The 121883-nt window shown below is 42.6% G+C and overlaps 2 protein-coding genes and 1 long non-coding RNA gene across 6 annotated transcripts; 1 reads left to right on the forward strand and 2 right to left on the reverse strand.

Moving 5' to 3' along the window:
* Positions 1-2358: 2358 nt before the first annotated feature.
* Positions 2359-45481, reverse strand: MGARP (mitochondria localized glutamic acid rich protein). 4 transcript variants are annotated; one of them, XM_053255692.1, is made up of 7 exons: positions 45383-45481; positions 41338-41441; positions 37787-37892; positions 32486-32722; positions 11955-12104; positions 4186-4223; positions 2359-2893 (listed from the first exon to the last, which is right to left on the reverse strand). In XM_053255692.1, exons 2-6 carry the CDS (start codon positions 41425-41427, stop codon positions 4198-4200), a joined length of 609 nt encoding a protein of 202 aa, XP_053111667.1. In that variant the 5' UTR covers positions 41428-41441; positions 45383-45481; the 3' UTR covers positions 2359-2893; positions 4186-4197. The 4 variants fall into 4 exon arrangements, with proteins under 4 accessions (XP_053111667.1, XP_053111663.1, XP_053111664.1 ...); XM_053255688.1 differs by lacking the exon at positions 45383-45481 and adding an exon at positions 45034-45353; XM_053255689.1 differs by lacking the exon at positions 45383-45481 and adding an exon at positions 45034-45351 and having other exon boundaries at positions 12012-12104.
* A 7822-nt stretch (positions 45482-53303) lies between these two features.
* On the reverse strand, positions 53304-61183 carry LOC128326655 (uncharacterized). Its single transcript, XR_008308172.1, has 3 exons — positions 61047-61183; positions 54391-54494; positions 53304-53333 (listed from the first exon to the last, which is right to left on the reverse strand). It is a non-coding gene; the product is annotated as an uncharacterized LOC128326655 (long non-coding RNA).
* Positions 61184-65090: 3907 nt separating this feature from the next.
* Positions 65091-120832, forward strand: NAA15 (N-alpha-acetyltransferase 15, NatA auxiliary subunit). The gene is made up of 20 exons (XM_053253871.1): positions 65091-65564; positions 80278-80362; positions 81787-81891; positions 82433-82590; positions 83934-84068; positions 84571-84724; positions 85730-85849; positions 86541-86636; positions 91683-91789; positions 95627-95699; positions 96685-96854; positions 97241-97393; positions 97994-98122; positions 99651-99864; positions 100735-100928; positions 102375-102483; positions 113614-113712; positions 115798-115941; positions 118249-118346; positions 119428-120832. The coding sequence occupies exons 1-20, from the start codon at positions 65511-65513 to the stop codon at positions 119626-119628; spliced, it is 2598 nt and encodes an 865-aa protein (XP_053109846.1). The 5' UTR covers positions 65091-65510; the 3' UTR covers positions 119629-120832.
* The last annotated feature ends 1051 nt before the right edge of the window (positions 120833-121883 follow it).

Here is a 121883-nt window from a genome sequence, read left to right on the forward strand (position 1 = left end):
CTTCAGATAAAGTGACCAATTTCACATGCACCTGTATATAACAGGACATTTTGGCAGGTACCACTTGTCCCACAGGTTGAACAAAGTGGTACTTGCTGATATTCCCATTTCTACACAGCTAGTACAAGCATAAGTTCCATTCCCCTTTTACACTTGGTTGTCTTGACTACAAAGGAGGGCTCTACCTTTTTCACCATTTGATTGCTGTTTTTATCATTCTTTACTGTGACTTCAGTATGAACTTCACAGCTATTGTACAGATAACCCTAACATTTCTTTGGAATTATTTTTGTGACACGCTCTGTTTTCAGTGAGGCCTAAGAAAAAAATTGTTTCATGATTAGAGAAAAGTGTTTATGTGAACCCACTGGACAAAGAGCCTTTCATTGCGTTAGGAGTATGCTGTCTATGAAGTTGGTTTTCAGCCATATTCCTTTAAAGTGAAAGGATAAAAACAGTGAGCAAGCAGTAGGTACTTAGCTATTTTCATTAAATGTCTGTGTTTTAGGGACTTCCAGACTTATAGACAATACATATGATGATGTGGATTGTAAGGGAAAAGGAAGAGTACCACACATTTCAAAGTGAGCCAATTAAGAGGAAAACCTTTTAGCAGAAGGCACAAATCTGTTTTGACCTTAACAGTCCCTGTCACTCTATCAACAGGAGGATTCTGGGAACAATGAACTTCAGTCATCACAAAAGTTCTGCAAAGGCCTTGCCTTCGTTGCTTAGAGTAGCAATTAAACATTTCACTAGGCTTATAAAGTTTAATCCCTTTAAACAAATCCTGCTGCAGTCTATGATGTATGGGAAAGGGTGAAGCTGATGGTGATATGCGTCAAGTGGGGGGACCTCAGGGTGGTTTCCATCCAAATGTCAGTTTATTATCTCTATCATAAATGGATTTCTGGAGAAATACAATGCTCCGTTTTGGACAACAAAACAACTGTAAACAAATTCATCACCACTCAGACATGTTGCAAATCAGGCCAGTGCACAATGGAAAAAGAACAATTAGGTTGTGCATTTCTTTTAAGATGTATTTAATCACGTCAGTATTTCCCACCAAAAAAACCTACATTGCACATTCCTATCCACAGTGTCTTTTGTCAGGTCTGTTGCTAGTTTATTTTAGGAGCTTCCCATCAACCTTTACAATCTTTGATCTAGTGCCCTCTTCTGTTTGACACATATCACTGCAAAAAAAGCAAATGGTTTTTCTTTGGGCCAGTGTAAGTATTAAATGTAGTATACATATGGAGAGCAAGAATATTTGGGAGATATACAGGTGAAACTCGGAAAATTATAATATCGTGCAAAAGTCCATTAATTTCAGTAATGCAAATTAAAAGGTGAAACTGATATATGAGACAGACGCATTACATGCAAAGCGAGATAAGTCAAGCCTTAATTTGTTATAATTGTGATGATCATGGCGTACAGCTCATGAAAACCCCAAATCCACAATCTCAGAAAATTAGAATATTACATGGAACCAAGAAGACAAGGATTGAAGAACAGAACAATATCGGACCTCTGAAAAGTATAAGCATGCATATGTATTCAGTACTTGGTTTGGGCCCCTTTTGCAGCAATTACTGCCTCATTGCGGCGTGGCATGGATGCTATCAGCCTGTGGCACTGATGAGGTATTATGGAAGACCAGGATGCTTCATTAGCGGCCGCCAGCAATTCTGCATTGTTTGGTCTCATGTCTCTCATCCTTCTCTTGGCAATGCCCCATAGATTCTCTATGGGGTCAGGTCAGGCGAGTTTGCTGGCCAATCAAGCACAGTACACTGTATACTTTTCAGAGGTCCGATATTGTTCTATTCTTCAATCCTTGTCTTCTTGGTTCCATGTAATATTCTAATTTTCTGAGATTGTGGATTTGGGGTTTTCATGAGCTGTACGCCATGATCATCACAATTATAACAAATTAAGGCTTGACTTATCTCGCTTTGCATGTAATGCGTCTGTCTCATATATCAGTTTCACCTTTTAATTTGCATTACTGAAATTAATGGACTTTTGCACGATATTCTAATTTTCCGAGTTTCACCTGTATATATCTTGCCTTTAGTCAAGGCAAAGTGCAGGTCCATGGAGCTTCATTTCTAAAGCCATCATCCTATACCAGATAGTACAAAGTCTTTATAATCTTTATAACCTTTATAACCATATGGTGCAGAAGTTAAGATGGGCACCTTAACTTGCAATTTCTATTCTTTATAGGGCACAAGTGAAAATGTAAAGGATCTTAATTCCCATCCTAAACTGAAGGTTTTTGGACTACTGATCAGTTTTCACTATGGTATTCAGTCATATTACACAGCAATCACATACATATGTAGATATTGTCTCATGGAATTTTAATATTTCCAAAAATACAGCAGCATAAATCATAATTTTGTCCAGAATATTCAATAGTTTTTCTACAGAAAATGCTGTAATGCTTGATTTAAAAAAAATGCTTGTCCCTTAAAAAAAATCGCTGGGTGAAAAGTGGAATTTCAAAATGTTTCTGTAATAAGTACACAACTCATTATTGTTAGATCTTCTAATGTTTCTAGGGGGTGTGCAATCTAAATTGTGGCTGAAGTATTGCTTTTGCACTCTACATTACTTTGAATTTTGGCACAATGGATAATCTGTTCATGGATTTAACATCTTAAAATAGTTCAGAGTTATTCCTAATGAAAGAATTGCAACATTATAGTTTGAGTGTCCTGACATGCCTTTAAAAATCTGTTGCTTTTCATGAGCCATAGACATAATGCTTGTTTCCTGCAAAATACGTTGAGTTTCCCTTGAACAAAACACAGACTTCATTGTTTTCATTGGGATGATCATCTTAAACATTTCTTAGAATATGTCAGGAACTTCAGTGCTGTGGAGGGGGAAACAGTGGGTTAGGCAAATTATTGTATCTAGAAACCTACAGAGAAAGTTTTGAATCATTAACTGAAATTTAGCAGCCTGCCACATCAGCCCCCTGCAGTACACAACCTTTCCTGTCCCTAAGCCCTGTGTAAGGTTTCTTCCCTACAGAATAAACACAAAACTATTCAGCCAGTGGGTGGAAGGTGAATTTGGAGGTAGCTGAAAGCCAGTTTGTAAGCTATTGCATAATACATCAGCCTAACCCATGGTGGGGAGGGATTTCCTCCCTGTAGTTAATATTTCCTATTTTCCAGGTCCTTATTGTTCCCTATTCATTTTCTGGTCCTTGATCAAATCAATGCCTCTATTCTTGCCTTTTGAGGTTATTAAAAGTGTGTTGTTAGAAGGTGTCATAGCAGGTTTCATAGGAACATAGGAGGCTGCCATTTACTGAGTCAGACCATTGGTCTATCTAGCTCAGTATTGTCTTCACAGACTGGCAGCAGCTTCTACAAGGTTGCAGGCAGGAATCTCTCTCAGCCCTATCTTGGAGAAGCCAGGGAGGGAACTTGAAACCTGCTCTTCCCAGAGCAGCTCCATCCCCTGAGGGGAATATCTTCCAGTGCTCACACTTCTAGTCTCCCATTCATATGCAACCATGGTGGACCCTGCTTAGCTAAAGGGACAAATCATGCTTGCTACCACAAGACCAGCTCCCCTCTCAAAAACCTAGGATATATATAAGTTATTATATATAACCCAGAAACCCATATTGTGTCATATCTAAGTTATTATAAATCTTATTAAAAGTGTGTTGTAAATTGCAAAGAGTTGTTCTTCGGGTTTCAGCCTCAGGAGGGTGTCTCGTCTAGTGTAAAGGTTCCTGACCTGCAAAGTTTCTTGGGCAAAATTCCCATCCCCAAATGTTGTTGGACTACAACTCCCATCATCCCCAGCACTATGGCTTTAGTTCATTGACTCAAGACTGCAATCCTGAATACACTTACTAGGAGTCAAACTCTACTGAATACAGTGGGTCTGAATTCACATAGACTTGTGCTGTAAGCAGTGCTCCTTTACCTGTGCACTTCTGCTGTGGCTCGGGCCAATAAAGAAATCTCCTCCCTCCAGATCTCTTTAACACATATCAGATCCAACAGGCTTCTAAGACCAATATGACTGGACAACCTGAATATAAGCCTTTGAGCATATTAAATCCATGAGATAAGCAGTTATATTCTGCTGAGCAAAGTCACAAGACAGATATGTCAAAGGTAAAACTGAATGCATATATGTTACCTCCAAACATTCTCAGGCACTGTCTCTTGATTCAGAGGCTAGAAATTAAGACAAGAAGTAAATATATGTCTTCTTTTCATTGTTCAAAACACATATAAATATTGCTGTTGACATGTTTCAAGTGGAACCACTGAAAACATCAAACCCAGATTGTGAAAAGAAAATTTAAACAGAAGTTGTTGCTTACAGATTGACATCTGGAAGCTGAGGAGGAGCAAGATTTTAGTAAATTTAGTAAACTCATCTAGTAAAGAGACTAGTTTAAACACTGGACATCTCCACTCTAAATATTTGCATTGACATATATCCCTGCATCACATTTTGCATTGGTGTGACAGCTGGCCTAATCTTACTACATTTTTTACTTGCCCTTCTTCCAAGATGCTCAAGGGAGCATACATGATTTTTCATTTTATTGTCACAACAATCCTGTGATGTATGTTTGGCAGAAAGATTGTGACTGACTGACACATAGTCACCCAGTAAGCTTCATGGCAGAGAGAAGATTTAAATCTTGGTCTCCCTGGTCCTAGCCTGACTCTTAACCATTACACTATGTTGGGCTTGTTCACACAACCAAGGGAGCAGAATGGCAAGCAAGCTCCTACCCCATCAACAGCAGATGAGCAACACCTCTGTTTGGGTCTGCAAACCCAGGGAAAACATGATCAAGGCAGCCCTGGGTCCATTGTTGAACTCAGTGGTTGCAAGTCCTTCCCCCCTATGGAAAGTCCTCCAAGGACATGCATGCCTTCCCAGCATGCTTTGTGCTGCCAGCAGACTGGAACAGCCTCTTGGCATCAGCAGCAGCTTCCTTCCCATTGGCCAAGAAGGAGCAGGAGGTGGATGCAGACCTTGCCCCACCCTGACACCTCAGCACAATATGACCATCCAATTATGCATTACATTCACACAATTCCTGGATAGAATAGAAGCCATTCAGTGCATACTCGTCATCACTTGCACACTTGCACTGCATGACAGCAGCTGCTCTAAAAGAAGGGGCACAGGTGACATTCCACATGGCACCCAGCTGCAACGCCCACCTTCCTACACTACCCACCATGACCATTTAGCACATTAAATCAATGAGACTAGCAATGATGAAAAAAGAGATTCAAGTGTTATGTCATTTTTGGTTTATGAATCTTGAGGCTTTTTGAAATTGAAAGGCGGGGTAAAAAATTCCTAAATAAAGAAAATATAGATTATCCTTTTATCTACTTGCAGGAGCAAGACTTGAGTTTCAAACTTGCCTCATCCTACAGGTTTCAATGAAGTGATTTTATCGTTCTATGCAGAGTTACGTGCACCTAAGCCCCTTAATGTGACAAATATTCATCCAACTGGTTACATGGTCTGAGAGATTACAGAATGGAGGTCACAGTTCAGAGAACTATGGCCTGGTTCACACAAGCATTCTAGATTTAATGGGAGTTACTGTCATTAGCATGAAGGTGTGAACCCATGCCAAGGCGGGAATCTCAGATTCATCTTGGGCCATACACCTACATATGACTAGCTCCGTATGCCTAGTGGGACTCTGGAGTTATATTTCTTCAGCAACATGTCTGAGTGCTGTATCTAACTCATTATTGAAACTTAAGGGGAGTTTCTTGGGAGGACTATAGGAGTCTGCTGTTCAAGGAAAAATGCAAAGTCCCACTGGATGTGTGCAAGCCTCTGGGGCAGCCTAAGTATCTGTCTGGATTGAGTGCTTTTCTGTGTCACTGCTATAAACTGAAAACTGAACTTAAGTGACTGCAAAACCAAGCTGTCTGAATACAAGATCTATAAAAATACACATACCCATTGTTCCCTCTAAGGTGCGTGCGTGCGCACAAACCCTCAGGCCCCCGCGTAGCAGTTTCTGGAGGGTGCGCAGTCCTTGCTGCACTAGCCGCCGCCACCACCCAACTGCCCGGCACCCTCTCCCTGGCCGGAATGCAATGCCCCATTTCCTTCCGCCACATCCTCCCTCCCCGCTGGCCGGGCACAGCAGGCTTTGCCCCCTTTTTTAACCTCTGAAAGCCAGCCACTGTGCAGTGTGGCAGGGTTTATTTATTTATTTATTTGAAATATTTATACCCCGCCCCTCCAATTACTGCTTGAGGTGGCTCACAACATTTATAAAATAATCAGAATGATAAAATTAACCAAATTAAACAAGTGAAAAATCCAAGCCAAAACCACAATCAGAATTAGCTTTTAAAATTTCAAATTAAATTCTTTAAAAAGCTAAAAACTAAGAATTATAAAAACTAAAGACTAAAGAACCTACCAGATATAAGCAACAGGTGAAACATTAAAAAGCCTCTTTAAAATGAAGTGTTTTTAGTTGTTGTTTTTTAAAACACTGAGAGAGGGAGCATAGCAAAGCTCTTCAAGGAGGGTGTTCCAAAGCCGAGGGGCCAGAACCCAAAAGGCTCTGTCTCTAGCCACTACCAACTGGAGCTCTATTAGTGGCAGAGCCATAAGCAGGGCCTGAGATGATGAACGGAGGGCCCTGGAAGGTTCATATGGGCAAATGCGGTACAACAGGTACCCCGGCACCAAGCCAGCATATAGGGCTTTAAAGGTCAAGACTAGTACCTTGAATCTAACCCAGAAGCAAACTGGAGACCAATGAAACTGCTGTAGGATGGGTGTGATATTCATGAAGCAACTTGCACCCATGAGCATCCTTGCACCAGCATTCTGAACCAGCTGAAGCTTCCAAACCATCTTCAAGGGCAGCCCCATGTAGAGCACATTGCAGTAGTCCAATCTGGATATTACCAAAGCATGAGTGACTGAGGTCAGGTCCAACTTCTCCAAGTAGGGTCATAGCTGGCGCACCAGCAATAGTGAGTAAAAGGCACCTCTGCACACCGCTGCAATCTGTGCCTCCAAGGACAGCACTGGGTCCAGAAGCACTCCCAAGCAGCAGACTTTGTCTTTCAGAGGGAGTGTTACCCCATCCAAGACCAGATTATCTTACTACTTGGATAATCTGTTTTACCAACCCAGAGCACTTCCTTCTTCTCTGGACTATGTTGCAGTTTGTTTGCTCCCATCCAGTCCAGAACAGCCTCCAAGCTATGGTTCAGAGCATCCACTGCCTCCCTGGTGTCTGCTGACACAAAAGATAGGTAGATCTGGGTGTCATCAGCAGGGGCATATCTAGGGTGGGGCAGGCAGGGCACATGCCCCAGGCGCCACTTGAAGGGGGGTGCCATTCTTAAAAATTGAAAAAAAAAATTAAAATGGCCTTCGAAAACAAAATGGCCACTGTGCATGCTCAAATGGCCATGCCAGGCCCCGCAGAGGCCAATTGAGCATGAGAGGTAGCCATTTTGTTTTTGGCAGCAATTAAAAAATTTTTTTTTTAATAATGGCCACAGCACATGCTCAAATGGTCCCCGCGAGGCCCTCAGCCCAGGATGGGCTGCAGCGGTAAATTAAGGGGCTGGTGGGGGGGAGAGGGAACCTTTGCAGACCCTCCCCCCGGCCTTTAGGAAGCCCCCCAAAGGGGCTAAAGGTTAAAAAAATATTAATTTAATATAATATGTCACTGTACACATATTCAATTCGGCACTATGTACAGAGAATCAAGGCTTGTGAATACTGAGCTGAAGCTTAGGATTGTATTCATTTGCTCTTACTTTGCTTCTTGTGATAAGTGAGTTAAATGTGATGTCTTAATCATATGGCTATTAATGGTGAGTTTGTCTTTGAATCAGTGTGAAATCCTTAGTATTAAGGCCCACTGGGAGTTTCTTGCTCTCTTGCTCTCATTTTAACTGTCTTTCTGAAATACTAGAATATATTCCAAGCAGTGATACAGTTTACTCTGCATATCCTTTAATTATTTTCAGAGTATCTGGGAAAAGTCAAATTCTCCATTTATTTTTAAAACGTATATAATAAAGATGCCACAGTGCATAGTAGGGAATTAGACAGGCACTTCTGTTTAATTTTCCAAGTACACCTCCAGATAGTCTTTGGGTATTTCATGAGCCCCAGCATACTGAAATTTGTAGTTTTCCAGCATCTTTTGGTTTGGCTATGTCCACTGCTAAATAGTTTTTGAAATATTAAAAGATTAACGAGCTTGACTTGTATTTTTCAGCTGATATTATGGTAAAATTATCTGAAAGCTGGGTGTCAGATGTTTGGACCGGGGGCACAATTTCAGTGCTTGCCCTAGGCGCTGTTTTCCCTAGATACGCCTCTGGTCATCAGCATACTGATGGTACCACAGCCCACACCTACGGATGGCCTCTCCCAGAGGTTTCATGTAGATGGTAAACAGCATGGGGGACAGAATATATCCCTGTGGCACCCCAAAGGCCAAAGGCAAGGGGATGGAGCAGGCATCCCCCAGCACCACCTTCTGAGTATGACCCTCAAGGTAGGAGCGAAGCCACTGTATAACCGTGCCCCCAAGTCCCAACCCAGATAAATGTCCCAGGAGGATAGTATGGTCGATAGTATCGAAAACAGCTGAGAGATCTAGTAGAATCAACAGAGTCACATTCCCTCTGTCTATCTCCTGGTGTAGGTAATCCACCAGGGCAACTAAGGCAGTTTCCATCCCATATCCAGGTCGGAAGCCAGATTGGAAAGGATCTAAGTAATCAGATTCATCCACAGAAGCCTGGAGCTGAGATGCCACCATGCTCTCCAACACTTTGCCCAAGAAGGGGAGTTTAGAAACGGACCAAAAGTTATTCAGGTCATCTGGGTCCAATGAGAGATTTTTAAGGAGGGGCCTGATGACTGCCTCCTTCAGCTGAGGGGGCACCACCCCTGCCTTAGAGAGACATTCACCACCCCTGCCACCCATAGAAGCCTCCACAAACCATGAAGGGCAAGGGTCAAGCACACACGTGGTAGTCCCCAGCCTTCCAAGCAGCCTGCCGACTTCCTCAGGCAACACAATCTGAAAACCATCAAATATAAAAAGACAAGACGGTGCATTGGCAACATTCAGTTGCCAATGGATGTTGGATTTACCACAAAATGGATTTTACCACAAAAATCTTAGCATCCAAGTCAGAACGGATGCAAGCAATTTTATCCGCAAAATGTAAAACAAATTGGTCACAGTGGGCTGCCAAGGGTTCTGTTTGATGGTCTTTAGGGACCTAGGAGGCCCTGAACCACTCCAAAAAGCTCTGCTGGATGACATTGAGAAGACACGATAGTGGTGGGAAAGTAGGGTTTCTTTGCCGCCATCACCACCATAGAGTAGGCCCTAATATGGGCTCTAGCTTGTGTTCGGTCGCATTCATTCTGATTTTTCCACCAACAAGGCTCAAGCCATCTATCAGCCTGCTTCATTGTCCGCAACTCACCTATATACCAGGGAGTTGCTTGGGCTCGGCAGATTGGGAGAGGATACCTAGGTGCAACCGTGTCAATTGCCCGACCCATCTCCTCAGACGAGATGGAGACCAGGCCATCAACAGGATTGTCCACTTTCTCAGCAGGAAATTCCCCAGAGCCATCAGGAATCCATTAGAATCCATAAGCCTCCGAGGGTGGACCATCCTAACTGGTCCCCCACCCCTGCAGAGGTGTTTTGGGTCCACCCTCAGTCCAATCTTTACCAGATAGTGATCCGTCCATGGTAACAGTATTGAAGCCTCCTCCACTGTCCACGGAGCACCACTGTCCCCCATTGACCCAAAGACCAAGTCAAGTGTATGGCCTGCCACACGTGTGGGACCAGAAAATAGTTGAGACAAGCCCATGATCATAATGGAAGACATGAAGTCTTGAGCTGCACCAGAATAGGCAGCCTCAGCATGGGCATTAAAGTGCCCCAGGACTAACAGCCATGGGGTCCTCAATGCCACATGTGAGACTATCTCAAGCAGCTCAGGCAGGGAGACTGTTAGACAGCGGGGTAGGCAGTATACCAACAGAATCCCAACTTCGTCTTGTGATCCCAGCACTGCATGCAGGCACTCGAACTAGTCAGAATGGTGGACAGTGAATCTGGTGAGCAGGATGGTCTCCCAATGAACCAGGGCAAGTCCACCTCCCCGCCCACCCTGCCTTGGCTGATGCTGCACCCAGAAACCTGGTGGGCACAGCTGGGAGAGATTTACATCTCCCCCCTTATGAGCCCCTGGTGGCGCAGTGGTAAAACTGCCGCCCTGTAACCAGAAGGTTACAAGTTCGATCCTGACCAGGGGCTCAAGGTTGACTCAGCCATCCTTCCATCCTTCCGAGGTCGGTAAACTGAGTACCCAGAATGTTGGGGGCAATATGCTAAATCATTGTAAACCGCTTAGAGAGCTCCGGCTATAGAGCGGTATATAAATGTAAGTGCTATTGCTATTGCTATTGCTTATCCAACCAGGTCTCCGTAATGCACATCAGGTCTGTGTGCTCATCCAGGATTACCTCCTGAATGGCTGTGATCTTAGTATTGATGGACCCGGCATTTAATAGTACCAGCTTCAGGCAAGATTGGCTGCTGTGAGAGTTACTGGGGTCTCTTTGGATGGGAGAAGGACCAGAGAGCGTGATGACTCTAATATAGCCAACACGCCTTCCTCTCACTTGGCATGTCCTACCCCCACCATGACCATATCACCCTCTGGATGGGGGGAAGGGAGCTCCTTCCACCTCCCCTCCTCTCAAGTGACTGCAAAGGCTCTGCTTGGCAGCCTGTTTCTGGCTTTCCTCCACATGGAAGGAAATGCGGAAATGGGCTGCAGACAGCAGAGCACATGCAGTCACTTGAGAGGAGAGGAGGTGGAAGGAGTTTGCACCCCAAATCGCCACTGAAAGTGGCAGGCTTTCAGAGGTAAAAAAGAGGGCACTCTCTGCTCTTCGCCCCCTTCCCTGCAGCCAGCCACTGCCACCATGCCCCAACCTGCCACTGGCAGCGGCAATCTTTAGGGGGCAAAAGGGGGAATTTCCCCACCAACACCCCCCCCCCACACACACACACACTACTGCCGCCACCACAGCCTTTTAAAAAAAATAATTAAAACCTTTTGAGGCAGTGGGGGGAAATTTTTTTAAAATGTGCACATTAATTCTTTCTCTCTCTCTGTGTGTGTGTATGTGTGAGAGAGGGAGGTAGGGAGGGAGAGTTATGTGTGCACACTGCCTTGATACTGCCGCCCAGAACAAAAATCTTTCTGCTCACTGATTATAAAAACTAGAGGGAACACTGCACATACTCTGCTATTCATTTTAATTTCAGGTAGTGCTCATATAAATATCCCTAATAAACAAACTGTTGTTCCACAGCAAACATTGATTTACAGATACAGGTGACCCTCGTTATTAGCGGGGGGAGGGGTCCATTCCCACCAATTTCCGTGGATAATGAAACCGCGAATAAAGATAACGTAACCCCTATCAGGATTGGGAGGTCAGGTTCCTTGAGCTTTAAAAAACTGCTAAAAAAGCAAGGCGGGGGCAGAAATAAGGGTACAAAAGCATAGTACCTTGTTCTCCAGGTCTCCAGGAATGCTGCCACATCCCACAAATCCTCTTATTTTTCATTTTAATTTATTTTTAAACAAAAACCAAAAAAGAGCCACAAAATGGCTCTGCACTTGGCGTCTGGAAATGACATCAGAAGTTAATGCTGGACGCTCAGGAAATAGGTTTTTTTGGATAGGCAAAAATTGCCTATATTTCATGCCATGGATAAAGAAACTGGGTTTTTAAGACCGATCCATGGCTACATGAAACTGCAACCCATGAAACCATGGATAAGGAGGGTCTCCTGTATATCTTAGAATAGATAAACTCCACACCTTCTGAAGCCTGGAAACATTGATCTGCATCAGTTTCTTCATCCTGTGGTGGTGTACCTGGTCTTTCCTGTGCTGCTGGGACTGCTGATCCTTCTAGATTTTCCTCTTCAGGAGACAGAACTTTGGTATCCAGGGCATTTTCTGGAGTTCCTATGCATAGAGAGATATTCGTACATTAAGGTGCTCAGGACCCGATAAAAGATAACTTTGTTAAAGTTCTTGCAAGAGAATGCATGGCTATACAGGAAGTTGGAGGAGATTAGCAGCACAGTGATCAGCACCATTTGTAATAATTCCAAATTCCAGCATACCTGTGGTTGTGGTTACACATCATCTAAGGGCAAGTGGGGCGTGCATGTTGCAGACAAGCTTATGAGTGTAAAGCAACCTTGATCCTGATCCTTTGAGGTTTCAGTGTTCATGAGCCCACCATAAACTTATCTGATGGGCACATTGTCATGGCTCAGGTGTCATGGCTCAGACTTCTGACTCAAAAGAGTCAGAGCAGGAACAGGAGGATTCGCCTGCTAGTGAGGGCTCAGAGGCACGGCAACAGGATTTGACTGGGAGACCAGACTCTGGAGCTGAGGATTCGGAACAGCTGCCAGACATGATTTCTGATCAGGAGGAGGCTGGGATTTCACTTGTCTTGAGAAGACGTCTCAAGAGGAAAGCTCAGTGGGAGTCATGCAGGCGCAGGAGATCACAAGAGAGGAAGCAGAAGTGCTGACTCAGGGAAGCCTGATTGGCTGCTGGTTCTCTTGAGCCATATATACAGTATTTAACAGTCTGTCAATTGCTCAGATGCTGTTAGCAACTTTCACTGACCGCAGACCATGCGTTATTTTGAATTCCCAACTTTTCCGAGTTCCAGTTAGCCCTTGTTTGTGCTTTCCTGCTTTGTTCCGTTAATTCCCTGTTCTGTTGTCCTTTGTTCTTTTTTCATTCCTTGCTCTGTGTTTTCTTTTCAGTTATTACTCAGTTATTGTTAGAGGTGGGTACCTAGTTCAGTTCAGGGGACTTAATTCATTTACCATTTTCTTTGTGAGCCTTTTATTTTCCTTCGTGTAGCTTTGCTGCTACTTTCTGTTAACTCACAGGGGGCGTACTGAAGGGGGTTGTAAATCCTGTTGGGTTAGCCGAGCTAACAGATTTACGACACAAGGCCACTTCCCAGTAAGCTCCGTAGCGCTAGCTTCACCAGACTGTGGGTGAGGTATCAGAATGTCTGTAGGGTGGCAGCCACTGGCTACGATGTTTAAGAGGGGCATGCTGACTATGACCATGCCTTTTTAGAATGGACCACCCGTCCTCGGAAGGAAAAGGGCATTTAAATCCCTTTAAATGGCATTTAAGCCCTTTTCCTGACAGCAATTGCAACGCCACCCTCATAAGAACATAAGAACAGCCCTGCTGGATCGTGCTCAAGGCCCATCTAGTCCAGCATCCTGTTTCGCACTGTGGCCCACCAGATGCCGCTGGAAGCCACAGGTAGGAGTTAAGGGCATGCCCTCTCTCCTGCTGTTACTTCCCCCTCAACTGGTACCCAGAGGCACCCCACCCCTGAGGCTGGAGGTAGCCGAAAGCCCTCCGACTAAAATAGCCGTCAATAGACCTCTTCTCCATGAAGTTACCCAAACCCGTCTTAAAGCCATCCAGGTTGTTGGCTGTCACCACATCTTGTGGCAGAGAATTCCACAAGTTGATTATGCATTGTGTGAAAAAGTACTTCCACTTGTTGGTCCTAGATTTCCTGGCAATCAATTTCATGGGATGACCCCTGGTTCTTGTGTTATGGGAGAGGGAGAAGAATTTCTCTCTATCCACTTTCTCCACACTATGCATGATTTTATAGACCTCTATCATGTCTCCCCGCAGTCATCTTTTTTCTAAACTAAATAGCCCCAGCCTCATAAGAAAGGTGCTCTAGGCCCTTGATAATCTTGGTTGCCCTCTTCCGCACCTTTTCCAGTTCTACAATGTCCTTTTTTAGATGTGGTGACCAGAATTGTATGCAGTACTCCAGGTGTGGCCGCACCACAGTTTTGTATAAGGGCATTATAATATTAGCAGTTTTATTTTTGATGCCCTTCCTTGCGTCTTCTTGGTGCTGCTGTGGTGCAAATACTTGAATCTGAGGCATTGTCCTTAGGATTTATAAAAACATCCCAAACATCTGCTGTGCACTCCAATTACAGGTCAAATTTGGCCAGATAGATTGCATTGTACATACATCATATAGCATTATTGTACTGGAAAAACACAGATTCAAATAATACTTCCTTCCTGAAGTGTCCTCATGATTATAGTTGATAAAGTGAAGTTCGTTCTCTCTCTCTCTCTCTCTCTCTCTCTCTCTCTCTCTCTCTCTCTCTCTCTCTCTCTCTCTCTCATAATATAGAACCCACAATAATATGTTGAAGCTAAATGCGGGAGATTCAAGACAGACAAAAGAATGTACTCCTTTATTCCATTGAAATATGGAATTTGCTGCTGTTGGGTGTAGATTGGATGGCCACCAAACTAGATGGTTTTAAAAGGGGATTAGATAAATTCATGGAAGATAGGACTATCAACAGCTACTAGCCATAGTAGCTGTATACTGTAGCTGTATACTGGTCCCTTCAGGACCAGAGGTGGCATGCCTCTGAACACCAGGTGCTAGGGAACACCAACGGGTAGAGGGAGTTGTCCTCTTTTCCTCATGGATTTCCCAGATGTACCTGGTTGGCCACTGAGTGAGGCAGGATGTGGGACTGAATGGGTCTTGGCCTGATCTAGCAGAGCTTTTCTTAAGTTCTTATCAATCTTACAATGAGGAGGCAACATTTCACCATATATTCACAGCTGTCACCTGTAAAGATCACAGATACAGTGCTTCATTATGTTACTGAAGTACAAAGACATGGATCCAAGGCACAAATCCTCATGATTTTACATGTAGACATCCCAAATCTATCACCAAATTGTCCTTCATATTCATGTCCCTAGTCAGTACACCACAAAAACCAATCCATGTGGTGTAAAATATGGATCTGAGGTTCAGATCCTTTTAGATCAGTGTTTCTCAAACTTTTTGGAGTCAAGGACCGCTAAATTCTTCGTGCAGAGTTTCAAGGACCGCTACATTCTTCATGCGCAGTTTCCCGGACCAGCAGTTAGTAAAGGGGTTTCAAGTCTATCTATCTATCTATCTATCTATCTATCTATCTATCTATCTATCTATCTATCTATCTCTCAGACTTCTATACTGCCCAAAACTTGCATCTCTGGGCAGTTTAGAATGAAAATAATATAAGCATTAAAATAATTAAATTTGGAATCTTTTGCAAACATGGAATATTAGGGGTTCTTAACCTTGGGTCCCTCAGTTAAACTCCTATAACCCCCAACAACAATGGCATTTGGCCATTATGGCTGGGGATTATGGGAGTAGAAGTCCACCAACGTCTGGGTACCCAAGGTTGAGAACCCCTGAATCTAAAAGCCTGGGTGAACACATTTGTCTCCAGTATGTCTGGAGTGGAGGTGCTTGTGATTACTCAATGGAGAGGGGATGTTGGGCCATTAGAAAAATTCAAAAGCTACATGGGGCCAATGAAAACAACATACAAGCAAGCCCCACTGATGCAAGAGGGAAACAGCATCCCCTCTCAAGGCGCCTCGACCACAACAGGCAGCTGGGTTTCAATCAACCAACCTTTGGCTGCAAACAATGAGCGTGCAAGAACCAGCAGCCCTTCAAGTGGCGCCCACTGCCATACTTTTTCCTCCATGCCCCTGCACCGCATACAGTTTGAAGCTGTAAAGATAGGGAATAAGATAGCTGTAGGAAGATCTCAGCAGCACGTGGAAGCAAGGCACAAGAAGGGTCCCATGCCTCCGTGATACTCTTCCTCTTCCGTGCCATGTGCAAAATTGAGGAAGTGAGTGCCTTGATTTCAGTTGAGGGGGGGTTGACTCCCAGTCAGGGACCGGCACTCAACCCTTCGGGGACCGGCAGCGGTCCAGGGACCGGTGGTTGAGAAACACTGTTTTAGATGACTTCTGAAAGGAAGTTGCAGTGACAGATGGAAACACAAACCTCAGAGAACATTTAGTGTGTATGTGTGTATCCTACCTAACTAATAAAACTGAGAAATTGACATGTGTCAACGAGACTCTTTGAAACTCTGTGGACTTCCTCAATTATGAAAATACCCTTCTGTTTGGAGTTGAAATCAGGTTATGTTATCCACAGGATATTACATTTTAAGGCAAAAGGAAATAGTAGATTACCATGAATAAGTGCCCTAGGGGAGATGCTGGGATCCTACCAAGAGTTTTTAGCTAGTAGGCTGAGCATTGCACAGTTCAGCTCTGCTTTGAAAAGTGGCTGTGTTCAAAGGGGATAATAAAGCTCTTTATGAGTAAACAGATCAAAATCTCCACTTCTAAGCACACTTAGTTAAAGGTGAGTTCCATTAAAAGCCGCAGGACTTACTGCAGAGTTAATGTGTTCAGAATGAAAGTGTTCAAAATAATCTCATCTTTATCAAGAAAGATCTGTTTTCACTGCCTCGTACTTTCACAGAACCTGTTCAACTAATAATGAGAGCAAAATGTGTATTTATCAGAAAGATATCCCAGTGAACTACAGTCTGCAATCTTTCTGACAATATAAAGTTTCATTACTGCTTGAATGATCAAATCCAGGACTACAGAATACAGAGCCCCTCTATAATTACTTGCAGCCCCCTAGGTGAATTCTTAACACCTGTTTGTCGTCCTTTCCAGTGACATCGCCACCACTTGACAAGGGGGGACAAATGTCTCAGAGCCACCATGGTCTGGGGCCCCTTGCCCCTCCCACAAGGCCCTTCCAGCCGGCTCTTCATTCACCAACTGGGTTCTCTTTCTCTCCCTCGCTCGGAGTTCCTAGCAAGGGAGAGAAAGCACTCAGCCAGATTTGTATTGGGACCAGTGGTTCTTAACTTGTTCATAAAGGATCTGGAGCTAAGGATGTCCAATGTTTGCCGAGTACACCATATTATTCAGAGTGGTAAGAATAATAAAGGATCTGAAGAGCTCCAAAAGGATCTCTCCTACCTAAGTGAGTGGGCTTTAAAATGGCAAATACAGTTCAGTGTAAGTAAGTGTAAAGTGATGATAAGTGTAAATTGGGCTAAAAACCCCAATTTCATATATTCATTGATGGGATCTGAGCTGGCAGTGACTGATCAGGAAAAGAATCTAGGGGTTGTAGCTGACAGTTCACTGAAATAGTCATCCCAGAGTGCGGCAGCTGTAAAGAAGGCTCGTTCCATGCTAGGGATCATTAGGGGAGAGCTTGAAAATAAAACTGCAGATGTAGTAACACCCTTATATCAATCTATGATGCAATTGCACCTGGAATACTGTGTGCAGTTCTGGTTGGAAAACCTTTAAAAGGATATTGTCGTGCTGGAAAAGGAGCAGAGGAGTGGAGGGTAACCAAAGTGATCAGGGACATGAAGCAACTCCTCTATGAGGAAAGACAACATTTGGTCCTGTTTAGTTTAGAAAGAAGGTGGGTAAGGGAGGTCATGATAAAGATGTATAAAATTATGCATGGATAGATGGGCAGAGAGAAGTTTTTCTCTCCTTCTTATAATATTAGAACCCAGGGCCATCTGCTAAGCTAAACGCTGGGACATTCCAGACAGATAAAAGAAAATGCTTCTTTATGCAACGTGTACTGAAACTGGAATTTGCTTTTGCTGCCACTGAATATGGTGAAGGTCACCAATCTAGATGGGATTAGACAGGGCTATCCATGACTACTAATCTGAGAGATGTAGATTTCCATCAGGGTCAGAGGGACCATGCTCCTGAAAACCAGGTGCTCGGGAACACCAACAGGAGGAGGCATTGCCCTCTTTCCCCACTTGAGGGCTTCCCAAGTGCACTTGGTTGGCTACTGTGGAGCAGAATGCTGGACTAGATGGATCTTTGACCAGATCTAGCAGGGCTTTTTCTTATGTTCTAAAGTGCCAACTAGAGATGAGTGAGGGGTCACACTCACCCTCCCAGTGGTGGCCATGCCCGTGTCAGCATACATCTGACATCAGACGCACACGAAGGCAAGGTGTGTGGCCCTCATGCAGGGGCAGCCTGTCATTGGACCTCTGGCAAGCCCCCTATGCCCCTGGCCCTTTCCCATCTCTTTGTTCGAAGATCCGCAGCCTTTCCCATCTCTTTGTTCGAAGATTCGCAGCCTACACAAGCCAAGTGTAGGAGATGGGAGAATGCCCGTGTTATGTTCTGCATGGCCCCTCCTCTCACTGGATTAAGAGCAGTGTGGTAGTGGTAGAGCTGACTGACACCCATTTTTCCATCTGGTTGCAGCCAGCAAGCAATACTGCACAGCTGTCCATACCCAGGTGCAGCAGCTGGAGGAAAGAACTTGAAGAAAGAGGTGTTTGACCAGCAAAGGCTGCCTGCAAATGGGGGTTGCCTATTTGCATATGCCCGGAGCCTCATCCGGATGCCCAGAGCCTCATCCCTTCTGGAACTCAGATGGCCTTGATCCAAAGCAAGTGCCTGAGCTGGCTTACCTCTCCTCTTGAGTAGATCCCTTGGGGATGTCAAGCAGCCATGCAAGTACTTTGCCTCTGGTGTAGAGTTCAGCCCTGGCATGGTGTCATCCCTGTTGGGTTCCTGGGAACATTGTAGGGAGTTCCAAGAACTGAACAAGAGCTTCATTGGGTGAGGGCAGGGGGAATAGGGACCAGGTCCTCAGAGCTTCATGAATCCTCTGGGGGAATCAACTGCAGCAGGGCAACACGCCCTGGCTGCTCGAGGTCTGCTGCATGAGGCTGAGGTCTGTTGGATGTATGAGGTCAGGAGCAGGGGTCCTAGGCAGGGCATGTTCATTCTCCTTCTCTGAGAAAATTTTCTCTGCATCTTACTTGGGTGGATCTTGGCAATGGACATCACTATTGAGACCAAACTACACAAGATAAGGGAAACACAAGAGCAGTTCCCAACTGCATTTGTGTTTTTACTGTAATGCTGCCACAAGGAACTGTGAATTTGATTGGAGCAGGAGATAATGGTGCTCAACTCTTTCCCCACAGACTATTTTCAGTCAAATTATCCCCCCTCCCTGCAACTACTTTTCTCTTGAAGGAAAAAAGGATGAGTACATTATCTCCCCCCCCCCCCCACCCCACAGATTGGAAAGCAGTTGTAGGACCCTGGCTGGTCAGAAAAATGGTTAAGCATGCTGTCCTTGCTGTGCCAAACAATTTCACAGCCCTCATGGCTCCATTTCATTGTTTTAGAAAAGTCAGGAGATTGTTCGCACATCTTCCAAAACACATTTAGTTTGACTCTTTCACATACTGTATGTGAGAAACTACAGACTTAGTTATTTACACCCCTTGTGGATCTTCAGAGGAGGCCCCCTCCATGAGTTTCTGCTTTAGCGGTTCAGTGAGTAGATACATAAGAAAGAGTATTTTCTGTCATGATGTCTCAGTTGTAGAATTCCCTTTGCAGGCAAACTTGTCTGGGACTCTAATTATTACCTCTTAGTCCACCTGTGTGTGAGATTTTACTTGTGCTCCAAACTGTTCTATTGATTGTTTACAGAGACTTTTATGTTTTAAGACAGTATTTGTATCATGGATTACAATTTCTGTAAGCTGTCTTGGATGCTGTTTGAGGGGAAAGGCAAAACACCAATGTTCTAAATAAAATGACAGCTGCCATTGTGAGCATGTCACATCACTATCTCTCTTTACTGAAAAACCTAAGAACTGGAAAACTTCATAACATTAAAAGTGCACGATGCATTTCCAAAAATGAAATGAAAACTATACATTGACAGCACATCTCAAAACATTAATGTCTTATACAGAACAGAGTTGTGATGGTTCTAATGGGGTGCCCCACCTTTAACTAAATGACTTAACTCTTTGCACTCTGTAGCTAAAGCTGCAGTGACATCTGATGTGCCCACCATTCTATATCTGCATGCATATTATCAAAGTGGAAACTTTGCCCTGTAGGACCACAGTTATTGACAGGAGTGGTTCATGAGACAGCAAGGACACAAGCTGAATGTTCAGAATTCAGGAAACCGTGATATCTCTCTGCTGAGCCATTATATGTAAAGGTCTGTGAATTCCTTAGCAACCATTATGTTTCTATTTTCTGTACAGCTTCTTAGTGCAGAAAGAATTTGATATTAACAGAATAAACCCGGGAAAGTGCCTTCCTCTGCAAGATCCCCATCGCTCACTACGATCGTCAGGAGGGGCCCGTCTTCGGGTGCCACCAGTTCATTGGGTGGTGACCTGGGATCAGGCCTTTTCAGTTGCCACCCCTGGGTTCTGAAACACACTCTCCCTGGATATAAGAGGATTATCTTCCTTGGAGGCTTTCAGGAGAGCCTTAAAGACCCATCTTTTTAGTCTAGCTTTTAATTTAATCTGGTTTAAAATTTTAAATAATTATATTTGTAGACCGCCCCAAACTTCCATCTCCAAGCAGTTTACAACATCATAAAAACAAATTAAAACAGACATAAAAACCTTAAAATGATTTAAAACCACAATTTTAATTGTTTTGTTATGTGTTTATTTTAATGTAAACATTTCTGAGCCATGTTGGGAAGGGCAGTATATAAATTGAATGAGATAAACTACATCAATGAAAATAATGGAGAGTAAATTCCCAGAATCTTTTCTGCTCCAGCCCAAAAGATGCTGCTGCTGATTTGCCGGAGTCATTGATAACTGCAAATGGTTTGACTAATATCAGAATTTATCAGTCTACTGGTTGGAGAAGTTTGCTGCTGAAGTCCCAGACTAGCTAAAAAAAATATTTTTTTTTTCATTTCAGAATGCACACTGGCCCATTCCAACTGGGAAGGAAGCACCAGCTCTAGAAATTTTCCATGTACTTTATGGAAATAAGATGCATTTTACATTCTTCTGTCTAATAGTATGAGTTAATTTAGATCATTTGAAAGGCAATCCTGCTAATTTCTTGCAGTTACAGATACTAATGTTAAAAGCAGCCACACATCATTTAAATCAAAGAAAAGGGTAAAACAAACTCTATATTCACATCCCAATCGTCATCCCTTTGCTCAAGTAACAGGATTATCACCTTGAGCAGCAGCACACAAATATCAGCCTGGCTCTCCCAGATCTTTTCACAAGCTCCAACATAACATAGCCATCCCCTACAATTCTTATGGGTCAGAAAGAAGAAGAGAGGGAGGTGAGATCACCACCATATGTGATCCAAAGGATCACTAGGGAATACTTGCCTCCCCAGTTCTGAGGCACCAGCAATTGTTGGTAGTAATGGAACAGGAAGTTGGGGCAAATATATAATAGGTGGTGGTGGTGAGAACTGGATGATTTCTGACCTTTTTGTTTAGAATAGAATGTTGCTTTAGTAATGGTGGCATAGACTTCTCCTTGCAGTGAAGCAACTCAAGCCAAGTTTTAGATAGATCTACCAGACTGCAATAAAGTACAGTAGTGTAATAACTCTTCCTCTGTCGAAACCTACCATCATTGCCCTTTACGTCCTTGTTACTAGCTTGCCTGTAAATCATTCAGTCTGACTGACCAATTTAAGCACACTTCCAGAAACTGACTCAACAGAATGTTTAGTTTTGCATTCTTCCCATGGAGATTGTGGGCTGATTCAAACTTGCTTCTCATCAGGACAAAAATAAAGGGATAATTTTAGGAAGAGTCGACAGCAGGAAGATTCCATTTTGCAAATTTTGTGTCAAAGTTTTTTAAGCCTAGTCTTTTTAGTTAGAAGTTTTAATTGATAAATATTTACTTTTTGTGTTTAGGTTAGAAATAAATGTATGGTTTTACTTGAGGAGAAATGTTTTTCTCAGTAACATGTACAATGAACTATTTATACTGCTCAAGGATATAAAGCAGTGTTTAGAAAACAAAGTAATCTCTGTGAACGAGATTGCTTACTTCTCTGTGAACTGCATCTTTCTTGTAATGAGCTATTTTATTGGTTAACCAAGCCATCATGTCATTGTTCCCTCTAATGCAGACTGTCATATTCAAATACTTCTGAAGAGTTTTCTTCCTGCAAACTATGAGGCTAAAATAATAGCAGATGGCTAGCATAACACAACTGGAATCTGCCTGGAGCTATAGAACTATGAACAAAAACTCAGTCCCATGTAATTTTCTTCATAACCTAAATTGTGTGTAAAACTAGTGTTAGACATTTTTACACACGCACACACGAGTCCTGCTACCATTTTCAAGTGTTGTTTTTGATCACAACAGATCCAAAACTTAATTTAGTTTCAACTCTAAATAACTGCCTATTTTGAAGTATTTTAACAAGTTTCTATTGGGGGGGGAAACACCTCCCCTATACATTTAGTGGTTAAAATCAGGCACTGACCCCATTATTCTTCCACCTGCATTCAATTCCAGTACAGGTTCAAGCAGGGGCGTAGCAAGGTTGTAGTGGGCCCAGAGGCAAGATTTTAAAATGCCCTCCCTCACTGAAGCTCAGCTCATGAAGTAAAGAAATCTTAAATGAGGCCTGAATAGTGGTAACAAAAAGCATATATATACTATGTGCCACAATAGCACATCATTCTAAATAATTTTTTTAAAGGTTTTGTAAATTGTGGATGATGCAAGTCATTTAACAGTACTAGAGAAAGACATGCTGTTCTGGTAGCTCCAGGTCTTAACACTCACATCAGTTTCGGAGGATGAATACAGCTGAAGGAAGCCCGGGCAGGAGCACGGCTGGGGGAGTCAGTCATGTGACTTGCCTCTGGGGGGGCCCCCAAGGCAGTGGGCCTCCAGACAACTGTCTCCCCTTGCCCTATATAGTTACACCCCTGGGTTCAGGCATTCAAACATTCAGACAGGCTGGAGCTTGAGATGTTTGGAAACAGAATTCCAAGATATAGCATGTAAGATAATAAAGAGATGATAGGCCCAGCCTGAAAAATAGAGAGTAACACTTCCTTGTCCTGCTACTCCAGACACTCCAACAGACAATGAGACTGTAACAAGTTGATGAAGCCACTATATTGTGGGAAGAGAGCTGGTCTTGTGATAGCAAGCATGAATTGTACCCTTTGCTAAACAGGGTCCACCCTGGTTTGCATTTGAATGGGAGACTGGTGTGAGCACAGTAAGATACTCCCCTCAGGGGATAGGGCCACTCTGGGAAGAGCATCTGCATGAGGTTTCAAGTTCCCTCCCTGACATCTCCAAGATAGGGCTGAGAGAAACTCCTCCCTGCAATCTTGGAGACACTGCTGCCAGTCTGTGTAGACAATACTGAGCTAGATGGACCAATGATCTAACTCAGTATAAGGCAGCTTCCTATGTTCCTATGAAGTCAGGCCTTTTGTCTATCTAGCCAGTATTATCCATTCTGACTAGCATTGTCTCCAATGGCACATGCAGCCAGATCTTTCCCTGTCATATTACTCAAGAACCATTATTAATTAGAGATGGCAGGAACTGAACCCGGGACCTTCTGCCTATAAAGCATGTGCTCTACTACTCATATGTGGCTCCTGATGAATGGCATTTGGGTTGAGGCACTTGCACATGTCTAGAAAAGCCCAGGCACTCCCTTGACCCCTTCACCTGCACAGGCAGTCGCCTCCCATTGGGCAGATGGGCAATTCTCATTACCCACCCTGGCTGGCTGGTGTTAGCTGGCTCCAATATTTATTATTATTATTATTAATAATAATAATAATAATAATAATTCAATTTCTATACCGCCCTTCCAAAAATGGCTCAGGGCGGTTTACAAAGAGAGATAACAAACAAATAAGATGGCTCCCTGTCCCCAAAGGGCTCACATTCTAAAAAGAAACATAAGACACACACCAGCAACAGTCACTGGATCTATTGTGCTGGGGGTGGATAGGGCCAGTTATTCTCTCCCTGCTAAATAAAGAGAATCACCACGGTAAAAGGTGCCTCTTTGCCCAGTTAGCAGGGGCCAATAGTGCACACAAATGAGCACAATAGTGCACACAAATGAGCTAGGTCATCGACACCCCTCCCCAGTTGGCACCCTAAGCAGCCACCTTGTTCACCTACTGGGTGGATGGCCTCTGCTACTGTGTAACTTATTCTGTATGTCAGCTAATATGTCTAATGTCCCGATATATTTTGTTATTCTCTAAATATTTTTAAATCTGTTATTTTTCTCTCTCAACACAACCATCTTAACATACAGATTTCAGTTACTGTAGAAAAGAAAGAACATGTAGGGCAAAAGGGGGGCAAATCTGAGATAGTGTTCTCTCTGAGAGTGCCACCAATTCTGAGAGTGTTAGTACTGTAGCACATGCTACTAGACTAGAGTAAGGGTTTCCAACCCTGAGTCCCCAAACATTGTTGAACTACAACTCCTATCATCCCAAGCCAAAAGGCATTTTGGACAATGATGGGAGTTATAGTACACCAACCACCTTAGTGTCCCAGGCCCTGGTGTAGTGCATGGTGCCTGGGCCCATAGGAGGGCCTTCTCTGTGGCTGACCCCCTTCTTTGGAACACTCTTCCCCCTCAGATTCATCCAGCCCCTCCCTGGCTGCTTTTAAGGCCCTTCTTAAGACCCACCTGTTTCACCAGCTGTTTGCCCTTTAATTATTATTATAATTAACTGTTATTGGTATTGTCGTTATTCACCACCTATAGTCTTTGGAGGAGATGGCATATAAGAAAAATTTAATAAATAAATAAATAAAACAAGATTGGGAACCCTTGCTCTCATAGCATGTGCTACAGTACTAACACACTCTCAGAATTGCTGGTACTTTCAAAGACAACACTCTCTCAGACTTGTGGCTTGAGATGATGGGAATTGTAGTTCAACAATAGTTGGAGGGTCAAGTTTGCCCACCCTTGCTCTAGAGCAGACCTGCTCAACTTCCCCTCCCCAGCTGTTTTTGGATGACAACTCCCATAATCACCAGCCACAGTGGCCAATAGCCAATGATTATGAGAGTTGTAGGCCAACATCTGGCAGGAGGGCCGAAGTTGAGCAGCCCTGCTCTAGAGCAGGGATTCTTAACGTTGGGTCCCCGCATGTTATTGGACTTCAACTCCCATAATCCCCAGCTATAGTGGCCTTTGGTTGGGAATTATGCGAGTTGAAGTCCAATAACATCTGGGGACCCAACGTTGAGAATCCCTGCTCTAGAATATGCAAGCTGTGTGCTACTCCTCCAGCACCAGGGAACAGGCACTGGCACATGGCACTGAAAAAGCAGACAAGAGTTCCTGCCATAGCCATACTTAGGAGCCCATGTCCCGGAGTGCCACAGGTTACTGCTGCTTCTACCACAGGTTCTAGTGTTGCAGGAGGGGGTATTGGGTGTAACCACCAAAATGTGATTACAAGCCACCTGCCCCTCCCCCCACATTTGCTCATATACAGCTGAAAGCAAGGCTTGGGATGCCTAATTGGTGCACCCCAGCCCCCCAAAAGGCAGCAGCCTGGTCATTCCGAGCATGGAGAGTGAAAGGAAGCAATGGAAATCTTGGGTAGATAAGAGCGAGAAAAAACGTTCAGTGAGAAATCTGTATTGTTCGTCTGTGAGGACCATTTCAACGTTAGTACAAATAAATTATAACATGTTTCTACTCCGATATTGTATTTTTATTTGCTTTTTCTGTCCCTTAAAAAAAGGGAGCAACTGTGTGGAGAAGGGAGGAGGTGAAGAGTTTTATAGGAGTGGAGATGAAGGGAGTGAAGACCACAAGAAATTTTATAACTCTAGAAATTTCCCATTCTCTCCCCCCCCCCCATCACCCTCTTGTGTGGCATGCCAATAGGAGGATTTATTATTTTTCTCTCTGCCTTTAGCAAAGGGTGGGGGGAGCAACTGTGTGGAGAAGTGGTGAACAGCGCCTGTCTCCTGCTCTTTTTGCCTTTTGCCCTAGTAACAGCTGAGGAGAATTTCTGTCAGGACTGATGAAAGCTGCCCCTTCAACCTCCCCCCGCCGCCGCCAAGGAAGGAGAAATATCTTGAAAATAAAGGGCAGCCATCCTTACATTTTAATCATTTAATTAATGTCTTGGGATAATTTGGCCTGTTCTGTCACATAGTCCTCAAATGCTTAGCAGTGTGAGTGTGGCTGCTTCTATGTGACAGTGGCCTCTTCCTTCATTTAGCCATCCTCAGGTGGCAGGTAAAGATGCACCTGTTGGTTGCCTGCCTTGCCTAAAGGTCCTGGACCCTCTGGCCCTGACAAGGAACTTAACAGCCCCTTCTGCTTATGAAGGACAAGGCTGGAAGGTTGTAAAGGGCAAATAGGAGCACTGAGGCCTAGCAGTTATGCAGTGAAACAAAGGAAGAGGCCACTGTCACAGTTAAGGGGCCAAGGTATATATGACTTAACATGTTCCCCTATTTACATCAGAAACATGAATTAAATCATTCAAATGTAATAATAGTTGCCCTTTCTCATCCCCTGAGGACAGATTTCACACACCCCTGCTTTTCTTTTAAAAGGGGGACAAAAAATCAAAAATATTTTTCTCCCAAACTGGCAGGCTAAGTGAGAGGCAATAATTTGGGGAGCGGCTTAGGAACACACTTCCTGCTGAAATAAGAGCCTCCCCATTTCTTACAACTTTTAAAAAGGCAGTCAAGATGCATTTGTTCACCCAGGCTTTTAATTAGACATTGTTTTAATTGTGTTTTAATACTTTTATCATTTAAAATTTTAATGTGTTAATCTTTTATTGGTCTTTATTGCCTTGGAAACCACCCAGAGAACTCCCATCTGGAGTGGTATAAAAATGCGATCATTACATAAGTAAATAAATAATAAAAAGAAATTATACATTTGATTCTGTACTGACTGTTAAATCCACATATTATGCTGAATTTGTTCTTATGACCAAGGATACATCCCCCTAAACATACTCTCCAAGAGGAACAATTTGGTTTTTGCTGTTTCGAATTACAAGCAAGACCTTTGTACTGTCAACACAGTAGCAGTACTATTACATTATGGCAGCTGTCCCTTAAATCTACGAATAAACTATATCAAGCAAGTACAGATGCCCAAGTCTAAAATACATAGTAACCAATGCATGTTTGGTATTAACAAATAGGTTTCTTTCCACTACTTAAAGTGGAGGGATTTTTATCAGCTGAGAAAAGCTTTTAGATGTCTCTCTTTACCAATCAATCAATCAATCAATACATTTTAAATTAAATTTGAACCAATTAATTCGGTATGGATGGTGATAGCAATGCATGGATATTTATTTATGTTAGTGGAATCCAGTTATGAATACCTCTGAACTCAAACATTCATTAAGTGAAAGATTAAGAGTAAACAAGAAGAAAAGCAAAAGTGACTGCTTATTACAAAAAATCAAATAAATGTTCAAAATAATCTTCCTCAAGGCAAATGTAGCATGAAGGAAATAATGGTTTCTCTGAAAGGTCAGTGAGCAATAGGAAGCTTCTTACATGGAAGAATGCATGCTGAGAACATTTAATATGAGTTTAGCTTTAGAATTTTAAATTAGTTGAAGAACCAGCACCAGCAACCAGTCTAAGAGGATATACAGTGTAAGACTGTTTCCTTTTTTAAAAAACTAAAGTGTGAAAATAAGGCATGCATGAGGGAAAACACCAGACTGCACAACACAGGAAAGAGGACTGCAGAGTTATGCACAGATGCAAATGCAGAACGAAGGGGCATGCTAAGCAAAGCCAACATTCCCAGAGTCAATTGCCAAACAAGCAGTTACACCTCCACAGCTCACGCTGATCTGATTTCATTATGCACTCAAGTCAGCAAAAAAGTAATGTTTTTACAGATTGAAGAGTTAGTCATCAACAACAAATATAGCAGGAGCTGTGCATTGTCTGAATTTGAAATTAAAGCTGAGGGTGGAGCACACCTCTAAGTTGCCTATGCCTGCATCTCTTGAAAAACTGGAGAAGGCATTCAAACTGCATGGTCAGGCGTTTCTCACCTTCTTTAAAGGATGCAATTTTGGGGGATGAGGTTATTGGTGGGCCTTTTAGCAAAATTTGGACTTCAGCAGATGCCTACTGTTGCTAGCTTTCAGCACACACAGCAACTGTGTTAAAAGTTTCAGCCGCAGCTGCTTATATAGCTGAAAGACAAAATTTCAAGCTGAAAGAGACTTGGCTGTTACAATACAAGAATCACTGTAATGGCAACTTCCAACACACCTAGGAGGAATATAGCGTTCTAACTCATGTGCATAGCTTTGCAGGACTGCAGCATTTCCTTGTATGACATCCAGAGATGCACCTAGGTAATTTGGGAGCCTGGACCTAAAGGCCTGCTGCCGCCACACCCACCCACCAAGATAAGATGCAATTTTTAGAAGACATTCTGAATATCAGATACTTCCCACTGACCTGCACATACATTTTGTATGGACAGTTGTACTCCTCTCCCCTCTTTCTCCCTTACCTGTCTGGACTGTGCCAGCACCAGCACCAGACTCAGCAAAGGCAGGGGGCAGAGGAGAAACACAGTGAAGGAACACTTATTTGGCACTTGGCAGGCGTAGGGTGGGGGAGGAACACACCAGCAACAGTGGGAAGCAGCAAATCTCTTATCCCTGGCTCCAGGAGCTAGTGCAGCCTAGCTTCCAGCTGTGGCTGCTGCCATCACAGCCAGGTTTTTTCCTCATCCACCCATTTCTTCCCCATGCTGCCTCAAGTCATGGCTGGCCAGGATGAAAGCGCCTGTCTGCTTGGCAGCTTCTCTAGTCTGGCCCAGCCTCACCGGCCACCACCGCATAGTGAAGCCAGGCAGGGTGAGAGAAGCTGTTGAGCAGACAGCTGCTTCCGCCCCAGCAATTTTTCTGAGCATTTGGGGGCCCCCAGGCCTGCAGGGGACTGGACTTTGGACCACAAGTCCAGTCCAAAGGGCACCACTGATGACATCATACTAACTTATTGTATTACAGCCCATTCACTCACACACACACACACACGATACTTGGGAAAGCTTAATACAATAGGCTCCAGATTGTAGTACAGTTTTATGAGACCCTTTATTTAAGTAAGAGGTAGTATAAACACCAACTCAACTTTGTTTCCTTTGTATTTAAAGATTCATATTCCAAAAGGAAGAAAATACAAATGCAAGTCTTCTAGTCTTTAATACAAAATTTTAAATGCAACATTTCAGCAAAATGATGCTAACACACATTCTTGTTCCAGCTATATGCATACTATAATGCATACTTAAAATGTTTTCTTTCCTCATAAACAGAACTAAGAGGTACTGCAAAGATTAAGAGTCCCTTGATTTTACCACAAGTACTGAAGAGAGGGCAGTGTGTGTAAAAATAGGTTTGAATTAATCTGACAACCCCATTTGGGAAGAAAAATACAATAGTTTAGCTTAGTCAATCAGAAGTGTTACAAAACAATTAATGTAAACTTATTTGGACCAGATTGTGTATCTTTAACCATATCCATTTCAACAATAATGGTAGTTCTTACTAGTATTGCTTTAAAATAAAAGCCCAGGTAACATGGCAACCATGATTCAGCAGTTCCTTGTACACATGGATGCTCATGCACGCATACTTCTTTCTTCCACAGGGTTCCATACCCACTTTAGCATCAAGGAGAGTACTGTGTGTGTATGCACAGAGGCATACACTGTATATGAAGTGAATGGAAAACATTAGGGCTCTCGTGAAGCAGGCGTGGAGCACAAGCACTGTAGCAAAAAACATGATTTACATACATATGGTTCAGTCTTGACCATTTCAGATACCATGACTCAGATAAGCCTGCTGCTCCCAAGATCCTGGAGAATTATTGATCAACAGAACTGCACTAGGTGGATCACTGGTCTTACAAAGTATAACACTTTCTTACTGGCTGAATTGTGTTATGGACAATAGCCAGTATATCACAAGAAAGGAAAAGCTTTCAGATAGAGATGGAGAAATAAAATGTATTAATCTCAGAACAATAGTTTCCAAATGATCAGCTTTTGTAAAAGTATTTCAGTTTTTCAATACAGGTTCCATACATTTGGAGTTGTATCCAAATTTGTGCTCATGCAAAGCATCTTCCCACCCATCCCCACAGCCTCCTGACCTCCTCAGGAATTACATGCAATTCAGTACAGAAACTAGGCAGGGGCACCTTTTGCAAATCAAGCTTTATGTACGACTCCCTCAGCCCAATCATAGGGGATTCCTCTCCACCTGCAGCCCGTGTGGCATTCCACATCATTCCTGAGAGTCGGGGGGGGGGGGGCGGGGATGGGGAAGATCTCTTGCAAAAGCACTAATCTGGATATAACATTTTGCTTAGTTTTTCTTAAAAACTCTGAATCCTATGGGCAGCATTCAGATGAACACTCCACCAGCACAAAATTTCTCTGTTTCACTACCAATTTTCTTGGAACTCCCCCCTCCTTCCTGCGACACATATCATATTATAGCCAAGGGTCCCTTGACCCTCAGGAATTGGCTTTGTCAGCATCCATGCACTCTGCAGCAGTGAAAAGAAGGGTGGGAGAAATGGCTTTTGCTGATGCAGGAGCACAAACACAGCTCTTGATGCTCGCCTTTGTTTTTAATAAAACTTATTTGAAATATTGCATGAGTTAAAAATATTGCATGAGTTAGAAACCTTATTTCTTGCATCATACAGTACTACAAATCAATTCCTGGATCACACTTCTCTGGGAAGGAAAACAAGTGTGCATATCAATACAGCACATTAATTGTGTGAGAAAACATTTGATTCTAAACATTCTATTAACCCTTAATACAATTAGCAAATGATTAGAGATGTTCACGAACTGAGGCTGATGCACTGGTTTGATGCTGCAGGGAGTGGCAAGCAGGATCTTTAAAAAAATAAAGAGGAGCAGCTCCTTACCTGTTCTCCACCACTGCATGTAGCTTCCTGTTGCAGTCGCACTCATCCCAAGAACCTGCACACAGTGCTGGCACGCACATGGCGTCTGCACAGGCACCATTTGTGTGGTCGGTATGGTATTGCTGACCATGCAAATGGCACATGCATGCTGGCATTGCACAGTTTCTTGGGATGAGCACCACTGCAGCAGGAAGCTGCATGTGGCGGCGAGAGAAGGTAAGGAGCTGCTCTCTTCTTATTTAAAGACCCTGCTCGCCATTCCCCTCCCTGCAGTGCCGAACCAGTGCACAAATCTCAGTTTGTGCACATCTCTACAAATGATATTTTCTGCTAAAAAGTGCTTCACAATCAGATCTTTTAAACTGAAACATCACAGGCAGTATTGAAACTGAACTCATGTTACAATTTACTTAAGGCAATTTATATAAACTAGCTGGGCCAGGCGCAGTACATCTGCACCTCTAGTTTGACAACGATGACTCCCCCCCATCACTGTCTTCTTCCCCATCCGCCTCTGCCGTTCCCCCCGCACCACCACTGTTCCCCTCCCCTGCCTTCCCGCTGCCATTCACTGCTGTTTTGTTTCCCCATCGGCCCCATTTTCTTCCCTCCCACCTGTCCCCATTGCTATCCGGCAGCTGCTCGTGAACTCTCACGAGAGCTGCCATGCATGGGATTAGCGATGGGTATGCCTAAGAGAAATATATATAAAGAAGAAGATGGAGGTAACCTGTGATGGCTCTATGAACCACTGTGAAGAAGAAGCAAATAAAAGATCTAGATTCTATTCTTCTAGTTTATGCCAATGTAACTTCAAAGCATGATCTATAATCAAGTGAACGCTGTGAAAGACAAAACCCCATTAAATAGAGCCAACAGAGCCCTGGCTGAGTCCACATTATTAACTTCCTGACCACACATAGCCTCCAAAATTAATTTGGAATAACCTGATTTCATCATACATTTTTCGGGCTCTTTCCACATATTATTTACTCACCCATTTCTGATATTGTCTGGGTAAAAGGAAATCTAAAATACTGTGGAAGTGCACATTTTTTTAGAATGAAATCAGCTTTTCTTCCAATCTGCAATTCATTTCCCTCACAAAAAATCCAAATTCCATTGTTTGAAAATTCTTCAGGCTATGCATGTGCACAGGGTGGTGAGAGCAGTGGCAATAGAAGAAATCTTCCAAGATTTCCAAATAGCTTTATTTCTGATGAATACCTTATTGGGTATTTTACATGTTGTGTATTTCATTAAAAAATACCATGCATTTGCAGAGAATTCCACTTACAGCACAACATGCTTATTATGGTCAACGGTTTGTTCTGAATAAAACTAGAAGTTCTAATAGATGCCAGAGGCTCTTTCTGCTCAATGAAATTCACAACAATACATTCAAGTACAAGTTGCATGAACTGTAGTTCTTGAACACTACAACTGAAGTGAAATCCCAAGAGCACTAAAGTGAAAATTTAAATTAAAGCTTTAAAATGCAAGTTTACTCCATTTGGAATATTACATCTGATGTTCTTTTCACTATGACCAAAGCAGGGCCTCCTGTGGTAAAAAGCAAAAGTGTTAAATTTCATTTGCAACATTAACCTTGAGTTGGAGCTGCCTCTGAGCTGGCAGCAGCATCCTGCTCTTCTTCTTGCACACCTGAGGATGCCTCCTCAACAGGTGATTCTTCTCTCTTCTCTGCTTCTGCAGATTCCGTGGGCCCTTCACTCTGTACCTCAGATTCACCAGTAATTGTGGCTTCAGACTCTTCTGTAGCAGGTTTTGCCTCTTCACTGACTTCAGTAACTTCTTTCGTTTCCATTTCATCACTTTCTAAGGCTTCATTTAATACAACAGAGAAATCATGAAGCAGAAGCATGCAATGTGAAACAGGTTAACTTAAGCTCCCACTATCTTCATTCGCTAAAGCCACATTAAGATGGTTACTGTAAGTAACTATATCAGATTCTCCTACAAAACTAATTTATTATGTCACCATAATGGAAAATATATATGGCTTGAAGCAAAGAATGACTATGAAGTGCAAACAACAAAATAAGAAGGAACATGCCATATTATGGACTGCAATTTATGAAAGCACAGTTCAGAGGTTAAAGCCTTTAATGAATGGCAAGGACTCCACTGTAAACAGCTCGTATTTATATTAAGTCAACCTAGGCTACTGTTTAGATGCTCCTCTGTAGCACAGCATCATGCCATGAAGTTGCAAGTTAAAAACAAGCTTGATCCATTCATGCATTTGAGACTGCCATCAACTACACTGTCACTTGAATCTAGGAGCTGTTTGTGCACTTTCAAGCACTTTTGTGTCATACTAAATTTGCACACATGCACAGGATTCTCCATTCACTTATCTGGAGGAGACAGTTCTGCATATACACATACAAATTTATACGCACTATAGGGGAAGAAGCAATTTTCACTGATCTTCCCTTCTGTCTCATACTGGGCCTCCGAAAAAAATGTGTCCCTGATGGTCATGCAACTCTCGGGGGCATATTTTCAAGAGGCCTAGTAGGCTTCAGAGGGAAAAGGAGATCAGTGATACTGATCATCTGTCCTCCATAGTGCCAACACAGAATTAGTTCATATGTCAGTCACCATTTACATTTTAGGCTAGCCAATTGTAGGTGCTATTATAGAAATAATAATTGTAAACAATTACAATTATTTAGGAACCAGATAAGTATATTTGTGAGCCCAGTTGTCTCCCTATTCATGACATGCGATTGCATCGTGTCATTTTGTAAGCAACAGTGGACAGCATCCAGACTAAGATAGTTATGACTAAGGCCCACTGATATTAATTGAACTTAAGTTAGTCATGACAAACTTGTCTCATTGATTTAAGTGGTGCTTAGTCATTACTATCTAGTCTGGTTGCTGCCCAGTGCAGGTCACAGAAATGTATTAGAAGTGTATTCTTCAGCCTCAAAATATTAGGAAGCCCATTTTCAAACAGTAATTTTAAACAGTGAAGAAGATTCAAGAGAAAAGGCACAGCACCACACAAATGAAACAGTGCCTCACACACTTTGTTAATAGACAAATCACTCACCCAGGTAACAATCAAAGCTGGAAATATATGTGTGGAATAATCACATGCAAAAGTGAGGAATAGAACAAAGGAAAGAGACACTGTCAGGTGAAAAAAAATGATCCTGTCTTCAAAAATCGTTGCAGATTCTTTATGTTATCACCTGGGAGAGAGGGGGGGAATGCTTCCAGAATGCTGTCAGAAGCTTGTATTGGTGAAAGAAGGGCATTTCACTTGTTTAAAAATTGAAAAATATTATTTTGCTAAATTTGCTATATTGATACATTTGAGCCCACAAGACCTGACTGTGTCCCTCCAAGGGACAGAAAAACTAACCTGTTCACACAAAGAACAGATTGGTAATCAAGATTAACGTTCAGTACGCTTTATTGTACATTCAAATTACAAGTGCAATAATTCAGAACAGCCAGTGTCTTAAGAGTGCCAAGTGATCTTCTACAGGATGCATTTAAATAGTGCTATGTCTTGGTCTTGAAAAGATATAATTATTGGAAGAAAATCTCACAAATATGGAGTTCTACAATAGATGATTTTTCTCAAGTTTGCGAGGTATACATTGATGGACAGTCCCTTTAAAAATTAATTCCTCAGATCTGGAAATGTCCCTTGTATTTTATTCTGAAAGGGTAAAAGCAGAGGAACAATTAGAAAGATTAAATACAACCTTTCCAATACTAGAAAGATTAAGAACACAAAAGAGACCAGAAACCAGTTGAAAGGAAGGGAAACGGGGAAAGGAATTATAAGAACCCATTCAGTAGAGTGTAAAAACTTATTATTCTGAAAATTGGATAATTAACACATATTTTGCTATAGAGACTAACTTTATGCCATCTGGAATTCTAAAAAGTTGGTTTTTGACATGCGAACTTCCCCCCTCCTTCAATCTTTCATCAGAGGGCTTTCACATATTACAGGGCAGCCCACCTGGGCTTGCCATCTCTCACACACACACACACACACACACACACACACACACACACACACACACTCTCTCTCTCTCTCTCTCTCTCTCACACACACACACACTCTCTCTCTCGACAGGAAGCTGGAGCCAATCCTGGTTCCCTGACAAGCATACCAGTATAATACGTAGATTTGAATATACAAGTTGGTTGCATTCAGAGTTTACATTTTCATGTATCTTGGAGTGTATTTGGTTTATATAATTAAATAAAGAAATGTGTGAAATAGTCTAAAATCCATCCAGTGGGAGGTTAATAGCTTTGTCCAGTTTTGCTTAATAATTTTAGTACAGCAGATTATTTTTTTTAAAACTGGGAAAATATGCCAGATTGTAATAGTATTAGGCAAATCTGAAAGACTCAATAATATTTACAAAAATTAAGAAAAATCTAATATTTCTATTTTCTGAATGTTTAATATTTTAGCAAGCAATTTATGAAGAAATAAGGTCATTTTTGACAAGTAGCAAGAGACCCAAGGAAGGAGAATACCAAACACTCATCTCATGAAAAAGGGGCAGAAAGACAAAAGGAGTGGGGGAAAGCAATTAATATGGAATTAACACTTTCCAAAGTCCAAACATTTTTTCACAGAATTGAAAACAGGAAGGGGACAGAAATCAGGAAAGGAAAAATGCAAGTTTGTTTGCATTCATTGTATTAAGACAGGAAAATCCAATGTGCTTCCTAGGAATTATTGCATATGTTAGCAGCCTTAAGCATTTATCTATGCAGTGTAGTTCCATTGGGCTGCACCCAAAGACAGTAAGCCATAACAAAGCAATATTGAATTCAATGAGGCTAGTTAGTTGTGATTATCTCAAATCACTAATTTCAATGGGGCTCAGTCATGACTATCTCTCTTTGGATACAACCCGCTGATTTTAATGGGACCAAGGTGCAAGCAATTTCTGCAGGGTTGCAATAACTCTTCTGAGGCCAATAGTCTGCCTGAATCTAGTTTGATCACAAATAAGAGGAAATGACAAGCTGGGCTCTGTATGTATTTGTGATAGGGAGAATGGATACAGTATTTAAGGAGCTGGAAACAATTCCTTCACTGAGCCTCTCTTTTTAATGCAGCCATTCTACCCATAGAGCTATCCCTAAGACATTTTTCAGCCTCAAGAGCCTTCAAGCAATTATAGACTATGATCCCGAAGCGGACTGTAGCCAATAAAAGCTTATGCTACAATAACTTTGCTAGTAAAGACTAGCAAAGTTATTGAAGTTTCCACAAGACCAGGAGTGGCCCTTCCAAAGGGCGAGGTGAAGCAGCTGCTGTCTAGAGTGGCAGAGGAACGGCAAAACGCTCCTGCTGCCATCAGTCAACCGCCTGCCCCATTAGAGAGTTCTGATGAAGCACTTTCAGTATTGTAGCTATAACTGGAATAGCTAGAGAGAAATTAAGACGGGCAAGCTCAGATACTTCAGATGGCAATTTTAATATCAAATGAAGTCTTATATTTTAGGAGGGCATTAGTTGTTACCAGAATTGTTACCCCAAATATTAATTCAAGTAACTTACCATCTCCAGCTGTTTAAGGGAAGCATAAAATATTAATTTCCAGGCCTTATTTTAGTGTAATATGAAACTCATCCATTTGAACAAGAACATGGCATGTTTCTTTCCCACAAAGCTGATGATAACTAGACCATTTAAACTGGGGAAATGGCATTGAGGAAAAAGGTTTAAAAACCCTCTTCCCAGGAGCCACTTTCTTAATCTTCAAAACACCTAGGCTTGACTACCAATTAATAAACAAACACATCACAGTCCTCCCTCATCATATTAACTTTAACCATGAAAATGCCATGAAATATCTTTATCCCTCCAAACTCATGGTAAAAATACCATATGATTCACAAAGCAGAACACACTGGTTATTAATTTAGAGGACTACAGACAATATTTAAGGACATCTTAATAATTTTTACATATTATAGCAGTGGAAGCAGGTTCCTGAGCTAAGTCATAGCTCAAACAGAGCTCAGTCTATGCACCTTCTTAGTTATTATAAATTAAAATGTTTTCTTAGCCAAAATTACTAAATATATGAAAAGACCAATATTCACAGAGCGTCATAAGAGTTTTTAAAGACAACTGTTTAAGGAGTTCATTTGCAAGTGTACCAGTTCTAGGAGTAGCAGAGAATAATTCCCAGGATTTCAAATAGGGAATTTCCCACCCATCACCACCTCAGCAGAGGTGATTTAGTGTGTATTTTCTGACATGCTTCAACTCTAAAAGTGCTGACTGCATAGAACTATAATCTCATCTCACAAAGAGTACAAACCTGATTTTGCTTGCATTGTGTTCAGTCACATTTGATTAAACATTAAACTTTCAGCTAACAACTTTTTTTGCAATTTAGTCTTTTTTCATTGTGAAGCCTAATTAAACTTAACCTTTTTGAAAACAAAATACCTGCTACAGTACATCAACTGCATCACTTTTTCAGGACTGGGGGTGGGTGGGTTTCTATGTATTAGATGCAACAAAATTACCTAAACTAAGTGAGAAAGTTAGCAGAGGAAATTAAAGCTTGTGTAGCACATATACATCCCCATCTATTTATATTCTTATGACCCAGAAGAAGCAAAATAAGAACCACTCTTGTCTTCTCTAAATGACACCCAATGATGATTGTTTTAAATTTAGTTTCAAATCCATTTGAAAAGAAATGGATAGATCTGCTCAAAAAACAGAAAAATCCATTGGAAAAAACATTTTCTTTTACCCTAGTTCTCCTTGCTATTGTGTTTAAAATGTTGGTTTTCTACTTTTAAGATACCCTGAAATCTAACAATTTTAAACTAACAGATGCAAAACCAGAAGTTAACAGAGACTCAACTTACACTCTGGGGGCCAGGGTTTTGGTTTCCATTCCGCTGTATTTTTCTCTTTAATATCATCAATACGTTCGTTGTATCTGGCTTTATCAGAAGAAACCGTTTTGTAGGCCTAGAAATAAAGTTATATGACTGTACTTATCCTCATATACAATGGCCAGGTTCCAAAGAATCCCTTAGGGTTTCTGCTGCACATACATACAAGCATTGCTGCACATACACCGAAACATGATTTAATATTTATGATTTGACTCTCCACTAGGAAAAAAAATGCCTGTGACAATGTACTAAGAAGAGTATATAAAATAAATTTTAAAAATGTAAAGCCATACAAGCCCCAAAAATATAATATGAATGTTGAGAAAGCACTGCAACAATTAACATTGCACAAGCCTGATGGAATAAAAAGGAAGTTTCCCCTCTCTCGTCCCCCTCTTATTTTCTTGTAAAAGAAATGGGGTTTTTTCAGTGATGTCGCCAGATTGTTTCCATTGATACTAAGAAGTTCAATGAGGGATTTCAAAATTCATAGGATATTTTCCTCCATTGTGTCAAAAGAATATCAGCAAGAATTTATAGTCAGACCATAATCTGGAAAATAACAAAGAGCCCATACCCCACTATTTGTGACTTCTCATAATCCCATTACATATGAACAAGATATGCATGAAGAAGCTTTCCTCCAAACCTTCCCAAATTTCAAGAATTGCTTGTTAGACAGTATGGTTGTTGTGTGTGCACGCATGTGAACATTCATGTGCAGATATTCACATGTGCATGTTTCAGTCAGTAGTGAAGGTTTCAGAAGCTTTGGTGCAGGGATGGAAGTCCTCATGACCAAATCTTAAATTATATAGAGTTAGATGTATGGTGATCTCACACCAACTGAGATCCTATTTTAAATAAAATTGAGGATTCTGAAACATTTATTCCTGATTAATACTTTCAATATGAAGACCAGTCTAACTTATTTCTCATTATGACAAGGTTAAGGCAATGCGATATCATTTTTATGCATTTTGCCTGCCATTAAGTTAAGCAGGTATAAAGGCTTTATGATGCATCTTCTATCATTTATATTGCTCATTTGGATAAGATTTAAACTACTATTGTCACTTGCACAATAAAGCAACTAAACAGCAGCAATAAAGATGGTTAAACCAACATTGCTATACAAACATATGTGGTTGGAATGAAGTTCTACTGAACTCACAGAATTTTATTTCCAAGAAATTGCACTGAGCATCACAGCCTAAGCGTGTGATGTTTAGTCTCAAAACAGTGAAATGCTTCGGTTTCTTTTTCAGCTTCACATTGATCTAATTAAAAGACTTGGAAAAGTTTTGTAACCCACACATTTAAAATGAGTGGGGGGAGCCAAAATAAAGATCTGCAGGAACATTACATTTGCATAGCAGTGAACATCTGACATATTTAAGTGTTGCTTCTCTCTGGTATGAAGTTTAGAACAGTCCTTACAAAGTCCATTTCTTTAGGAGCACAGGATGCAGCTGTAAATACTGTAGCATATTCCTAGGAAATCTATTTACATGTACATGTTGAGAAGGATTGGCTGGGAAAGAGAAGTCAGCACAAATGCAAGTTCAGTTCCAGGGCTGAAACAGTGTATAGGCCAAAATGTGGCAAGTTGTTTGTAATTCCCCTATTATTTGTCGTTACATAAAAATAGCCACTGATGCTGCAATCTGAATTGCAAATCTGGTGCTGGTGGTGGGATGGGAAGGGGAGAAAAGCAACTTTGGATGTAAATCTCTCCTATCCAACCCACACACACCTTCAGACTGTAACCTTCCTGGATGCATTTTGCTGGTTAAAAATAAAATAAAACTTGAGGGGGGCAGAATCCACACACAACTATAAACTACACAAACAAGTACAGTTTGGCCCCAAGTCAGAATTAATCATAGTCCATGCATACCAGGCTGCTTCACACAGCCAAGCCTCTGCTTCCACCTTGTAGGGCTATCCATTCAACAATGACTATGCAAGAGCAGTACCAGAACACAGACTTCTTTTAATAACCCCACTATGTAGTGTTAAATCACTGGTAAAGCAGAGTCAATAAAAACACAGATTGGTTAATATTAAAAAACAAGCACAACTTATCTGAGGACTGTCTCTAATTTCTAATTCATTTGGGCCTTGGGCTAGTCAGGCCCCTGAGGAGATTGTACAGGTCTAACCACTCACACAGGCTTTTGCTGCAGAACTCTTCCTTCAGCTCCTTCACGTGGCCTTATTATTCTGAGGTCTTCTCAGCTTGGCTCTTAAAGATACAATATACACCACAAAACTAACTTTTGTCTAAATCCATCCCTGACCAGTCTCCATTATGTCCAATTAGCCCATGTGAACAACTAGCCAATCAAAACTGAAGTTGTATTAGCAACTGATAATTGAGCATTAATCTCATTAATCAGGCAACCCCACAGCAAATGGAGATTGTTTCAAGAACAAAGGGTGTCCTATTCTCTCCACCTATCAGTTTCTTCACCCCAGATCAAGGTGGCTGGAGCCTGGCCATTACATCTGTAAGGAGAAGACTGACTTTAGAGTTAACCTTGAGATATGTGGTCTTAATAATTTCACATATCACTATAGGCTTTTCATATTTGTGAAAAAGGAAAAAGTATATTTATTCCTGTTACAAGGCAGGGATCACTCTTTGTTGTTTGTAAAAATACAAAGAGCTCATTCCAAAGAAATTTTTAAAAAAATCCTTAGTTTTTAAAGGTTAAAAATAACAACCATTAAATCAAGAATTTACAATTCATTAGTATGGAGTAAATGAACTCTAGATTCATTATTTCCAAGGCCCAGCTCCAGTACAGGATTATGCCAAAATTGCCCCCGACAAATATGTGCACTCTACTCTCCTTGGAAACCTTTAAAGAATGCATTTTAAAAATCTTTAAAGACAACTTATGCCAGTGTCCAACTAGTCTCACAATTAAATACTAATTAAATTAAATATTCATCTTGAATCATGCTGGCAGCCTCAAAGTGTTTTCAGATACTGAAAATTATGTAACCTTGTATGTCTCCTTATTTGCTTTAGTGGCCAAAAAATTAAGAGCTAAAATGTATTGCTCAATTGTAAATGTTTGCTTCTGTTTTTTCTTTTGTATTTTGTTGTGGCATTTTGCTTATCTATAAAATTGATATTGACCTTCTCTTTTAGGCTAACATACCTGTTCCTTCATTCTATCATTAAACCTGAAAACCCTTTTATATTATTGCCGTACAGCGGTGAATGGAATCATGGTCATTTTCTTATTTTCTTCCCTTCCATTAAGACTCTAGACTCTGACGTTTATCTTCTAAAAATGTAGAAATGTGGCATTTAGACACAGTTGGAACTGCATATTCTCAAAGGCAGCCTCAAACATTAATGCCTAAAACATTAAGTCCCAAATTACCATAAAACATGTTCAGAGAAAATTCTGATATAAGTCTCTCTGTGTATCATTGGTTATACTGTTGATATTAAGCCCTTTGGACAAGGTAAACCTATCCAAAGAAGTTCAGGTACTTACATAAAAGCCACCTGCACCAGCAGCACCAATGACTAACAGATAGTAAATCAGGTTCTCCCCAGAAGATCCAGGAACACTTCCAGATGACATCTGGCGAAAAGGTACTAAAAAAAGAACAAAATTAACTAAGAACCTAACACTGTACCCAAATACACACACACACCACACACACACACACACACACACACACACACACGACAGTGTACAGATACTTCTAAAAAAAAAAGCTGTTAAAGGATCCAAATTCTCTTCTACAAGACAGATCAGCACACAAAGGCCATAAAGAATATGCAAAACAGAATAAAAACACCCTTCATACCCTGAGGATGTAATTGCACATTAGATCAGCAAATGTAGTACCAAGCAAATGTGGAACCTGCATTTGCTGAATAATAGGAATCTGAAGGCAGGAGTAGGGAAGGCTTTTCAAGGGAAGGCTTAACCCATCCCTCACTTGTTGTTTTATCTCCTATAACCCCTTCCAATCCATTTTACATTTAGCTAGGCTTATTTTATGTTTATTTTTATTGTTGAATTTATATACCACCTTTCATTAAAAAACAATCTCAAGGCGGTTTACAAAAGTTAAAAATCATACTATAAAATGACAATAAGAATATTAAGCTAAAAATATAAAAACAAACCAAATTAAAAACCTATAAAATACAAGAATAAAAACTATACACAGGTAAAAACACATAGAAGCAGCAATAAAAACAATCATGTAAAAGCCTGGATAAAAAGCCAAGATTTAACAAGCTTTCTAAAAACTGTGACGGAGTCTGAGGAGCGAATAGCCACTGGGAGAGCATTTCTGGCCTCAACTGGAGATAGGGGACGCATGCAACACCCTGTTTAACCACTGAGCATCCCCCAGTCAGCTCATTCAGCAAACAGATGTCTGGGGGAATCATTTGCTGATGGAACATGTTGCCTGAAGATTCTCAGGTGTGTGTGTTTTTAAAGTCACATCAACAGATTATTACACACATTAGTTAAGCTTTTAAAGAACTAATTAGCTGCTAAGATAGGCTTTCTATATGTGTTAGCTTATTCATATTGACTACCATGTCAACAATCTCTTGGAAAGATTAATCCCAAGAGAAGATTCTGATTCTAATGAATAAAGAAGAATTACCAGGCACTGAAATCTAATAAAAAGAAACAATTTAAAGACATCCTAAAATTTTCAGTTCACGGATTCATTCTAACCATGGTCTCATGCTTCAGAGATCATCATTCTTCTCATATTTTAGTATGATTTATGCAAGTTTCTTTTTGAACAGAGGTTTACTTTGTTACTTCAGAACACAGAGCTATTATTAATTTTAATACTTTGTTTATATCTGGCAGGCTGATATTTTATTCAAGCTCAGTCAGATACATTACTATGAAGATTTTAATCATGCTTCAAATGACTCCTGAAGTAATGAACAGATCTAATTCAAGGCAATCCAAATTGCCAAGAAAGAGGGACAATTTAAATCAAGTTTTATTCTACTCTGGAGCATAAGCCAAAATTTCTGCTCACATGGTTTTTACACTACATTATTTATATCTGCTTAGGGAAGCAACTAATTGTTTTTGTTTGTCTATTTGGCAAGGGAGTTAACATGGGACCTTCTGTGTGCAAGCAAATGCTCTATAACTGAGCTACTGCCCTGGGGATATCTTATAACACACTTCACTCACATGATGTAGTCATCCATCCAAATGCAAACCAAGGCAGACCTTGCTTAAAGGTGACAATTCATGCTTACTGTCAGAAGACCAGCTCTCTTCCCTAACTTCAGTCCCACTAATTTTAATGGGACTTACTCATAACTAATTTCATCTGGATCCTGCCATAGAATTTTACTAGACACAACAGTGTTTCTCTTGGATAGGGAAAGCAAGTGTCTATGTTATTTAGGTGACTGAGCTAAAATAAACACAATTCATGATGTTACAAAGTGATGCCAGTAGCCTACCAAGCTTCTGTGCCTGTACCTTTTTGTAGAAATGGTGACAAGGTTTTGTAAAACAAATCTTGCTAACAATATTGGTGGTGATGCATTTCTCCACTGTGCTATTGGAGCACTTAAGTATCCACCCAAGTTTGTTGGTTTGTTTTTAACGTTTGTACAGCAGGACAGCAGACATTTCTTTCTAGCTCTTTTGCACTGCTGTACTATTTCTCCTGTCCAGCCAATCATTTCTCCTGTCAAAGGCTTCAACTAGCTCCAGTAAAAATCCCCACCACAAAAAGAAACTCAAAGAAAGAAAAATGCAGCAAGACTAGCCTCCTTCCATTACATAAATAAAAGTTAGGTGGACTGAAACCAGACTGGGGCTGGCGTAAGTAGAGTGTTAAAGATAGAATCTGTATTTCCGTAGCTGGCAAACGCTCAGCAAAATCCCTCATTGCTGCTAGTGTTGAGTGAAAAAAGGAGAATATACCAACACTGAACAAAATCAACAATAGGGATGTGCATGAAACTGCATTTGTGTTTCATTCTGAGCTTGGAACAGAACACAAATACCACAGATAGTTCTGTCAGAACATTCTGAGTGCCATTTTTGACTCCAAAATGGCACTCTGATGGCCTCTGCACACAAGTGTCAGCCATTTGCACAGTGGTGCTGACCCCACAAATGGCTGCTGTGCTTGCAGAAGCCAGAAGAGTGATGCTCAGAAAATTTCGAGTGCTCTGACTCAGCATGGGGCCACTTCATTCCGAGCTCAGAACAGGCTCTTCATTTGAAGGATGTTCTGTTCCAAGCTTGGAACATTCGAAATGGTCAGGTTCGCGGTGGGAATGTTCCAGCTGCAAAGCATTCTGCACATCCCTAATCAGCAAGTTATCTTGAATGATGTGAAACAACATTTTAAAAAACACATTTTAATTTTTTAAAGTGGTATAGAAATGTGGTTTACAGAGCAAAGAAAGAAAATAGCAGCTTCCTGTCCCAAAAGCCCCCCCCCCCCAGCACACAGGTGACCAACAACCAGCTACTGGAATAGATATTGTGCTGGGATGAACAACATTACTCTCTCCCTGCTAAACATATGAAAACTGCCCCCCAAAAGTGCTACTGTCCCCATTTAGCAGGGCTTTGTAAGCCCACATAAGCAGGAAAGCTGTAGGCACTAGCACTTTGTTTTCATAACTTTCCACTAATTTGTAAGCTGTTTACCCCTAGCTGTGTGTGTCCATTGGTATAAGCCCATATTTTCCTCTCCACTGAACAGCGTCCCACCCCATTCACTGCTGTTCAAAACAACTCAGGAGAAAAAGCCAAAAATTAACAGGAGGCTCTGGGAGCTGTTCCTCCTTCCCCTCAAGGCACAGGGCTTAGAGGGAAGGACCTCGGCCCTACTCCGAGCGCTACACCGACAGGGAAGACTCGAGGTTGTTTTGCAAGCACTGAGGGGCCAGACTAATGCAAACACGCGGCACTGGCGCCTCCAATTAGGCGCCGCTCCATTGGCTACGCGCGGCTGACCTTCACGTCTCCTTTCACAGGCAGCGCCGCCAAGGCAAACGCCCGCGTCCTCACCTCTGCGCGCCCTCCTTGTCCAGACAGTGGACGTCCGCTAGCCCCACCATAACAGGTCGCCCCTGCGTCAGTCAAAGGGCTTTTACCTGGCGCAGCCGCATCCCAACGTGCGTAGCAGCTCCGCCGCTAGGCGTGCAAATTCTGTCCCCAACTCACCGTGTCCCCGAAGCAAGGGAGTAACCCGCGTGAGGCGAGAGGATAAGTTCTGCCACGCGATGCGGCAGAGATGCATGGTGGCGGCGGTCAGGGGCTGCTGTAAGAGCGCCGCAAGCGAGCGCTGCTGGAAAGCCGCGACCTAGACGCCACCAGCGAAGGAGAGTAATGACAGCCAGCCCAGTCCCACCCGCTTGGCGTGAGGGGAGGGACGAGGCGGGTACGGAGGAAGGTTTGCCCAATCCAGGCAGGCGGCTCTTCCCTGCCTGTAATCAACCTGCCCTATGGCTACCCGAAATCGTGCTCTACTGTAGCTGTGGTTCTTTCCCTTCTGCCCACCCCCTGGAAAAACCTGCGAGAGAACGTTTGCAGCTCCTGTCCGCGATGGGGTAGCTTCAAAAAAAGCCACTGAAAAGCGGCAGCGTGACGCTGCAGAAGATGCATACACTGGATGCCAGTGGACTTGCTGGAATGTATCTGATCACGTAGGCTCTTGCCCGAGGAAGCTCATACCTCAATACCCAGCAGCCTCGCGTCTGAGCACCGGTCGCTTTTGTTACACAACAGACGTTTGGAGTTTACAGACCTGGGATTCATTAACAAATGTATCCTCTTGGAGAATCTCACAGATCTCTCCTTAGGTCTCAGCCTATCGAAGAAGAAAAAAGTGCCTACAAGATATTTTGCTGCAGACTCAGAGCCAGAGAGGTGAGGCTAGGATCTCATTCAGGGTTGTTAACAGAGAGACAAATTAGCGATCTTCCGGCTGTAGTACTATGTACATAATATTCTTCCACCCTATGACCTGTTAGGGTGAACAGGCCAGTGTTCTTTAGGTGGATAGCACTACTGTTTAATTTGCTGGAGCGATCTGCTCTACAACCCGTTATTAAGCTTCAAGACTTATTATATAAATAAAGGGAGGACGTTTCCAAGCGCACATGCAACACCTTCTACACGTCACGGAACAACTGCAGACAGTTCCCATCGACCTACAACCAGTAGAGCAATGATCTTCAGTATCTGTTCGAGAGGGAGCCACTTTGTCAAAAGTCAAACAAACTACCCTTTTCAATGTCAGAGCCATTTCCCATTGCGTTTTTCTCAGTGCTGGCAGGGTCCATTAAGATCAACAGGGAAACCACCGGAAGAACTACATCTCCCAGCACTCCCTGTTCACCGTCCAAGATGGTGCAGGTAGGGGCTGAAAAGGGCTCCGTTTCCTTTAAGGAGTCCCAGTCAGGGCAAAGCACACCACTATTTGATGAGAACAGTCGTCTCTGCATGGTGCCACGGGGACAGTGCAGAGTATTGGCTTTGACCAAAGCTTCACACCGGCCCCAAAAACATTGAGTCAGCGAGCCATTCGTAGGGTTGATGGAATGGGGTTGCCAACATTCCATTACCCAAATAAGGGACACAAGGGTGGGGGGAGTATGCTACATGAATAGCCGTGCTTTCTGTGTGTGTGTGTGTGTGTGTTTTAAACCACTTTCAACTTTTAACTAGTTACATGTGCTGAACAAAGCTTTGAGGATTTTTAAATGTTTCTGACTCCATAATAAAGCATAGGGAACTAATATCAAGAGCAAAAGAGCACCACTTTATAACTAAAACAGCATGCTATTAAATATTGGTAATTGCTAATTTCATGTGCTGAGCCAAGTTAGCACCTGCAAGCTCACACACAGAGGAGCACCCTGCAGATTTCAGAGCCCATGTATCCATTACCTCTGTCCCTCCCAATCACTCCTGAGCTTCTCAAAATGCTCTTGCTAAAGACTCCCTCAGCAACACCGTGGACTACTGCACAGGCTGCTGTATGATGAAAGGACAGCCAAGCAGAATCACCTCCCTGCAGTCACCTGCACAATCCTCAAAAAGCTTGGATAACAATTCAGGATAATCTTAATTTTAAAAAAACAACAACAACCCACCAAACTTCAAGGAACACACAACATGGTTAAGAGACTTGCATTTGGGGCACTATACAAATGTGTTAACAAATACAATCTCAACACCAACATGCTATACCTACACCTGGTCTCTTGAAGATGAGTTACTGGCTCTCTCACACTGAGGCTATTCACATGATTGCAGAAAATCAGGCTAGCCTCCACTAGCCCGATTTTCTGCAATCGTGAGAACCACCGGGCTCAGCTGCCCCTAATGTTGTTCCACAAACCCTTTTTTAAAAATCATGAGTAGCCGCGGTGCGGCTCCATGCCTACTCACAAGGAGACCCCCAAGAGGAGACAAAAAGCCGCCTCCCAGCTCTGTGGGTCTCACCAGCATGCCCTGCGCACTCGCGCAGGGCATGCTGGAGCTTCTGGGGGCCAATCGGCCCCCACTCCCCCCAGCCCCATCACGGAGCCAGCAATCATGTGGGCGGCCCATCCGGCCGCCCAGGGCTCCTGCCCTGCTCCAACCCCTAGCCCGCTCTCCCCACTCACTCTCACAAACCGGGTCTCACTGATCATGAGACCCGGCTCACTGAGTTACCATCAAGCATGGGCATTCAGTTTCATCTCATGAAAATAGCTCCGAACTGCCTAGAAGCTCTTGCTTTTGGAAGTTTCTGTCCTTTCCGTGTCTGTTCCTAAGCAAATTAAGTCACATGTGTAAAGAGACAGGTTGGATAATAGGATTGTTATTGTTGGTAGTGGTGGGGTCGCAGAGGAGTAGTTAAAACAAAGACAATATAGGAAAGGAGGCAGAGTGGGGGTGGGGGAGACAGTGGAAAGCAGAAGGAAAGACATTGTCCAGTACACAGCTTCCTATATTCTCCCACACTTTGCCATAGAAAAACTCTCATAGCTTCTGGGGTGAAGAAAGACCCTGCCTGTTAATGTTTTGAAGAAATGCCTTCCCTGGGTAAGAAAAATGTTCTCTCCTTGTTCCACACCTTGCCACATGTAATGAGTAAAATAGCTATTACATACAAAAATAAGGTTATGTGCTATTTCCTCAGTTAGTAAAAATCAAGTTATCTATATTACATGAAATATATCCTTCGAGATGTTGTTACTCTACTGAATTGTCGATATATGATGGTGCAAATGTGATCACTTAACCATGTTAACTGATCACATTTGCACCATCGTTATAAGAAATATATAAAGTAGTATCATTGGGAAACTTGATTTAAATAAGGTTTTTCTCTTGATGATTTAGATAAATAGTTTAAATCAATATACCCTGACCCTCAGCAAGTGCTTTTCAGGCAGCTCAGGAGGCTGCCCAAGAGGTTTCCCATAAAAACTGATTGCCAAGAAAATTTTCACTCAATGCATAACATATGAAATTATCTGCTCCCAGTTTTTTATATATATATATATATATATATATATATATATATATATATATATATATATATATATATATAAGATAAATTAATGGAGGAGAGGCCTAACAATGGCTACAGGCACCAGTTTAAGAGGCAAGAGGCCTCTAAATACCAGTTGCAGGAGAGAGAGAGAGAGAGGTAGGGATATGCATGAAACGTTTCAGCACCTCATTAGAGAGGCAGTGCTTAGAGAAACATGTGCGGGCACCATGTGTGTGGTCAGCAACACCATGCTGACCACGCAAATGGTACCTGTGCATGCACCATGTGTGTGCAGATACCATGTGCAGGCTGCTTGAAACAGGGAAACAGCCACATGTGGCCTTTTGAGCAGCACAGTGCCACAACCAGAATGGAGGTGGATCTGCAGAGCAGGTAAGGACCTGCATACCTGCTCCTTAAAGCTACCACTCTCCTCTCCCCTCCTCCCAAAACAGATTTCCTGCACAACCCTGGAAAGGACATGCCCTCTGCTCTTGCCTGTGGGCTTCTCAGAAGCATCTGGTGGCTACAGGATGCTGGACTGTGCTAAAGAGGTTGCTGGACTAGACAGGCTTTGGGCCTGATCCAGCAGGGCTATTCTTAATGTAGGAAGTGATGGTTGAGTGCATTCTACATGCTGCTGGCACCACAATATATGTGAGTTGCAATCTCTAGTTCATGCTTTTAATTACTATGCTACACTATTCATTCTTTAGTTAAGCTGGCTAAAAAGAGCATCATTTGCTCATAAAATTACAGTGAGCTATATGGCTACAATGGAAGCAGCTTTGAAGTCATTAAGTCTTGTTTGTGAACAAGCCAATGACAAAAGTTGAGAAGTATCTATATGTACTCCCTTAAACAAATGAAGTTGGTGTTAGGGATGTGAACGTATGGTCTTCGGCACCGGCAGGGGTAGTACTTTAAGGGTGGGGGAGGGTGTACTCACCCCCCAGCTGTGTTTTCCCCGCCGGCGCTCTGTAAATGTCAAGCCCCTCGGGGTGGCAGCGTTCCTCCCTGCCGCCCCGTTCCCCCCGTCAGCCGGAAGTGGCTGGAAGTTGTGAGCGCGCGTGCGCCCGTCTGCCGTGCATGCACACGCACGACGGGCGCACACGCGCTGGCAACTTCCAGCCGATGGGGGGAACGGGGCGGCAGGGAGGAACGCTGCCGCCCCAAGGGGCTTGAAATTTACAAAGCGCCGGCGAGGGAAATGCGGCGGGGTGTGTGTGAGTACACCCTTTACAATGGCCTCCGATACGTTTTGGGCACATGCCTAGTTGGTGTATGCCAATTACTTTTCTATTCAAAGTTAGAAAAACATTATACAAAGGGTTTAATTAAACATATTTTATTTATAATCCTCAGAAGTAACCATATAAAGCATGAACATTTCAGCCCATACTTGTCATTGCTTTATTTTACAATTAATCAGAAGTGGATCCAGTATCCAGCTGATTATCTGTTGAATTAGTCATCTTCTTGTGGAGTATGCATTTGCTATAATAGTTTCTTAGGAGCACATCTTCAATCTACAAGAGATATTAGAAAAAAGTTATATGACCTGCAACACAATATCTTCCAAGTCATATCTATCTGCACCCCAGAAAGGAAGGGAACATGACAATTTTTAAAATGTGGGTGAAAATTTGGGGGAATGATTGGGTACACTCCTGCAAACTCTTTATGCACTTGGTCCATCTCCTCTGAAATGGAAGATTCACATAAGATTGACTACGTATTTTGCAATTATGATTTTAAATCTGGTACACAGCACTTAAAAAAATCTACAGTGTTTAGTTTCATACAACATCACAAGCTGGTAAGATAGATAATAACTCCCATTTAAAACCAGGAATAAATAATGGTGAAATGATGAGCCAGTTGTTCCCAGGATGGGTATGTTTTCTATAGGAATGCAGAAAGTTGAATTTGTCAGCAGGCCATGCCAAAGTGATAATATCAGCACATCATATGGAAGCTGAACAATTTTAAAAATAAGCAATTGTAGTGCACTGTGTCACCAGTCTGGTAAGCTAGAGCATGGAATCGCCATCGCAACTCAGATATTTGCATCTCCTAAATCTAGGGCGATAGCTATCCTGGCTTCTTGTTCTTGAAGATTTTCATTTAATGACAAGTTAGGTGATGGCAGAAGACCATTCATTTGCCTTTGCATCCCAACAGCACTCCTGCACAGCTGAATAATGGTGGCTGTAGTAGAGATCCACTCCCTAACCCTTCTGTCAGCTATAATAATGAGCAACATTCATAAATAGTCCCACATTCATAATGGGACAATTTAGTAATGAGTAGCATGTCCAATTTCAATGGGACCACTCATGAGAAATTTAGTTTGAATGTCAAACTTCCAAAACTGGTATTCCGTGGGTGGGAATCCTGTGATTTCCCCATTGTCATGGATGGACCACCACCTGGTTAGGGTTGAACTCACAATCACTTCCCACGGTTGAGGGACCTATTAGGATGGCCCACCCTATTGGATCCAATAGGCTTTTAAGAAGCCTTGGAGGGATTTAGTGTTGGCTCTGCCAGTGATTCTGTTGATGCCCTGGTGGAGAATTGGAACAGCAAACTCACTGGGGCAGTAGACATGATTGCTTTTAAGCGTCCTCTCTGACCTGCTTCAAAACTGGCCCCTTGGTATATGGAAGAACTACCCGTAGTTGAAGTGGCTGAAGTGGTAAGGTAGACGACTGGGGCATAAGTGGAGAAAGACTCGGCTTGAATCCAACAGATTGCAACACAAAGCTCATTTGAAGACCTATGCTCAGGCAATACTTGCAGCAAATAAGCGATTCTTTTCTGCCCATATTGCATCTGCAAGTTCACGTCCAGCGGAGTTGTTCAGGGTTGTGAGAGGCCTAGTATGTGCCCCTCCTCCCTTGAATCAGAATCTGGAACCATCGATTACTTGCTGTGATGTGTTTAATGAATTCTTTGTGGACAAAATCTCTCGTATTTGGGCTGACTTAGACTCTGTCTCCACAATTACTTCAGTGTCTGATGTGGAGGTGTCCAGCGACTCCTTTTGTGTGATTAGGATGGATCAGTTCCAGTTTGTGACTCCTGAGGATGTGGACAAGCCGACTGGAACAGTGCAGCCTACCACCTGTTCTCTTGACCCTTGCCCGACATGGCTTATATTATCTGGCAGGGTGGTTGTTGTAGAAGGCCTGGTAGAGATTATAAATGCATCTCTGAGGGAAGGTAGGATGCCTCCTTGTCTTAAGGAGGCAATTATTAGACCGCTTCTGAAGAAGCCTACCTTGGATCCCTTGGACTGGAACAACAGGCCTGTCTCCAACCTTCCATGGCTGGGCAAGCTAATTGAGAGGGTGGTGGCCTCCCAGCTCCAGACAGTCTTGGAGGAAATTGATTATCTTGACCCATTTCAAACTGGCTTTCAGGCTGCCTATGGGGTAGAGCAGGGGTGGGGAACCTTGGCCCTCCAGCTGTTTTTGAACTACAAATCCCACCATCCCCAGCCACAATAATTGTGGCTGGGGATGATGGGAGTTGTAGTTCCACAACAGCTGGAGGGCCAAGGTTCCTCACCCCTGGGGTAGACACTGCCTTAGTTGGCCTGATGGATGATATCCAATTGGGAATGGACAGAGGAAGTGTGACTCTGTTGGTCCTTTTGGACGTCTTGGTGGCTTTCAATACTATCAACCATAGTATCCTTCTGGAGCGTCTGAGGGGGTTGGGAGTTGGAGGCACTGCTTTGCGGTGGTTACGCTCCTACCTCTCGGGCAGGTTCCAGATGGTGTCCCTTGGAGACTGCTGTTCGTCAAAATCTGAACTCATGTATGGTGTGGTTCGGGCTCCATATTGTCTCCGATGTTGTTTAATATCTACATGAAACCACTGGGAGAGATCATCAGGACATTTGGTGCAGGGTGCTATCAGTATACTGATGACACCCAAATCTATTTCTCCATGTCAGCATCATCGGGAGAGGGCATAACCTCCCTAAATGCCTGCCTGGAGTCGGTGATGAGCTGGATGAGGGATAACAAACTGAGACTGAATCCAGATAAGACGGAGGTACTCATTGTGCGGAGTCGGAATGGAACTCGAGAGACGATTTTGATCTGCCTGTTCTGGATGGGGTCACATTTCCCCAGAAAGCTTTAAAAAAGTCTTTAAAGATGCATCTGTTCACCCAGGCTTTTAATTAATATTGTTTTAATGGTTTTAATGCTGTTTTAAAATATTGTTTTAAAAATTTAAAATTGTTGTAATGTTTTAAACTTTTTGTTTTTGTTTTAACATTTTTTTTACTTTGTTTTTATTGTGTTGTGACCGCCCAGAGACCTAAGTTTGGGGCGGTATAAAAATATTAAATAAATAAATACATACATACATACCAGTACCTTGGCATTAACAAGGAATATGTAAACAATATGCTATGGCAGTGAAGCAGGCTAGAATGAGGAGCAGAAAAGGGCAGCATGTCTGATAACTTGGGGGGAGGCTTCAATTAACTGGCACAATAGAAAGTATTTTCACTGACCACACATCACTTGATTTAGAAATGTGTTCATCTGCTTACTGCAATAATTCATAGTAGTTCTTACTCCAAAGCAGGAGTCCTTGCTCTGCAGCAAGCACTCCTGTTCCAAACTAAGACGTCAATGATCCTACTCATAACGATCCTACCATAAAATACTACCCATAGTATGTTATGCTACTTTTTAAAAGTAGCATAAAATTAATATTTTTAGACCAGTCCTTAGGATACAAAGCCAGAAGAGAAACATTTCTATGGTGCCTACTGTATTTAAAGGAAACAAATGTTATTAAATCTTATACTAATAGGAACAATTTGTACTAAAAATAAGCAAAGCATATAGTTTCATTTGTATACTAACCATTGAGACCACCACTACAATCCTCGCTCTGCTTTCCTCCTTTCATATTCTGCTATGTCATCATTATGCTCCTTGTAGATCTGAAAGACAACATACTTGCTTTAAAAAAAGGCCTACTGACTGAAATAACTTACAGTTATTTCAGAAACTCAAATCTCTCAGTAGCTTTGCCAACAAGATGTGACCAAGAGTTATTTGATTAATCATATATTCAAGAATAACTATTATTTTTGAGAAAAAAATATATAGATTAAGGTCTTTGAAAGCTTCTATTGTTCTCATACTTTTGAGGTTCCACTAGATCTAAAGTAGCAAAACAGACTGGCATTGAAAGGCCTAAAAATTCAATGAATGAATAAAATAAGCAGATCTATCCAATTCATGTGGCATCCAAATAATCAGCTGTCAATTATCCTTAGATGACTGAAACTTAATTCTCTTTAGATAGCAAACTCACTATCTGTCCAGCAGAATCAAGAATCAAGAGCTGGTCTTGTGGTAGCAAGCATGAATTGCCCCCTTTACTAAGCAGAGCCTGCCCTGGTTGCATTTTAATGGAGACTATATGTGAGCACTTTAAGATGCCCTTGGGGATGGGGCTGCTCTGGGAAGAGTACCTGCATGCTTGCATGCAGAATGTTCCAAGTTCCCTCCCTGGCATCTCCAAGATAGGGCTGAGAGAGACTCCTGCCTGCAACCCTGAAGAAGCTGCTGCCAGTCTGTATAGGCAATACTGAACTAGATGGACCAATGGTCTGACTCAGTATATGGCAGTTTCCTATGTTCCTAATACATTTGCATCAGCATTCCTTTCCCAATGTCACTCGAGTTGTGCCTAGACAAATATATTTAGAATTACAATATAGATTTTTAACTCTTGGTTTGAAAAGCTGTAGCAAGATTAGAGGGTTCACTTCTCTCAATGTGTTAAAGGGGTTGTATATAGCATGCTTCCAATTCTGCACAAATTTCTATTTCCATGGAACAGCTTGCATGTAAGTGGTTGCTTAGGACTCCTGTGAGAAAAGGAGCCAAGCACAAATATTCACATTTCCTTTATCAAGGAAAGTGACTAAAGAATACTTAAATTTACAGTGTTTCTAATAAACTGTTACATTTATCATAGATAATTCTTACCATTGCCCATATTGCTGCAGAGGCACCAAAAGCCAGTCCAACTCTCAACCAGTTAGGATTGTTTGGATCATGCTTTCTTGCAATGAATGCAGAACGAGATTGTGCTAGAACATACAAGTTTACAAACATGTGTTAGTTCAATGAAGGGTTGTTCCCCCTATTTGTTCTAAACGCATGCTTCCACCTGATGCAGATTAAAGGAAGGAATATCTATGCTGCAGTGAAAACCATTTTAACCAGTACAAGTATTTTTTAAGAAGAAGAATTCCACAACCACTACTTGAACACATGGAACTAATGAGAAGGGAAAACTGGGGAAAGTCAGATAATAGGTGATAAAAAAGTCTTAGTTGTGAAGCAGTACAGAAGAGAGTACTTTGTAAAGCATCACATAGCAGATTCCTCTCTATTACAGGCCAAGGAATACAGGTGAAACTCGAAAAATTAGAATATCGTGCAAAAGTCCATTAATTTCAGTAATGCAAACTAAAAGGTGAAACTGATATATGAGACAGACACATTACATGCAAAGCGAGATAAGTCAAGCCTTAATTTGTTATAATTGTGATGATCATGGCGTACAGCTCATGAGAATCCCAAATCCACAATCCCAGAAAATTAGAATATTACATGAAACCAATAAAACAAGGATTGTAAATAGAACAATATCGGACCTCTGAAAAGTATAAGCATGCATATGTATTCAGTACTTGGTTTGGGCCCCTTTTGCAGCAATTACTGCCTCAATGCGGCGTGGCATGGATGCTATCAGCCTGTGGCACTGCTGAGGTGTTATGGAAGACCAGGATGCTTCAATAACGGCCTTCAGCTCTTCTGCATTGTTTGGTCTCATGTCTCTCATCCTTCTCTTGGCAATGCCCCATAGATTCTCTATGGGGTTCAGGTCAGGCGAGTTTGCTGGCCAATCAAGCACAGTAATCCCATGGTCATTGAGCCAGGTTTTGGTACTTTTGGCAGTGTTGGCAGGTGCCAAGTCCTGCTGGAAAATGAAGTCAGCATCCCCATACAGCTCATCTGCGGAAGGAAGCATGAAGTGCTCCAAAATCTCCTGATAGACAGCTGCGTTGACCCTGGACTTAATGAAGCACAGTGGACCAACACCAGCAGATGACATGGCTCCCCAAATCAACACAGACTGTGGAAACTTCACACTGGACTTCAAGCATCTTGCATTGTGTGCCTCTCCATTCTTCCTCCAGACTCTGGGTCCTTGGTTTCCAAATCAGATGCAAAAGTTGCTCTCATCAGAAAAGAGGACTTTGGACCACTGAGCAACAGACTAGTTCTTTTTTTCTTGAGCCCAGGTAAGACGCTTCTGACTTTGTTTGTTGTTCAGGAGTGGCTTGACAAGAGGAATATGACATTTGAAGCCCATGTCCAGGATCCGTCTGTGTGTGGTGGCTCTTGATGCACTGACTCCAGCCTCAGTCCACTCCTTGTGAAAGTCCCCAACACTTTTGAATCGCCTTTTCCTGACAATCCTCTCCAGGCTGCGGTCATCCCTGCTGCTTGTGCACCTTTTTCTTTCACACTTTTCCCTTCCACATCACTTTCTATTAATGTGCTTTGATACAGCACTTTGGGAACATCCAACTTCTTTTGCAATTACCTTTTGAGGCTTTCCCTCCTTATGGAGGGTGTCAATGATGGTTTTCTGCACAACTGTCAAGTCAGCAGTCTTTCCCATGATTGTGATTCCTAATGAACCAGACTGAGAGACCATTTAAAGGCTCAGGAATCCTTTGCAGGTGTTATGGATTGATTAGCTGATTGGAGTGGGACACCTGGAGCCTAGACTGTTGAAACTTTTCACAATATTCAAATTTTCTGGGATTGTGGATTTGGGGTTCTCATGAGCTGTACGCCATGATCATCACTATTATAACAAATTAAGGCTTGACTTATCTCGCTTTGCATGTAATGCGTCTATCTCATATATCAGTTTCACCTTTTAATTTGCATTACTGAAATTAGTGAACTTTTGCACGATATTCTAATTTTTTGAGTTTCACCTGTAATAGTATGCAACAGGATTTTTGGAAGTGGATTTTACATTTTAAACATTTTATCTAAGAGGGTGATCAACAACAGGAAGAAGACAGAGAAGCTTTTAAGCACAAAGCTATAAATAGGCCAGTAATAAGCTTCTCAGCTATTTCAATGCCTTATTAAGATAAACACAGTTCCAGTTGTTCCCCAAGGTCTAGCCATATTCCAATCAATAAAAATTTGATCTAGTCACCCTTCTTCCTAATTCTATTTCCTGTTGAAGTTATTTCTCTGTTTGAGCCATAGTGATTGTGAAGGCTAGATTTTTTAAAGCCAATCTGTTAGGAAACAAGTCAAATCCTATTTCATAGGATATGAAACCTCTGGTCATTTTATAGACCAAGATATACTACCTCATTTTTTCTTAATTCAATCAAACCCAAACCTGATCCATTACAAATGTTTTAAAGGTCACTTTGTACATATAGTGTACATTTGTACAAATGTACATATATTATACATTTCTAAGTATCCATGCAAGTCACTATCAGAACATGGTATAAGGGCAAGAAATATAACTATCTTGCTCAAGCTAAGCAGGTCTACATCTGTCCAATGCCTGGATGGGTGACAACTTGTGAATGCCATACAGCTATTTTTGAGTTTCAGCACAGAAGAAAGATAGATTAAAATTAAAAGAAATAAGACAAGGAATGAAGGAAAGCAAGAAGCAAGGGAACATGTTATCCATCAGAGAAGAGGTCCTCAAAAGCAAAACAAGAGCTGCTATTCATGGCATCTGGTTGGAAGGCAAACAAAAGAGGACATCATGATGGATTACAGGATTGTCTATTTACCACAGGCAATAATGGATTCAAGATGCATCAAAACAGATTTAGCTGGGATATAAGCAATATAAACATATATGGTTACATTTTATTAAGTCAGACAATGGGTTCATCCCATTTCCATCTACTCCAAATGACAGAGGTGCTCCATGATCTCAGGCAGTCATCCTTCCCAGACAGTCCTATTAACCAAGATCCTTCCATTTTAAAACGCAGATACCAGGGATTCAGTCTACATGCAAAGAACACATCTTATTGCTAAACCACTTAAAGAACATGTTACTGAATTAATGGTGCAGCAGAGAAATGACTTGATTAGCAAGCCAGAGCTTGCCAGTTCGAATTCCCGCTGGTATGTTTCCCAGACTATGATTGGGCAGCAGGGTGGATTTGATTTAAATCAAACTGATTTAAATCACGATTTAAATCACTAGCAGGGTGGATAAAAATCAAAAAAATCCGATTTAAATAAAAAAAATCAAATTTAAATAAAAAAAATCAGATTTTTTAAATTTAAATCGGATTTTTTTGATTTAAATCGGATTTTTTTTTAATTTTTATCCACCCTGCTAGTGATTTAAATCGTGATTGAAATCAGCTTGATTTAAATCAAATCCACCCTGTTGGGCAGATACCTAGATTGGGCAGTAGTGATATAGGAAGATGCTGAAAGGCATCATCTTATACTGTGCGGGAGATGGCAATGGTAAACGCCCCCCCCCCCCCGTATTCTACCAAAGACAACCACAGGGCTCTGTGATCTCCAGGAGTCGACACCGACTTGATGGCACACTTTACCTTTACCCAGAGATGCTCTAAGGACCAGCCCATGGGGATCTGGCCCAGTCCTCCGCTGCCTGGGGGCCCTCCAAACACTCCCCTCTGGGCCAGTCACTTCTCTCTCAGCCTAACCTACTTCACAGGGTTGTTGTGAGGAGAAACCTAAGAATATATTACATTGCTCTGGGCTCCTTGGAGGAAGAGTGGGATATAAAAATGTAAACATAAATAAATAAATAAATAAAATGATGGCAGCAGTTGCCCACAGCCACCCCAGCAACTGCGCCAGTAGTGCCGGCACCGGCCATCTGCGCAGGCTGCCGCCGCCACAGTAGTGTGTGGGAACAGGATTACTATTTTTATTCGATTTCTATACCGCCCTTGCAAAAATGGCTCAGGGTGGTTTACACAGACAAATAATACATAAATAAGATGGATCCCTCTCCCAAATGTGGGGGGGGCTCCACTACTAGCGGCCTCTGTGTGTTCCGCCACGACAAAGCCCGAGTGAGAGGACAGCTTGGCAGAGATCCTGACTGCTGCTTAGGGGTGGGCAGCTGCCTGGCTGCATGCACGCCCCAGCCCCTTTCTCCCACCTGCCTGCCTCATGCAGGCTGTGAGGAGGCGAGTGAAGGAGCAGCAACTGCTGCTGTGGCCACAGCTTCCCTTTCTTTTGGCTCAGTAAGGCCTCGGAGTGAGTCAGTTTCAGGGCATGTGCTTACTTGAAGAACTGCGCCTCAGTCCCCAGGGTAGCGGTGGCACACTGCTTTCCCTTGGCCAGGAGAAGCTGTCCTCAGGTCTTCGGGGCAGTATGGCGCCAACAGCCCCTCCACCTTGGGCACTGCTCTGGCTCCTTCTCCTTTTGCTCTTTGCTATAGTGCCTTCCAGATTGAATATCTCCCAAGCGCTGCTGCTGTTCACTCCCAGAGCACCAGGATTAACTTCACCTTGGAAGCAAGCGAAGGCTGCTTCCACAGGTGAGTGACAAAGGAAGGCGGCGCAGAGAATTGGATTAAAAAAAACCACAGGGCCCTGCAGGGGCTGAGACACATGGCACACATGTGAGCAACTCGCCTTGCTCTGCTCCCACCACACGTGGGAAACCAAGCTCAGTTTTGGTTGCAGCTCTTCTCCCCTACAGCACACAACGCTGGCAGTCTGGGTGTGGGGGGTCAAGTGCCCGGAACAAATACCCCACAGACTGCATTATTGTTCCATGTCCAAAGTGTGGGGTGGTCCACTACCACCCCACACTTTTTGCAGGGCATCCTATCCAATGTTAGGGGTGCCTAAATGCATAGGATTGGACTATTGGTTTTCTAGACTAGACAGAAGATACCACCCTCTTCACCCAGGAGCCCTTGGGTACACCAACTGTACTTGGTGTGTGCTGCTGACTTATCAGTAAAAAGGAGTGGCAATCATGGAACTGTGTTTTTAAAATAATAAAAGTAGGGAAATCTGCAGTAGGGAAATCTCCAAAATTCTTGGAGTATATTGTGACATGAAACAACAAATTATTGTTCCTCCCAACTTGGGAAGAAATTAAGGTCTGTGAATAACATGAAGAATGATTGTTGCCTTGATACTAGGGTTGGCACCTTGTTTTCTGATGGTATTTGTTTATTCAACATGTGGAACATTTCTTTACAACAAGTACTTTTGCCACTTAATTTTTTCCATGTATACAGGAACATATTTAATAAATGATGTTTTAGCCAGCATAAACAGAGGTGCATTTATACCTGGACTTCGGAGCTGAAATCCAGGGCCTCCACACCTGTGTTCTCTCTATTTCTTTTTTAATATGTGCACGCGATGAGTTTTGCTCTGGGCAACAGTATCAAGACAGTCTGTGTGCACATGTATTCAGAATGGGACCTTCCTGATTCAATCTGAGCAAGATCTAAAATTAACTGAGCGGACATCAAAAAGCTTGTGTGAGCTGCACGGGGAGCAGTGTGCGATTGTGACCTGTGCCAGGTGCTTTAGAAACAGAGGGAGGGAGTGGGGAAAGAAATATGTGAGATGGGAATATGTTAAGTTGTGTGTTGAAATGTTTCTGCTAATGAATATTTGCATAATATTCATAATATTGTACACCGCCCAGAGCCTCTGGATGGGGCAGTTTATAAATGTAATAAATAAATAAATAAAATAAAATAGATCTTTTGTATATTCTTACATTCAGTTCAGTTGCTGTTTGTCTCCTCAAGAACCCATGTGTTAAAAATACTGCATGTGTCAGGTGTGTGTGGAGGGTGATGAGGTGTAACTTGGGGGTGGGGGGGCTCCAACAAGGCGGAGGAAGACCCTCCAAAGGTTTTTAGGTCTAGACTCCAAAACTACCAAATCAAATCAAAATCAAATTTTTATTGTTACGGTCATTCGACCAGCAAAACATAAGTTACAAAAGTGAACTTGGTCAAATAAAGTAATAAACTGTTAAACAAAGATTACCTAGGTGCACCTCTCTGCCTTTACCGAATTAAACGATCCAGGTCTCAGTTGGCTTCTGGCCAGGGATGTAGCTATAATTGAGCAGAAGGGTTCAAAGAACACGGCCCCACAGCTCTTGAGAGACAAGAGAAAAACGAAACAACAACGGCTACCAGAACCCAAGGGGTATACTCGTGGGTAACCCAGAACTTGGCTTGAAAAACCGCCCAAGAAAGCTAAGAAAATCCCGCTTAAAATTTTTCATCAACGAAGCGAAAGTTGACTAGAAATCAGCTTTTGCGAAACACTGCATAACTAACCATGGTCCACCAAAGCCCATTCAATTCTATAAGAATATTTTCCCAGCTACGCTTCTTTATCCGAGCCTGCATCAAAAGAAAAGCGACGGTGCTGATACCGCTCCGCTTTAAAGGAACTTTACGGGGAGCGACTAACGACGACCAGGGCCTTGTACTAAGCACAGCGACTTCAACAACGAAGAAAACAAGGCACTGTTGGGACTAGGGGAAAAGACAGAAGGCGAAGGTTACAGGCAGGAGACTCGGGTACAAGACTCACACGTTCACGCAACAACAGCGGAGGAAAGTGGGAACCGAAAGGGGACGCCTCACGGAGAAGAAGCCCCTTCCTTTCCCTCGCACAGATTAGGCAATGATAACAAGCCTATGGGACTCACTCGTGGTCAGGTTTCTTCCAGACAACTGCAGAAAGCGCCCGGCAGCCTGTAAGGTCGCCGCCATCTTGAATGCCTTTTCTACGGTTCCTAGAGCGACAGAGCCAACCAATCAAAGGGATGGACTATAAATGTGATGAGCACGGTCGGCTTGGGCGGTAAGCGCGCCATCTAGTGGCAATTTGGCCGGCAGACAAGCAGGAACTGTAGTTTTAAAAGCTTTTTTTTTTTTTAACTGTTTTGCTGCTGTGCCAACAGTAACGAGAGCAACTTTAAAATAATCATGACTAGGCGACCCGCACAGACCATTTGTGCACTCTTTGGGGCCGGCTGTTCCCCCCTCCCTCCTGCCCCACTCTCCCCCTCCCCCTGCCCTACACTCTCTTGCCCTCCCTCCCCTTCCTGCCCCACTCTCTCTTGCCCTCACTCCCTCCCTCCCTCCCTCTCCTGCCCTACTCTCTCTTGTGCTCCCTCCCCCGCCCGCCCCACCGCCTGCCTTCCCCGCCCGCCCCACTCCCGCTCACCTCCCCCGCCCGCCCCACTCTCGCCTGCCTTCCCCGCCCGCCCCACTCCCGCCCACCCCACTCTCGCCTGCCCTCCCCCGCCCTCCCCACTCTCACCCGCCCACCCCCGCCCTCCCCACCCCTCTCGCCTGCCCTCCCCCGCCCACCCACCCCCTCCTCCGCTCCCTCTCGTCCCCACTCCCCCCGCCCACGCCACTCTCGCCCGCCCTCCCCACCTGCCCCACTCTCGGCCGCTCTCCCCCGCCCACCCACCCCTTTCCCACCCACCCACTCTCGCCCACCCTCCCCACTCTCGCCCGCCTGCCCCACTCTCTCCTGCCCTCCCTTTCCCTCCTGCCCACCCTCCCCTCCTGCCCACCCTCCCCTCCTCCCGCCCCCACCCGCACTGAGAATTTTACCTCATCAGGCGGCGGGCGGCCATTTTTGGCCAGAGCTCACCGCCGCCACAGGCCATCCTTACCGGGTGCCCGGTGGCTGAAAAAGGCCCTGCTGCCACCATTCCTCCTCCCGGGTGGCGAACAGAAAAGTCCTGCTTCTTGTTTCCCTCCCGCCCCAGCCTCCAATGGGTTCCGGGGCTGCGCCCCGCCACCCGTTTCCCACTCACCCCCTTACCCTCGGCCAAGCCAGGCTTTGCCCCCGCCACCGCCTCCTCCCCCTTACCCGGGACGGTCTGGCCATCATGACAACCAATCCTCCTGGGTGCACCTCAGCCTATCAGGTGCCTCCGCCGCCCAGCCAGTCATCTGGGTGCCGGGATGCACATTCTAAAAGCGCACTCAGGAGGATTAAATATATAGATACTAGCAGGGAAATATCTAATTTTTCATGGTTCCAAACAGTGTTTTCAAGTTTGTAAATGAAGTTGTTGCACTAGAAGGGTTTTCATAAGTAAAAATTGGGTACTTGTGTCTTCCAGTCTTCATTATCTCAGACTTTGTAATAGCCTGAAGCTTGAATGGGTCTGCCAGTACTAGGAGTGCACCTGTTCATGCACCTGTTACATAATGAGTAAGGCAATGCAAATCGAGCCACACAGACCACCCACCTCCCTCCACTGAAACTCTGGAGGGTCAAGATTGGGGTCAAAAAAAGTTTGGGGAACCACTCCAACAGACACAGATACTCAGTGTCTGTAGGTCTTTCTTACCTTACTCATGTATCCGATACCTTAATTTATTATTTATCAAGTTCAAATTAAAAGTTATTTTAAAAGCTAAAAACTGAAAATTATAAAAACTAAAAACCTACTAGATATAACCAAAGATGAAGCATTAAAAAGCCTCCTTAAAAAAAGTGTGTCTTTAGTTGTTGTTTTAAAAACACTGAGGGAGGGAGCATGGTGAAGCTCTTCAGGGAGGGCCTTCCAAAGCCAAGGGGCCACAAATGAAAAGGCCCTGTCTCTAGTACCCGATCTCTGTTAGTGGCAGGGCCATGAGCAGGGCCTGAGACAAACTGAGAGCCCTGGCAGATTCATATGCATGAATGAGGTCTGAAAGGTTAACTAACTAATTTAAATCTCAACTAATTTAATTAAAAAGCAAAGATGTATTCATCTCAGAATAGGAAGCACATCTGTCAGCTGTCAGATTTCAGAGGCCTGCTGATAGCTGGCCTATTTAACCTCATGATTCTCACAATTTGAACACTGCTTATCTGAAAACAATTTAACACCTCCTTGAACCAATTTATTGTTTCCTAATACCTCCAAGAAATCAAAAGAGATGGGCTGGACACCAAACAGCATCTCTACTGTTGCAAGAATGCTGTGGCACAGCTGGTTCTTCCAGTGTTTTGAACTTCGTATTGCAGGCAGGCAGTGCAGGTGTGGAAGCACAACTTGATATTTGCATTTATGGTGAAAGAGGAACAGGAAGTCAGCACAGACAAGACAAAGTACTTCATAGTTTCTTTACGAAATTCTCTAAGCACATGGCGATAGCTACTAGCTTAGACAGGATTTAAAAGAGGATTAGACACATTCAGTCTATCAACAGTTATTAGCCATGAGAACTATAGAACCTTCAGAAGTAAAATAGCAGCTACCATGGGGCGGGGGAAGCGGGGCAGAAGAGAGGGAGGACAGCAGTGTTCACAAGTTTTTTTTTATGTCCGCTCAGTTAATTTCTGCTCAGGTTGAATCAAGAAGGCCCCATTCCAAATGCACATGTGCACACACTGCCTTGATACTGCCTCCCAGAACAAAACTCATTCCGCACACCAATGAAAAAAATTAGAGAGAAAGAACACTGGAGGACAGTTGCTTGGGGGCTCCCTACAAATATGTAGCCCATCAGGAACAGGATGTAGGACCTTTGGTCTATGTAGCAGGGCTCTTTTCAATTAGAGGTAAAGTGTGCCGTCAAGTTGATTTTGACTCCTGGTGCCCACAAAGCCCAGTGGTTTTCTTTGGTAGAATACAGGAGGGGTTTACCCATTGCCTCCTCCCGCGCAGTTGAGATGATGCCTTTCAGCATCTTCCTATATCGCTGCTGCCAGATATAGTACCAGCAGGGATTCAAACCAGCAACCTTCTGCTTGTTAGTCAAGCATTTCCCAACTGCACCACTTAAGGTGACCTCTTTTCAATTACATCCCAGCAATACCTCAAGTTTGTTTGACTGATTGATTAAGTGCTGTCAAGTCGGTGTCGACTCTTAGCGACCACATAGATTCTCTCCAGGGTGATCTGTCTTCAACATGGCCTTTAAGGTCTCTCAGTGGTGCATTCATTGTTGTCCTAATCGAGTCCATCCACCTTGCTGCTGGTCATTTTTTTCTTGTCTCTTTCCTTCAACTTTTCCCAGCATCATGGACTTCTCAAGGGAGCAGGGTTTTCACATGTGTCCAAAGTATGATAGTTTGAGCTTGGTCATTTATGCTTTGAGTGAAAATTCTAGATTGATTTGTTCTATGATCCATTTGTTTGTTTTCCTGGCTGTCCATGGTATCCTCAAAAGTCTTCTCCAACACCAAAGTTCAAAAGCCTCAATACTTTTTCTATCTTGCTTCTTCAAAGTCCAGCTTTTGCATCCATAAGAGTGTCACGGGAAAAACCATTGTCCTCAAGTTTACCATACCAGTTTTCAGTATTAACTCATGGAAGAAGAGCATTGGCGTCTGATATAACAATAGGCATGGAACGGAATAAATGAACTACTACCAGGGTCAGTTTTGGATTAGGGTTTAGGGTGCAGTAGTTGGAACCATTTCTGCTGTCACAACGAGCAGTCACAATGATCACTCTATTTGAATTTTGAACACCACACACACAGAGCAAGGCTCTTCTCTCCGCGCAAGCGCGATGCGTGCACAGCACATTGCTCAGCATCCTCGAAGGACGCTGCGCCAAGCTTCCGACTTGCTTTCTAGCGAGCCCAGGAGTAGACCGGGGAGGGGGAAATGGGGTCAAGGCGCATGCGCACCAGGTTTGGTGACCCGGCTGGGGAAGCCCTCAGTGGCGGCCATTTTGGCGGCGCCTCCTCTCTCCGGCCTACTCAGTTACCACGTGAACCGCCGGCCGCCTGGGGCTTGCCGCGGGGTCAGGGGTAACCGGGCTCAGGCAGGGCGGCTGGGAGAGGCCGCGCAGAGCCGGAGACAGAGAAATAGTATTAGCGGAGTAGCAAACCAGAGTCTGCTGGAGGTGGTGGTGGCGGCGGCGGCGGCCTGGCGGGGAGCTCCTCCCGGGCGGCGGCGGCGGCGGCAACAGCAGCGGTGATTGAGCCGCGGCGGAAGGGACCTGGTCCACTGACCCGGAGCTCGCAGCGGCGAGGAGAGGCGGCGCGGCGGTGGTGGCGGCGGCCGTAGGGAGCAGTAGCAGCAGAGACAATGCCGTCGGTGAGCCTTCCGCCCAAGGAAAACGCGCTCTTCAAGCGCATCCTGGTGAGTAAAGGAGAGCGGCAGGCCGCTCCGTGGCGGAGCCTGCTCGCCCGGGAGGGAGTCGGTATGAGGGACCTCCGCGCTCTCGCTTTCCTCCGAAACTGGGCCCCCGGTGGTGGCTCGCTTGCTCTCCCGAGCGAAAAGCCATCTCTCTCCCCCCCACTTTCCTCCGCTTTAAAGAGGCCGGCGGGAGCGGGACCGGAATGCCCGCCAGCCCCAGCGCTGCACTTCCTTGGCGGCAGTGAGCGAAGCCGCGCTGACAGACGCCCCTTCCACCCGCGGGGCTCCCGGGCCGAGCAATGCTCCTTGTTCCAGAACCGCCTGTGGAACGTACCGGGCATTCCTTCCTCCAGAGCCTCTTGAACCTTCCAGCGTGGAAGTGGTGTCTCTCTTGGGAAGGCGGCTGAATTGAAAGCAAGGCACGTACGCTCCTTGTGCGAAGAAAAGTTGCGTGGCAAGGAAACGGCACTGGGGCTTGTAACTTTTCAGTCCTCGCTTCTTGTCTGTTCTCATTCACGTAGGAGACTATGAGATGCGGGGGGCGGGATTGCTTGAGAGAGAAGGGGGCTCATACAGTGCTTCCATTTAATGGAGCACTAACGTTCAACCCCCGAGGTCCTAGTTTTTCCTTACTGTAAGCTCAGGATATTTCCAAAACTGCTTTAGCAGACACTTCGTGAAACCTGTATAGTTTCAGTTACCTCAAGCTGCTTCAAATTCCTGGAGAACCGCAGCCTTCTAAAGAGAATGAGTTCAATGAGGAACAGTTGTGTGTGCTTTCCTAGTTGTTAAAGTCTTGTTTTTAGCTACTGTAAAATAGTCCCAGTCTGGCCCAGTTTTTCCAAATGTCAGTTAAACTTTCTCTCTACTTGGGTGTTAACTTTAGAAAGTGAAGTGTGTTTCCATTTTTAGAATCTGTGTGAAACTTAAATGCAGGTTAAGTCCTGCATTTCAGTACAGAAAGTTGATCAGCCTCATGCTGGTTTAGTCTGGTTTAGTCCTTTTAAAATCATTGATTGTAAAAAAAAAAAATTACCTGCAAAGTAGAGAACTGAAAATACAGATCTTTTAACTATTGGTCGAGGATGCATGATATTATCTGCTTAAGCATAAAAGCAGATAGATTTCCCCGCTGAATATCTGTTCTGAACCAGCAGCATGTTGGTTCATTTGCTTTTGAAGATATGGTAGAGTATTGTTGTCATTTGGATTGATAGCACTAAGGTACAGGACTAGTAACTGGAACCACATAGAAAGGATAACTTTTTCTGCTAATAATATATTCTCGCATACATTAGCTAGTATTGTTTGAAAATATATGTTAAAGAAACAACTCTGGGTGGGGGGATGCAGCTGCTGCTAAGTAGTTATATTCCTGACATTTTAATAAATAGTAAATAATACAAAGTATAATCTAGCCACAGAGGAGTGCTTTCAAGTTCTGTTGACTTCACTAGAAGAAACCTGAGCATTTGCTGGACTGTGTCCATGATATTTTAACTTCAGATTTTGTACTTATCATAACTGGTGTTCTGAAGATTTGCATTGTTAAGACACATTCGTCCAAATGGCCATTTTGGCACAAATGGACAGTATGAAACATAAGGAAAACATTTTCTCCTTTTCTTAACCACATGATCATCTTGTAGGTTTATAGAGGTGTGAACACACAGAGAATATGTTATGTGGAGATACACAAGCATGTGATTCTGTTGGTTATATTTTTATATTGCTCTTCCCTGGGAAGCTTAGAGCGATTTACTCAGGGCATTCCCACTAGTCTCGGACCCTGCACTGATCAGGTCTACACTTTCTAAGTAATGGATCTGTCATTAGGATCCATGGCTGAGATAGGATTTGGAGTAAGGTCTGAGCTACCTCTGAATCACTTAGGCTCATAGTAAAATTAGGGAGTGATCATTGCTGCATTGTGGTCATGTCTTTATTGCAATTGGGAGTAGGCTTTTGGAACAACCTGTTAGGCATAAGATGAGGAACTTAATGTAATCGGTTCCTGTCCCAACTTGTTTCTGTACATTTTAATACTATTATGCAAATAGCAGGTCTGTAAGATGTTTTTATCAAGCATATTTAAGGGATGCTCCCAGATTCTTTATCTTCTGGAAAATTCTAAAGTTTCCTAGTTTCTTGTTCTTGAGTTTCTAAAAGCTTTTCTCAAATGTAGATCTAACAACAAAGAGTTGTCACTGTTGTCACATCATAGGCTTGCTTTCTGCCATGATTCTAGAATTTTTGTCTTGTGTTTTTCAGTGCATGTATAGTAATTTGAATGTAGATGCAAGTATGTTCCTTAAGTATGTTGACACTTCCAGGAAACTGTGTGAGCAGAACATGCTGTGGGTGTGAGATGTGATATACAACTTTATACTTTGATGTATACCTAAAATTTTATCGACATACATCTCTAGGCAAATATGCCTGGTATGTGCAATTTTCTGCCGCACCCCACATTTTGATAAGGTAATCATTGTGTATATTGCATGCATGTTGGACATTGCATCAAATGCAAGGAGATGTAGGGCTCACTGTGTTCAGTTGCTGAAGGTGCTCTTCAGTTTGAAAAACAATGTATTTGATAATTAAGGCAAAATTAAAATGGATCACATTGTCTTATGACTCCTGAAACTGGCGGTAGAGGCAGTGTACAGTAAGGTAGTAACAAGACTCAGACGTGATTCCTTGCCCTCAGATTAGACTTCTAAATGCTGTATTGCCAGTTCAGAATCAAGAGGATGCTGGAGAATTTCTGGTGAAAAGGCAGGTCCTTTTGTAACATGTAGAAGAAAAAGGGATCTGTTGACATTTTTGGCCATGTTTGCCTTCTGTTTTCAGAATGCTAGAGAGATTTGTAATCATCTTACAAATTGATTAATGAATGATCTTTAGAAACTGTTTATCAGTGCAGAAATCCTGTTACTGATAGTTCAATTTGCTTCATTGTTCTTATCCTACTGTGAAACAGTGTCATATGTTGTAGCAGTACAAATTTCCTTTGCCTTGTAAATATGTCAACACAAACCAAGACAAGTGAAAAGGCTACTCTACATTAATGTGTTTTAAATCCATACTGCCACTGCCTCTTTAGGTGTACTTTTAGATGTACTAAATGAAATAAGAATAATTAACACACAATATTATTGGAAAACTTTGAAAAATGTGAGATTCTATCTTCAGTAGAGAGTATTTCTCTTCGCAGACTGTGCTAAAATCTTTGTATCCTCAATGTATATACCGTACTTTCACAAAGAAGGCTTTTGGCATAACTTTCCATACAGTGCAGTAAATGTAAAACTGGATACTTATTGCAAGAAAAGTGTTATATGCCAGTATAGAAAGCAGAAAAAGTGCATGAAATGACCAGCAGCTTCATGGTTGGTATTCCCTGTTATAATCAGCCTTAACATCTTGTATCAGCAGTCACTTCTGCTGCTGTTAAGATATTGGTTGGAACAGGGTTCTTGTGAGGACAAACATAGCCAAGTATACCACTTTAGGCTCCTTGGAGGATAAACTTAATGAATGAATAAATTAAATCATGATATTCATGGGATCACTTTTCCATATGATCCTTTTGGGCATACATGTGGAAATGTTACATAGAAATTATTGGCATCACTTTAGCAGAAGTGATTTCATGAGCTAGTTATAGAAAGAGTCAAGGTAAACAGTTGGAGTGATAGGGTATGTGAAGCACATAGTTTGGAAGAACTGAGAGAACACTACAACAATGCAAAAGAGACCCAGGTGTACCTTTTTAATTGCAAAGAGAATCTGAGAGCTGCCAGAAAATGAAAAACACAGGAAAAGCTTTATAGCTGTAAAGATGTTAAAAGTTGATAGTGCTTAAATGTAACACCTGATACGGTTGACAGAGCTATATGATGGTCTTTATACCATAAGTACTTGCCGAGTTTATGATTGCTGCAGTAGATCTCAGTAAATCCAGTCAGCTGCCTTGCTGCTTCTTGGACCAAGGGGATAACTGTAACCGGCTCATTGATGTCCACTTGGATTAGAGTTGTCACATGGGGAAAATGAAGGTCGTAAGCATTTCTGGTCACAGGAAGAATAAACAAATATGAAGGGATATGTTTTCTATTGTACTGACCTAAATACACTTAACTGGAAGATTAGACTGACATAATTGATGGTTGTTTCAAGTGTCAATTTGACTGTTGAAACTGTAATTAAACAGTTAAACAAGGACATTTCAGTATGTTACTAAACTGCCTCTGATCTCCATGAGTCTTCATTTCATTATTGTTCCGCATACTAGAGCCACAACAATCTTTTCTTTAATCCAAAAGCTTAGTAATATGGCTTAGTTTCAGTGACTCTCGAACACTTATTGCATATTCCCTATCTGTTGCCTACATTAGTATTCTTGCATCTGACATGCACAAAAAGGGATTCTGGAGGTGGAAGCTCATCCCCTGTTGTCCTAACAAGCATTACATGGCCTCTCTCTTCTGGCTTTAACAGCAGCAGTGAAAGGTATACAGCTATCATAGTGCATTGTGGCACTTTGTTGTTGGATGTTAAGTTATTAAAGGCTGCAAACAAGGGGAAGATTGCACGGCTGGCTTGTATTTAAGTCAAATATAGGTATGCATGGATGCAGTATTTCAGTTTTCCTTACCTAAAAGTAATGAGCTGGATTCTAAGAAGGTTTTGGAGAAGAAGAGATCTGGATTGAAGAATACATAGGGGAAATAATATGAATTGAGTTGCAGTTAGCTTCATAAACTAATTAGTAAAAACAACTGGCAAGTAAAGGATGTCAGTTTTCAATGGATATAACTTGAATTGTGACATTTGTGTAATTTATAATCTAGGACAAGAAAAGCAGATCATTAGTCTGAGAGTTTAATTTAAATTTGTTTGTTCTTGTCATTCAACAGATAAATGATTCCAACAATGTTCAGCTTTCAAGATATTGATTTCTGTCTCTGTTACAAATCACAGCAAATAATGTGATAACGATACATAGTTATATAAGTCTATTTGTATTTCCTTAAATCTGGAGAACTTCTTCAAAATGGGTTATTAAAGTGCATTCTGTCTTGCTTGTTGATAGCTGTTCAAAACATGAAAACAAGAAACAGTCAGAACGGATCTAAAAGCATATGAGAATGACCCGGTCAGTTGTTCTTGGATGCTCAGGGGCAAAGCCAAATCTTTGTACAGGCCTACAAGGAAGTCTCTCTATCTTGAAAACACAAAGAAAGGGGACCAGCCTGATCTCCCTAGGGAGATAATTCAGTGGCACCACTGAGAAGGCACTGTCTCTTGTGCCTGCCAATTCAGTTCAGCGGGACCTTCAAGATTGAACTAAGGGCGCAGGCAGATTTGTATGGAGAAGGTGGTCATTAAGGTATTCTGGTCCTAGATCATTTAAGACTTTAAAGTCTTAGAAACACTTTAAACTAAGCCCAGAAGCACACTGGCAGCTGAAGTAGCTGGAATAAAATTGATGCCGCATGTTCCAGCCAGCTTGCTTCTGGAAGCTGCACCAGGTGAAGCTTCTGAGCTGTCTTCAAAGGCAGCTTCATAGAGAGTTTGTTACAGTGATCTAGTCTGAAAGTAACCTCCACTGAGGCTGGGTCTGGCTTCTCCAAATAGAGGCATTGCTGGTTGTCAGCCAAAGCTGGTAAAAGGTGCCCCTGAGCATTCAGGAACTGACTGGGTCATTCTCATATGCTTTTAGATCAATTCTGACTTTTTCTTTGTTTTCCAGACTGAGGTCCCATGTCGAGGGGGAAAAGGAAAATGACTGTTTCAGTGTCTGCCCCCCACCCCACGGGCTTTACATCTCTAATTAAGCCCCAGCCTGCAGTATGGGTTCCACCTTTACATTTTTTGCCATCTTTCTCTTTTTCACATTTTAAAGGGATAGTACTTGTAAGATTTCTCACCCTGCCAAAACATGAAAAACTGTGGTGCTGCCACTACTGGTGCAGCCCATCTAAAGTTGGACCCAATTGTCCTGACCCACTAGTGTATCCCAACCCAATAGTTTGACAAATAATTTCCAAGTTCTCTTCTGCATTTGACACTTTAAGAAAGTATAAACATATTAATCATAACTAGTTTGGCATTTGTTAGAGTCAAGATTGATAGGCAATCAATAAAGCAAGTGTATGTACTTAACTGAATAACTTTGCACTTCCCTAAGGCAGGATTTGTCAAATCCTGGAAAACAGCTCACCAAGGCACTTAGAAATTACTGTGTCTAGAGAAAACTGGCTCAGTGATTGCTTCAATGCAATTCTGCCCGCTGACGCCACTGTTCTTTCTACTGTCCTCTCTGTCACCTCTTCTCCCTTCCCACCATCCACCTGGGTGCACTGCCGCCTCCAGATTCACCCTGTAGGAAAATGGGGCCAATTCCCTTTTTGCTTGGATTAATGTTCCAAGAAGAAGTTGGCTTGCAGGAATGACCACTGCTGCTCAGTGTGGGCAAGGAGGGCTCAATGGTGGTAGGCAGTAGGGATCAGTTGGAATTCGTGGAAGAAGGCACCTGAATTAGTTCCTTCACAACCGTAGATAAGTTAGCCGGAAGCAAACTTGCAGTTGCAATACGGTCAGCAATTAACTCTTACTTTTTCATTCATATTGCCAGAGTTTAGATCTTTAAATGTGCTTTATGTTGTAACCTGTCACATTCAAATAGTCTTTCTCCACTTGCAATCTAGTCTTCTACCTTGCTCTGTCAGCTCCCGCAGTTCTGAATACCATGGAGCTAGTTTTGAAGCAGGTTGGAAAGGATGCTTTGGTACAATTGTTTCTACTGCCCTAGGAAGCTCCTTATTCCAGGTCTCAACCAGGGCATCAACAATATTTCTGGATGAACCAAATATAAACCCAATAGGCTTTTTGAAATCCTATTGGATCTAATAATCTTCTCGGGCAGACTATCTTAATAGGTCTTTCACCCCTGCAGAGGTGGATTGAAGTAGCAAGCCGAACCTTAACCAGTTGGTGGTGGTCCATCCATGACAATGGAGGAAATCACAGGAATTCCTACCTATGGAACACCACTCTGATCAGAGCAAAAGACCAAATCAAGCGTGTGGCCAGTGGTGTATGTAGGTGCTAAGACCACTTGAGATAGGCCCATAGTTCTCATGGCTGCTATGAACTCCTGAGCTGCACATGATTAACTGGTCCCAAAGTGAACACTGAAGTTGCCCACATCACAAATCTGGGAGACTCAAACACCAATTCTGCAACCGGTTCAGTCAGCTCAGTTGGGGACTCTGTTGGACAGCAAGGTGAACGGTACACCAACAGAAGTCCCAGTCTATCTCTGGTCCCTAGACTTAAGTACACACATTCAGTATGGGTGTTTTCCGTGACTGGGATCCCCTAGTAAGCAATATATTATGCTTATAGATCGCAGCCACACCATCACCCTGCCCATGGCCACTCACCTGTTCAGTAACTGAGTACCCAGCTGGGAGAAGCTGGGACCAAACTGTGCCACTAGGGATGTGCATGAAACTCGTTTGGCACTCCTTTTCTGGAGCTGGTTCAAAATGCTGGTGTTTGAGCTGGTTTGGAAGCCGGGGAGGTGTTTACTTTAAGGGACAGGGAGGATGCTTCCTACTTGCCCAGCCCTGTCCTGCCACTCTTCCCCCCCCCCACCCCGTGCTCTCCCAAAAAGTGTGGGCTTGGGGCTGCAGCGTTCCTCCTTGCAGCCCCGTTCAGCATCGCCACACAAATGGCAGACTCGCATGTGGGACAGAGATGGTCAAGTAGGAGGCACCATCCCGGGAGTGCACAGATCCAGTTCAGTGCACATCCCTATGGGCCGCTAGCTTCTGCCAGCCAGGTCTCCATCAAACATACAGGTCTTCTACAGTTAAATCATGGATATTTTCCATTTTGTTTGGAACTGACCTGGCACTACCAAGGAGCACTCTGAGATTCAGTGGGTAGTTGGCACTATCCCCCAAGGTGAGCTGGCAGAACAACTGGAAGGGGAAACGGCTATTAGGTTTCTGCTTTCTCTTCCCCTGTAATAGCTTTCTGAACTGCCAGTGCCAAGTGTTCTTCTGTTTCCACCACCTCTTGAACGGTCATTCCCCTATCATTGAACTCACCCCCTGAATCCTTATCTCCAGACAAATCAAGATATATTGAAGCCACTAGCCCTATACAACCAGCATAATCCCTTAAAATGTCTGGGCAGTAATCTCACCCCAGACCTCAGTCCCACCACCAAAGGCCTGGCCACCAAAGGGGACTTCGGTGGCTGCTCAGCTTTGGCCCTCCTGCAGATGTTGGCCTACATCTCCCATAATCCCTGGCTATTGGCCACTGTGGGTGGGGATTATGGGAGGTGTAGTTCAAAAACAGCTGGGTGGCCTAAGTTGAGCAGGCCTTCTGTAGATATTTCAGAAGCAGCAGAACAGATGGGAAAAAATAAAATCCTGCACACACACCCTCTCAGCTCTCAAAGTTTTAGCTGTGCCTCAGACACTCCTTATATTTGATAAGTTACAAATATGTACAAGGGCTAGCCATGTACAACACTGATGAGTTTTACTGTGAATTAGGTGTTGCTTAATTCTACAGGGCAAATTTCTAATAGAAAGCATAGGAAGCTGCCATAGACTGATTCTGACCATAGATCCATCTAGCTCAATATTGTCTACACAGACTGGCAGCACGGTTCCATGTGGAAAAAAAATAATTTCCGCTGTTTCGGGGTGGCCAGTAATGATTTCTCAGGTCATTTCTGGCCACCATTTTGAGGAAAGGAACCATTTTGTGGCTAATCTGTTTAACACCGCACCCCCCGCACCCTGGCAATTTGTTGCTGTACAATGGCACAGTTGGAACTTTTGGCCGACATTGCTGAACCGCTGGAGACCTGTAGACAGTGTTTTCTCTGATTTTTTTTATCTGTGTCCAGAATGAGTTTTGTTCTGGGTGGCAGTATCAAGGCAGTGTGTGTGCACATGCATTCAGAATGGGGGCTCCCTGATTCAGCCTGAGTGGGATTTAAAATTAACTGAGCAGACCTCAAAAAACTTGTGAGCATGCACACATGCACATGCCTTAGAGCAGGTCTGCACAGCGTGCGGGCTGCATGCGGCCCACAAGGCCTTTTTTCTTGGCCCCCAGGGCTACACTTCCCCTTCCTCCCCCTGCTGCGAACCTCCTTTAAACCCCCCCCCTCCAATTCCAGCCCATGCGCAGCCGAGGAAATGGCTGAGAGTGTGTGTCCTTCTACCCCCTCCCTTCCCCTCTTCTCCCCGGCGGCAGCAGCAGCAAATAGAATAAAATAGAGAATAAAGAATAGAGAATAAAGAGCGACGCTGGAGCCTGGTGTTTCACCCCGTGTTGCTTCTCCAACTGCATCTGCGAGTGAGGCGAACGCACCTGCAGTTAAGAGACTTAACTGCGCAGGCGCGCCTCGCATTTGGGAAGCGACGCAGGGCCAAACACCAGGCCCCAGCGTCGCTCTGCTATCTGCTGCTGTGTGCCACCGTCGAGTGGTGGTGTAGAGAAGGACACACATGCACCCCGTAGCCATCCCTCAGTGACTTGACTCGGCGGCGAGAAAAATGGTGCTGGTGATGAGGTGGGAGGAGGACGCGGGAGGCGGCGGCCGTACCCTACAAGGGAGCCTGATGGTGGCGGGCCCTGACAGAGGGGGCGAGCGCAAATGGTAGGCAGGGTGGGGGCCCAGCGGGGAAGAGAAAGCGTTGCCAGGACGGGAGGACGACGAGGACCTCCGGAATGACGGTGAACAGACTCTCTCTCTCTCGCCAAGACTGCTCCATTCTCTCTCTCGCCAAGACTGCTCCATTCTCTCTCTCGCCAAGACTGCTCCATTCTCTCTCTCGCCAAGACTGCTCCATTCTCTCTCTCGCCAAGACTGCTCCATTCTCTCTCTCGCCAAGACTGCTCCAAGACTGCTCCATTCTCTCTCCCCCTCACAAGACTGCCCCATTTTGGTAGAGGTGTAAAGGAAGAACAATGCATTTTATTATGTATTTTGTACAGATTGCATTAATTTAAATTAATTCTTGCCCGGCCAGAACTTCAAAAGTTAAATTTTAATTAAATTCATTTTAATTAATTTCAGTTTAATTTGATTTAATTAATTAATTGATTGATATTAGGTGTTAATTTAATAATCAGTACCCTAAAAATTGACTTTGGCCCCCATGAGCCATGTCACGGTCAGTTGCGGCCCACCAGGTCATTTGAGTTGTGCAGGCCTGCCTTAGAGGGAACACTGCCTGAAGAGCATGGTAGGTATTTCAGGCCATTTCCCCCATTTTTCAAGCCTCCAAGAACCTAACCTGCCCACATCCCATTGCCGGAATGCCTTGTTATCTGTGGTTGTAGCAGAGAACAGAACCTCCACAGATAACTGGGTTCATCTGTAATTCAAATACTTCTTTAGTGGGAAGGGTTGAATGCTTGTGTTAAAAGTACTAATTGTATAAAGATGATTGCATCCTTGTTTGATATCCTGGCTCATTTACAAGCTGCTGTTAGAAAAAGCCAGGATTTGCTGGGCTCAGGCACAACAAATAATCCTGGTTTGTGTTAAACGAGGAATGGAACATTTTCTCCCTTCCTGCACAGAAGGGAAGTAGGAATGTGTAAGCCTGAGGTTCATGACAGTACCACAGAGCCTTGGTTTAATCATGTTTTAATATGATTCCTAAACCCAACTGTAGTGTGTTTGAATTGTTTAGACAGCTTTCCCATTGTGTTTTGTTACCTGGAGTATCATTTGGAGCCATGGTGTTGTTTTCCAACTGAGCACAACACTTTAGGGCACACCCTGAAGAGTGACTGATAGAATCTCTGGGAGGGTCCCCTACTGAACAGAATCATGAAACAGCTTACCTTCATTCTGGTTAATGCTGTTTTAGCTATACAAGATCTGTCATAGATCGAGTAAATGTTGGATGGTATTGGAAAATAGCTAGTGACTGGACTGACTGGAAAGTAGCCAATTGAATCCCATTTTCAAAAGAAGATCCAGGAAATTACAGGCCAGTTAGCTTAACATCTGTTTTGGGTTAACTGATGGAAAACGTAATTAGAGATAATGTTAAACATATAGAAGAACAGGCCTTATTGAAGGACAGTTAGCATGACTTCTGCAATGGTATGTCTTGCCTTACTAACCTTGTGGAGTTCTTTTGAGAGTGTCAACAGGCATGTGAATAAAGGTGATTCAGTTGACATAGTATACTTGAGCTTTCAGTAAACTTTTGATAAGGTCCCTCAAACCTTTAAGTAAACGTAGCAGTCAAGTGATTAGAGGTCAGGTTCATTCATGAATTAGTAACTGGGTGAAGAACAAGAAACAGAAGGTGGGAACAGTTTTCACAATTGAGTGTCCCAAGGATATATATTGGGCCCAGTGCCTTTTAATTCATAAATTATCTAGAAATTGAAGTAAGCAGTGAGGTGTCCAAATCCAAAGCAGATTGTAAGGAACTTCAGAAGGATCTCTCCAAACTGGAGCAGTTAGCAACAACATGGCAGATGCAATTCAGTGTTAAGTAAATGTAAAGTGATGCACATTGGGGCAAAAAACCCCAACTTCACATTTACATTGATGGAGTCTGAACTGTCTGTGACTGTCTAGGTGAGGGGTCTTGGGGTTGTGGTGAATAGCTCACTGAAAATGTTGATTTTGTGTGTAGGAGCTGTGAAAAAGGCAAATTCCATGCTAGAGATCATTAGGAAGGGGATTGAAATTAAAACTCCTAATATTATAATGCCTTTAAATAAATCAGTGGTGCAGCCACATTTGGAATACTGTGTACAGTTCTGGTCACCATATCTCAAAAAGGATATTGTAGAACTGGAAAGAGGTGGAGAAGAAGGCAACCAAGATGATCAGGGGGCTAAAACATCTTCCTTATGAGGTAAGGCTACAAAACTTGGAGTTATTTAGTTTAGAAAAAAGATGATTAAGGGAAGGCATGATAAAAGTTTATGAAGTTATATGTGGCTTGAAGAATGTGGATAGGGAGAAGTTCTTCTTTTCCCCTCAAAGTAGGAGGTCACAGCTTACAAAGGGTTAACTTCCACATCTTGCGGCCAGTAGACATGTTCAGGAGGTATGCCTCCGAATACGAGCTGCAGAGGAGTAGCGGCAGGAGAGGCAGTACTCTTAGTTTTGTGGTTTCCTAAGGCATCTTCTGGTTGGCTTCTGTGTGAAACAGGATGCTGGACTAGATAGGTCTGATCCAACCAGACTGGTCTTATATTCTTATGTACCAAGTAAATTGTAGATTGTAATAGGCAAAAGCGCATTGGGTGATATCTACACTAACTTTGCATGTACCAAAAAACATTGTGTGTGTGTGTATAATATTGGAGCGCGCCCACCCACCGCCCCCATTTCCACTTTTCTTTGCAGGCCCAAAAATATTGCTGACAGTTTTATGACTCTCGGTGACATATAGTTTTCGGAAGCACAGCAAGCTCCAGAAGGAAAGGAAAATAAGTGAAAATCACCCATTCTGTGCATACACAAAATGTTTTAGTGTGCACATTAGTCTGGATGTGATTCTGAAAACAAATTTGTAATAGCAAAGACGGTCTAAATTTATTTTGAAAAGCAGATACATTTGCTTATTTGTGACCTTTAAAACTGAAAATTTGCTGTTTGTGCTATTGTGTGTGTGTGCATAGATTGTAGTGGCTAGATCCAATGCATATACTATACACCATTTATACCAGGCAAATTGAGCTTGCTTCAGGTATAAGGAAAATGCATTGTGAGTTCTCTATTTGCCATTAAAAAACAGCCTGTATTGTCCCTTCTTCTTGGATAAATGCCTAGTACATGATCTGTAGTAGCAATACTCTGCCTTTATGAAATAACTACTTAAAAGTTCAAAGACCTACATCAAAGACCTACTTCCAGTAGGTTGTACTTAAATGTATATGCTTAAGTACAACCTACAGGATTGGTCTTGTGGTAGAAAGCATGACTTGTCCCCTTAGCTAAGCAGGGTCCACCCTGGTTGCATATGAAAGGTAGACTAGAACTGTGAGCACTATAAGATATTCCCTTAGGGGGTGGAGCTGCTCTGGGAAAAGCAGAAGGTTTCAAGTTCCATCCCTGGCTTCTCCAATCGAGCTGAGAGGGATTCCTGCCTGTAACATTGGAGAAGCTGCTGCCAGTCTGTGAAGACAATACTGAGCTAGATAGACCAATGCTCTGACTCAGTATATGGCAGCTTCCCATGTTCAGTTGTACTTCCCGTTGTACTTCCCGTTGTACTTAAATGTATATGCTTAAAGCCATTTCAGATCGAGAGTATTTAAAACTAGCTGATCCCACACAGAGCATCTGTGCGGTAGTACATTCCCCTCTCCCCAAGCCTTCTGCTTCAGTCGCCGGTCCCCCACGCCAGGCCGCTTCTCCCCCCCCCCACCAGGCCGCTTCTTCCCCCCCTCCCTACCAGGCCGCTTCTCCCCCCCCCCCCGCCAGCGGTTTCTGGCTGGCTTTCAAGCCGGCCCGTTCCCTCCTGCCACCATCTCCTTTTCCTGGTGGCCCAGCCACCTCCTCACCCCACCTCCACCGCCTCCCCACATCCCATGCGGCCAGGCCTTGGTTCTCCCCCCAGCCCCAGTTTCCACTCTTCCCGTCGGCTTCGCCCTTCCTCCTCCTCAGGGCGGCGGGTGAAGCCTTCTGGCTTTGGCGGATGAAGCGGGCAAAGCCTTCCTCCTCTTCAGGGTGGCAGGGCTTCGCCCATCCTCGTCTGATCGCCCTTCCTCCTCCTCAGGATGCCAAGCAAAGCCTTCTGGCTTCGGCAGTCGAAGCCTTCCTCCTCAGGGCGATGGGGCTTTGCCCACTGCCTGTCCCCGTCCGGCCACCGTTTTCTTCTTCATCAGTTGCTGTGCTGAGCAGTACCTCTGCCCTGCCTTTTCATTGGTCGTGGCTGCAGCGGGGGCTTGGTTTGCACACATCCCCACGCATGCTGGCTTAGATAATTATGTAGATAGGAATCCATTCCAGTTAATGACATATTCATTTTCTGCTCATTCTTCTACGCTAATGATACTAGTCGTCAGGATGTTCTGAACAGTAAACAGACATTTGTACAGAAGAGGTTAAAACTTGTAAAAGTAAGGGGTTAATATTTGTAAAGCTGGTTTTGACTCCTGACAAAGATTCCTCTCTTCTCGCTTCATCCTAAGTTTCTAAATTACAGGTTGAGTGGTGGGCAGCAGCATTAAGATATTTTGCATATTTAGATTGTTAGTTTTTCATGAAAAAGAAGGCTTGTATTGGATTAATTCTTTGATAAAAGCAAAATTTGTGATCTGTCCATGTTAATATGACTGCCAAGAATTTAGTAAGGCACCTGTTCAATAAATCATTCAACTGGAAAACAATGAACAACCTTAATTGCTGTGGAACAAACAGATTTCAGGGAATGATAAGGAGTAGCTTCTTAATTATTTCATTTTAATATAACCTTTCTCCTGAAACGTTTGGAGAGATCACATACTTATCTCTTGATCTTTAATTGTGCATAGAATTCAGTGAGAACAGACAAACTGAAAGGCTGTCATGGGAACCAAGAATTAGTTATAGTTGGGTAGACATAAAGTGATATATCTGTCATTCATTTCTTTAGCATTTCTTAAAATTTGGAGATGTTGACAATGTTTCTATTTCTTCATTTCTTTTCAGAGGTGTTACGAACACAAGCAGTACAGAAATGGTCTGAAATTTTGCAAACAGATACTTTCCAATCCAAAATTTGCAGAACATGGTGGTGAGTCTTCAGCTTTATATATAAAACATTTAGAACAAATACTGGTTTAATTTTTAAAATGGACCTGTATTTGTAGGTTCAGGATGGGTAACAGTATGTTATGTCTGTCTATAAAAGGCCAGTTGCAATTGTGCAAAAACAGTACAGAATTGTAAAGCCCCATCTCCATATTCCACCCCAAAGCACAGCTCAGATAAAAAGATCCTAAAACATTTTGGTAAGTCTACCAAGTTAGGTCATTCTGCAGTTGAAGGAGCACTATCAAAGCTATCATTTCGGAATCCACATTTACCAGAAAGGAGAGAGAGGCTGGAATATTTCTTGGGCTTTTAAGAGACTGGGAGTGATACTAAACATGGTGACAGTAGACCCAGACAGTAGACCCATGGTGACAGTAGACCCATAAATGCAATTTGCCACCAAACACCTAAACATTGGAGAAGACAATACTGAGCTAGATAGACCAATGGTCTGACTCAGTATATGGCAGTTTCCTATGTTCCTATGAGTGGTGATTTCAAGTGAAGAAGAGGTTAGAGGTGGTGGAACTCTCTCTCCTGCTCACCACTTCCCCACATTGATCCTTCCAGGCCATCTCTCCTAACGTGGGTCATTTCCAATTTTGAAGCCTGGTCGGGGGGGAGTGGGGTGCAATGACTTGGGGGAATAGGTGGTGGACAAAGGAAAGGTTTGGCTTCTACTTCTCAGCTTAAAATTGTCCATTCCACTTCACAACTGTTCAGTGGCAACTCATTTGAAGACAAAGATGGTCTACTATCCTGTATAGATTCACCCTTTGATCCTTCATTTACAGATATTTTAAACTTTACTGAAATCTGCTAGTCATAGGCTTCATAGTTTAACACTTTTTCCTTAGTCCTTTTGTTGGGTGAAGTTCTTGCTAATAAGTATATATGAAATCAAAGTTCTAGCATCTTTCCTTATGCTATGTTCTACAGCTTTAACAAAGATTTGGCTTGTTGTTTGAAATAAAACCTATTCACTGACATCCATACTAAGAGTTGTATGCAAGTAGCACTTCGCTCATACATGGATGAGGTTCTGGTTTTTGGCAGTTCCCCTCCTCTTCCCTCTGCAGGTGTCTGTGCCTCCCAAAAATATTACTGTTAGGATCCCCTAACAGTATGGAAATATACTGGAATATATTTTGGATATGTTTTCAGAAGGCACAGGTGGCTGCAGAGGAAAGCGGGGATTGCTGAAAATCATCCCTTCCTCCATGCATCAATGGTAGTGATTTCCACATGCAACTCTTAGTCTGGATGTCAGCCACTAATTCTAATTCTAAAGTACATGTGCCTAAGTGTAAAAATCTGTCTCTCTGTTTTGGTATACCCATTTCAATATTTTCAAGTTTTCTGAACTGTGATTTGATGTGGTGTTATTGATGTCTTTGATTTTAGAAACCTTGGCTATGAAAGGACTAACATTAAACTGCTTAGGTAAAAAAGAAGAAGCATATGAATTGGTGCGTCGGGGCCTACGAAATGACTTGAAGAGTCATGTCTGTATCCTTCTAAAATGATACTCTGGATTGGCAAAAGACGCCAACATAAACCATCTTGGAGAGTGTAAATATAACTTATATTTACCTACACAGTAAATAACTTGAACATTGGTTATGTACACTTCTAAAAGGTTTGGTGAACCATTTGAACGCTTGCACTGCATTCTTTGGAGCCACTGTTGGAATGATAATCTTAGGTCAAAAGTGAACATTTTTAGTGAGAAATGTATCTTCATTCTATTTGCAAACTTCATCTTTATCATTACAGACTAGTTTCAGGTGGAAGCTTAATAATGTATCTACATAGGCAGTCTCCTAGGAATATTTGGGCTACTTGCATAATTGTATTTTACATCTGGCTTTAAAATGCAGCACTTAAAGTTTGTGTGCGTTTCCTTGCATTATGTTAGTTCATATTGGTATGCTGAATGTAAGTTATTTGTTGAGGAAAATGTTTGCTGTAGTCTTTTATAGAATAGTTAAGTGACTATTTTCTTAGTTTAAATTTATACAAGTGCGATATCCTTAATGAAAGTTTCCAGGTTGGCATGTGTATGGTCTCCTCCAGAGGTCAGACAAGAAATACGATGAAGCCATCAAATGTTACCGAAATGCACTGAAATGGGATAAGGACAATCTCCAAATCTTGAGGGACCTCTCTTTGCTACAAATTCAAATGAGGGATCTAGAAGGTTACAGGGTGAGTTGAGAACAAATCTTGATCTAGTGTTTTACTAGGTGCAGTCACCAATTCATTTTTATAGCTAAAAGGTTTGAGAGAAAGCAGAAACATTTTGCCTTTCCCCCCCTACATTAATAACATTGGGTAGGGGTTTCTTCAGTGTAAAGTTGTTTCAAAGACAATACTGTCTTGAATACATCAAATGATACACATTGTAAGTGCTTGAGCTATTTCTGTTCAGAGATTGTTCAAATTTTAAAATGATATTTCCAGGTCATCAGGTGTGACTGCACTGCAGTGGTTCTGCACAAAGAACTCTCTCTCTCTCTCTCTCTCTCTCTCTCTCAGAGTTATCCTACCCTCAGATATACTATGGCCTTATTTGACTGCCTTGTTCTAAAGTGGTTTCTCCATAATCTGTTTTCCCTCAGATTATCAATAGAGATAACTAACTAGATTTCAATTATTTTAAATAGATATTTGAATAATTTCTATCTCTATTCAACTTGTTACATTGCTTTGTAGCATTGTTTTGTAACAATTCTTCTCAGTGCCTTTCTGTTTATAAGCTAGGGGTGTTAATAATCAGCAACTCCACTAATATTGCACTACGTTTTAGTTACTATAAATATTCCTTTGGTCAACATTTGTCATCCTAAATTTTGTATATTTGAAAAATTTCCTATGTAAGTACTACTTTATTCCATATGTATGAAGTATATATGTGTGTGTGTGTGTGTGTGTGTGTGTGTATATATATATATATATATAGATATATATATATATATATATATATATATATAATTGATATTGGTCATAATGTAACTCTTCTAGTAGCTCAGTGCCTCCTGGACCAAGCCTAACTAAAGTTAATCTTGACCAAGTCCCATTGAAACTCATGGCAACTAACCTGTCCATTGGTTTCAGTCATGACTTTCCTTTTCTGTGTCAGTGTCATAGTTGATATTGCTTCAGATTTACTGCAAGTATATGCTAATTTTGTCAGCTCTATCCAACTTTATTTAAAGACATAGTCTTTATAAAGACTGTTGTTTAGGCTAGTGGTTCCCAACTTGGATTCCTCCAGATGTTGCTGAATTACAACTCCCATCACCCCCGGCCACAATAAATTGTAGCTGAGAATGATGGGAGTTGTAGTTCAGGAACATCTGGAGGAACCCAGGTTGGGAACCACTGTTTTAGGCTATTGTGTATCAACTGCAAGTTAAGCTTTTTGCATGGTGAACCTTTTTTTTAATAAAGCCGAGTCAAATTCCTGATCAATATTGTAGTTCAGTGCTCAGTCATAAGTCCATAAGAGATGAGGATGTGAGAACTGATGTTTTATTACTGTCGTACAGGAAACTAGGTATCAGTTACTTCAGCTTCGACCTGCACAACGAGCATCATGGATTGGCTATGCTATAGCTTATCATCTGCTGGAAGACTATGAAATGGCGGCAAAGATTTTGGAGGAATTCAGGAAAACTCAACAGGTATCATTAGGACAACTTCAAACTTATATATAACTAAATGACTGGAACTGGGAGTGAAGAATTATGCATAACACCCTGATCTAGATATCTTGTATGCAGCAATAAGCTGTCTGCATACAGCTGCATATCCGGATAGTTCTTTGTTGCTGATGACACATCTGCTTTTACTGTGACTGTTGTGGAAGGAAGAGGAATAGTGTGTGGACTGATTGTCCCCTTCACCTCAGAGGTGATCATGGCTGTCAGAGCAGATGATGTCAAATGTGTTTGGCAGCTGCATCTTCAATCGTGATTCAACAGGGGCACTGCCTTTCTAGTTTCGAAACTACGAATAGTAATTTTTATATTAGCACTCTTTCACACATGTGGTTCAAATCTGGCAACCTGTATATTTAAACCTGTTTCTGTGTGCATTACTGGATTGGGGCAATTTTTAAAAGTTACGTTAAACTGAGATTGCAAGTATGACTACAATGTGTCCCCCCACCTCTTAATTATGCAGACATCTCCTGATAAAGTAGACTATGAGTATAGTGAGCTTCTTCTGTATCAGAATCAAGTTCTCCGAGAAGCAGGACTATATAAAGAAGCTTTGGATCATCTTAGTACCTATGAAAAGCAAATCTGTGACAAATTAGCAGTTGAAGAAACTAAAGGTAATGACTTTCTATAAAGCTGTTGTGCAGAAACCTATCTGTAATGAGAGAGATTTCTTAAGTGTAACTCATACTGATTTAAATGTCTGAGGACTAAAGTTGCCTGTCAGCTCTGTATAGTGGGTAGATTCAAAGTGTACCATTGGTAGGGTTAATTTTTTTTTTTTTTTTGGTGCACGGGCTGGGGGCTATATCTTACATTGATAACGTACATCTTAGAGGTTGCTGACAGTCTGGCAAATGAGTTTTCCTCTCCATTACAACAAGGACCATTGTTTTGAGGCCTGCTAGTCCATGCTTCCAACCTGAAGAACTTTTGGGGGGTAATTTTGGAGAGTTGGGTTGGGTGTTTTTTTAAAACATTTTTTAGATATGTTTGGGAAGCTGAAGTGGGGGCGAGTAGAATATCACTGTTCCTTCCATAGAATTTAACAGAGTTGGTTTGCTGTCTCCCTGCTTTCCCATTCCCCCCCTCATCTCCAGTGTTTCTTGTTTTGTTACTTGTCACATTTTTGACTGAGACTATGCCTTTGACATAAATTATTATTTCACTGTCCAAAGCAGCTATGTGCCTTGATTACTGCTTTTGGCCCTAATTTTAGACTAGCTGCTCAGGTAGACAAGATGATGATGATGATGATGATGTATATGTATGTTTGCTGATTCTCAAGATAATCTAGTGTCTCATAGTACATTCAAGATAGATGTATTTTAGTCAAGCATTTTGGGCAGTATTAGAATTGATTTTTCCTTAGTTCATTCTCTACTGTGTAATACAAATAAATCCTGCGATTGGGGCCAGACTAAGGCTTGGCGCAATAGAGAGGGGCAACATGCAAGCTGATTTGAGCCATCCTGGTGAACGCTGGCTATAAATGCCATACATAAGTACACCATGGAACATTTAGAGAGTTCACTTTATTGGTGGTTAGAAATATGTTGGTTTCAAATAATATGTATTAAATCCTTTCTCACAGTTGATTTATAACCCTGCATTTTGCACAGGAGAACTTCTGTTACAACTCTATCGGCTGGAGGAAGCAGCTGAGATATATCGAGGATTACAAGAAAGAAACCCTGAAAACTGGGCTTATTACAAAGGCTTAGAAATGGCACTTAAACCAGGTAACAATAATAGCTTAGGTCCTTTGAAACATTAAGGCTGCAGGCCTGTTCATGCTTTCATGGAAGTAAGCCCCACTAAACAACATGGGACTCATTGCTGAGTAGACATTCATAAGGTTGTGTTGCATGTCCTTTTAATTTGTATAAATTGTAGTATGAGCATGTTTGTCATGATTTTGTAGTACTTTTAATGACAAGCTGAACTGCATGAGTTCTGTTTGTCTTTCTGCAGAAAAAAGGGTATTGATAGGTGATATTTCCCTTCTGTATATATACACACAAATTTTCTTAGTGGTGGAAGATGAATTTGTCTTTTGTAGACTACAGTTCAAGAATTGCAGTTTATTTGAATGTTTACAAGAGTGTATTAATGTATATTTATCCATATACTGTGAAGTATAGTCCACCTTTCCATCAAGTTCAAGGTGAGCTTCTTCCCAAGAAGTTCAAATATACAGTTTTCAACTTGGCATGAGAAGTGCCTGTTGAAAAATATTAAGTGTTACTGGTCATGCTCAAGCCCTTGGGAATAGTAAAAGGAGCTTTCTGGATTGTGTACATGGTAGTCAGCTTGAAGCAGCATTGACTTTATTTATTGTGCATGGCCGTTATTGTGGGGTTTTGTCATCTACCTAAGCCCCAAATCAATTTTTGTTTGAAATTTTTGTTCAACTTGTTCTTGTTCTCCTAGCTGACATGTTAGAGAGGTTCAAGATCTATGAAGAAGCCTGGACTAAATATCCCAGAGGACTGGTTCCAAGAAGACTGCCATTAAACTTTCTATCTGGTGCGTACGTTTTGGCAACTTAAACTGTTTGTGTAGGATGTATGCCTTGGCTTTCTTTCCCCTCGAGGGGGGAAAAAGGAAAATGGAGGACTTGGTTGTCTTTCTTCTTTCGTCTGCTCATGAGTCAGTGGGAAATGACATCAGAACCGTACATTTTTGTGTACCAGCCAGAGATACAAGAAAGAAATGCTGTCTGACCTGTTATCTGCAGACTGTATGACCTGGTTACGTTTGATGCCATTATTCTGTCATTATTCATAAAGCTGCTCTTAGCAGACAGTGTAGAAATTTGTTATTTGTTACAGTGATTCGGCAACATTATGTCTCTTATTTTTTCAACCCTTTTTAAAAAAATGATTCTCGTAAGATCTAATCTGCCAACTTTTATCCCTACAACTGGACTAAATTTGATCCAAATTGGTTAGGCAATTCATAAGTTAGCACACTTGCACTGCAAATGTTAATGCATCTGCCATCTTGAATTGGTGTGGATGACATCACAGACTGCACCCTTGAGCCGTCCCTGTGTGTCCCTATTTCTATCTGGTGCGTACGTTTTGGCAACTTAATAAACTGGTTCAAATCAGTTAACTTAATAAATTTGGTTCAAATCGGTTAGGCGATTCACAAATTAGCCCAAATGTGCCTCACACATTCACATGTCTGCCATTTTGAATTGGGGTGGATGACATCACACATGGTTGAGGTGTCCCTATATTTGTACCAGATTTAATTCAGATTGGCTAGGTGGCCCACAAGTTAGCTCTCTTGTCCTTCAAACGTTCATGCGTTCGCCACCTTGAAAGGGGTGGATGACATCATTACAAACTACACCGTTGAGGTGTCACAACAACTGTGTCCCATTTGGCTTGTATTGGTGCAGGTGTTGCAAAGTTGAAAGTAGGGGCACACAGGCAGATGGATAGACACAAGGAATGCCAGGTGATCTCATAAGCCTACTGGAAAGTAGGCTAAAAATAACAGAAGGAAAGATAGCTTGAAAAAAATATGAAACCCTATGTGGGGGAAATGTGGCTTTTCTTAGGAGTTCATAAAAATGTAAATTGCCCTGCATACACTTTCTGCAAAAGAAAAGAAAAATTTAACCATCTCAGAAATTTTCTTCTCATTCCTATTCAGATCCAATTTGCCTCCAGGTTATTGGAGGGAATCCTCTCCCTCAGTTTGCTGCCACCGAGCCCGAGCGGTGCCTCTGCTTGCCCGTCACTCGGGCTCTTCTGAAGGAGGGAGTCTTCTCCCTCCAAGAGTGTCTTTGCAGCAAACGGGACTCTCGGACAGAGATGATGCCCTCCTTCAGAAAAGCTGGAGTGGCACTGGCAGTAGCAAACAGAGGGAGATTACTCCCTCCTTAAGAAGAGCCTGCAACGGGTGGGGAGAGGTGGAGGGGGCAGGGCCCAGCAGCAGCAGTGCAGTGAACAGCAGTTTGAGGAAGCTGCATGGAGGGCTTGGGGTGTCTGTGTGTGGTGGGGGGGTGGGGCGGGCAGTGGATACAACCACCTTACTGTATGAGCATATTCGTATTTCATCTGTGGACTGAGGTTGGCTGATGATGGCTTGCCACCTTGTAGTTCAAAGGCTTAATGAACAGTCACGACCTCAATCTCCACTGCAAAGCTGCACAGTATGTACATATTATAAAGATGCAAACGGATAGTGCAACTATTGCACAGGATATACAGAACAAATGTGTGAAAATGATCGAAAACAATAATGCAGCCTTGTTGAAAACCAAGAGCATAGCAAAAGATAGAGCCACAAAATATATCAGATTGCAACAAAGGTAAGTCTAGTTAAACTGTCATCTAGCACACACTCCAAACCCTCCTAAAGCCAATGTTCATTGAACATGTTCTCCATTCACATGCATGTGGACACAATGGGTAGCCCTTCAGCAGAGCATTGTTTCATCATAAGTGTGTTCTTCTTGTGGAAGAGTTGTGCTAATGCAGGGAAGCTTTGTGGAGCACAATTCTCCCGTTGGCAGAAGATGCTTCTAGTGATTAGTGATGTGCACAGAACCGCAGAGGCACAGTTCGACGCCGGCAGGGGTCTCCCTTTAAGGGCGGGGGGGTTGCACTTATCCCTCCCGCTGCTTTTTCCTCCGGAGCTCCGTTTTTTAAAAAAGGTTTCCGGGGCAGCAGCGTCCCTCCCTGCCACCCCTGTTGTTGCCTGGAAATACCGGAAGTACGGGCTGCGTGTGCACCCGCCTTGCATGTCGCGTGCGAATGTCATGCGTGCAACGCGTGGAGGCAAGCACAAGTGCAGCCCATACTTAGGGTATTTCCAGGTGGGAGGGGTAAGTGCAAACCCACCCACCCCTGCCTTTAAAGGGAGATCCCTGCTGGCATCGAACTTTGAACTGGCACCAGCACGAACCAGTTCGAAGGTCTGTTGCATGGCCTTTGGACTGGTTTGTGCACATCCCTACTGGTGATGGTGTAGCATTGAATCAATGGTTTGGATGCCACCCATTGTGTATTTGCCACACAAATACTCTTTGTGTATTTACCACTCTTGTATAAAATGGATATCCCAAATTTGATCAGAAGCACACTAGTCTGTTTTATCTCTTTGGTACCAACTTGTGTGCAGAAGCACACTGAAGGGCATTTAGTACCTGTTCCCCAGTTCAGCTGTCTTCTGTCAGAACTCTACCCAAATCTGAGCATACTTTATTCCATGTACATGTATGTGCCTTTCCATGTCTAGCCAGCCATTTTATTGCTGTAGATGAGAATTGATCCCCCCATTCCCTTTTTAACTATCTTTTTTGGAGAGAAGATTTTTAATATTTGGGATTTGTTGGAAAAAGGATCTCCCACATTTTGGTGAATCTTTTGTTTAAATCTATCTTATCGTTATTAAACCAATTCTCCAAATTTTACAAAGTGGTTATAATGCTCCCCCACTATTCTCTGTAAATATACTAGGCCTGCTTCATGTTGTCTTTGAGAGCTTGTCTGAAAGGTGGCTAATACTTAGAATGTCTAGCTTGTGTAAGAAGCTGATTCTTATATACGATTTTCATCTTTAAAAAAAAAATGCTGTAGATAGACCTACGCCACAGTGCTAATTGGAGTGTGATAGTTGTTAATAGGAGTGTGTCCATAGATAATTTGGATGACCAAAAGATGTAGTACAGGATGACCTCAATATCTGTGGGGGTTCTGTTCCATGGTACAACCATGGATATGGAAACTGCAAATATCAAGGCATTAAGGATGAGTTAGACCTTCCTGTGCTGGATGGGGTAGCACTCCCATGGAAGGAGCAGGTATGCAGCTTGGAAGTACTCCTGGACCGAGACCTCACCCTGGTATCTCAGATGGAGGCTATAGCCAGGAGTGCTTTCTATCAGCTTCGGCTGATTCAACAGCTGCGTCCATTCCCTGAAAAGGATTACCTCAAAAGAGTGGTGCACCAGCTTGTAAACTCTCGGCTCGACGACTGCAATGCGTTCTACATGGGGCTGCCTTTGTACATAGTTTAGAAACTTCAGTTAGTTCAGAATGCAGCAGCCAGATTGGTCTCTGGGGCAACCCAGAGAGAACATATTATGCCTGTTTTGAAACAGCTGCACTGGCTGCCCATACGTTTCTGGGCAAAATACAAAGTGCTGGTTATTACCTTTAAAGCCCTGAACGGCTTAGGTCTGAGTTCAGAGCGCCTTCTTCTGTATAATCCCCACCGCACATCAAGGTCATCTGAGGAAGTCAGTCTTCAGTAACCACGAACATATCTGGTGGCAACTTAGAGGCAGGCCTTCTCTGTAGCTGCTCCTGGGCTGTGGAATGCACTCCCGGCAGAAATCTGCAATCTGAGATCATTATTGGTTTTCAGGAGAGCCCTTAAGACCTATCTGTTTGGCCTGGTTTTCCAGGGTTTTAAAAACTTTTAATAATGGGTTTATGTTTTTATAGTTTTTGATTTTAATGGTTAATTGATTTTAGTCTTGTTTTAATGTAAACCGCCCTGAGCCATTTTTGGAAGAGCAGTATAGAAATCAAATAAATAAAATTAGGCCAGTGGGGAATTGGGGATTAGGTTCCCAGTTTGAAGAAAATAGTTAAATAGTACATTGGGGGGGGGAGCTGCCTATCATCTTAGCTGCTCCCCCTGAGCCGTGCTGTGCCCCCCTGAATGCCTCAAAATTGGCCGGAAATTGCCAGGGTTCTTTCTTTTAAAAACAGCCATTTTGAGGCTCTGAAACATAAAATGGCAGCCAGAAATGATCTTTGCAGTCATTTCTGACCACCCCGACCCACAGATACATGAGTTCAGCATGTCTCCCCCACTCCCTTTTTTCTGCGTATGCCTAGGTAGGTTGTCTTTTACCTGACTGCAGATACACGAATCCGTGAATATTGAGATCTGCCTGTATTAGATTAATAGCTACTTCTGGGACAGTCATTCTTGACTTAACTCATCTATATCTGATAATCTTTTCAAATATTAAAAAAAGTCCAACAAAGAAGGCATATGTGAATATTTTAAAAAGTCCAACAAAGAAGGCATATGTGAAATCGACACATGGGTTTGCATATGCGCTTCTGTATAGGAATCTGACAGTGATTCACAAGCAGAAATGGGGGAAGCTTCTTTCCAAGTTCCATTTGTTTTTCTAACACCATGTTGGTGTATCGGATCAACGAGATCATAATATGGGAGGTTGTAAAGGCACAAATAAACATGATATGGGAGATCAGTGAATAGCATCTCCCATGCTTTTAAAAAAAATGTTAATCGCTGCAGGGAAACAATTTCATTTGGGATGGGGAAGGGTTAAATATTATCTTTCTCTCCAGTCCCAATAAAGATTTGCACTCCCTTCCTCCTGCACTGTTGCAGCTGTTATTGATTCTTTTTTTGCTCCAACACTTATCTTTTGTATCATACATAATTTTACCCTCAGATATACAGTGATAGATTTTATTTGAACTTTATTTTATTTGAACTTTACTTTGCATGCTGTTAAATAGAATGCTAGCATCATAATGAACTGATTTTTCTTTCTTTCTTGTAAAGGTGAGAAATTTAAGGAGTGTTTGGACAAATTTCTGAGGATGAATTTCAGCAAAGGTTGTCCGCCGGTATTCAATACATTGAGATCGTTATACAGAGATAAAGAAAAGGTGATTATACATGTGTTGCTGTGCTTAGCTTGATAATCTTCCACACAAGCCTAACTATGTCAACTATTAAGCATTTTCTTAGAGCTATGCAGGGACATATGGAGCTTTAAAAACCTCTGTAGAGAACTTCAGAGTAATGTAAACATTAATTTACATAGAACTGGGAACGTAACAGAGGGTGCAATGCCATTCAATTTTTCTTGCCAGGAGTTACCAACTGGCCCCTCTGCCTCCTGTGGAGATTCCAGCCCAGATGGGGAGCAGCCTGCTTGTCTGCTGCCAAGTTCTAGCTGGCTGGTTGCCAGCCTCCAGATTGCTGAACAGAACCACCTGTTGCTTGCCCTGGGAGCTGCTTGTGAGCTGAGTGGCTTTCAGGGCTTGCCAGCTTAAAAACAAAGAGGCTTGCCAAAGGCGTAGCCGTCGGGCCTCCTGTAGGTGGCCGGCTTTTGGGGCTGGGCCATTGAGGGTGGGACTGAGGTCTGGGGAGTTGGGTTGTGCCAGACCTTTTGCAGATATGTGTTTGGGCTCTCTTGAGTAGGTTGGTGCTGGGCATGCACCCAGCAGTTCTGGGGCAGCTATCACTGTAGTGGTGGGGAATAGAAGAATTGGCGCTGGCAGAGCAGCTGGCCATTACAGCGTAAGGGAAATTAGTAATTTAGTAACTCTTTCCACTTCCAACTGCTCTGTCAACTCTCAGGCCTTGGGGAGCAGCTCCAACGACCCACAGAGTCTGGCCTTGCTCTTCTGCAATGCCAGGTTGGTTCAGAATAAGACTGAAATTGTCCACGATTTGATTGTGGATGAGGGAGCTGACCTGGCATGTATAACTGAGACCTGGTTGGGGAAGGTGAGTGGTCCACTGTGGGCTCGGCTTCTCCCACCAGGTTACTCTGTCGTGGAGCAGGCTAGGGGATGTGGGCAGGAGGGGGGGAGTGGCTGTGGTCCATAAGAATACCATTTCCCTTTCCAGGGCCCCGGTGAGACAGTTGACTTATATTGAGTGCATATTTTTGTGGCTGGGATCTAGGGATAGATTGGGGATTCTGTTGGTGTACCGTCCACCACACTGCCCAACTGACTCCCTAACAGCTGATGGAACTGGTCGCGGAGTTGGTGTTGGAGACTTTAGGTGCTGGGGAACTTCAGTATCCACTTTGGGGCTGTCTTGTCTGGTGCAGATCAGGAGTTCATAGCGGCCATGACAACTATGGGCCTATCCCAATTAGTTTCTGAACCAACTCATGTTGCCAGCCACGCACTCAATTTGGTATTTTGTTCAGATCAGGGGGGTGTTCCGTGGATGGGGGAATCCGGTGGTTTCCCCATTGTCATAGGCGGACCACTACCTGGTTAATGTTGGTCTCACAACTGCAATCCACCCCTGCAGGGTGGTGGACCTATTAGGATGGTCCGTCCAGAAAGGCTCTTGGACCCAGTAGGATTTCAAAATCATGTGACCTATTTGAAGACTTATGCGGTGGTGGTGCGTGCATGAAAAATATATTTTGGTCTGCGTGCATTGCGTCTGCAGGTTCGCACTCAGCAGAGCTATCCCAGGTTGTGAGGAGTTTGGTTTCTGCTCCTTCTACTTTAAATCAGTCCCCGAGGTCGTTCTGCTGTGATGCTTTTAATGGGTTCTTTGCAAACAAGATCTCCTGTATTTGGGCTGACTGGGATTCCACTATTTCTGCAAGGTCTGTGGAGGAGGTGTCCAGCGATCCCTCTTGCAATATTAGGTTGGATCAGTTTCAATCTGTGACTCCTGAGGATGTGGACAAACTGCTTCGGGCAGTGCGGCCTACCACCTGTTCTCTGGATCCTTGCCCAACTTGGCTGCTTCTATGTAGCAGGGAGATTGTTGGAGGTGGCCTAATTGATAACATAAATGCATCACTGAGGGAGGGGAGGGTGCCCCCTTGTCTGAAGAAGGCAATGGTTAGACCACTCCTAAAGAAGCCTTCCCTAGACCACTTAGTGATGGATAGTTACAGGCCAATCTCCAATGTCCCTTGGTTGGGCAAGGTGATAGAGGGGGTGGTGGCTGACCAGCTCCAGGGAGTTTTGGAGGAAACTGATTATCTAGACCCATTTCAAACTGACTTTAGAGCTGGCTATGGGGTTGAGTCCCTTGGTCAGCCTGATGGATGATCTTTACCGGGGAATTGACGGAGTGTGACTCTGCTGGTTCTTCTGCATCTCTTGGTGGCATTTAATACAATCGACCATGGTATCCTTCTGGATTGCCTGGGGGAGTTGGGGATAGGGGGCACTGCTTTTCACTGGTTCCGCTACTATCTCTCGGGTAGATTCCAGATGGTGGAGCTTGGTGACAGTTGCTCCTCAAAACTGCAGCTGTTATATGGGATCTCCCAGGGCTCCATTCTGTCACCAGTGCTTTTTAATATCTACATGAAACCGCTGGGTGAGGTCATCAGGAGATTTGGTGCTGGATGTTATCAGTATGCTGATGACATCCAAATCTACTTTTCCTTTCATCTTCAGTAAATGGCACTCATTCTCTAAATGCCTGCCTACAGGCAGTAATGGGCTGGATGAGTGATAACAGATTGAAGCTGAATCCAAGCAAGATGAAGGTGCTCATTGTGGGGGCTCAGAATCTGAGGGGTGAGTTAGATCTTCCTGTGCTGGGCGGGGTTGCACTCCCCCAGAAGGAGCAGGTGTGTTGCTTGGGAGTACTCCTGGACCCAGGCTTCACCCTGGTATCTCAGGTGGAGGCCATGGCCAGGAGTGCTTTCTATCAGCTTTGGCTGATTTGACAGCTGCACCGATTCCTTGAAGAGGATGACCTCAAAACAGTGGTTTATCAGCTGGTAACTTCCCAGCTTGACAACTGCAATGTGTTCTATGTGAGGCTGCCTTTGTACGTAGTCTGGAAACTTCAGTTCAGAATGCAGCAGCCAGATTGGTCTCTGGGGCAACCCGGAGAGACCATATTATGCCTGTTTTGAAACAGTTACACTGGCTACTAATATATTTCCGGGCAAAATACAAAGTGCTGGTTATTACCTTTAAAGCCCTGAATGGCTTAGGTCTGAGTTATCTTAGAGAGCACCTTCTTCTGCATGATCCCCACCGCACATTAAGGTCAGCTGAGGAGGTCTGTCTCCAGTTACCACCAGTTTGTCTGGTGGCAACTTAGAGGCGGGCCTTCTCTGTAGCTGCATCTGGGCTGTGGAATGCACTCCTGGCAGAAATCTGCAATCTGAGTTCATTACTGGCCTTCAGGAGAGCCCTTAAGACGTGTCTGTTTGGCCTGGCCTTCCAGGGTTTTTAAAAGATTGAAAAACTCTTAAATTTTTTTAAATGGTTGCCCTGGTTTTCCAGGGTTTTTTTAGCTGTTCGAATTGTTTAATTTGTTTTTTTTCTGGTTTTATAGTTTAGATTTTAACTGTTAACTTTTAAAAATTTTGTTTATCTTTTAAACTGCTCTGAGCCATCTTGGAAGGGCGGTATATGAATGAATAGATAAATAATTGGGCATCCCCATAAACTTGTCAACCCAGAAGCAAGAGAAGCAGGAGTGATGGTAATGAATAATGACTCCTGTGGTAATGAATCTAGGTACAGCCTAGTCCATCGCTCTCTGCAGAAGGACAAAGTGGTGGTCCTGTTAAAGTCTATTATACATGGTATACGTTATACATGTATAAGGTGCATATGGAAAGGTTGAGAACTTTCTGTCCTTTTACTTCTGACATATGCTGGCAGTGTTCACGAATTAGAATTTTGTGGAGGCAGATATTACCCAGTATTCATGTTGTTTGTAGTGCACTAAAATAACAGCGGGTACATTTATAACTTCTTTTACAAATATAGGTGGCAATCATAGAAGAGCTGGTGGTGGGTTATGAAACTTCTCTGAAAAGCTGCAGATTATTTAATCCAAATGGTGAGTACTACAAATAGTTAATATTAGTATTTATCATTTTACATCATTGTCAATAATATGGGTAGGAGGCAGATGTCAAACAATCCACAGGGCATATGTTCCAGTGTCCTTCCCACTACCTCCCTTTACCCATTCCTGTACTATGCCTATAGGCTTCTTTGCCATAGACTTCATCTTAGTCCTGGGATCCTTAGTCCTAGTCCTTAGTCCTAGTGCCCCTCTGGTTGGAAGCAGGGCTGGGAAGCCAAGTCTATGCTGTGCCATGCTTATATGGCATGGGCTTCACTGAAGAGCTGCACCACTCTTAAGTGCACAAATACAGCATCCTTTCTCTAAGTTGTTACAGCAATGCAAATGAGTAGTGGAGCTGCTCATGTCCATTGCCCCCATCTTACAGTGGCCTAGAGCCCTCTCTCAACTCACTAGCATTGCGATATAATCAAAGTATGCTTTGTGGAATGTCCATGTAGTGGGTGAGTGCAGCTCCAGATCCTTTATAATATTTTGCATGTAATAATCTTAAAAGGATTAAGCGCATATACATGACATGAAATAATCTTAATACATTTGCTCTAAACCTTCTGTATCTAACCAATTCAGTGCTATTTTGTTGGTAATCACTAATGAGTTTTAAAGGTTTCTACCTGTGTATGGCGCAGTGGGGAAGTGCTTGATTAACAAGCAGAAGGTTTCCAGTTCGAATCACCGCTGGTACTATGTTGGGCAGCAGCGATATAGGAAGATGCTGAAAGGCATCATCTCATACTGCACAGGGGGAGGCAATGGTAAACATCTCCTGTATTCTACCAAAAGAAAACTACAGGGCTCTGTGGATGCCAGGAGCCTAAATCGACTTGATGGCACACTTTACCTTTTACCTATAGATAAAGGTAGTTGGAGAGCAGTACACTATCGGTTTAGCACACTATTGGGTTTCTCCTTGTACAGTTTACTGTCAAATAATAAATAATATTTCCTTTCATAGATGATGGTAAAGAAGAACCTCCAACAACCTTACTTTGGGTCCAATACTACTTGGCACAGCATTATGACAAAATTGGGCAACCGTCTATAGCTTTGGAATATATAAATGCTGCAATAGAAAGCACACCCACCTTAATAGAGCTCTTTCTTGTGAAGGCCAAAATCTATAAGGTAACTTTGTTGCAGTTGATTTGCACCAAATATTGAACTATTCATAATTGGTATCAGCATTGTATGCTTCAGGAAGTATGAGCTGTTGTCAAAACTCCAACTGCAGCATTTTGCACCAGCCGAAGTTTTGACTAGGGCTCATACTTGCTGAGGCATACAATGCCGATACTGTATCTTCATCAGCTTCCAGTTTGTTTCCAAGTCCAATTCATACTTGGATACTTTTCAAAGGCACCATTTGGATTTTTGTAGCCATAGTATAGTTTAAGGAGCAGTGCTGAGTGGTGTCATTTCTACCTTTCTTAGCTTATCTCTGCATTTTTAATTTGCATCAATAAGTAGAAAATGGCAAACTACAGTTAACTGCAGTTACCTATCTCTTTAAGCATGCTGGAAACATAAAAGAAGCTGCAAGATGGATGGACGAGGCTCAGGCACTGGACACAGCAGACAGGTTTATCAACTCCAAATGTGCAAAATACATGTTGAAAGCCAACTCGATAAAAGAAGCAGAAGAAATGTGTTCGAAGTTTACAAGGGTTTGTGCATCTTACTATCATTTCTGGTTTCAAAGGTGTAATCAGAATATTGGGCGTTTACTTTGGATTGTTGTATCACTGATAATTCTCTTAGGGCTACCTTGAATGCCACTGCCAAACTATGGGATTAAAATGTTTTAAACAAAAATATATCAATTTCTGAAGGGTGCTACTGTCAACTGCTTATTGGTTTCTCAGGCTGAAATCCTGTGCTTTGGCTAATAGTCATTTCAGAGAGTTCTGAGTAAACATACATAGGACTGCAGTGTAAATAATGTTTTTTTGGCATGTTTGCTTCCTCCCCGCTTCCCTTAAGTTGCTAGTATAAAACTGAACATAGACTTAGAATGTACTTGTCTACATCCAAGCTAGTTTAAATTTCTTCTAAATCTCTTGCATTTGGATACAGTGTTCATGTGATGCCTGTTGTGCATTATAGCCAGCTTTGGTGACAGTTACTGCATTTTTTATTTTGCACTGATAACTGTATTTTGAAGTAACTTAATCAAAATGTAACTAGTGATTTAACTATTTTAATATTATAAGAATATTTGTAGGAGTTAGCTGTGTATTGAAATATTTCTGCAATTTTCTTTCTAGGAAGGAACATCTGCAGTAGAAAACTTGAATGAAATGCAATGCATGTGGTTCCAGACAGAATGTGCCCAAGCTTATAAAACAATGAATAAATTTGGAGAAGCACTTAAAAAATGCCACGAAATTGAGAGAGTATGTACCTAAGAATTTAATATTTCCTAGTTGTCTACTTTGAAGCATAACTTCTTATAAATTTAAATGTTCTGTTCTGGACCTTAAGGTCTTGTATGTATTTCATGCTATGGTTTTTTGAACTTGGATTGGGGGAACTCAATCATGGCTGTGCATTGTTTTTCACTATAATGCTTAAGGACGGAATTCTGTAATGTACCTACATTGCATGAGCATGCCTCCCCACCCTTAAAATTCCTGGGAAATGAGTCCTACATGAATTTCCATAGTTATGCCATTGCTGAATACAGGCTTGATTTAGATATAACAGGAACCATAGCTGGGTAGTTGGGGGATACCCTTCCACGCTCATGCACTTCTCTCCCCCACCACCTGCTCCCTGGTACTCCTTGCCACACATACCCTGGTTTGCTCTTCCATCTCCTGGGTTCTGCTAATCACAACTTTTAATGATGCCAATAGAGTCTTCAGTTGGCTAGTGAAAACAAGAAAATGGAGATGTGAGCCTGCTAGGATGCTCCCAGTTGCCAAACCATGGTTTGGTGTTGCATCTAAATTGTCAGTTTTTGAAGTGCATTCTTGTGTATCCAGCCTTGCTTTCTGCAATTCTTCTGCCTAAAAGCTGTATTTTGTGTTGCATTCTGAAGGCTTCACTGGACATGCACGTGCCATCCAGACTATATTTGTGTTGTTTTATGTGTGGTGTTCCCCTCCATACATTCAAGTAAAGTCTGAAGTCCCCACTTCTGAGAATTCAGTTCAAACATGCCTCTAAAAAACAGTGACTTCTTAAGTACTTGTATATACAACATACGTGCCCTAGTAGATTGTGTATTGGGACACACCAGACATACCAAAAGCTGCAGACTTCTAGCACAATAAATTTAAATATTCTTAAATATTTAAAACTTGACAAAGAGGCCCATCAAAGCTTATATGAGAATCAACTCAAGTCTTTATAGGATGTCATAAGAGTCTTTATTGTGTCTGCAAGAGACTAACATAGCTACCTTTCTGGAATTAAATCACTTGAGTGTTGCATTGTATTAAGTGTTCATGCACTGTAAGCTATGTTTGAATGATGATTTTGACTCTGCAGAGCTCCATGCAGTTTCTGGATATGCTTTTTAATGTGGTGGTTGGGTGTGGTTAAAATTAAAAAAATGAACTGTCTTACTAGTTGGATCAGTGGCTCATATAGCCCAGGTCTGTTTATCCAGACTTGGAAATGGCTCTTCAGAGTCTTAAGCAGATGTGGTTGCTGTGCCCTGGTACTTGAGAGTCTTTTAAACTGAAGAGTCCAGGAGATTGATTCTTTCTGCCTGTGCTGTAGCATAAGCTCTATGACTGAACTATGGCCTCACTCCAGTGCTAAGTTTGGTTATGGCTTCCTGGAATGTTGACTGTTAACAGCAATTACCCCTATGATACTGAAGCTTTTAATTCAGAACTTATTGTAATCATTTCTAAGATGGATGTAAATCTTGGTGATTGCTGAAGTTTGCTAAATAACTTGCTGTGGTGTTAGCATTTTGTAGAAATCACAGATGACCAATTTGACTTCCATACCTATTGTATGAGGAAAATTACTCTTCGATCCTATGTGGACTTGTTGAAACTAGAAGATGTACTTCGACAGCACCCATTTTACTTTAAGGCTGCAAGAATTGCCATAGAAATATACTTGAAGCTTCACGATAACCCTCTGACAGATGAGAATAAAGAGCATGAGGCTGATACAGGTATAAGATACTTCTGGTAATCATTGTATCCTATATAGTCAGTCTTGGGGCCAGGTCTCATGATCAGAGCAATGTTAGTTTGATGGGAATCTGAGATTCCCACAGTGCATGCACTCCCATGGAGCATGTCCTGAGAACTGGGGGGGAAATGTTGGTGATCTCCGTTTGGCAACACACCAACCCGAGATCAAGCCGACATCCATAATCCCAATCTGAAGTTGCCTTGACTATCTTTGGTTGATGTGCACTCTGTGGGAATTTCTTGCTGTCAAACTAACATTACACTGAATGTGAGAACCAGCCCTTAGTTTTTCCTATGTGCTTTGCAGCATTGTCTCTATTATGCTATCTTTGAATGAGGTGTTGTTGCTATAAGAGGCAAAATTGCTAGGTAGAATATATAATATATTGCAATAACAAGTATGTAATATATACATACTTGTAATATATACATGTGTAATATATACTTGTATATAGTACAAGTATGTAATATATTTAAAAGAAACACTTCAACTTTGTAGAGAACCTTGTAAAGAGTTATAGTATGATGTATAGGCCATCCATTTTTAAAAAAATCCAAACTAAGAATTCATTGTGTTATATTGCTCTGTAGTTTGTCTGAAACTCAAGTTAATGGCAGAATGAGTTAAGGTTCCTGTAGATAACCCTAACTGTCTAAGACACAGGAACAAGTTACAAAACTTGTACTGTGGCAAGGCAAGTAGCTCCTGTGTGCCTTTTCGGATTTTGAGATTTAGAAGAGTTGGACTATAAAATTGAAACAGATTAGTAGTTTGATCTGCAAGAAACTGGTTTGGTGAATATTGGATGTTCTGTGCATTATCTATTTCAAATATTCTTTCTATATAGCAAATATGTCTGATAAGGAGTTAAAAAAACTACGCAATAAGCAGAGGAGAGCTCAGAAGAAAGCTCAATTAGAGGAAGAAAAAAAGAATGCTGAAAAAGAGAAGCAGCAAAGAAATCAGAAAAAGAAGAAAGATGATGATGATGAAGAAATTGGAGGACCAAAAGAAGAGCTTATTCCTGAGAAACTAGCAAAGGTATTCAAATTGTAGAATGTAAATTGCATTTGCAGATTTCCTTGAACGTACACTTTAATAGGCTTTGGTTTGCTGGTTTAAAACTGACTTTGCCACAACCCTTTCTCAAAGTATCTGCAAACTCACTTAATCATAACTAGTAGATTTATTTGTTTATTTAATTTAAAATATGTATACCCCTGCCCCTCCAGTACATTACTGCTTAGGGCAGCTAACAACATTAATAAAATGGATACAATGTAAAATAAGACCAATAAAGGTAAACAAGTTAAAAGACCAGGCTAAAACCACATTTAAAATTACAATTTTTAAAAAAAGTTTCAGCACATCTTACTTTCCTAGCCTTTCTGTTCAGATAACTGAGTTGTAAACATTAGAATTTGTTTTTATTGGAACCTGATATTAATTTGTTTGTTTACTCAATTCATAATAATTTTTGAAGTGAGGTTTTATAGTTTCTAAGAGTAACCAGTTATTTTTTCAATATAACCACATCAGGCAGACATTTATAGTAAAACTTACTTCAGCCTGGATATTGGGGACCATTTATTTAAGAAGAATGACTTGCTTTTGCTTGTGGCTGCTCTTAAACAGATGTCTGCTCATAGAATCAAGTGGTATTTAGCTATGTAATCTTTTCATAGGTTTGCATCTAGAGGCCTCTTCTCAACAGAGATTCTTGCTATGGCAGCACCTTTACATCTTTTTCCTTCCAGTGGAAGAAGTACCTTCCTCTGGCTCCTACATAAATGAAAAGCTGTATCAGAAGTTTGTGGAGTCACTTGATTTCTGCCATAAGCTACAAGTGGTTCTGCAGCATCAGATTAATTCAAGTTTGCCCGGCTAACAAAAACAAGACTGCTTGTTTAAATTTGTTTGAGAAACGTGAAGAGGAGTGTGTACTCTAATTTCACCAAGATAAATCTTTGACAGAGCAGCTAGATTGTGAACTGCTGTTAATTCATCTTGAGCTCTAGCATGGTGAGATAGGATAACAATGATTTAGATGTATCAGCATTTGACCATAGATTTGATTGCATAGGCATACACACTCACTCTCTCACATGTAGGCAAACCTCCTATTATTATGGTGAGAGGGCTTGTATGCTGCAAGGATCCTTGTATGGAGAGACAGATCCTCATCACTGAGAAATCTCAGTATTGGGAGTGGAGGCCGAGTTTCGCTCCTACCACAACATATCCCCAAGTGTTCTTTCCTCATCAGACTCAATTGTAGCCGTTCACTTGAAAAGAAAATTGAAGGAGTGCAATAGAGGCATACCTAAGGTTGGGGCTAAATCTACTTCCTGGTGAACCCTAGGTACTGGGAATCAAGGAGTTGTAACTCTAGATATTTGTCAGCATAAACATTACATTCTAGTCTGACAGTTCATTCTCTCCCCCCCCGCCCCCCGCTTTTGTTTTGACATCTGTTTGCATGGTCAGGTTGAAGCACCTTTAGAGGAAGCCATTAAGTTTTTAACTCCATTGAAGAACTTGGTGAAAAACAAAATAGAAACTCATCTTTTTGCCTTTGAAATCTACTTCAGGAAAGGTAGGTGGAAGACACTAAAGGAAATGTATCAGTAAGCAAGAGTATGTCTCCAAGTGTATGGCTGGCCTAAAGAGCATGCAGATGCTGGAAAAACACATCGTTCTTTCTGCCACAGTCTTCTGCTTTTTGGGGTGGGGGAATTCTTTGACTAGCTGGAAGATGGAATGATTACTCACCCAGCTCTTCCTAGCGCAGGCCTAAAATACCTTTCCGGTTTTGTGTCATTTAATAAGATCTTATTGTTTTCTTAAGGGTTCTCCTATTCATAATTTAAGGAGTCTTACTATGATCATGTTAGAGACTCCCCCTGTATGGCAGAAATAGTTTCCAAAAGGTACTGAAGTCTTCTGTTACTGTCGCAGTATTAATTTCATGCATCCTTGATGTGCCAATAGGTCATGGACTGGCTTGACCCTAAAGTAGTTTATAAAAACAGTAGAGTAATTCTGACATACCTGAAAGAAATGGTTTTCAGCTAATGGTTTTTAAGAACTCTTTTTAAAGCAGAGGCCATCATGCTCACATAACTTAACCAGTTTACTCTCATCTTGGCTTTCTGAGTGCAAGTCAGATGAATAATTTGCCTTTTTGAAGGCTTAAAGTCTTGTATGCCAAGTTTCTGAGATACAAAAGTGAATTATATAAAACTAGGTTAATTTTGTATCTCAGAAACTTGGCATACAAGACTTCGAGACCAGTCAGATCCACTCGCCACAAGATGTGGGAGCAGTATTTCCTCGTAATTCATTGGCACAAAGGTAGATTGACATTCTCATATTTTGCCAAGTATAGTAGATTCTGTTCAGCAATAGAACGTATCCTAGAGGTTCCCAGCTGGAATAACTCAGAGGCCACTTCTGTATTTTTACTATTTCCAGAGGACCACAGACTATGTCACTTGCAGAAAACCATTTTTGTGACCATTGCGCTTAGAGACTTTTAAAAAACACTCAACTCCCCACCCCACCCCACATTCTATAGTGCATGTTCTTTCTCTGAACTACCATGGACTATATCCCTTCCCTTCCCTTCCCTTCCTTTTTTTTTGCCCACAAAGGATCTGGATCAAGATCCGTCGATATCCATTCCATAAGAATGGGGTTCTGCGCCTGTGCAGGAACCACACGCTAGCCATGCCGCAGCTTGTTGAGGAGTCCAAGCCCTGCCCCCACGCCACAGCATGCTATTTAAAGGCGGGCTGGATGTAACATCTCTCAGTTCTTTTCCGACCACCTTTGTGTTTGGACCTCGGTCTGCCGCCTCTTAGTCAGAAAGTTCCTCATGAGTTCATTCTAAAAAGAAAAAAGAAAGAATGGACTGATATCAGTGTATGACCCATTACTAGCTGACGAATCGTTCTTGACTTCTAATGCGGACTAGCTGACGAATTACGATTGGATTTTGACCCACAGAATGAACTAGACTTCTCTTCTTCACGCATCAGAATGGCTGACAAGAAAAAATACTTCAAAAGGTGTGAGGGCTATAACACCAAACTCCACTCAAAGGTTCTCCATGTTCTGTGCCTGATTTGTTTGGGCGAGGAACACAATGTGTCCTCGTGTAAAATATGCCTATCGTTTTCCAAACTAACTCGGAAGAATCGGGCACTTTGCCTCAGAGCAGCAATTTATGATGAGGTGTTAACTCCCTTGACTCCGGGCATGCTTAGTTGTCAAAAACACCACCAAAATCGTCCTCAGCCCCTCCTTCGATACCGATGCCACATTGGTTGAAGTCGACGAGTTCAACATTGAAGCATGGGTCAACTCCCAAGCATGGTTCGACATCGGCCCATACCTCAGCATCGACTCCCAAACACGCTTCAACTTTGACCCAGTACAAATCAAAATCCTTGACATCGACCTCAGCATCTAAGTTCTCACTATCGACATCGAAGCCACCGAAACATGTCTCTTCTGCTACCGACTGTAATCTCGACGTCGACGCCCAGTCAAGAGGGTTGAAACCGTTGAAGTGTCCTGGGACTGACTTACCATCAACTCCTAATGGGAAGCTGCAGAAACTTATCCACAGTGCAACTCCCTTCTTCGATACTGACGGCTTCCTTGGCATCGGCACAACCACTCGAGGTCGAACCTTCAGTGCCAGCTTTGGTATCAGCACATCTTCCTTCTCGTCCGTCGACGCTGATACCAATTAGTCTCGATGTAGAAAGCGCGTTCACTCTCTGCAGTTCCAATGCCGGTCTCTTCATCTCCTCCATCAACACGGTTCGTCTTACTATATTCCTTCAATCTTGCCTACTCCAGTGATTTCAGTGTTGAGACAGATCACTCCTCATTACCAGTCTCCACTCCCTGCCTTTGATATCGAAGACGTTGTCGTCAAGGATACTGCTGTGGGCCTCAACCCTTCCATGACACACACGCTCCTCTCAATGTTGGACTCGTCTTCGAGCACCCTGTCAACATCGACCTTTAGAGGCTTCCTCCTGTCGGCGGTTGAACCTCAGACCACCTCAGCTCCACCAACACGTCCGGCTTCCACCCTCTCAGCTGCACAGTTACCGAGTCCTCTTCCCTGGCACACCTGTGGTTTTACCCACGCTGCGCCCATGCATGTAGCCAGTTCTGGACCAGCAATTACCACCTGCTCATCCGCAGCGTCTTATGTCTGCAAAACAGCCACGCCTTGGAAACCCCTGATGCTGGTTCCATCCTCCTTGTTGTTGACATTGCCTCTGGCAACTTCCCAGAGGCACGCAATTTCATATGTCTCCACAGCTACTCAAACCAGCACTCAGAGTACTGGACATCAGGCTTCTCAGACCAAGCCTCCTGTGACCCATTCTGTAGCAACCCAGACAAGAGCATTACCTGTCTCTCCGGTGACCAGAGTAGAAATCCAAACTGCTGTTCCTTCATCACCAACAGGTTCACCCTCCAAGCATTATGGCTCTTCAGATTTTGAATTGGATCCTGAAGGAGAAGAAACCATCATGCAGCCCTCAGCTGATGTGGCCCCTTCTATTTATGTCTCCCCCAATGAGGAGATGAAAGCATACCATAGGCATGTTTGGGCCATGGTGGAGGCACTCGGTCTCAATCTGAGATCCGAACTAGCTACCATAGATGACCCCATCTACAGTGTTATGATTAAGCACTGGTGGCCTTGACTATGCTCCCAGTTATCACACAGGCAGCAAAATGCACTTGGGAGGTCCTACATACCTCCACCCCCACATCTAAAAGGCTTGAGAGTCTTTACCGAATACTGGAAAAAGATAATACCTACCTGTTGAAGTACCCTGCTCCCAAGTTGTTGATAATTGACTGCGCCACCACCTCCAAGTTTGGAAAACGCCATACGGTCCTGCCTGGAAAAGGATGCAGGTTAGACATGCTGAGAAGGAAGATTTATTCTACTGCATGTTTGCCCATCAAGGTAGCAATTACGCTGCATATACTGCCAAGTATAATCGTGGTCTTTGGGATAATTTGCAAGGGGACCTGGACACTTTATCCCCAGAAGAATTTAAAGACAAGTTTAATAAAACCCTAGAAAGATCAGGGGAACTAACCAGACAACAGCTCAGCATAGCTAAGCACTTCGCTGAGAGTGAATCTTGTGCTATGACTGCTGTGCTCACCCTTCGTAGACACGCCTGATTAAGGTCTACTAATTTACAGCCGGATATGAAAGACAGAATAGAAGGTCTGGTCTTTGATGGCTCTGGGCTCGAGACTACAGATGCCACAATGGAGCAACTTAAGAAATCCAAATTTATGGCAAAGACGTTCACCTCTCAACCTTTCCACATCTATATATTCAGCTAAGTACTGCTCTGCCTACGGCAAGCAATGGCCCTTATTCCGTCACCAAGATTGATGTGATTACAGAAAACTGTACCCATTTCAAAAACGTTCCTATCAGACAAAATTCAAGTCTTCGCAGTCCCAGCATCCCAAGACTTCAGACACCCAGAAGCGTCTTTGAAATGCAAGTCTGCTCACTGCCATCTCTCCACACCCTGCCATTGGGCGCATTCACGCCTCACTTGACAGATCACAACCTCCTTCTGTCTCGGCCACAGCCTTCCATCAAGCTGGCACTCCATGCCCCCGTGTGGCACCATATAACATCAGACCGCTGGGTCCTGAAAATCATATCTTTAGGATATACCATCGAATTCAAGTCAACGCCGTGGTTCACGGGAATGAGGTCCACCCCTCCATCTGTCACCTTACAGGAGGAGGTGAAAGAACAGTTGGAAAAGTGGGCAATAGCCCCGGTGTAGTGGGCAGATAGGCGGGACGGGTTCTATTCCTGCTACTTTCAAATTGCAAAGCAGGATGGGGGAATCCGCCCCATCATGGACCTCTGCCATCTGAATAAGTTTATTTGTGTCAAAAAAATTCCGCATGATGGCATTGCAACAAATACTTCCACTGCTCCAAGGGGAGAAGTGGCTGGCAACGCGGACCTCAAGGATGCCTAATTCCATGTCAACATCAGACCACAACATAGGAAGCACTTGCATTTCACAGTTGGCTGCCGAGTGTTCCAGTACAACATCTTAACCTTCGGACTGTCCACCGCACCAAGGGTCTTTACGAAATGTAGAGTGGTAGTGATTGCCTATTTAAGGACAAGGGGAGTGTCTGTCTACCTCTACTTGGACAACTGGCTCCTGACATCCAAAAACAGAAGCGAGTTACTTTTGCAGATCCGCTCTGTGTTGACCCTCCTTCAGGACTTGGGCATCCAGGTCAACTGGAAAAAGTCCCACCTGGAGCCAGTACCAGTTACCACCTACATAAGAACAGTGCTGGACACGAATAACCAAAAAGCATACTTACCGGAAGAGAGGTATAGCTGCATCCGGGATCTGGTGACTCTCTTCCAGCAGCACCCTTTACGGCCGGTGCAGTTAATAAAACGCCTGCTCGACCTCATGGCCTCCTGCAATACAGTCATCCACTATACCCGCCTGAAAATGCCGAAACTGCAGATGTGGTTTCTGCCGCTCTTCCATCCCATCAGACACAGTCAGAGGAAGCGACTGGAGATACAACCCCAAGTCCTACGATCGCTGACCTGGTAGTCGGAACGCATAAATCTCCTCAGTGGGGTACCATTCCAAGCACCATCACCATCAGTGTGGCTGACAACAGATGTCTCCCTTTCTTTATTATTATTATTATTATTATTATTATTATTAGAAAAATAAGCCCCTGCATGGTCAATATTTGCACAATATAAGTGGAAAATCAGACATCACCAAGACCTGGCAATGGCTTAAGAATGGTTACTTGAAGAAAGAAACAGAGGGTTTAATACTGGCTACACAAGAACAGGCACTAAGAACAAATGCAATAAGAGCGAAAGTCGAAAAATCCACCACAAACAGCAAGTGCCGCCTTTGTAAAGAAGCAGATGGAACAGTGGACCACCTAATCAGCTGTTGTAAAAAGATCGCACAGACTGACTACAAACAAAGGCATGACAAGGTAGCAGGCATGATACACTGGAACATCTGCAAAAAATACAAGCTACCTGTAGCCAAAAATTAGTGGGACCATAAAATTGAAAAAGTTGTCAAAAATGAAGATGTAAAAATATTATGGGACTTCCGACTACAAACAGACAAACATCTGCCACACAATACACCAGATATCACTGTAGTCGAGAAGAAAGAAAAACAAGTTAAAATAATCGACATAGCAATACCAGGGGATAGCAGAATAGAAGAAAAAGAAATAGAAAAAACCACCAAAGACAAAGATCTACAAATTGAAATTGAAAGGCTGTGGCAGAAAAAGACCAAAATAATCCCAGTGGTAATTGGCGCCCTGGGTGCAGTTCCAAAAGACCTTGAAGAGCACCTCAACACCATAGGGGTCACAGAAATCACCATCAGCCAATTACAAAAAGCAGCTTTACTGGGAACAGCCTATATTCTGCGACGATATCTATAACAATTGACAATAAAATTCAGCCATCCCAGGTCCTTGGGAAGGACTCGATGTCTGCATAAAACAAACCAGTCAATAACACCTGTCTGACTGTGTAAACAAGAAATAATAATAATAATTCGATTTCTATACCACCCTTCCAAAAATGGCTCAGGGCGGTTTACACAGAGAAATAACAAACAAATATGATGGAACCCTGTCCCTATAGGGCTCACATTCTAAAATGAAACATAAGATAGACACCAGCACAGTCACTGGAAGTACTGTGCTGGGGGTGGATAGGGCCCGTTACTCTCCCCCTGCTCAATAAAGAGAATCACCATGGTTAAAGGTGCCTCTTTGCCCATTTAGCAGGGGGCAAGGCTGGGGCACTTCTAGGCTGGGGCACTCACTGTGAAGGTCATCAAACCCAAGGGGAATGGTCCCCACACCAGGCTTGGCTCCATATCAACTTTTTGGAGTTGCTAGCTGTTTCTCATACGCTTCAAGCTTTCCTGCCAGTCGTACAGGACAGAACTGTCCAAGTTCAACTTGACAACACAATGGCTCAAGCCTACATCAACCGTCAAGGTGGAACTGTATCCTGCAGTTTGTGTGCTCTCTGTGTTCAGATGTGGCACTGGTGCATCCGACACAGAGTGTTCTCAGTAGCAGTGCACATCAAGGGTCTGGACAATATCCTGACAGACGACCTCAGTGGAGGTTTTCTCCAGGATCAGCAACACAAGTGGGAGCTCAAATTGGAATACATAACTCCCCTCTTCCACCGTTGGATACAACCATCAGTAGACCTGTTTGCAACCTCAATGAACACAAAATGTACCTGCTCTTGCTCCAGGGCGGAACACGATCCCCGGTCCTTGGGATATGCCTTTCAACTGGACTGGTCACAGGAGACACAGTATATGTTTCCTCCTCAGCTGATAATTGCCAGAGTGGTAGCTCATCTTCTTTCGCATCCTACAGCCTGAATCTTCATATCACCGTGGTGGCCACGGCAATCCACAGGTACGCAGACTGTCCAGGAACTTGTACCACCAGCTACCACAGAGACCGGACCTTCTCTCCCAAGATGACAGCCACGTCCTCACCCGGATGTTCAAACCCTCCAGCTGATGGTTTGGTGAATAGCCTTCTAAACCATATCCTACTCAACCAAAGGAAGGCCTCTACCAGATGCAGTTATTTGAGCAAGTGGCTCCGGTTCAAGACCTATGCAAGGTCCTGGGGTTTTCTACCAAGACAGGCGTCTGTCCCGCAAGTACTGCTGTATCTCTCCACTCTAAAGTCTCAAGGACTGGCCAACGTCTCGCTGAAGGTCCATCTGGCTGCCTTTTCATCAAAGCACCCAGGTTGCGAGAGAAAAACACTATTTTTTCATCCAAAAAGTAGTCTTTTTGAAAGGCCTTTTAAATGTCTATTCTCCAGTGAAAGCCCCAGTAGAGCCATGGAGTCTATCTTTGGTGCTTTCCTCACTCACCCAGGCACCATTTGAACCCATGGCTACAGAACCTTTGAAAATTGTTTCCTTAAAAGACTGCCTTCCTGATCACCATCACCACAGCACGGCAAGTCAGTGAGCTTACGGCTCTTAGAATTACGGCTCCATACAGAAGATTCTATCGAGATAAGGTCCGGATGTGCCTAGATCCCTCTTTTTTTAACCAAAAGTTGTGTCTAGTTTTCATCTGAACCAGGACATCCTTCTGCCTACCTTTTTCAGGAGTGACCTTTCCTTTCCGGAGTGACCTTCATGGACATTTGCAAAGCAACTACCTGGTGGTCAGAACTCCCCTTTATTAAACGCTATAGAAGTGCACTTTGCTGCTGAGGCTAGCTTCGGGAGGAGTGTTTTAAAAGGGGTGCTGCAATAATATCTACTGCACCCTCCTCCATTGGGAGCTTGCTAAACACCCATTCTTATGGATATCGACGGATCTCAATCCAGATAAACAGGTTGCTCACCTGTAACTGATGATCTGGTAGAGATCCATCAACATCCATAAGACCCTCCCGACCTCTCCTCTGTAGTAGTAGTGCTCTGCTATGTGCGTAGTGGTGTGCATACCATTGCTCTTGGTGTTGACAAACGATGATGAACTCACCTGCTTACCTGGATGGTCGTCCTCCACAGTGGTCGTCCAAGAACTGAGGGACGTCGTGTCCAGCCCGCCTTTAAATAGCACACTGTCGTGGGGGCGGGGCTTGGACGCCTCGACAAGCTGCGACATGGCTACCGCATGGTTCCTGCACAGGTGCAGAACCCCGTTCTTACGGATGTCAATGGATCTCTTCCAGATCATCAGTTACAAAGTGAGCAACCTGTTTTTCTGTGCCTCAAGTTTCCCCTTTTTCTTTCTCCATGTCACAGAACTCTTTTGTCTCTCTAAATCTCCATCTGTTTCCTTCCTCTTTTTTTCCTCCCCCGCTCCATTCCATAGGTCTTCTTTATATCTGTCCTCCTTCAGTCTTTAGTGGGTGATAGTAGTTAGGAATAGAGATGTGCACGAACTTGTTCAGAGCCCCTTTTACAGAGCCTCCAAACAGGTTCAAACACTGGGCAGTTCAAAGGCGGGCTGGGGTATAGCTTTAAAGGTGGGGAAGGGTACACATACACACACACCCCTCGTGTTTCCCCCGCCAGTGCTCTCTTAAAAACCGGTCAGGTGGGGCAGCAGCATACTGGCCCAATGAGCGTGTGCATGTGCCCGGGCTACTTCCTGCCCAAGGAGTGGACAGGGAAGCAGAGAGGTACACTGATCTCCCCCCTCCCACCGGATTTTAAGCCAGTGCCAGTGGGGGGAACGCAGCGGGGGGCGGTGTAAGTGCACCCTCCTCTGCCCTTAAAGTTATCCCCTCACCCCAGTTAGGAGGTTGCATTTCCTTATAACATTCTCCTTACTGGGTTTTTAAAATAGTAACAAACAAGTGAGTCATGCTGCTTGACTGCCTGCAATACTGGGGGGTGGGGAATGGTAGTAGCTTCACTCTGCATCTCTGAATCCAGGGAGATGAGATACAGATATAGTGATACAAACACTCTTGTGTCCTCACCTCTACTTTTGATGAGCTTGGGCAGGCCTTGGGTATCTCCACAAAATGTGGGCAAGGGCCATAAACAAGGGGTGTGTGAAGGAAGACATCCCTTTAGACCTATGGCAGTATTTATCTTGGTTTCTCTGGCTCAGAAAACTCCATTGTTACCTTTGTTCAATTGGCTGCCTTGAGGATTGATAATTGGTGAATCCAATGCCCTGGGCTGAGGACAGTTAACACATACATGCGTGTTCATGGAATCCTGTTAGCCAAGATTTCCATCTTTCTCTGTGTCAGACACTCAGACAAACCAGATTTGGAAAATGGAAAAGTGTCAATTTCTTGTTTTTCCTTTGAGAAAATGGGGATACTCAAGTTGGTTCTTAATTCTCTTTCGGGAGGCTCTTTAGAGAGAAGGGATTTGACGGGGAAGCCCATTTTCCTTTGTTCTGGAAGGGACTAAGGGTCCCAACCATGCTTAGGACTAGATTCTTGCAACTTATAGAATTGCCTCCTGCTCATCCCATAGCACTTAGAGCAGGAAGAAAGACTTTTTTGGTATTATTTTTTTCCTAAGTTTTGTTATGACCTTTATTTGCCTGTAAACTCTGTTCCTTTATTTTATAGTAAGAAACTAAACTTTTTACTTTAGGCTCTGGAAATACCCATATTGCATGCCTGAACACTTGGGGTGCAAAGGCTTTAACAAACAGGGTCTTGCACCCCACATTTTCCACAGGGTGTTTATAGCACCTTGGATGGACTCCAAATTGACATGGTTTGTGCCACGATTGACTCGCAAGCTTTGTGTTCGTATGGCCTGAGCTTAACCATGTCATTATCTATGACTTCACATTTAGACCACTGATAGCTTGTCTAGAATAGTGCTATAATCTTCAGCAAAAACCAAAGTGCTATGATAGGACCTGCTTAGGTCAACATTTGACTTGCATTCAGCAGCTTCTTAAACAGTTTTCATATGTGTAAGTTATGTGGTTCCTTTATGACCCAAAATATTAGATGTTCAAAATGAAAAAGACAGTATTCCCTTGCATAAACTGACACTTGCTAAACAATTTAAACTATTTCACAATACAAAGACTTGGAACCAAAGATTCTGTTCATAGGTGGAATGCATATCCATGCACATGTAACGGATTATCTTCCTCCATCTTCTTTATCACACAGTGCCCTGGAGAATCTCCTGTCCGTAGAAAACTGCTCTGGGAGGGACGCTTCAGTGCACTCCAAGAAGAGTGTTGCATTTACACATGGGTTGGGAACATCTTTTGGATCAGTAGCATAGCCACCATTGGACAAGGCCAGCAGTGGTGGGGAGGACAAATGTCCCTGAGTTGAGGGGCTGCCACAGCAAAGGAGTGGGAGTGAAGCTGTGCCTTGTACTCGCAGCCAGCAAGCGCCTCATTTGCCAGCTGCTTGCAGAAGGGCAAGCAGCTGGCTGGGAGCACAAGGCACAGCTCCTCTCCTGCTCCTTCCCAGCAGGCCATTCATTTGCTGTCTGGGAAAGAGAGGGGCCACGTGGCTGCCCTTCTGGGTGCTGGCTGCATCCCCTGCATCAGTGTCAGCACACTGACAGGTGGTGTGGCCAGCACCTGGAAGGGTAGACCGTGCACCCCCTCTCCTGCTCTTTCTCAGCTGGCACTTGGTTCACCAGCTGGATGCTTTCTTTCTCTTCCTTGCTCTAAGCAGAATGAGCGGGGGAAAGAGAGCACCCACTTGATAAAAGCCAGCCGGGAAGGAGTGAGAGAGGGGCCACGTGGCCTCCCTTCCATGCCCCCTGTGTTGGGGTGTGTATAAGGTCAAGGCAGGTGGCATGGCCAACATGTGCAGGGCACCTACACTCTGCTTTGGATCTAAATGATTTTTGTTTGATATCCAGAACTGTTGAATAAAACACATTTCTTGTATGTAGTAGTAGATTTAATGAGCACAACAGGTCTCTTTGCTGAAAATGTAGTTGCTAAACTTAGTGATCTTCATCTCAATTCTAGTTGTCATAATTTCAAATGTAATTCTCTTGATTATAGCATCAAACTACAATTGGACTTCATATTGGATATATCTGCTGAATCTAACTTCACTTGTAAACAAGAGCATTTTGTAATTCAGTGTCAGTCTGTTCTGTCTCCTACAGAAAAATTTCTGCTTATGCTGCAGTCTGTGAAGAGAGCATTTGCTATTGACCCCTGTCATCCATGGCTTCATGAGTGTATGATTCATCTCTTTAGCAGTGGTATGAATCCATTTTATTTGAGTTGATTAACTCTGAACTGTTGATTTAAATACATATGGCAAAATGTGTATAGTTTAAGGTTTTTAAAAACGATTACCTACTGTGAGCTCCATGTGCTGTAAATATATATATTAATTTAGTCTATTAAAAACAAAAATGTAGCTTACTATATAATATATTCAGATTCCATTTAACAAAAAACAACAACACCGCACCACCTTGCTATTATTTTCCTGTCCCAATTTTTTTTAGATAAAATACTGTGTTGCAACTTGAATGATTAATTCTGGATATACAGAAGTACCATACATACCATTTAACTCTTATAAATGTAATCCTTTTCAGAAAACAGGGAACTGCTTGGAATTTTTCAGAATTTGAATATTTTGTCCAAGAATGATAAATGAAAGGAGATGTGAGCTGGAATAGAGGTCAGGGCAGTGTGTTTGGTGCTGTACAAGATGGACTGCTTTAAAACTGGCTATAATCCTTTTTGGCTTCTCAATATAAAGCTGAAGTTTAAAAATGTCCATTCATACATCTAATTGTAATTAGATTAGTAGCATATTATGTGTTACTAGATTCCTTGGGACTATAGTGGAAAGCTTTGTACAAAGCTGGAGAAAATCTGACATATAGCAGATGTACTGTGAAATTCCATAAAGTAAGGTACTTCATATTTGTTGCAACTTATTGCTGAGGGGCTTGTAAATATATACAGCTCCAGCACTTTTTAACATTAGGTTCTCTACAGCACCCTTCTTGTCCCACCTACTTTATCCCATGATAGGCCCTCAGAGTCTAACAAAAAGTGTTCCATATGTCATGTAGGCTTATGCCACCATTTCCAATTGGCTCACACTGCTGCAGGCATCTAAGAAAGCATCAGCAGTCTTGCGCAGGAGCTCAACTATTTAAAGTTGCATACCTGCATTTCGAAAGCACAGCTTCTTTCCAATGTAAGTTGTATTCCTGAAGTGTGGCCGCACAACTAGGGATGTGCAGAATGTTTCGAGCTTGAAACCGTCCTATTCGAAACAGGCTGTTTCGGGCTCAAAACAAAAAGCCCTTCAAACAAAGTGCCTGTTTCGAGTTTGGAATGGAACAGAACCATTCCGAGTCAGAACACTCTAAGTGTTCCGAGCACCATTTTGAAGGCATGTTTTCCCCTTGCCTACCGACTTTGGCACTGGCTTCCGATTGGCTTGCAATCTCCTTGCTTGGCTTGTATGAGAACAAGCCAACCAAGAAGCAAAGAGATTGCAAGCCAGTCAGAAGCCAGTGCCAAAACCAGTCAACATGGGTAAAACACACCTCCAAAATGGCGTTAGAACACTTGGAACGTCCGAGCTAATTCTGTCAGAAGGACCAGCTTGACCGATTGTTCCAATGGAACATTCTGAGCATTTGCATTTCATTCCAAGCTTGGAACAGAACACAAATCCTACTCCGTGCACATCCCTACACATGACAAAGTATGTGCTGTTGCAGAAGACTGCTGCTGCCTGTTTAGATGCCCACAGAGTGCAGGCCAATCATCAATACCAGCCTAACCCTGTGCATTATGTGGGCCAGTATATTTAATTAAAATTACATAGGCCAATTGGCACATTTAATTTATATTTGGAGAATAGATGATGATAGACCATAGTTCAGTGATAGAGCACGTGCTATGGAAAGGTCCCAGGTTTAATCCCCAGCTTCTCCACCTAAAAGGATCAGATAATGGAAAAGATTTCCTCCTCAGTTATTGGAAAACCACTGTCTAAGAGTAAACAGCACTGAACTAGATAGACCAATGATTTGGCATGGTATAAGGCAGCTTTGTATGATTCGTGATTTTAGAAAAATAAAACTAGAACATAATTGTAGGGAGTATGTGAGTGTCTTATTTCGTCCATTCTGCTATCAATGTACAGAACAAAATTTGGTTTGGGTAATGGGAGGAAGCTTGTGACTTTATTAAAAGTTTATTATTAACTTGTTAATAATATTACATAATTGTTAATGATATTGCAGGTAGTATTAATTAGGAAAAGTGTATTAATCTACTAATTTGTTGCTGTTAATTGTCTAATGCTATAGTTTCTGAAAGCAAAGATCTACACGAAACAGTCAGGACAGTGTTGAATCAAGAAATGAATCGGCTTTTTGGAGCAACTAATCCAAAGAACTTCAATGAAACTTTCCTTAAACAGAACTATGATTCACTACCACACAGGTTATCTGGTATGTAGTATTTCAAGTTTCTCAGAAGCTTTATCATCTTGCTTTCTGTTAATATGGCATCTCCATCCAAAACCTTGTCTGACATACTAATGGACAGCTAGACACCTTACAGCAAACTTAATTTAACATACTCGCATACACTTGTTAGGCAAAAGAGAAAATATTAGCTATGTGAACAACAAAATAATATAGTGTGGCTGTTGCTTTGATGGTACTATTTTAGCCTGTGGATGAGGGGTCAGATGTTTGAATGCTGTTTCATACTTTTTTTAAAGAAACCACTCCCTATGGACACAAACTAGTGATTTTAAAGTTTTGATTTCCTACATGAGATTGATTATATCAGTTTAAATACCTTGACTGTTCCATTCCCTAGTAGTTATGCACAATCATAATGTATTATTTATAAAGGGCTTATTATGCACTAGACATTGTACTGAAATAAACTCAAGTTCCTCCCTGCAGGCTCACAATCTAAACAGATAGGATACAAAAGGAGAGGGAAGAAAAAGGAGCAAACTTGCCTAGGCAGGGAGAGCATGAAAGGAAGGGAGAATTAAAGTACACAGTAAGGACTAACGGGGCGGTGGGGAGGCACAGTGCATAAAGAGGGAAATGCAAAAAAACCAAACAAACCTGATTAAGAAATTAAAGTGAGATAAAGAAGCCAGCTGAATATTAAAGAGGGTGTTTCACACAGAAGAGACTGCAAGGGAAAGCATGGAGTCAAGAATAACCACAAGGGAGTATAGGGTTAATGAGAAAATAAGTATCTGATGAATGAAAGGTTTTTAAAGAAGAATAGGGAGAAAGTAATGAATGATAGAGAAGATAATGAAAAGACAAAGGTTAAGGGAGGAAGTTTAAAATGAAACAGTAAAGAAGCTGGTGAAGGCAAATGCATACAGATAAATATGGAGGGGAAAATAGACTAACGAGTTGGGAACAGATTAAGTTGAAGTTGAAGGCCAGGAAGATGATTTAGTCAGTAAAATAGAGAATGAGGAACTGAAAAATAATTTTAGATTTTAAAAGTTGTATTTTGGAAATATTAGAACCATCATACCTTAGCTAGAAAAAATAAAAGTGAGTGGAGAGGGAAGAGAATGGTCAGAGTTAATGGCCGAGCTCTTAACTTGTTGGGAAGATGGAATATTGCCAATCGAAAGAGAAGGCAAAAGTCAAGGTTTAGAGAGCAACACAACACACACACACACCCCACTCTAGCTTATTAAGGTGGATATAGCTGCAAGAAATATTGGTTAGAAGTGGGTAGAGGGATCAAGATAGAGCTGGATATCAGTGTAACAGTGGTATTACAAGCCAAAAGAAGATATCAAATTGCCAAACAAAAGCATATAAAGAGTGAAGAGAAGCAACAGAGAACAGAGTCCTGAAGAACTCTGACAGAAAGAGGAAACTGAGAAGAAAACGAGCCATTGACAGAAACTTTAAAAGAACAATTTGTGAGATAGGAATGAAACCAAGAGTACTAGCAAACCCCAAAGAGTGAAGAGAACTAAGAAGCGGAGAATGTTCAATTCTTTCAAAAGCTGATGAAAGATTGAGGGAGAATAATATAAAAGAGTCCTTGTGACTAGTTATTGGGATCATTAAATAATTCTAATTTCTTCATGATGCAGAAATCAAAGAAGGCACACATAAGTGAGCTTCACCAATATCACAAGGCTCAATAAAAGTAGGGCAAAGATGTGAGACCTGGAAATTCTGTGGAAACCCTAGTCTTGACAGTTACTCATTTTCCATAATAAGCAAGTTGTATTTTGCAGCGAGGAGCTACCAAAATCATATCTGAAGTAACGTGAAATTTCAGCCTTACAATTGTATGTGTTGTGACACTTTAAAAATAAAGAGTCGCATGGTCTTAAAACTTGTCCAGAGTATAGCTCTCATGTAAAAAGGAATGTTGTTTAAAAAGTATTATGCTAACGTTGAAATTATCATTATTACAAAGACCATGTAAACCTTGCCAAATGTTTTCCCATGAAAATCATGCAGCAATGTGTTTATGGCTTCACTGCAACAAGTGCTGTTTACAATTTTCCCCAGATTATATGCTAATTATAGTTATCTTTTTTTGGCTCTATGACTGCTATTTTTTTCAGCAACAAAATTTGGCTTTCAAATTGTCACATCAGTAGATTGTACTGATGTGATTAGTTAAAATGTACGTAAATTGTAGAAGTGGAACCTAGAAGAGGTTCTTTGAAAGCCACAGAGAAGCCACATGTATATACAATTGATCCTAGCCTTATTTTGTTTCAACTTTTATTTTCTTCTTCTCAGCTGCCAAAATGGTGTATTATTTGGATCCTACTAGCCAGAAAAGAGCTGTAGAGCTGGCAACTCGCCTTGATGAATCCCTCACAAACCGAAATCTTGAGGTAAGTATGGCCAATATGCAACATTACTCATTCTTTTTGGTAACCTCTGTCCAGTCACATGGAATTTATACCAAAATGTATGCAGTTTTTAAAAACCACCATGGTTCACAAGCATGGTGTGAACACAAATTGGTTGTGGTTCACACTCAAATTCTTAGGCTAGAAATTCTTAGGGAGCAGGAGCCTGTGATGGTTAAGGTCAGTTGGAATGCAACTGTTATTGGTTGGAAGATGTTCTTGATTTTAGAGGAGAGGAATCTATCTATCTATCTGGGATAGTGGACAGGGGTCTGCAAAGAGAGGGTTTGTGAGAGAGGAAAGAGCCCCTTCAGGTGAAGGATGCTGCCGTTTGTGTGAATTAGATGAGGAAACAAGATGAACAAGATCTGTTAACTCAGGGAGGGGGAGAGAGAGAGAGAAACAGAAAGAAGGGTGGGGAAGAGAAAAAGAAGGAAGGGCAAAGGGGATGGGTCCAAGCCTGACAGCAGACTGAAAAAAAACAAGTGGCCATAGCGGCGGCAGCAAGGAAGGGCCCAGTCAACCTCTGCTACTGTTTGGGGCTACAGAGGCCATTGGCGGAGGCAGGCAAGGGATGGGCCTGGGCCTGTCAGTGGCCTGAGGGGAACGAGCGGACATGGCGGTTGCAGCAGCGAGGAAGGGCCTGGTCAACTGCTACTGCAGGCTTGGGTGAAGAGGTCTCTGGGGATAGGGGGCTGCAGCTTGGTCAAGAGGGGTGAGGGGTATGGAAGCAACTGGATGATGGAGGAGGAGGAGCAGCAGTACAGCTCAGGTGAGGGTGGAGAGATCTCTGAGATGAGGGGGGTTATGACGGGGTGAGGGGAGCAATCAAGTATTAGCATGCAGATGCTCTGCATGGGTTAAGCTTGTATTTAATAATTCTCTAGAAAGCATGAAGAAATTATTTGCTTATTTCTGTTTTACCATCATATAGAACAGCATGCAAATATTTAACATTATACAACCTACAAAATATTGTCTCCTTATGAATATAAAATCAGAAGTAGTGCAAGTTATTTATCTTTTTACAAGATGTAACACTATTTTTCCTCCACCATTTTAGAGTTGTATGGAGGTATTGGAAGCTTTGAATGATGGTAGCCTTGGAGACTGTAAAGAAGCAGCTGAGACATACAGAGCAAATTGTCATAAGCTTTTCCCTTATGCTTTGGCTTTCATGCCACCTGGATATGAAGAGGATATGAAGATCACAGTTAATGGAGATATATCTGCAGAAACCGAAGAACTGGCCAATGAAATATGAACTTTTTAAAAGGAGTGGAATGATTTTGGACCGTATCTGGTGTATAATATTTTTGTCACGCACCTGCTGAATTGTTCTAACCTACAGAATGGAAGGAGTAAAAATGGTTGCCTTCAAAGTTTTACTTTTTTTATCCTGCTGACGAAGTATATAATATAAAGTAACGTATTACTGGATATAGGTGGCTCAGTAAAAGAAAAACTGCTAAAATTGAAAAGTATCCCTTGTCTACGTACCCTGTTTTTAAACTAATTTATATGGAGTCTGAAGGCTTAACACCCCATTGGAGCAGGTGTGTGGCAGAAATATTGCTTTAAATTTGTCTTGTTGGGATGACTATCTCAGACAGCAAAAATGCTGTTTTAGCACTGGATCCTTTCACTGAGCACAAAGAGTTGTTGGGGCTTTAGCATCTGACTGATTTTGATACAGAGATGATTCTATCCTTTGGAAGTATGCAATGTGAATCACTATTTGCAGACAAACCTGCAACACACATACAGTGTTGTTGTAGAGACTGGGACATGAAATATGAAGCAAAATGACAAAACATAAGGTGTTCAATAAGCTTGTTGTGTCTCTGAAATTCACTGCACGTGATCATTTTGGTGTTCTTGCACCACAGTTTTTAAATGAAGGAACCGGTTAGAACATTCTCCTCATTTTTAATTAAAATTTGAAAGGAAATCAACACTGCTGTTTAGGAGACGAGCGTGACTGTGTTTGGCTAAACTTGTTAAAACTGTAATGCAAGAACCAACTGAAATTATGCACTGTGATGTGGCATCAGTTCATTAGAAAGAGAGCATGTATGTTTCACGTACAGTGAAAATATAAATGAACATAACTATGGCTTGAAATTTGAAAGCAGAACTCCTGACTACCAATTTGTGACTGATCGAGAGACTAATTGTTTAAAACCTCAGCAGGCCTTGTTCACGTTATGCAGAAAAAAGTGCTGCAGTTTAGATACCTCTGGAATTTTTCCACAGTGTCACAGGTTTGTAATACTTGAAGCCCTGCATTTCTAAGAATATATTTCTTGCTCAGTTGTTTCAGGCAAGCCCATGACTTTGTAACTTTTAACGGGCCCAAGATTTTTTTTCAATAACAGACGAGCTTCTTATTCCTGCAGTTACAGATGTAATTTCCTTTGTCAAACATAAGGTACCAAATATAATGCAATAAAATGTTTTGAAAAAGAGTTGTGTGACTTTAGAATTTGAAAACTGCTGACAGCGTGAGATTTAGCTAAAGACCAATATAAACCTATTAATTTACTGTAATAGGTTTGTTGGTGTTATTGAAATCCCACAATGCATAATGTGACAGTGCTTGGAGACACTACACCGCTTTCTGCCCCCACCCCATAAAGCTAACCATAATTGCTGCTGTCATGGACAGTAATTAGCAACAGCTTCTCCTGGAATTAATGAGAGCATTTACTACACAACACGAGTATAAATTAAACAAGAACTTAACATAGGTTAGCATCCTTGAGAGTATAAATTTAAGGTACAGTATAAGAAATGATGGCTGACACCCTGACTAAATTTACTCAGTCTCATTGAAATTACAAGAACAAAATTAAGTATGTCTAACTCATCCTTTAAATCTTAGTGGGGCTTCTTTGAGTAGATTAGGCAGGATGTCAGCTAGTAGGTATTGTTGCCATACTGAGAAACCTGACAGTTGAGACTTTGTGGTTTTAATTGTTGTAGTTCTGTTTAGGAAACTCTTTCTTTGATAAGAAAATTTAAAGAAAATTAACGTGCACACATTCCCAGAAAGTATGCTATGATGGGCATTTCTGAACAAAAAATAGATTATCATAGCCTTGTGTTGAGCACACTCCATGACTTTTATGAGCGTGTTGCTGAGAAAATAATTGTTTGGCAGCTAATTAATAGATGTAGTTTTCAAATGCATTGTATTCAAATTAATAGAATCTTGTGTTTAGTCTTCAAAAATTTGAAGTTACCAGTTTGAAAACCCTGCTAAATTGGTTAATTTGTTTTTTGTGACCTACCCATTTTGTACAACAGTACCAACAAGAAGTGTTTTCTACAGCCAGAGAACCATTAAGGGAACCACATTAGAAGAGCTTTATCCAATTTTTATTACTGTACACTACATACTGTTGTACAGTTCTTGTGCTCTTCTGTGGAGCAGGATTTAACTTGAATAGTTAATTTGGGCCTATTTCTTATTCTTCAATGATAGTTCTACCTTGCAAAGTTTTGAAACTCCCAGTT

Source organism: Hemicordylus capensis, chromosome 5, assembly GCF_027244095.1.
Source record: "Hemicordylus capensis ecotype Gifberg chromosome 5, rHemCap1.1.pri, whole genome shotgun sequence".
In the NCBI taxonomy this organism is placed as follows: Eukaryota; Metazoa; Chordata; class Lepidosauria; order Squamata; family Cordylidae; genus Hemicordylus; species Hemicordylus capensis.

Excerpts from the sequence above, each read along its gene's own strand:
- MGARP (XM_053255688.1), bottom strand. The coding sequence starts at position 45,109 with ATGCATCTCTGCCGCATCGCGTGGCAGAACTTATCCTCTCGCCTCACG. Across the intron at positions 32,723-37,786 it reads AAAACCCTGGCCCCCAGAGT|CCTTAGAAAGTGATGAAATG; the intron begins GTAAGTTGAGTC and ends TATTAAATGAAG. Across the intron at positions 4,224-11,954 it reads ATGTTTCCAGGCTTCAGAAG|CCTCTGAATCAAGAGACAGT; the intron begins GTGTGGAGTTTA and ends CTTAATTTCTAG.
- NAA15 (XM_053253871.1), top strand. The coding sequence starts at position 65,511 with ATGCCGTCGGTGAGCCTTCCGCCCAAGGAAAACGCGCTCTTCAAGCGC. Across the intron at positions 84,725-85,729 it reads AGCAGTTGAAGAAACTAAAG|GAGAACTTCTGTTACAACTC; the intron begins GTAATGACTTTC and ends CATTTTGCACAG. Across the intron at positions 86,637-91,682 it reads GCCATTAAACTTTCTATCTG|GTGAGAAATTTAAGGAGTGT; the intron begins GTGCGTACGTTT and ends TTTCTTGTAAAG.